The following is a 140,691-nucleotide window of genomic DNA, read 5'->3' as shown; positions in this document are numbered from 1 at the left end:
ACGTTACTTAAAAAAAGTAATTAGTTATAGTTACTCACTACTTGTTCCAAAAAGTAACTGAGTTAGTAACTGAATTACTCTATAATAAAAGTAACTCGTTACCAGGGAAAGTAACTATTTGCGTTACAGTTAAAAAAAAGTTGCTATATGTCAAAGAATTTGTATTTTTTTTTAGCAGTTTTCACATGTCAGTTGAAATGAGTAGAACAGACAGGTGTTCATACATAACTTTCCATATTTATTGCACGTCAACAGACAGCAATAGTTTTATCCTACACTTCAAGTATTATCTTTGTAAGAAAAGTAAACAGTTACACCATATAAAGTGCATTTAACTTCAGCAAACTAAATGAAATAAAAATCTCTCAACCTGAGACAACTGGTCAAGTAAACAACCTGTACTTCCAAGTGTTTTGTTCACAAAAAGTTAACTTTTAAACAACAAAAAGTGTGTTTGCTCTGTAGTCGTATTCTTAACCCGTTTAATCCCAAATTTTTTCTTGGAATTTGAATACATGCAATTTACTCCTTAGACCTCCCTAACACACAAACTTTATGCCTTCTTTGATTTTATGTTGGTTAAGTTAGTGAAATATTAGGTTTTATACCCGGTCACAAAAGTTACCGGTGGGAAACATCATAGCCGGACTTCATTAAAATTCAATTAGACATATTTACATTAGAAAAAGTGTGTTATACTATCGGTCACAATTGTGACCGTTAAAAAAATTCTCAAAATATATCTGTAAGTGACCCCACCTTCAAAATTGATAGTTCTATTTGTTAATTAAGATGTTTTACTTTTTTTTGTAGTAGTCTGAGGTAGATATCTTCTTCTAGATGTGCAAGCAGGAAGTAAACTGATCTGGTCATGTGACCTTTCACCCTAGTCACATGACATTGATACATTTTAATCAAGACAATCTATTTTTTAATTTAAAAGTTTAATTTCTTGCCCAGAGCCAACATCAACACTTTTAGAGCTTTCAGAAAGAAGAAAAAAAACACGGTCACAAATGTGACCGGTGGGATTAAACGGGTTAATTAAATAAATCAAACTCCCAATGTCAGACAACTGGTCTGGTAGACATTCTGTACTTCAGGTATTTTCTTTTAAAGTAAACAGTTAAATAATATAAAGTGTGTTTGCAATAACTGTAGCAAATTAAATAAATCAAACTGAGATAAATAGTCTGGAAGACATGGGCTGCTGTATTTCGTTTTCTTCATTAAAAAAGTAAACAGTTTAACAATATGATTCATTAAATTAGAGTTGCTTACAACGGATGTCGACAAAGTCTTCGCTCCCGGACATAATGTACACATTACATGCACGTTCTTGCTTTGACCATAATGAATTTGAAGTAGTGCTTATATCTCCACCTTGAAAATGCCAACTTTTCATCGGATTGCTCCTCCTGACTCGCCATCTCTTCTGCTGCCGCGAATCTCTGTTTAGCTGTTCGGTGTGTGTGGGTAAATACCAAATGCCGTTTGTGCGCCCTTGAAGGGCACTTCGCGAAGGGGATGTAAAATCCAAATAAACAGAAAAAGACGCTGTATTTTATCACCAAGTGTATTTTAATTAGCCACACTATCAGACAACATTGCGCAACTTTATCTAGAGTTTATAAATCAAGAGATTTGATCTTCGAAGGGAATAGGGCATAGTGATCATCACTTTCGATTGGAATTCGCCCTGTGTGTGTGTCGCCGCAGGCGCGTGCGCTGGCATGTGTATAACAACACTGGCTCTGATTGGCTACCATGAAACACATTACTCTGCCTTAGCCAATCATAATCGCTTATCTCGTTATTAACCTACCTCCTCACTAGCTGTGTGAGCCAGGGTTGCGTTTGGATCACACAGGTTAAGTCAGTGCATAGTAACGCACCGCATTTAACGTCCGGTAACGTTAACGGCGTTGTAACGGCGGGAAAAGTAATTAATTAGATTAGCCCGTTACTGAAAAATGAACGTCGTTACGTAACGCCGTTCTTTTAAACGGCGTTATTCCAAACACTGTCACCAAGTGACTCATTGTTTCACTGAGGTCACATTCTGCAGGGAAGAAAATATAAAAAGCTCCAGCTTTGAAGATTAAAAACACTTATGACGTAATCACATAATCATTGTTGCTATTGTGCTGAAAACAATGGTACGTGGACTGACACAGATTCAGTCTATCTGCCATCTTCTGCCTCAAACTATCAAAACAAGTCTACAGCATAACGCTGTTCGGCACTAAAATATCACCTGGGTCATTTTTGTTTGGTCAGATTTAAAGCACCGTTGTTCATCCATTTTTTTCTTCCGTGCACTTCCGTGCTGAAAATAGTTGTGGGGTTTAATGTATTCTGCCAACAAACCGGCATTTCTTGATGCCTGAGGCTGGGATTGAGCTGATTTGATGCGAAAGTATTTGATTAACGTATAATACGTGCTAAGAGAATTTGGTTAAAGGGATAGTTCACCCCAAAATGAAAGTTTTGTCATCATTTACTCACTCTCATGTTGTTACAAAACTTTATAAATTTCTTTGTTTTAATGAACAGGAAAGAAGATATTTTGAGGAATGTAACCAAACCAATCACGAGCCCCATTCACTTCCATAGTATTCTTTTTACCTACTATGTAAGTGAATGCGGCTTATGATCGGTTTAGTTACCAACTTTCCTCAAAATATCTTCATTTGTGTCCATCAGAACCAAGACATTTATACAGGTTTGTAACAACATGAGTGACTAAATGATGACTGATTCACGATTTTACATTTCTTTTGGTGTGCAAGTGTGTATTAGTACATGTTAATGATGCAAAAGGTACAAACCACAAGGTAAATGATGCCGCGAGGTTATCGTCTCCAACGTAAATCTCTTTTCTTGGACTACAACAAACACACGGATTGTAGGCAACAGTTTACTTCCTGGACCCGTTGATGTAGACAAGACCGACATTATCATAATTCCTACAGCTTCAGTCTCACAGCCTGTAGGTTACTTCTGTTAGCATTGCATTGTGAGCAAATTTTTCAAACATGGTAAGGAGCGTCACAGCGTACAGATTAGCTGGGCAATCAGGGGAACACGTTTTTTTTTCAGATTATGAAGGCAGGATATCTGGTGCTACAAAATGTACAGTATGTGGAAAATAATGTGTTTTATTTAACCATAAACCATGAAAACACATTGTATTATACCAATTACACAAAATAATGTTTTTTTTTTGCAATGAAATAGGTGCATTTTAATATAATTTCTCATTTTTGACGGAGGTGGCATTTAGCATCTTTGGCATTTGAACTCTTAATATTTGAAATAGATCGTGAATTTCCTTTTGGTTAAACATCTTGAACCCTGTTGTGAAGAACACATTTCTGGAGCTTAAATCTTGTGACATTATATAGGGTTAATGGCTGATGTTGAACTTCGTGTTACATACGCTGTATTTCAAAGTTTTGATTTCCAATGAACACAGAGAATAATCTGATTAGATGCCATCACTCAATTAAGTTTGCCTGGATGTTATTTTCCCAGCAGTCACTTGGCAGTTTTTTTTTAAATAAAACTAAACTTATTACATATTATTACATATTCCTTCTGGAAGCAATTCCATTTCCATTTTTTTCACATGGATTGAAAGGGACCGCATACAGAGAATGACCCACCTCATTGCTCTAATACCACTTTAAATGAATTTGCTGCACTTTTTTACTCATTTCGCACCGCAGGACACCTCATTATCATCATGAACTTTATTACATAGCCCATACTTGCATGTAATAGTGGTATTTAGGGCAGATCTGGGAAATCTTTGTATTCATTCCCCTTGTCTGCTTAATGTGGAAAATATTGTGCATTATTTCTTTTTGGTCTAGCGGGAGTGAACGACAATTAACAATTATTACTTTGATTTTAATATTGTATTAATATGCAACATACAATAAACACTAACTCTTAGTTTAACCAGTACTTCAGAAAAATGTACAAGTGCAGCTCTTTTCCCTTGTTTTTGTTGCTGACCTCTTTAGTTTTCACAAAGACTTCACTGCAATCCAATCACTCAGCTCCTTTGAAGCCTTGTTGTAAATATTGCTTTTCAATCCAAGCAATATTTTAAGTAAAGCAAACATTCAAGATGTAGTGAAATGTTTTTGTGAGGTGAAAGACAGAATAGGAAATGTGCATTTTTATACCTCTGTATATACATTTATGTTGATGTCTATGGGGACAAACATTACCAATTGTGCTATTTAATGTCATGAATTTTGCTTACATCACTGTTGGTCTTTTGGCCTAAACAGTGATTGATCTGTGTATTAGGAAGTATAATGTTAAAAATACATATAACACTGCATTTTATGTCTACATACTGTGTTTAGTACTCTAAAATAAGTGTGACACACCAGAAATATACCTTTGTGTTTTATTTAATCTATAAAATTTTATTTTAAAGGGGTCATATGACATGATTTCATGTTTTCCTTTGTCTTCAGAGTGTTACAAGTGGTTTGTGCATAGGAGATCTGTAAGGTCGCAAAGATATTCTTTATAAAAGTGAAGGCTTATCCATGCCTTCCTAAAACGTCTTATTCAAACACACCACAACGTCACTGTGTGAGAAGATTTGGATAACAAATGTATACGCAAAGTAACTTTTATTCTTGCTGTAGTATTGTTGTCATCGCCGCCATGTTGTGAAGACGCTGCACTGCAAAAAATGACTTTCTTACTTAGTATTTTTGTCTTGTTTTCAGTACACAAGAAATATGAAATCAACATGTATTTTCTTGATGAGCAAGATTACCTACGAAAATAAGTGTAGTTTTAAGACAAAAAATATACAATTTAAGTGAAATTGTAAGGGAAAAACAAGCAAAAATATCTGCCAATGGGGTGAGAAAAAAAATCTTGAAATAAGTTTTTTCTTAAACACTTAATTTAAGAAAATTTTTCTCACCCCATTGGCAGATATTTTTGCTTGTTTCAACCCCAATTTCACTTCAATTGTATTTTTTAGTCTAAAAACTAGACTTATTTTCTTAGGTAATTTTACTCATCAAGAAAATACATAATTAAATAAAATTTCCATTACACGCTTGAGGTATTGGCCAAATCACTATTCACTAAATGGCTTGCCAATCAGGGCACACTGCGCTTCATAATGATAAGCTTTGTAAAAATCAACAGGTTTCAGAAAGGCGGGGCATAGAGGAGCAACAATAATGTACGTAAAATGTGTTTTTTTAACCTTAAACCACATAAAAACATTGCATTACACCAAATACAGAAAATAACGTTATATTAAGCAACGTCATGTGAACCATTTAAGGTTCATTGCAAGTACTATGGTATTACTATGGTAATGTTAACACATAGCATGGTAATACATTTGTTTTCCTTGAGGTATTTTGGAGACTCTTTACACGTGCAGCACTTTTACATATAACAGCTAATACAGACCAAATCTGACAAGCTTCAATAAGACCCCCTCCAATGTGATAGTCTGAGGAATGTGCACTTTTGCTTAAATTAAATGTATGCAAGTGTAAGATCTGTAAATGGAATGGCAGATGAAACATGTATAGAATATAGGCGATACAGTATATATTTTGGTGCTTATAGGTATATGTCTTTGCCTTCTAGACAGACATCTTCTCCTTTTAATTCAATACAGAGTCTACAAATAATTTCATACCATAGATGGCTTAAATTCCAGGTGGGTAAACATGGAAATGTCAAGCGACGCAGGCACTGCTAGAAAATGTGATACCAAGCTCATCTGTACACAACGTGAGACCTAAAGAAAGCCTCTTGTCATAGAGACGTCACAGTGTATCATGGTTTAAAACAATACTTGCCCTCGACATGCTTTATGATCACGAGACTCTGCAGCGAGGAACACGATGTGATGGTCTGAGGAATGTGCACATTTGCTTAAATGAAATATATGCAAGTGTAGGTTCTGTAAATGCATTAGCATGTGCGAGACAGGCGGGCAGGACAGGAAAATAACTCATGCATTCTTGAGAGCCCTTGGCTGTGACTGCTGAGGCATTTATGCGGCTTCACATCTCTCCGAGACGTCAAGCAGGGGCTCAATCCCCTGTGAAAGGGCTCAGAAATACCAACAGGGATGGATTCGCCGGTACTCTGCCCTGTGTTGCTGTGAAAGACGTGACAAGTACCATGTCAATCAGTAAGCCTGCCAACTGATGAGTTCTGGACGGACCATTCATACTTTGAAGTCACATGAAAGAGACAGGTAGAGAGGATAAAGATGGGGTGAAAATGACCATGAGCTGAGTGAGACAGTCTGACAGAGCAGATCTGACATGTGATAAATTCTCCAAAGGTTTCTGTTTCCTCTCTATATCTAAAACTAGTCAGTTTTCTTTGGGTCTGACCAGTGCTTGGGTGAGCTGGCTTTTACACTCACTTAAAGGATTATTAGTAACACCTGTTCAATTTTTCATTAATGCAATGGTGTGGGGATGTTTTCTTGACGCACTTTAGGCCCCTTAGTGCCAACTGGGAATCATTTAAATGCCACAGCCTACCTGAGCATTGTTTCTGACCATGTCCATCCCTTATGACCACCATGTACCCCTTTTATGATGGCTACTTCCAGCAGGATAATGCACCATGTCACAAAACTCAATGGTTTCTTGAACATGACAATGAGTTCACTGAACTAAAGTGGCCCCACAGTCACCATATCTCAACCCAATAGAGCATCTTTGGGATGTAGTGGAACGGGAGCTTCGTGCCCTGGATGTGCATCCCACAAATCTCCATCAACTGCAAGATGCTATCCTATCAATATGGGCCAACATTTATAAAGAATCCTTTCAGCACCTTGTTGAATCAATGCAGTTTTGAAGGTGAAAGGGGGTCAAACACAGTATTAGTATGGTGTTCCTAATGATCCTTTAGGTGAGTGTTTTCAAAACTGGAAGAATTGGACACTACAGAAAGTTTTGGAAACTGATTCACAAGTCTCATAAGCCAATATGGAGATTAGGAGCATCAAATTTGGATTTCACATTGATTTCAATCTTTGAAATTTCATTCGGAATATTAAAGATATCAAGGTAATATTGTCACAAAATGTTTTATGTAGAAAACCATGAATCACAGAAAAATAATTGTGGCTCGGTTTTCACAGGCAGGGTCATAAATCACTCTTACCTGTAATATTGCTTAAATAATGTATGCGTTTTTCTGTTGATTGTTTAAAAGTTTACCAAATCCTTTTTTTTACTTGCGTAATAAACATTAATATTTTTTCCAGAACCTACTAGTTTTGATTTACTCTCATTTTTCATCACTCCTTATGAGTAAAAACAATTACTATTGAGCCATAAGTCCTCATAAATCAATCTTTGCTTTATTGTAGCGCTGTAAATCCGCTCATGAGGAATTTACAGACTGAGTTTAATGGACAAGTCTGATTTTGCCACAGCTAGTAGACGCTCACTCAAATAATGAATAAACACAAAAGGTATGTCTGCATTCGGTGTGTTTCACACCCATCTGTGCTTGTGTAGGTGTATGTACAGCTTGCTTAATGGCTGCGCTGAGGAAATGAAAGTAGCAGAGTGATCGCAGTAGGGAACATACAGTATAATTATACTGCTAGTGGTCAGGCAATTGCTTTTGTAGGTGTAGTCAAGAGGAATTCATGATCGCACCTTGCTGAGACACCATTAGTTGTCTGCTTAGCGGCTGCCTGGTTTCCAAATTCAAAGCCATCGGGTATTTTTCTCGCGCATGATTGCTCAATTCTGTTTATAAATCCTTTAAAGTTGAGGTGTTGACGAACCAAAATGGGAGAGGAATCTTAGAAAAATACCCTTACCGCAAAATTACACAACGCTTCAAAAACGTCCCACCATTCAGCTTAACACAAAGAGGCCGACGCTCTGCCTCGACCAAGTATGCAGCCAAGATTGTATGATCAGAGAAGGCCATTATCCGCTCCATCTTCAGCTGGAAGGCAGATATAATTGTAAGAGAAAAAGGCAGAGGAGGGAATGAGTCAGGTATTTTTCACTCTTTTTGCCCCCCCCCACACACACACACACTCAGTTTTCAATCTGTTTTCCCCTTGGCGTCGTGAGCAGGGGATCACTTCGACGGCGAGGCGTAGGTGGATGTGTCTGTGTTTGCGCTCGCACGGTGTCACCGAGGTTTCTGGAATCCGCCTGAACGCTGGGGAGGGCCGGTAAAGATGGGGAGGGGGAGAGGGAGAGGAAAACATGCTGGCAGGGCTGTTCACAGACAGCTGCAGACTAGTGGGCGACCCGGTGAGAGCGTCCTAAACTTGTGCCAAAGGAAGCGAGGATGGAGTAAAACCGATCTATGCACAGTTTCTTGAGGCGGTCAAATGACATCATTCTCTCATTCCCTTTTTTACGAAAAGTATGTGGACACCACACCCATGTGCTTGTTTTAACTGTTAAACCATAGGCATTACCTTCCTTTGCTGCTATAACAGCTTCCACTTTTCTGGAAAAGCTTCTCAGTAGATGTGTAACAGCTGTGGTAATTTTCCGCAATTTCAGACATTAATGTTGAGTGATGGGGTCTGACTGACAGTCTGCGCTCGACTTCCTCCCAAAGGTGTTCAGTGGGTTTTTGTATTGTGGTGTAAATGTTTGTCTGAGGAAGTTTTATGGTTTGATTTGATGGAACTGTTAGTAGCTGAAATACCAAAATGCATTCATTAAAAGTATTTTAGTAGTTATTATATGTGTTATGCATTTTAATACGGCATGTGACCCTGTCTGTGTTCTGTGCCAAAAATGGTTCTGGCATCGTGTAGCACATTTATTTTTAAAAGTGTAGTTATTTTGTATTTCAAACAATAGCATGGCACAGTATGTCCAAAAGCACATGAAAATGAACATGCATGGTACCATATAAAAAAAACATATTCGTAGATCTGCCTTGACCTTTGCCATCAAAACAACATCTTGGATTTATTAAGATGTAAAGATCCATTATGATTTTTTCACCCAAATTGTAGTATTACCGTCATTAGACCATTTATTAAATGCAGCACTTGTATATCAAAGCCAAAGTCTTCTTAGACAATACAAAAAACACATTGAATCCCCCCACAATTGATTTGCACATCCGCACAGGCATTCAAGCATGCATGCACACATACACACATTGTTGATTCCAGCTTGGTTTCCTTAGGCCTAATTGAACAGCGCTACAGCATAAGGACAGTTAATGAACAATGAAATCAGGTCGTTACGATTAGACATGGCCGTGATATAGAGCAGGGCAGATCCTGTTGAATGTTTACATTATCAATATTGATTCATAAATCTGTCACAGGACATCCGCAGCGGTGAATTACAATGTTTTTATGTGCTGCCACAGGCACTGCTATAGATCCGTCCCCCTCCTCTTCAGGTGGATGCAGAGAAGCGGCAGACAGGTGGAAGGATTGTCGACTGCATAAACAAATGCACTGGCAGGGAGTCAGTTTAGCAGGCCAGCTGCCAATCTGACAAATGGATGCCCTATTCCCATGCATGCACTGCGTTCAAATGCCTCACAAGTTACCCAATCAGAGTCCAACCCCTTGATGTTTCTTGTGCTTTTTAAAACCCTTTAATTTGATATTAACAAGGTCAGTGTGTTATTTCACAAGATTTAATTTTTCTGCTTAATTATTGTTTATATGTACAGTGGTAGACAAAATTATTAGAACACCTGACAGACCTGAAATTAAAAAAAATGTTGGCCTCCAAAACATGATTTTATTTCATAATGATGGTTGCTCTGAGCTCAACAATGAAAAAAATATTGCTATGTCCACCTTTTGCAGCAATCACAGCAGCGCAATTTCAATATATTTCCTTTATCATTAATGTTACACTGTAAAAAGTTAAAAGTTGAATTTTACTTGACTTAAATTTTTCAATTAAACATATAAGTTGAAAAAACGAATAAGTGTTACCAATTAAAGTTATTGTTTAAGTTGATCTCACACAAAATTTGCTCAATGGATTTGAGGTCCGGTGCCATCATAAGCAGATTTAGGTCATTTTCCTTACTGGCTCCCTACAAAATTCAGGACGGCCTCGAATTAGCCACCTCGTAATATACGTACGAATTGCAATGAGATAGCGTTGAAAAATATATTCTCTACGCCTGCTGCAGCCATGTTACAGCAGCAAAGTCCTTGATTATTATGCCAGTTTGAGAGTTTAGTTCCTAACATATCTGCCTAGAAAATCACAACTTTTAATTTTCTGTCGGTCTTAGTACACGATGTAACAAGAGTCAAGTTTTAAATAGGAAAAATGTCAAAACTCTTTGGTTATTTTTTTGCGCGATGCTAATGGTCTAATCAGATTCAATGGATTGTGCTAAGCTATGCTAAAAGTGGTAGCACCAGACCCGGAGATCAGATGAATGGATTCCAAAACGGTAAAAATCTAAAAACACACGGTGCTATATAGCACCAAAAGTGGTTCTTTGCTCGTTATCATAGAAGAACCTTTTTTAGTGCCATATTTAGTGAAGCACCAGTGAAGCACCTGTGTTTTGTTTTTATAGTGGGGGAGTGTGTTCAAAAAAAGTGGAGTGTCACTTTGACAAGTTTTTGTCTTAACAAAATAAAACTAAAATAACAGCCTCATGCTTATCATTCTGGGATTCAAAATATGATGGAAAAAACAGAAAAAGGTTAAAGAGGATTTCTGGTTTCCAGAATGCTTTGCATGAGTAGTTTTATTCTGTAAAGACAAAGACTTGTTAGTGTTTAATATTCATTTAACTTTGAACAAACTGTTGCCAGTAAATAAAACCCCAAATCAGAAAAATTGGGACATTGTAGAAATTGTGAGTAAAAAAGGAATGGAATAATTTACAAATCTCAAAAATTTATATTTGATTTAAAATAGAATATAGATAACATATCAAATGTTGAAAGTGATACATTTTGAAATGTCATGCCAAATATTGGCTCATTTTGGATTTCATGAGAGCTACACATTACGAAAAAATTTGGGACAGGTCGCAATAAAGGGGCCGGAAAATTTAAATGTACATATAAGGAACAGCTGAAGGGGGACCAATGTTTAGGAATAGGAATGTTGTCTTATTCTTGTCTAAAACAGGCTTCTAGTTGCTCAACTGTCTTAGGTCTTCTTTATCGCATCTTCCTCTTTATGATGCGCCAAATATTTTCTGTGGGTGACAGATCTGGACTGCAGGCTGGCCATTTCAGTACTCAGAGCCTTCTTCTACGCAGTCTTGACGTTGTTAATGATGCAGTATGTGGTCTGGCATTATCATGTTGGAAAATGCAAGGTCTTCCCTGAAAGAGACGATATCTGAATGGGAGCATATGTTGCTCTAAAACTTGGATAAACCTTGTGTAAGCTGCTCATGCCACACACACTCACGCAACCCCAAACCATCAGAGATGCAGGTTTCTGAACTGAGCGCAGAACAGTTTTCCACTTTGCCAACGTCCATTTTAAATGAGCCTTGGCCCAGAGAAAACGCCTGCGCTTCTGGGTCATGTTTAGATATGGCTTCTTGTTTGACCTATAGAGTTTTAACCAGCAAAGGCGAATGGTACGGTGGATTGTGTTCACTGACAATGTTTTCTGGAAGTATTCCAGAGCCCATGTTATGATTTCCATTACAGTAGCATTCCTGTATGTGATGCAGTGCCGTCTACGAGCCCGAAGATCACAGGCATTCAATATGGTTTTCCAGCCTTGACCCTTACGCACAAAGATTGCGCCAGATTCTCTGAATCTTTAGATGATATTATGCACTGTAGATGATGATAACTTCAAACTCTTTAAAATTTTTCTCTGAGAAACTCAGAAAACTATTTTTCACCGCAGCGTTGGGGGAATTGGTGATTCTCTGCCCATCTTGACTTCTGAGAGACACTGCCACTCTGACAGGCTTTATTATACCCAATCATGTTGCCAATTGACCTAATACGTTGCAAATTGGTCCTTCAACTGTTCCTTATATGTACATTTAAATTTTCCGGCCTCTTATTGCTACCTGTCCCAACTTTTTTTGGAATGTGTAGCTCTCATGAAATCCAAAATGAGCCAATATTTGGCATGACATTTCAAAATGTCTCACTTTTAACATTTGATATGTTATTTATATTCTATTTTAAATAAAATATAAGTTTATGAGATTTGTAAATTATTCCATTCCTTTTTTACTCACAATCTCTACAGTGTCCCAACTTTTCTGATTTGGGGTTATAAAATAAACTGAAATCTACAGTAAGTTACTGGCAAACAGCTACATAACTACAGCTATTTTCTTTTACAGTGGATGCAAACCCAGTTTGACGCCATCCAGTCTTATGCTTCATCACTTCACATCTACACAAGGCAGATTAAAGATTCATATGGAGAATTATATCACTAACTGCAGTTCAGATAGCCAAAGCGATATGAGAAAACTGCATATGAGCAGTCAATCGTCGGATCATTCTTAGGGCCATAAATAAAAGTGTCAATGCTGAGAATTGCAAACAATGAACAGAAAACATGCACTTTTATTGAATAAAGATTGAATGGAAACAGTAAAACAGAGCCGATGCAAGCACTGTATATGCGAGCCAATAGCTTTAATGGGACTGAAGATATTTTGTTTCCTTTTTAGTTGATGGAGAAGGAGCAAGTTGGCAAAAATGACCCAAACCGGGCGCACAAGCACTTAGCCAATTTAAATTATGCATGTCATGCCTCCACTGTCCAAATAAACCCGCATGCTTGTTCTTTTAAAGTGTATCAATCTAAGTCAAAACAGACACTCCTCGGGGAGATAACTCCAGCTTGGGCTTTGTCTGGAAAGTACATACGTCAGGCCGTTGCACTCGGCTTCTACACCAGTGCAAATAAAGGCCTTTTTTCAGCAGTCTGGGGGCAAAGAGGCATGTCACTGTTGGCAGAGAAGATATAGCTCTTTTGTAAAGCTTTTAGTGTTTTAGAGGTGGTTTGTTTATTCCAGCAGTCAGGCCGAGAGCAGTCACTGAGCGAATGTGGCGTGTACGTGTGCATAGTACTGTATATTCTGTAGTAGGGTGAACAGTTGTCACGTCGGGAAGTTGTCACGGTGGCTCACGCTACAAATTGGACAAATGCTTGTTTTTATTATAGTGGTGGTTTTGACCAAAAAGATTTCGTGTTCCAATTATCTCCTCTAAATGAAAATTTTAATGTTTTTGCAATAGCTGTTGGGTAAACAAGAACCACAATAAAACCACACAAGCATACATTCATTAGGAAGTCAATATGAATTGTTTCTAAATTGTTTTTGTGCTTGTTGTTTTACTATTTACACATTAAGCTAAAAAGTTGTTTAATAGCAGGTTTTATTGAGACGGCTCATCTCATATAACATCACAAAAGGGATCAATATGTGCATTTTTTTTTCTCTGGCGGAAATGTTCATTGACTTTTTGTAGCTTAAATTAAAGTGTCAACTAGACCCCTTTGAATATATGTGTCTCTGACTGTGTCTTTCCCGTTTCTCTCTCAGCCTTGAAATCTTGGTATCAAAATAGAAAGGTGCAAAATGAATTGCTCCAAGCTATGGGTGCACCACATATTACCAAGCCTCCTAACAGGTGCTTCAGGAAGATGTGCTGAAAATGAAGACTCGAGTGAATGTGATGATACAGTATGTCTGAGCCAGTCCTCTCATGATATGAATATAGCAGTGACTCAATCAGATGTCTGGCAAAGCTCCTTGCCCTTTGGTCAAGAGTATCACGAGACAATAAAAGTTATTTCCTCTGCCCACAGATGTCCAAATCGGTGGCATATTGGTGCTAGAATGATAAATTAATATCTTTAGGCTGTGTTACTTCTAGAATAAAAAATCCAAAAGCAAATGATTTACCTATTTCTATGTATGATTAGTCTGCCTTTGCAATACTGTATAATTTCTCCAGCACCTCTCATTTTTCATCAGAAATTATGAATGTTTAGTTTGAAGCGATGCAATACGTTAAGGTAATTTATTTAAACTATACTATATAAACACACAACCGATCAAGTAACAAAACACTACAAATTATATAATATAATCTGTAAACAACCCCAAACAGAAACCAGACTACACTGTAAAAAAATCTTGATTATTTTATTTAAACAAATGCATTGAAATAATGTTAAATTGTTCCATGATATCTACATAGACAGCTTGATCTCATGGAAAGTCATGTTATAGCCACGAAAAATTTGATTAATTTATTTGTGTCTATGGCACAAAATTCAGCTTTTTCGTGCACGAATTTCTATAAATAGTTTTTTGTGTCCGTGGCACAACTTTCTTTTTCGTGTCATTTTATGAATTGTTTTCTCATTTTTTCTATTTTTAAATTATTGTCGGTTGGGGTTAGATTTGGTGTTTGGGTTAGGATGTACTTTTATGCATTGGTTTCTACAGGTTTTTCTTCCACTTTTAAAACTATTCTTGCCTGGAGTTGGGGTTAGAGTTGGGGTTTGGGTTAGTATGAAAGTGATTCTAACCCAAACCCCAAGCGACAATGGTAAGAAAACAGGAAAAAACAATGAGAAAACCATACATAAAATTACACAAAAAAAAATCATGCAAAAACTATTTATAGAAATTCATGTGAGTGACAAAGAAAAGACATTTGTGCTCAAGGCACAAAAAAGCTGAATTTTTGCATGTACATTTACAACCCTAAGATTTGTTTTCAGAATTAAATGGTCTATTATTACTTTTTTTGAAAGGGTCATGAATAAAAATGTTGAGCTCAGCTCTGATTGGCTGTTTCTCAGAGGAGCTCATTTCAGTAGCTCTATGTGTGTGTAAACATACCTTATATGTTTGAGCCTGTATCAGATAAAGACACAGAATTTAAGGAATAATCAATGGTTTTGAGATTGTTAATGGACGTTTCTGAGTGGTAAGTTTGTGTTTATTTTTCAATATAGACCTTCAAAACGTAACTGTAAAGTCAATAGTAGAACTTCAGCCTAACATTAGCATATAGCACCAACTAGCATATAGCGCTAACTCAGCAGTCACAACTTTGTTTTTAGCATTGTAACATCATTGTACTTAATTTAATGTGTAATTTAATGTTGGGGGTGTACATCACGTCAAAGTCGGTGTCATGTTGAGATTGGCCTGTTTTCCAGCTGTCTTTTGCATGCACAAGGTTTACATAAGAAGGAGGAAACAATAGTGCTTGAGGCTCACGATATGTCATTACCACATACAGAGCTTGTATTATTAATCTATGCCTAAGTAATCTCTATTTAACCAGGAACAGTAATATTTCAGTATTCATCTGGTAAATATACTTATGCCGCAATAGTTAGCTTGTCCAGTACCAAGCAGATATTCAACCATATACTGTATGACACCTGCATTACATGCGAGCTCATAACACAATTGATCTACTGGCCTTCATCAACATGATGCCCAGCCGATGTCTGCCTGACCACCGACCGCTTTCCATTTAATCTACTAAATATATATTTATCTTTTAAATGTTCTAATTCCCATAACATTTTATAATAAAGTATCTTATATATTATATCCTCTATAGAATCAGCTATCTGGCTCTATCTCTATCTCAAGGGTTTTTTTCTCAGCAGGACTTTTTCCGTGGTTTTTTCAACCCCTAGGGAGTCAGCTGACATTGGCTTAACTTAGAACTCTCTTATTTCATTATTAGCCTACTCCACTCACTAGTACGGTTTAAGTTTAGCCGTTATACTTGAATTGTGATAAATTGACTTAACTTATAAAAACAAGTTGTTTAACTTAATTTGTTGTAAGAGTAACTAAAGTAAAGATATGTTGATGTGATATCATTTTTTTACAGTGTAGTATAGTTCGTGCTATGAGTTTATTTCTAAAGCTCCCTTTATGAATTTTTAATCAAAGCACAAAATGGCCCAACTGTGAGATTCGACAAGTGGATAAGCTACACCAATTTACACAGAGATTTGTACTTAACAGTTTCAAAAGAAGCACAGGCTGAGCCAACCTTGTCCAGTGTCACTGCATATTCAGATCTATGCAAATGCGACTCCTACGTAATGAACTGCTGTTACCTCAAACAGTGAAATCAGCATGTTTATGTAAATGACAGCACATCACACCGCAAAAGACCACTCTGGAAAGGTTTCTCTTTCCTGTTGTTGAAACAAAACGCAATTTACAGAGTACATTTTTTTAAAAGTAAGGCTGTTGCTTTTGATTTACGTCTATAGACACAATAACCTAGCTATGTACTTGTTAGCAAAAGCCTTGATTTTTTAATCTTCTTGCTGTGACATGCTTCTTGTCGCACTCTCACAGTTTCGCCGACGTTAGGAAATTATGTACGGCTTGCAATTACAAGGAATCTTACGTATTCACCATCGTATATTCCACCTTAACTGTTTTGCAGGCTGTCATACTGTTGCATTATTCATGAGACATTTAAATCCGGAGGGAGTGGCACGACAAACCACTTATCAAAGGCAACTCACAATTTTTCACATGGTTATTTTGAATACAATGGCTGGGAATGGGAAGCACTTTGGAGTAATATGAACATGTATAAGACCTTCAACCTACTGAATGCTGTAGCATATTGTAGTTGGAGTCTAAACATTTGCCTAATGCAATTTTGTCAATAATACCTGAAACATAAAGTAATAATAATGCAGATATGTAGATATTACAGTGTCTTTTTTACCTGTTACGTGTAATTACTAGTAAATTATGCATTATTACACGCAACTAACCCTAAACCTAACCCTATAAGTACATGTTGTTAATCATTATTACTCAGTCCTTAAATTTATAATTACACTGTAACCAGGACACCGTAAAATAAAGTGTAACCCTCCGAAAGACTAATTTTAATAGATAACATATGGAAATTATTATGAAATTTCCCCATATAAAAAACCAACAGGAAAAATCCCATATGGTAGAGAAATCTGTAATCAATGACTATGACACTAACCACTAACGGCAATCACCCACATCTGCTATGAAGGAAAAATGTTGAGGCACTTAAACAAATGGCTTACCATTGGGCACTTAAAGCAGGCATTTGAAAATAAAAAACCTAGACCTAATAGTATCTCATCTTTCTGAAAGAGCCCGTCCAATAGGACGATTGCTGCAGGCATCTGTCCCGCAGTCCAGATGTTAAGATGGATCTGCCGTGTTCAGGGGTGGCAGATGCTCCATTATATCGACTGCCACCAAACATTTCCTCTTCAGAATTATAACTAGCCTCCTCTTTCTCCCTGCCATTTAATAGGCTTAGCAAATAAATGGGGGATTTGAATAAATCACAGCAAATAATTCACCTCACAGACTGTCTTCTCGTCTCCGCAAAACCCATTTACAGACATTAGAATCCCCTCTCGATAATACGGACAGCTACTTAAAATATTTAGGCTCGGTTTAGAAAGCTCAGCGCCAATTTAATACAATTTCATATTTATTATTTGTAGACTGATTATTGGTGAATGGGCAATTTACTGTCTGTCTATGTGCATATTATCCCTCCCACATTGGCATCAGTTTTAATCAGTCAGTTTTATCTGACTTGCCATTTCTAGTTTTAAAAAGCTACCTGAGGTTTCCAATCTGTGTCGAACTGATTTAAGGCTTTTAGTTAGCCGTGTAATATGTTTATGCTTTAAAATCCCACCACGTAGCATCTAAAATGCATTTACACTGTTTTAAAGATTCTGATTCTATACAGAAATGCTACCAGTAAGTTTTATTTTACAACTTTTTTGCCTTTAATTCCACATACTGCAAAAAAATGCCTAAGCTGCCTATAGGGCAGTACCATTAAAATATACTTATATGTACTATTTAGGTACAGATATGGCAACCCAGTATCATGAAATATAGTCACGTAAATTTTTGATTCTTTACTGTGACACATTTTTCCGCATTTATATATGGACCGTATCACGCATTTCTGTTTACGTCTCCCTGTCATGTCTTGGTTACTGAACTGTTTTGTCATAATTTCTTACCATTGTAGCTTCTGTTTAGGGTTAGATTTACATAAAATGACATCCTTACTCAAACCCAACTCTAACCCTAACGCCAGGCGACAATGGTTTAAAAATTAAAAAATATAAAAAAATAAATCTGAATAAATCAGACAATGCGACAATGGTTTGAAAATAGGAAAAAGCAGTTGAGTAACCAATACGTGACAGGGACACGTAAACAGAAATGTGTGATACGGTCACATATACAGTACACACGGAAAAACGTGAAAGTGTCACGGAAAAGAATCAAAAATTTACGTGACTATATGTACATAATTTTGTGATACAGGGTTGGATATGTATAACATTCGGTACCAATATGTACCTTTCAGGTACTAATGTGAACCCTTTGGTACCAATATGTACCTCGGAGGTACTAAAATTTACTTTTTTTTGGTACAAAGGTGTATTTTTGAATGGGGTAAGGCCCTAATGACAGGAAAAAGGACTCAGTGACTCAGGTAAAACCCCGTTTTAAAGTTTTACCAAGCATTTACCAATTCATTGGCACAAATACAAATGATAGGCTTGATAACCTTCCTAAACATTGGAGTAAAGTAACATTCACTTACAGAATATTTTGAAATCAAATTCGCATTTTAACCAAAGTCCAAAATTGTATGACTCGAAACACAGCTTAACTGATTCTCTGCGACATTTACAGTGTTGCACTTCACTAAGGGATCAATTCTCCATTGCAATCCCCCTTCCTGTCCCCCGTTTGATTTTGCATGATTGACTGCTATCTGCAACAGGAATAGCAAGCGTTTAACCTTGCAACGTCACATCAGCGTGCCCACTCTAATGAGCATTCAGTGCTGACAGCCCCAGCCCCGCAGCTGTGCGACCGGTGATCCTCAGCAGGCTTCCTGCTTCACAGCACTCAGAGGCAAACGCACAAACCGGCCGCTCTACCAGCACCTCTCTACAGACTGATGCCCACTCAATGCCTGCATGCCTCTTTATGAGTGCTGCTGTAGGGAACCTCAGCCTCCACAATGCATCTATCCTGTGCCAAACACTTAGGCAGCAGCCCACAGCTCTCTCCTGGACCCCTGCCCCCTTCTCCGAGTGCTGCCTCCAGAGAGACAAGCTTACAAAGTATGAAGAATGGTTGTCAATCGTACCTCAAAAAGTTTACCAGCTTTAAATTGTGACTGAGTGCATCCGGAGGATGCAGTGGATGTCTGTTGTTCCCAAGTGTGTGGAAAGTCAATATCAAATGTTGCCAGACTTGTTTTCCTTTTTCTACTTCTAAACCTGCATGGTTCAAGCAGAGAATCTTAAAATGATATTTCTGCAATGATGCACATACATGTAATTGTCATTTGCCATATACTTGAAGGTTTTTTAGCAAATCAATTGTATTTTTTATAACATAACTACATTTCACATTAGATTTATGCATTTTATCCAATGCAATTTTTTATCAGTATTTGTGTTCCTTCACTCTAAATTTGGTTTATTTTTAAACCAATGCTGGGTAAATATTAAATAAACCTATGCTGGGTTGAGTTAACAACAACCCAGCATACATTTATTTATAACCCAAAATGTGTTCTGTCCAATATCCCCCCAGCATTGAGTTAAAAATAAACAAACAAACCCATAACCTTTCATTTAAGCTACAGGAATACCACGCAAAAAGGAAAGAAAGTGACAGGTTAAGTTGTTTACAGTATACTGTGACGTGTTAACATTTTACATATTGAACTACAGAGTCCCCTCACGTGGCACACAACCCTCTTGCCCTCCGTGTTGAACCCACACCATTTATAGCCTCGCAGTAACCAGCAATCTTATTATGAGATTTAACTTTGCTCCAGCCGGACTCGTGCACGAGCGGTGCTCCACTCCATAACCCAACTCTTAAATCGCGGGCAACAGTTATAACTTGCTGTGGGCTCGCGTTATAACAGACAGTACTGTGGTGTAGGGGAACTTCAGCCATGTGCTCTGTCTGTCTGTGCGGAATACATAAAGGCTCTGCCTTGAATTAATCACTCGCTCTTTAATGGATCTTTGAGGATCGCGCTTGACGCAGTGAGGAGCTGCAGCTCTTTGTATTCCCGGGCCAAGAGGAACCTTGTGTTTTCCCCGTCCGATATCTACTGTCTCTTACAAAATGTCAAAGGGTTCATGGTGACATAGGGACCCCGGTTTTGCTTACGGAGAGACTACAGGGCTCTTGCTTCGACAGAGGTAAGTGGATAAAATGCTTCGGAATGTAGCTCTGTCGTATCCACGGAAAGACGTCGATAAATGTAAGGTTGATGTTGTTAGACGAGATTTGAAAGGATCGGAAGTGTAGTATGAAACTGAATTTGTTGTCAATGCAAGTGGCTATTGCAACAAATGCCTCGGTGTGCTTCTGTCGGACTTGTCTAACTTATAAGCGGATCGTTTAATGTGTGGAGTTTAACCATAAACGGACTTTAAATGCGTAGTATACGTTTAATGAAAAACTAAACGGGAAAGAGAGGTTTGGAAGCGCGTTTCTTTTTTTAATAATCGGATGTTTTGCGTAAAAGAAATTGATACGCGTTTGTGCAATAATATAGGCTACGCTATCAAAGTAAGCACTTGGTTGACGAATAAATATCTCTATTAACACTTAGTTAAGGGATTTGTTAAACTGTGAAGCGTGTCAGTAAGAGATGTTACTGGATTTAACGTGTCTTTCTTGCGATGTGAGACTTCCCGGCACCGCCAACATCCCCGGAATATCGCCAAAGGTTTCAGGACCATGGACAGCGGACAGGTCGCGTTTGCCGCTAGAGTTCGCCTTCAGCCATACAAATGACAACTGATAGACTCCTTCACATCTCCAATCGTGAGGATTTTCGTAAACAGCCTGTACGATATGTGCATACACTTACATAGCTTGTCATGTCCGTTTACACCGGCTAAGCTCCCAAAGTTTTCCAGCGTATATATTCATCACAAATTCTGTGTAGTGTTGAATAAGCACAGCGCGTTCGTCTTTGAGAGCAAGACGTTATGGATTGCTAAATTAAGAAATCATTCGAAGTCTCTGAAGCGGGATAAATTATTCAGAGACATAATAATTGAGTTGGAATCAAAGCTCAGATTGAATATATAACGCAGATCCTCACAACCTTCTTTCAAACACGTCATAAAAATTAAATATTTGCTTATTTAAGTAAGCTGGAGTGCGTAAGAAAAACTTTGAGGCTGAATTGTTTACATCTTTATTTATTTGATTAAATATTTGTATTTATTTAATTCGACCCGAATGCAAGAGCGTGCATCCAACATGACTGCGTCATAATGACTAGTTGTAAAGTTTTATCATTTGACTAACAAAATTCTACATTTGTTATCTTTTAACACCACATTATTTCAGGTTATTTAATGCACTTGCAATGACGAAGAAATAGTTTTCGTTCATCTTTCTAAAAGTGAATCAGCACCGGAGCGACGGTACCACAGCATGTAAAGCGCGTATTCCTCTCCAAAGACGCACACATTTAGCCAGTCAACCACGCACGTAAAAGTTTAAACATTGGTATTTAAAAGCTCTTGGAGACATAGATCGTTAGATTCAAAGAAATTTCTTTTTTATTATTATTTAACAAAGTATTGTGAAAGCCCAAAGCATCCTCTTAATGCGTGTTTTCATTGCTAAAAGATCGATTACAAGAAGATCGACACCGATTAACCACCTGCAGGCATTCTTCAGAAACAGACTGAGAATCTTCAACCTGTCTTTAGTGAGAACAGGATCCATCTCAGTCGTTTCAGAGAGATATACTACCTACACATAACCTATGGTTTAATAAAGAGCACGTTGATTAGGGGAAAAACTAAAACACGGTCTGTTCTTCTCTCTCCATCTCTTATCTTGATTATGCAGCCTGAAGATTGAGTCAGCTGTTTTGTATGCAAGGTGTCTGAACCAGGCTCTTTGTGGAGGAGAGAGCAATCGTGCGGCGGATACAGAGAGAGAGAGAGAGAGAGAGAGAGAGAGAGAGAGAGAGAGAGAGAGAGAGAGAGAGAGAGAGAGATGTGGACAGATAGACAGACATAGAGGGAGATGCATGGCAAGAAGGGTGTAAAGAGAACATACGACTCTTGCATTTTCGATATAACATTTGACCATAGAGCAAAGCGTTGTTTATAGTAATGCAATACCTTGCTTTATGTATATGCATGCAGCACTTTCATAAGACATACATAATAAATTGTGCCTACTCAATACAGAGACTCATAAAACACAAGTGCAGTTGTTGGTGATATCTGATGTGGAAGGCTTTTACGGCACCACTAACGTTTTGATAGATGCAGGAATGGATGGCAATCCAGTAAAAGTGAACACAGATGACAATTCAAAAAAAAAGTTATACATATCACAGATTTTTCTGCAAGAAGAATAAGAAGTCTGGGTGTGACGGGAGTTTTGTGTTGCTGTGCCCATTCTGACTCTTGTTCAGTTTTGTAAATAAACCACTGTAATAATTTAAGCAGGAAATTTTGGATTCCCTTTTGGCAAGTGTCCTGCAGAATAATGTGCACTCGTAACGGACATCAGGTGTGTCAGAATGGTTTATAAGCATTTTTTTTTTCGAGACATGCCATTTATGTGATTGATGTATAAATTCAAAACCCATCGAGAAGTCATATAAAAGTTATATGGTGACGTCCTTCATGTCTAGATTCATATAAAACATGCATCTGAAAGCAATGATTCACTTTTAAGATGCATGTTGCTACACTTTATGTTACATTACTGAGATAAAAATGTTTGTATATTATAATCCGCCACAGATCAGTGGGTATTACAATGTGCAGATTCGTGTCATGTCTAGATACTAGAAGGGCCTTATTTCTATTCAAACACTATTCCCTTACTAAGGCAGACAGTGTTGAATGGGAGAAAAGGGGCTGTCTGTGCTTCTGAAAACCTTTGGAGAGGCTGTTGGACTAAAGTGGCACATGGCTTTGATTTCATTGTGATATGAAGTGTGTACTTTTGTTTCTTGTTTACAATTTCGAATGGCAGCCTTTTGATTGCATATTGATGCAGATGTTGTAACCTTCACCGTTGCCATGCCCTGCGTATGTGCCCACATCTTAATGCTGTAGTGAACATGAAAGTTTGAGTACAATACCTGGGGTATTATTTCACTTTTTTATCCGGTGCATAATAAGTCTTGGCTGGAAGTATTAGCACTGCCGGGAAGATAGGCTGTGAATGTATCCTGACCGTAAGTGTTAAACCCCTGGGAAGGCTTGCAATCGACAAGTAATTAAAATCTGAAACGCATGTTCAGAAAGTAGAAAATGGAGGTTTGGGCGAGCATCCGGAGGTCTCAACACAGCTTTAAATAAGTGGCTGGAGCTCACCGATAAGACTGGAATAACAGAACTGATGTCCTCAGAGCCTTCGCCCTTGAGTGCTGTTTTATTTCAATTTAGCAAAGCAAAGATTGCACAGTTGTTGCGATTGTATCTCTTGGAAAGCATACAAATGGCATTAACAGCTTCACCTTGAATCAGCAGCTTGTAGGAGTCATTATCTGTACGGCTAGCGATTACCAAACGGGTATATGGCCCACTCTCAAGCGTGGCTCGGCTTGCCGTGCAACGGAGGCCATGTCAGTTTCAGGTGCATTAAACACAACTAAAGCACTGTGGAAAATGTTAACATTCACCGAGTTCGCGACGCTTGGCTGGTACTGTGGGTGAATAACACAGTCAGACATGTTGAGGTTGCTTAATGCAAATCTGTACTCCATTAGATACTATTAGAATCTTATGCACAGCATGAACTAACCTCGAGTTGAATTTCTTGCTAACATTGCCCTATTAATCTCCATTGCAAGAAATTACCTAATGAAAGTTATATGTAGGTTGCTGCTGGCACTGTTATTATGAGCGAAATCCTTTAGTGATAAGGCATTCAGGAGTAGAAGGGATATTGAACGTCACCCCTCCTCTTACCCCGACATCCCTTGTGCAAAGTAATTAGAGGTTGGGATACTGAATGGGATGGATGTATATACCTTCAGGCCTGAGTCCAGACTTGATGAATATCCCATGCATGCGAATTCATTAAAGTTGCTGATGCACAATGGTTTTGTCCATGCTACCTGCCATCATTTCTCTCTTTCTCTCTCTCTCTCTTTCTGTCTCTCTCTCTCTCTCTCTCATTTGGCCTTATCTATTTGTTCTCAGGATATGTATACAGTGCAAATAGCGATTAAATTGCGGTGCTGTCGGGGTTACAGGGTCAATAAAATCCTACCGCTGCATAAACCATAGCATCGGTCAATCAATACAATGAAAGGATGCCGTGATATAAAATAGAGACGGGACCAAGTGTACTTGTTCTGCTGCCAAGGTATGGATATTAAGAAATAGCATTAATACAATGGATGCATGGACTGTGGGTTTTGAATGAATCAGCCACTTCAATTGAATTTTCAACATTTTATCATTTTCGTTCCATTAGATTTGAAGAAAAAAAAATTATAATAATTTACAGAGAATTTGAAGGGATGACAAGTAGTGTCTTTGTATTTAACAGAATCAATATTGATCACCCTGGATGCCATTTTTACACGTCACTCACATACACAACAAAATGTCCACATACAACATTTCTGTTTTAATATAAGCACCAAAGTCCATCACACCTTACACTGTCAGAAAAATATGGTCAAAAATAGACCCTACCTGTCTAAGGGGCAGTACCCTTTAATAAGGTCTGACTCCTAATTAGGGATGTCAAAAGATTAATCATGATTAATCACATACAAAATAAAAGTATTTTGCGCATTATATATTTGTGAGTGTATTGTGTGTAATTATCATCTATATATAAATACACACATACATGTATACATTTATAAAAATTGTTTTTATGTATATATTTATTTATATATAATATATAATATTATTTAAATCTAAATAAATATTTATATAAATGTAAATGTTTCTTAAATACATACAGTATATGTATGTGTGTGTATTTATATATACAAAATAATTACACACAGTGCATACATATATATTATGCAAAAACAAACTTTTATTTTGTATGCGATTAATTGCGATTAATATTTTGACAGCCTTAGTTCAAATATAGGTAGACATCAGTGGCGGCTCGTGACTGCTCATCTGAGGGCCGCAAATTCAAAATATGTGTTCGGAGTGTCATGTGTGTTGCTTGTGTTTTCAAAATATGTTTGTGAATCATGTGCATCACGTGTTTTGTCAAAATAAGTGTCTGCTGCACAGGCGTCAAAACCGTTTATGATAAAAGAGACGCTCACGTTCACAAAATACACGCAAGACACTCCCTTAACAGTCAACTCTGATTACACATGAGATTATGAGAGTATCTGGCAACCGCGAGTGTTTCTTGTATCATAAACCCTTTAGACGCTTCTGCAGCAGACACTTATTTTGACAAAACATGTGATGCACACAGGATCTCTCGATGTGCAGAACACATATTTTGAAAAAAAGGAACCACACACTTGACGAACTAAATGCACGTTGTGACGAACTTCGCATCACACGTCCTCGAAAAAAGAAGTCACTGGCCGCCACTGATAGACAGTATTCATTTGGTACAAATATGTACCTCTAAGGAGTAAAATGAACTATTTAGGTACAAAGGTTTACTTTTTGAAAGAGTACCATCCCAGTCGCAGTTAGGGACCATTTTTTGACAGTGTATACTACTGTAGTCCAAGTGATTTTAGCCCAAGGTAAATTCTTAACACAAAGCATAAGACATAAAGATTTTAGCGGTGTGAAAGGTCTTATTAAGGGTTATGACTGGATATAAAACCTTTCATCCTCCTAAAGCTGGTTTCTCACTGAGACCAAGGGCACCAAACCTGTTTGACCATGATCAATGTTTTAACAGCTCTCACCTGTCTCATGATGAATTAAACTGAAAAAAACATTGTGACTTTAATGACATTAAACATTAAAGCTATGACTTGTTGCCTTGTAAGACGTAATAGAATGTGATGAGACAAAAAAGAAAAGGCAGAAATAAATTATGAGAAACAGGTGCAGGTACATCGAAACAGTCCGACTACCATCTGCTACAGAATGCTGCTGGACATTGGAAAAAAGGGACTGTCTCATACTTGGCGATCTGATTAATGTTTTCATCTGCTCAGCAAAGACAATTCTAACAGATTGAGAAATACTGTAAAACTGACAACATTCTCATGATCTCACCGAGGAAATCGCATGAAAAGGTGATATCATTCATTGTGTGGTGTTGTGCATATGGCTATAGAGGAGAAAAATGCAGAAACGCAAACACGACGTCTGTCGTCGTGTCGGCCGTGTCACTGTTTACCCTCTCCTGTGAAAAACCTCATTTATAATCTGACCGTGTGACTTCTTCATCACAGTAAATAATACTTCATGCCCACATGACAGCCACCCCTCCTCCCCAGAACCTCAATTGAATCTGCGGGGCAATCTAGCAGCGCACAGTCATATCAAGTACGAAGAACAAGATCTCAAGGAAAAGAACAGGGAGGGCCATCAAACACACCGTGTACTTTCCCAGCGACATTTAATAGTAGATAGCGAATCGTTTCCTTTCCTTTGAGGCAACATGCATTTGTTCTTTTCTTTGGATGCCACACAAACATTTTTACACAAAAGTTGAACTTTAAGTACGAAGACGGAGGCAGATGAAGAAATGTTAAGGAACAGTTGAAAGAGCAAGTGTGTGTGTGTGTGTGTGTGTGTGTGTGTGTTTTTCATGCAGAGTTGTGGACCGCAGGTGATTGCCATTGCCATATTTGTTGTTGCCATTGAGACCCTCTTGGTCAAGTGATAGGACACAATGGGGTTGATTAAATGACAACGTTCAGTCTATAAAAAGCGTACAGGTATCAGTGTTAAAGCGACGGATATCGGCACTGCAGAATGTGTCTACAGCCATCTGTTTCTTGGTTTAGCTTTGAGACTGAGCAGTTCTTCATCACACATTTGCTGTCCGTGATCCATGGTGCCACATTTAAATGCACCATCCACTCTTTTAACATTTTTTTTTATGTTTTTTTACATCATTAAGTAAGTAACAGAATGTGTTAACTGTTAGTGTGTCACTATAGGAGCAGTGGTAATTTTGCTCTTCCCTTAGCTCCACACTAAAACCTACCAAACATTGTAGCCATCTTAACAACATACAATATGTAGCATGTACAGTATGCCAAGCTAAACTACACTAATGTTTGTTTTTAGTGCATTAATATGTTTGTTTTGTGGCTTTTTGTTTTATGGCTAAAGTAAATAACCCCTGGCTAATTCTGTTGTGCACTGTCTACAGAGCCGGCGCCAGACCATAACTAACAGGGGGGCATTTGGCTTCCGACGGGGGGCACGCAATAGCAACAATAACTTGCAAAAACAAGACATTAAACAACAAATACAGTGCAAGCACACACTCATACAACTGGTACAGAGTGTCAGCTCATTTCCTGTATAAAGTGCAAAGACCACAAACTATGCGCAAAACTATTGAACTTCGACCGCGGGGTGAGCGCAAGCTGAGCTCTACTGCGCTCGCGCTTTGCTCTACGCAACAAAAAAACGCCCTCGCGCGGCGCAAGCCATTGAAATGAATTGTTTCATAGCGCAGCGCACACCGCGTCCTGGCTTGAAAAAAGCCGCTTTACCATAATCACGTCGTAATGCTGTTAACGGTCTATAGCCACACTTCACATTTAAGCTTACGTAATTTAAAACAACGCTAACTTACCTTTAAAATAGCTGAAGACGGCGTGTACGAACATAAACTTCATTAAAAGTGTCCTGTAGATTTGTAAATTCCACCTCGACCTCTAATCTTTGAGTTTGAGCCAGTCTGTGTTTGCATGAAGTCAGATGAAGCAGGCGGTGCTGATTCGTTCTAAATGTTCTAATATCCATGTTTTACACAATCCATAAAATGCCGCGAAAAAACACGTTGCTAGTATCAAGTCACAAATATGCTAAAGACGTAAGACGGGTGAAACGCGGCAATACATCCAATCAGAGAAACTGGTCTATTTTAATTAAAGAAAACATATATCAACTATATTTTCCTCATTTGATTACATTACAAGTCACGAAACATTCAATGTTTAATTTATTTTAATTATTCTTGATATATATTCAATTAATAAAAAAACTTTTTTAGGGGGGCACAACAACCTGTTTGGGGGGGCACTGCCCGCGAATGCCCCCCCTTGACGCCGGCCCTGACTGTCTATGTTAACTCTTTCCCTGCCATTGACGAGTTAACTAAATCTTTCCCCACCAGAGTTTTTTTTTTAAAGTTGCCTGCCAGCGCCAGCATTTTTTAAGATTTTCACAAAAGGTGGCGCTCTTACCCAACTTATAAAACCTGGAAGTATACGCTTAGGGCAAACAGTTCAAACCCCGCGTATGTTTTAATCATCACCACGGCTTTGAACCGGTTCACGGAACGAAAACGAAAACCAGAAACTTTTGATGTTTTGCAATGAACAGAAACGAAACCAGAAACTTTCCAAAAATATATATTCCGGAACAGATCCAATAGATTCCAGAAGTATCTCAAGATGTTTGCTTTTTTAATACTAATCAGTGGTGTAACGGATCGAAGTTGATCCGTGATCCGTTCAGATCACGACCCACGGTTTGGCTTGCATGCTATTCGCGGATTAATTAAACGTGATTATTCCTATGCCCTTCAAAGATCAGATCTCCGGATGTATAAAATGCATTTGTCGAATAAAGCAATGAAAAACAACGTAATTTTCACTTTATGTGGAGCGACTGTTTATGCTGCATCTTCTTCCCGAAGCGCTGTTTGGAATTCGTCCTCCGTCTGTGTGTGTGCGCTTGTTAAAGTGAACTCAACAAATGTAAGCATGTCAGAATACAGCTATGCCGCTTACATAATTTAGCCTTTTTCATGTTTGATGACAAGAAAGAGACTTAAGGAAAATTATGGAGACTAATAATTTAAGTTTAATGTCCTAATGATCAGCCTACTTATTTGTATGTCCCACAGCTGACATGGAACGTTATTAACTGGTTCGGGAACTTTATTTTTTTGTTCTAACCGGTTCAGGAACGCCAACTTTAGGGTTGAACCGAAAACCGGAAACGTTAAAATACTGTTTATGTTCGGAACGAACCAATTGGAAAAAAATTCTGGTTCAAAGCCCTGATCATCACTCTGAATCTGATCTCTATGGTCTCGTACACACTGCAAACTTTCGGGAGTGACAACCGCATTTAAATGTGCGAGTGAATCCCCTAAATGTTTGTTACATGTCTGTATGGAACAAGACTCACTCCCGAAAATGTGACTACACATTTGTCCACAGTAAATGTAGAAATGACAATAAAAATTCACATGCATTTGTTACTTGATACACAGTTGTAATGTTACTTTTAACGTTAAATGTACAGGTTTTTTTTAGCAGCATTTAGCGATGAGATTGCAAAATTGCAACCGGCAGCTCAGTCCACAGCTCACCCCTCGATTTCGAAACAAATATTGTAGCTGCCACAGGACAAACACGTCGCTCTTTCATACAAAGTAGGGACGAAATGCACTTTGTAAAGCAGTTGCTGGCGATTTCCATATTAGAGGACCCGTGGTGTATGTAAATGGCTCATTCTAAGGTAATAAAACTAATACAGTACAGTACACAACTGACAATATAGTTATATGTATATTATATTGCATTTTTGTCAAGAGATCCTTCTAAAAGTCCCACATTGCACCTTTAAAGAGGGTTTCCCCACACTAATGGCTCATATCACGTCACCAAAATGTGACCAGATCATGACGATCTAAAGCGCAGAGTTATAAACGGCAGTATCTGTGCTTTGGGTTGCTAATGTGCAACATTGATCCCTGTTTCCGGAATTCCATTAAGGACTCATATGGTTGTTCAAAGTTCAGGAGATAATTAAGTAAAATGTCTTTTAAATTCTATTGACTCCAGATTGCACCAGCTGCCAAGACGGTTTAATGAATTCACAGATTTTAAGGGCCTCTAAGCATTTTTACCATGATGGACCATAAATTTCAGTTTGGGCTCACGTGCGCATTGCACTTACCTCAGTGCAAGCATCTGTCCATAATTAAGAGCTGCGGTTTATTTTACGCGATTCCTCCAATGCCTGTTTAAGAGGTTGAATGATTACCGAGCATTATAGTTTGATTAGAAATAGTTGGAAAATAAACTGATATTCCCTTGCAGCCCTCGCAGAAACAGCACAGTTACCATAGAAACTATCCCCAAGTTGCCGAAAAACATACAGTACTAGCATCTACTTATTAAAAATGTGCCAGTATTCACACAGTTTGTTGGACACCGTGTGTGCTAACTGGCTCACAGCGTGGTGGATGGTGTTGGCTAGAAGGGATACAGCTATGGCATAAATCTCTTCAGATGTCAGGTTTGGGGTAGGATCAGAGACAGACACTACTCGAGTATTTTGAGTACATTTTCCAAGCATCTGTGCTTTATCAGAGTGTTTGTCTTGGGAAAATATTAACTTTGCTTTACTAAAAAATGTTCACTACATTCTAAAGCATATACTGTGTATTCGTTTTATATTGCTTATTAAAATTTATTTTATACCTAATTACATAAATAAATGTGTACTTTTACTTTCCTTGAGTAAAAGTACAAAAGTACTTTTTACTTAAGTAAAAGTAAAAAAAAATACTAGATGATTAATGTACTTAAATATTAAATATAAACCAAAATCTTGAAATTATGAAATGAAGTGGAGTAAAAATTATGATAATATGCTTTGGAATGTATGTTTTCCAAAGAAAAACACTGATAAAATATAAATACTTAAAAATGTACTTTTATGTAGAAAGTAAAAATAATTAAGTGTCCGCGTCTGGATAAGATTAGGATGAAAACATTGGTTCTGGCTGGATGGGTTAAAGCTATGGCCTACATCCTGTACAATGTTGGGTTTAGGGTTAGGTTTGGGGTATTAGGATAAAAACAGCGCTCATCCGGCAAGATTTCACAAGATTTTGGTCATTTCTGTATCCAGTGTTCGAATTATGTCAAAAATTATGCGGCGTCCCCTAACTAACCCCCCCTCCCATGGTCAAGCCCATCCCATCATAATACTGTAGGGTCGTCGTGATTTCGCAAAGTAAGATTTGTTAAAGTTTTGTTGGTCCTGGATCAACGTTTTAAAGAAAGAAACCTCAAATTACCCTTAACTCAAACCCTAACCATTTTTCAAAAGGCCCTAACCCAATCCTAAAACTTAACAATCTGCCAATTCCTCAAGAAGACAGCGTATGGGGGACTTGAGAGTTTACATTTATTTCAAATAATGGACAGAATCACTTTGAGACAGTGCAGCACAACAATTTTTGAATTAATGTAGTATTTTATTTTAATAAAAACAAGGGGACCCACCAAATGTATATTTTTGTGCTTTATGTGGGTCAAATGCTTTTAGGAGGTCCAGGACCACCCCAGCCAATTCAAACACTGGCTGTATCCCTTCTAGTTACAACCATGGTGGATGGGACCTTTGGTCATAAAATAATAATAAAGAAAGAGTAAAGATGACAACTAGATTCAAAATGAGATGATAACTTGATTTGAGCCTGATGGTGTGAGATTCTCCTGTAGTATCACCAGATTTGTACAGACGTGCGATGGCTCTTTGAAGAGGAGGTGGAAATCCTAATTGCCTTAATGACTGAGTAATTTGGTAAGCACAACGTACATTATACTGAAGTCCGTCCAAAGACATCCCAAAGGAAAATGTAATTGCTCAGTGTTTTTTTTGTCCAAGCTCTGTAGGCTTAATAAAGCTTTATTTAAGTATTTATTCTCAAAAATTCATTTATAGATATAAAAATCTAAAGATATATGAGATTATTACTTTTGCACAGATGATACCATTTTGGCCTGAAGGAAGAAAATATAGTTGAAATCTCCTTTGAAACTATGTAGCAGACACATGTGAGATTACAGAAAGAACTTCAACTTGCCTCCAGTTAATCCCATTTTCATCTAGCAGAAACAACTGAGGCATTAAAGAAGTCTCACTGGTTGTTTATCATTCCTACAGTTATATGGATGCGCAAGACCGTGTCCTTACCTGGATTATTTTGCAACCTTTTAAAAAAGTGTTTGTCACTTTTTGTTTTGCCGTGAGCTGCTTCAAGCATGTAGACATCTCTCTAGTCATTTTACAACTGTGTGTGCACGGCCGCTCCTATGATGATGGATTGCGGCGTAATGAAGGTGGACATAGCATTGGACTGTCAGGGCAACAGCTTTACAGAGCAACACCTACTGAATTAAATCAATTTAGCTCACTATATTTGCATGCCCCTAGCAATAAGTCAACTTTGGTCCGTGCCAAATCCGAAGAATGCCTTTACTCAGACCAGTTCTTTACAATCCCGATTACATTCTGAAATTCATTCATCCAACTTTCCTCCCCGTCCGTTGGCATGTTTAGCCAAATACCTGGTGGATTTCAATAATTACCTTGGCATGTTGCACAGAAACGGTAATGCGGCGAAATGATCAAAACCCGTCCCTCGTATTCACGTCAAAACATTCTACCCTTCACGGCAGCCTTGATGTGTTGAACGAGGATGATTTGCAGGCCTGAGGTTTTAATGATAATTATCAAGGCCCAACAGCTGTTAGAAACAGAAATGCCTTCCAGCTGCATTGCTTGAGACCCACGCTCCACCTGTTGTCTCCTTACCCACTGTCCTCCGCTTCTCATTAAACAGCTTTGCTTTTCAGAGCCAATCAGAATGATCCAGTTATTGTAAAGGAAAGGGAGATACGGGGACAGATAACAGAAAATCAAAATCACTTTCTCACTGTGAGACTAGAGATTGCAGTGCATGTGAGGTGTTATCCTGAAGATAAATATGGATATTACTGGAAGCTCGACGTGCCAATTATAGGTTCTCACTTCAATGATGGAGCACCTGAGCCAGGGTGAGTTAAAGACTTGAGAAGATGTCCTCTGGGCTGTGCTATATAAAAAAGTGCAGGGAAAAGTGTAATCTGAATGTGCCGTGGGTATTTACATTCACCCGATGCTATCGTCTTTACACAAGTGTGGAATAGGCTCTAAGTATACGTGCTGTTAAAATGTCTAGTAGATTTACACGGGTTTGCAGAGGGGCACTCTAGTTTTAAAGAGATCAGAGGTTTTAGATGCAAGTAAAACAGCTTATTCCCACCTGGCGATGTGTAATTTATTTCTTACAATAGGCCTACCATCTATCGAGTTGTATGGCATTGCTCCACCACCTGAGGCACCTGATTCAGTGTCTTAAAATGCAGAGCATGCACTTAACTATGATGCTTGCCCGGATATATGCCTGATTATAAAACATTTCATTTGGCTATCATTCATAAATGGCTGCATGCCTTGTTCAGTAGAAAATTGCCACAAACATTTCATATAAACAATGTAATGCAGCATTAACTTTTTTGTAGAAAATGCATTTTTTTTACAAATACTAAATTATGAAGTTATTCTGAGTTATATAGGCTTTTGAGAATCTGAATTGATTAGCAATCCAATATGCAACACAAAGCCTAGGGGCCCCTTGTGGGTCTTTTTATGAGAAAAATGAAATTTCACTAAAGCAAAAATGCATTAATAGGCTAGTGGCGAATCCGGAAATTTTAAACTGAGTGGACCTTGGTAAAACAGGGTGGACCTTAATGCCTACTCTCAAATTACATCATTTTACAATATAGTAGTGGTTAAACAGATTACATTACTCTTCATTGTTTATCAATAAATTAAAAAACAGATTACATTACGTTTTTTTGAGTCATGGATCAAATAATTTTCAGATCAGCAAAAAAGGAAACTAAAATAAAACAAAACAAGAAATTATAAGCCTATGTAAATAGAAAAGCATAAAGTAACATATAAAGTATAACAAAAATGTAATTAAATGAATAATAACACTTCTCACGTCTTCTTTATTCTATACATTAAATGTAATTAATGAATCTTTTTAAAGCTACAGAAGTGATTTTCATTTTTGTCTTCAAAATGACACAAATATAAGGCGATTTCTTGAGGGTGCTGCCACTTTAAGACCGAATAAGAACGGATACTTAAAACTTAAAACTTGCCAAGACTGTGGCATTTCGGGATGATTTTGTCTGTGTCCTGTAAAGCACATAGAGATTCTGTGTTTGCGTGCTTTTTGAAACATGCATCTCCATGCATCTCCGTGCACTTTAACATCTGCTTGAATTGTTTTAAATGGCTTAAATTTGCAAGGTTAAGAAACAAATTTCTATATAAATGCTTATTTATTTCTGAATGATGCATATTTAAGCGATTGTTTTTATTATTAAAAGAGATTATTATAATGTATGCATGATTTCTTCTGCTTTTCCACAAAAATATTTTGTGTCTCTTTTGACTGGGTGGGCCAGTCGTCAATGTGCGTTTTCCGAAAGCATCGTTAGCCAACTGCTGTCGTAAGTTTTGTCGTTACTGATAAAGTTCAACGCTTTGCTGTTTCCTGAAACCTTAGTCCAAACGAACATTCGCAAGCTGCATCGCAAACTTGTGTGGTTTGTACGACAGCTCTAAACCTGTCATTAGAAGTTTCTTATTATTATAATATGTAGACTTATGTTGATCATGCTTTTGAACAAAATAAGCAAAAAGTAGGAAGTACATTCTATATCAATCTTTCTAAATTTATAAAAAAAAAATATTTTATGTCTTTAAGTTTATAAACAGAATTAAAGCGCTGCATTTGAAAACTGTGCATGTGCGCAGTCATAGGATCTTTAAGACCCTGGGGAATCCCTGGGAGGAGTGATGTAAGAGCGAATTGCGCATGAATTGAATATCTTGAAAATAAACAACAGATAAATAAATCACGATAACAAAATCAGTTTTCCGATACAATATGTTATTTACAGCAATAATCTGACATTAAATCGATTTGCACAGATTAATAAGTACTTCACCTCCCACGTGACATCATCAACTATGGTTCAAACGACGAATGTGTGACAAAGTTACTATGCTTTCGGGAAACAGTCACAAGGTAGTTCGTTTCTACAACTATGCATTGTACTATGTTGGTTCAGCAGTGAGTTATGTCATTGTTCAGGAAACGCACCCCTGAGTGGGCCCTTATTTAGCCTCGCCAATGTAGGCCTAATAATAAAAAATTTAACTTGATAAAAATAAAGAGCATAATGTTTGCAGTTAGTAAAATATTATGTTGTATGTTAACAGCATGTGATTGTGTATACCAAAAAATATTTTAATATCTTGGTAACGTACCAATCAATTCAATTCAATTCAGTTCAATTCAATTCTATTTATATAGCGCTTTTCTCAATTGTTGCAAAGCAGCTTTACAAGAGTAGATGTAGAGGAGAACACTGAAAATCAATAGATAGGATAAGAAGTAGAATATAGCGGCTAAGGATAAACCGTACAAGCGAGCGTATTAATAATGTGTAACGTATACAGTAAAGTGCTAAGTTAAGCCAAAGTTGGCTGACTCTCCCTGGGACTAAAAAACCCCCTAGGAGAAAACCCAGTGGGAAAAACTCCTAGAAGGACAAAAAACCCTAGGGAGAAATTAATATTTATATATATAGACACGGTTGGGATAGGAAGCGGGTAAGCGGATTAAACTGGTTCAGCCGGTGGTCGTTGGTCGCGCATCGGCTGGGCATCATAGCTAAATATGTAAATGGGGGTCCCTGCTCGTCCTCTCATTCTTTAAGGGATCCTTTGCTTGGAAATGGTTGAAGACCTCTGATTCTAGAGCTCACAAAATAGAAAGAAGATATATCTCTTAGGTCCCATACACACTGCATATTAATTTGGTTGTCACTTCACCTTTTAATGCTTAATCCTGTTCTGTACACACACACTTCAGTAATTTACGGGACTGACAACCGCATTCGAACATCAAATTAACTCCCGCAAAAGGCAGGTAGTGACAATCGCATTTACAGAAACTCTGCATAGTGTGTACATAAACGAACTGAACAACTAGTAGTTAATAAAGTGTTTAAACGTGCATCATAAACGTGTCTCTTCTGAAAAAAAAAATGCCTAGAAGGGCAAAAAAAGTCTTCTGTATGTGCGATTCAGAAAATGACAGAGGAATGAGCGTTTGCTGAGCAGTGTTGTCAGATCTTGCACTAAAAATACAGCGAACAAGAAAAATCCAATAATAAACCGAAATAAAACTAAATGCTTTACCTCAAAGATCAAAATATTGGGACCGGCACCTTCACACTTTATTAACACCAAAAACTTGATCGCTTCATGAGTCAAAAGCCATGAACGGTTAAGCTCCTAAATGGTATTTACGTACAAAAAAGATGAGGACCTGGCAACACTGCAAGACCGCGTGCTGTGAAGCAGCCTCACAAAAGCGTACAATACACAACGCCAAGACGGAGGTTTATTGCAAAACACAATGCTGTTAGATTATTTTGGTCAAAGCTGTGAGTGATAAGCACGCGAGACGGCAGAACGTTGCTATGGTTATTTCTGTGTCAATCATCACATTTTCGGGAGTGAGTCTTGTTCCGTACAGACATGAAATGAACATTAACATCCCGCATTTAAATGCTGTTGTCACTCCCGAAAGTTTGCAGTGTGTACGAGACCACTATAAATTCTCTTTTCAAAGGCCCTCAATTTTGAATAGAAAAAATAAACGTGTGGTGAAAAATGCAATGTCTTTAATTGTTGGCTTGCAATAGTTAAATCTGCAAAAGAGCTGTGGATATATTTGGATAATTGCTCTAGTTGTGGATTGTTTGCTGTGTTAATATTTGTCGTTTTCTTTCTTGTTCAATTTTCCCTTGCAAATATCTTCAAATTGCACCAAAACTTACCAATTTTGTTTACCTGCATACAGAAATTGTTTTTTTTTTTGCACACATTCCTTCCCTCTCAAAATATCAAAAGACTTGTCCATATTGTACCAACCCTCAACACAGTTCATTTTTTTTCTTCTTTTCTTTCTTTCTTTCTTTTTTTCTTTCATCTCAAACTTTCTAATATAATCAGTGAATCTATGAAGCTCTCAAAGGATGTGACCAGGTAATAGCCCAAGCAATAACAGAAGTGTGTGCCTTCCCGAGGCAAACCAAACCCGATCTTATTTGATTAACGTTACGCAATTCTCCAGATTAGCTATGACTTATGACCTTTAAATTAATCAACCCACTCGGTTCATACACTGTCAACCTTATTTGTTATGAGTATGACTTTTATTGCTACTCTCCACCCGTGAGAGTCAAGCGGGAGCTGGTGGAAACATAACTGAGAGGGCTGAGACTCCCAGCTGCTTAAAACGATGAGGTTGGCAACATTAATCAGGTTCTAAAAAGGCCGAAAATCCAATTAATTCTATTTGATATTCCAATAAGATCCTGGCCTGATTAAAAAATCTAATAATGTCTGACCACCATATAAATCCGCATTACCCAGAAAGAGAGAGAGAGAGAATGTTTTATTTCAGCCAAACAACTGTATCCCTAGCTGTCAGATGGTGTTTTCACAGTCAAATGCTTAAATCTGGTGGTTTGCGCTCTTTTGGCATGTACTTTTAATTAGGGCGCTTTTGTCTTTCAGCTCTCATTACTCTCACAAATCCAAAGACCTCCGATATCATGAGCTTCCTGCAAGTGTTGGTATAGTATTATAATAAGTATATATAAAATAAAACACAAACATTCTTTTCAAAACCAGTCGTATAGGAGAATGGAGAAACCGGGAATGTTCATCAGCGAAGCACAGCCCTGTTTAATTATACAGGAAGTCATGCTGTTAAGATTCTCCCTGAGGATGTGAACCTTCTCCTCTAACCTGCCAGGAAAAGACAAATTCACTCCAGACACTCTCTCACTGCACATAGAGTAGCTTATGCCTATCATCCATGTTTACCCCGAATCATCTGGGCAGAAAATGAAGCGGCGTTGAGTAGCATATAAAACTTTTATCACATGCTTTGCTGTCTTGTACGCCATTTCACATTCGCAATTCTCTCTGGACTGAAGCTGTAATGCAGCCTTGAAATTCATATCAGGCTACAATGTGTGAAAATGTTTTTGCAATTGTCGGGGTCACGGCCTGAAATCTTTCCGTATAGCCCGTATCGGAAAGTGCATATTTGATCAATATCAGTATTGCTTTTATTGCTGGTTTAATTCAGTGCATTCACTGCTGTTTGAAATGGCAATCAATACAGTCCAGTGCTCACGCCGGGACATCATTAATACACTTAATGGAAATGTTAATTCATAACACAAAATGCTCTTGCATTGACAAAACAGCATTAAGCCTGGAGAGAAAAATGCTAAATCCAATTCAACTAAAAACTAAAAGTGTACTGTAGTTCGTTACTGTCGTAAAGAAATATTCACACCAAAGCTATTCAGACTATTTGGTGCTGGTCTAACTGGTGGTTTGTGGTTTTGCTCATTGTATTTATAGTTAATCTAGTTAAAAAGCCTTGTGGGGACACCAGGGAGCTAGTATTAAAAACACATCATATCCTTGTGACCATCTCTTGCTGATGCGTTTTTGTGTTTTGGTGTGAAAGCATCTTTATGTTAAAAATCTGTAACTGTCCCAACACCGTAAATATCATTTTGTAATGTATGTAAAATATAGGGCATCTTTCATTTGTGTACATTTGTGTAGGCAACACATTTTGGCAGCAGGTGTGCAGTTACAGTGAAAAATTCTGGCAGTGAGCCACCTCATGTTTGTGTTGAAGTGCATCTGTGTTCACTCCTCTATTGAAGACCTTTGATCTGCTCAGAGGTAACATTACTGTATGAGACAAGGAAAATACCCATGGGTTTGACCTCCAGAGTTCATCTCTCCCTGCTTGGTCTATTTGGAACATAGAAAGAATGCTCATATGAATAAAATGGCCTGTTTTCAAGTATTGCCTGAAGAACTGGTTTGCCTTGGCTGAGACTAAAAAACGGAGAAAAACCGTACTGGCCAGTGGTAATAGAGGCGGGCTTGTGTATTCCAGGTCTCAATTCTCCAAGCGGAAGTGAATCCGGTTTTAAAGGGCTTACTTGACATCAAATGCAAACAAATGTCCTGTGACCCCTGGTAGGAGTTTTGGAACTAACTTGGCACAGCTGGGGGAAATGAAGGGCAGCAGTCAGAAGACTTATGGGAAAAGACTATGCCCGCGGAAAAGCAGTACACTGTTTGCTTTACTCCTGCTTAGTGAGCCTGGGGATCATTTAACCATGCCATAGCTCATTGAATTGTAAACTTCATATTTCCAGCATTTCAAAGTTTTGGACAAAAGCCATGCAAAAGCAATTTGGGGAGCTTTTAAGTATGCACAAAGTTTGCACAAAGTATTTTGTTGCTATATTGACTAAACATTTGAAATAAGCATAAAAACATTTTAAACATGCTAAATGCACTGAAGTGGTTTTGTATTCTCCAGTATTGTGTTCATTGTCAGGAAAATAGTATAAAAAAGCTTCCAAGCCGTCAATTGGGCAGTACCCTTTAAAATAATCTTAATATGTACCATTTAAATACAGATATGTATACATTTGGTACCATTATGAACTTTTAAGGTACTAATTTGCACTCTACTGATAACTCTGAGGTACTAATATGACCTCTTTATGTGCACAGGTATACTTTTTGAACGGGTATTGTCCAACCCTTCTGAAAAATCCAGCTAAGACCAGCATAACTGGTGAGCTGGTTTTAGCTGGTCTCCCAGCTTGATTTTAGCGGGTTTAGCTTTGTTTCTCTCACTTTTTAAGCTGGTCTAGCTGGACTTAACTGGTCAGGTTGGAAGACCAGCTGATCCACCACAGCTTTGCCATGCTGGGAAGACCATCTTGGACCAGCTTAAACCAGCTGCTGCCACCTTAAACCAGCTAAAACCAGCTACCAGCTTATGCTGGTCGTAGCTGGATTTTTCAGTACCAGTCAAATAATAATAAGTCAATGTCATCCTTCTGAGAGCAAAACATCATGGCAGCAGTTTTGCGTCAAATTATGATCAAATAATGGAGAAGAGTGTTATAGTCTGGCATGTATCCAGATGTGCGGTGTAGTCTGCATTTAAAGTGAGCGTGGTTTATGGATCACAGCGAAGAGATGTTTTATAGCGGTGGTCTTGGGAATTGTTCTGTGCAAATTGCACTCAGCACTGATTTTGTGGGCACCTTTGCGACGTTACTTGATTTGCATAATTCCTTTAGTGAATCGGATGCTAAAACAATGTGGATAGCACATCTGAAAAGCTATCAGTGGCCGCAATTCATTCATAAGCAATGAGGTATGAGAGGATGTGCGTGCAATGTTAATTAATTGTTTTGGCAACACTTTAAAATAAAGTAGTATTTGTTAATATTAGTAAAGGCGTTAACATGAACTAACAATGAAGAATACTTCAACAGCATTTAGTAATCTTACTGTAGTTTAAAATGATGGGTTATTTAATGCTGGATTAAAACAACACAGCATTTTGGGTCGAAACAACCCAGCATGGGTTAAATTATACAACCCAGTGTGCTGGCCTCGTTCCTTTTTGACCCCATGCTTATTTGAAAACAACCCAGCATTTTTTAAGAGTGTAGTTTCAGCATTTACTGCTCTTTTTTTAAATAAAAAGTTGTAAATGTAAACATTAGGTAATGCATAAGATTAATAAATAATAAAAACAAAATCAGAAAAACTATATTACTCATAGTAACTTCTTATGTTTTAACCCATATTAAATTGTACAGCCTTAATAATAATAATAATAATTATTATTATTATTATTATTAATATTATTAATATTATTATTATTATTATTAATATTAATTAAATACATTTGAAGAGATCAGATGCAAAACCCTCTATAAGTGCGTCTGACATGTTTTTTTTTTTTTTTGCATTTTTATCAGGCTCTTATATTTAGGTTCAGTAATTTCACTTTAATGGCAATGAAAGTATTAGTCAGTAATTGAAATGAATTTTTTTTTTTTACAAATGTCACTTTAGTCATTTCATTTTTTTTTTTTTTTACAAATTACATCTTAGGTCTTTTGCTGCAAAACCCTATAAGTAAAAATATCCACTTCTAAAAAAGTCTCCAATCACTCTTCACTGTTCTATCTAAAGGTAAAATGCTCAAAAATTCAGTCAATATCCTGATATATTCCTCTTAATTGGGTATAAACCTCTTTTAACTGGGTAAAAAAACCTCCTTTATATTCGAATGCTGTCATGCACCCAATCTTCTTTCGTGCACTTTGCTGAAAAATCGATGTTTAACGGATTCTGCCAACAAAGTGGTACTTCTGAATGGCCTGAGGGTGGGATTAAGCGGATTTGAAGCAAAAGTATTTAATGAAAGTATAATAAGTGCCTAAAGCAGTGGGCTCCAACATGGTGCCCGCAGAGAGTCCCTGAGTTGCCCCAAAGCACATTCTATTAATATCCTAAATTTTAATATTTAAAGAGTTTGATTCCAAAACGCAATAAATGCATTTTGACTAAAAACGTGTTTTCTATATCAAGAAAGCAACTAGATGAAGACCACTATCCCTCCAGATTGTTTTATCCATTGTGGTAGCCCTTGCTCACAAAAAGGTTGGAGACCCCTGGCCTGGAGCATTCGGTCAGTATCATTATCTCATTTTTGACGCAGGTGATATTTAGCATTAAAGCATTATTAGTATTATAGCATCTAAGCTCTTCATTTATTTGATTTCATTTTTTCAAGTGCCGTCCTTCTGCTAGAGGATAGAAACCCTGACATAAAAGAATTGTGAATAACCGTGAATTTCAGAAATAACATTCTGCTGTAGATGTCATGCCGTATTAAGGTAAACGTTTCACACTATAGCTGTTTCTGTGTTGTTCATCTTAGCATGGCTGGAACTCTCAATTGTTGCAAAACCATTTATTCAGTTGCAGCTTTATTCCTTTATGTTACATTCGAGAGTGTGAGATTACATCAGCACTGATGTGCTCTGCATACGGCACCAGCTGGTCAATACTGAAGTAAAGGTTGGAAAAAAGCCAGCACCAGGTGAGAAAGCCCAGGCCGAGCCCCTCCAAACAGCGGCGCCGGCCCACGCAGCTACAGTAAAGCACCTGCTTGCTCCGCAGCTGATGGCCATAATAGAGAGATACTGTATGCTGATGACTCATCTAGTGGCATTCAGGCCGTGCGCATCCAGTGCCCACAGCCAGAAACAAATATGCTTGTTTTCCTTTCATTTGGAAGGGAATTCACTTACGAATCCTCCCTAAATGGTTTTAGCTCTTTTGAGTCATTCTTGGTTTTCGGCTGCGCATGCCAGAGATCCGTTGTTGTGTTTCCTCAAGGTCTCGCTTTTGAGATCTCTGGCAGGTTAGGACAATTAGACGGTAAATATGGGGGTATTTAAACACTGTTCTGCTCATCACTTCATGTTATTAGTAATCTCAGCCTTGGCTTCTGTGGATGATTATGTTACATAATACCTGTTGTTACTGCCCGCTCTAAGTGCATTTGATTAAATTGCTGCGTGTATGGACGACGTGTGTGCCTGATGGTTGCCATGCAGCAGCTCTGAAAGCAGCAAGCTCTCGCCGGCTCTCATCTGAATTACCTGTCCACATTGATTAGAGAGACTATGTGTGAATAGGATCTTAGATTTTCTAGCCTTCAGTATTAAGATAAGCTTCACTATAGCTGTGTAAGCTACACCCTGTTGACTCTCCTTCATAGTGCTTTGTGAGTGGTACTGTCTAGATATGAAGCTTTGGGCCTTTTAGACCCATACATCACCAAGAGTCTTGAAGGATTTAGATCTATGCTTCCTTTTCCATTTGTGTCTTTGATTTTGTTTGTCAGATACAAGTCTGATGTAATAAAAGCCAAAGCAAGACTTTGACTTAATAGTTTTTAATGCCAGACTGTGTGATACACATCTCACGTCACAATTAACAAATTTTGATTGGACAATCAATCGAATCACAATATGACATTCTCATTGACATGTATGATTAAATTGATCGCTTTTTAAAGTGAACTTTTGAAAGTATGACCATAATATAAAGGGGAAAGCTGAATAACATAATATTTATGTTGAATATAACATGAATAAATTTTTAAAATGAATGTCTCACTAGTTTTCTGTAGCTATCTCTCTCACTGTCAGATCTTCTTTCGAGGCTAATGTTCATTGCAAAGAAACTTTCCCGTTGGCGAACGCGTCAAACTAAATGATCAAAGACTGCTGATTTTGCCTGCAACAAAATAAAACATTCATGGCTCTAAAAAATACTGTTAGATAGTTAAATGTGGGTCATAATCATACAGTTTGTGTGGACTGTATGAGAAAGAGCTGGTCTTCTCATTTCTACTAATTATTTTTCTTATAACGTATTAACATTTCAAAAACATTAGTATAAGAAGTGTTACACAAAGTTACTTTCAGCTTACAAAGTTGTTTAAAGGGAAACTCCACTTTTTTTGAAAATATGCTCATTTTCCAGCTCCCCTAAAGTTAAACATTTGATTCATACCATTTTGAAATCCATTCAGCTGATCTTCGGGTCTGGCTGTACCACTTTTAGCATAGCTTAGCATAATCCATTGAATCTAATTAGACCATTAGTATTGTGCTCAAAAATAACCAAAGAGTTTATTTACAACATTTTATTTATTTTAAACTTGACTCTTCTGTAGTTACATCATGTACTAAGACCGACGGAAAATTAAAAGTTTCGATTTTCTAGATATCGCGAGAAGCAGGATCACTTTATGGCAAACAACACAGACGCGGGCGAACAAAACACGGCTAGCGATTGTTGCAAATGGTAGAGCCGGGGAAGAAGCAGCGAAAACCCTTGACCGAAGATTCCAAGAAACAAAAAAGAGCTTCAGACCTAATGTATATATATATAAGGGTGACCATACGTGCCATTCTTCCCGGATGCGTCCTGGCAAGGATTTCGGGTGCGTCTTCCGAAAGTCATATTTGTCGACCGCATACGTCATTGAGGATTATTATTATTATTATTACAGAAAAGCAACCATTACATTTTAAGGTAAGAATGAAACTATGATTGCCTGTCTTATGTTTTTAACTGAATGGCGTATGCGGTCATGTTACAACCTTGTTGTAGTTCTTGATTTCTTTTTGTAGGAAACGCTTGGTGTTGTCTCTGTTCTGTCCAGGAGAAACCTGATTGCTCTGGCTTTTCGATTGGACATCCTGCCATCTGCCGCCCTTAAAAGGACTTCCGGTTCACGTCCACGGGAGCAAGCTGGGTTGCTCATCGCTGTTGTGTGTTTGGTTACCATATTGTTGTTCTCGAAAGACTTTGATTCATTGACCCTGTTATTAGACCCCTGCCTGATTATTGACACTGAGTTTTGCTTAGCCCTTCTGAGTTGTTAGCTCATTTAATGTATATATTGTAAATAATTGGGAAGTAGGGAGTTTGACGCCACCAATCCTTTACTCTCGTTTAAACACTGTTTTTTTGTTAAGGAGTTAGGGAAGCCGACTGTATCTTTTTGTTTGGGTATTTAATCCTAGGTAAGGCAGTTTAAAGAACTTTATTGTTTAGTTATTTTTAATTATTTGTTCTTTTGGCATATGTCAACTCCCGAAGAGATTCCCTTTATTTTTCTTATATTCTGAGTTTTCTATTAAAAGACATTTATTTATTCCGAGCGTTTTGCTGTTATTTCACTATTTTACTATGTATCGCCTTTTACCCCTAGACCGGGCGTAACATAGAAGTGGGGACTCGTCCTAAAAAAAAAAAGGCTCGTCCTTTGTAGTTGTCAGGGTCGTATAGGGTCTATAAATGTTTGCCTGGGATTTTCTCTTTTTGTATTGGAGGTAGTGTATTATGGCGACAAAATTTGAATTGGACAGATTTGCGATCGAACCCACACAAGAGCAATTTGACGCGTGCCGCAAGGATGATTTATTATTGATCGCAAATTTCTTTGATATCGCTGTTCCTCGTGGCGCACTAAAGAGGGATGTCAAAAAGGTGTTGTACACGGAGCTTGTGAAGCAAAAGATATTGCCAGGAGAGAGTACGGTGTCGGGGGATGAGGCGGATCTCGAGCGGTCTGAAGGTTCAGAGACTGGTGAAGCAGAGCTCAAATCTGAAGACGCTGTAGATCCCGTTTGTCCAACCCAACCGCAGGAGCAATTGTTGGCCATCCGACTGAAAGAGTTGGAGGTGGAGCTTAGCCAACAAAACTATCAGAGTCAGCTGTTGCATGTGCGAACGCTGGAGCTCGAATCACACCGTGATATACGGATTAAGGAGTTGGAATTGCAGTTATTGCAAGCTCAGAGTGCTGCAAACACACCAGGGGATCACATCCCTGTTTTAGTGCCTGCAGCGACGTCGTCTCCTCACCGATTATCGGTAAGTCAACCTGAATTTGACATTAGTAAACAGATTTTGTTAGTGCCGTCATTCAAAGAGAGCGAAGTCGATACATACTTCACTGTCTTTGAACGAATCGCGGCTACACTAAAGTGGCCTAAAAATATTTGGCCGTTACTTTTGCAATGCAAATTAGTGGGTAAAGCACAAGAGATATGCTCTGCATTGACGCTAGAACAAAGTTTGGATTATGACGTCGTTAAGGCTGCCGTGTTACGCGCATATGAGTTAGTTCCGGAGGCTTATCGCCAAAAGTTTCGTAAATATGTGAAGATACCCAGCCAGACATTTGTGGAATTTGCTCATGAAAAGACAGTTTTGTTTGAGAAGTGGTGTATTGCTAGCAAAGTTACAAAGTTTGAGGATTTGAAGGAGTTATTGTTGTTGGAAGAGTTTAAAAGTTGCCTCCCTGAAAAAGTGGTAGTTTATTTAAATGAGCAAAAGGTGGCGTCTTTGTCTGAAGCTGCCATTTTTGCAGATGAGTTTGTGCTCACTCACAAAGTGGTGTTTTCCCCACCACGTCTTTCGCGTCGTACTCCTGTAGAGCAAAATTCTAAACAAGTAGTAGTCACTCGAAAAGAGGAGCAAGCGGTTGATCATTCTCTAGCTGCTAGAGAATGTTTTTATTGTCATGAGAGAGGGCATTTAATTAATAATTGCCCCGCGCTGTATCGCAAGAACCAGCGTAAAGCCCAAAGTACTGCTAGGAAAGTAGTTTTTGTACGCGCACACACTCCTGAGTCTGTAGCATCTGTGGATCCCACGTTCGAACCGTTTGTATGTAGTGGTGCGGTCGCTTTTTCTGACTGTGACACAGAGCTTAAACCTGTACGTATCCTGAGAGATACTGGTGCTGCTCAATCGTTTATTCTGGCAAGCACCCTCCCATTTTCCTCGGAATCTAGTTGTGGATCGGATGTGTTGGTTCAAGGAATCGAATTGGGTGTTTTGAGAGTTCCTTTACACACGATTTACCTACGTTCTGATCTTGTGACCGGTATGGTTAAGATAGCCGTACAACCCCAACTACCATTGAAAGGTATCTCCCTTATCCTTGGTAATGACTTAGCCGGGAGTAAAGTTAACAGGTTACCTGAAGTTACTGATGTACCCGTTGAATCTGGGAAAGATGATGTGTTATTGGAAGAATTTCCAAATGTATTTCAGTCATGTGTAGTCACTCGTGCACAGTCTCGTAAGCGTGAGGATGAAATGGCTATTGATGACTCTTTTATGTGTGTGGATGTCAATGCTAGTGTCAATGCTGAAGTTAAGTCTGATGTCCAGAATGAGAGTGTGCAGAAGGTGATCATCGGACCAGATTTTAATTTTCCTTTTGACAGAGCTCAGTTAATGGTTGCTCAAAATGCTGACGAAACACTGAAGATAAGCATTTCTTCTGTAATTGATAAATCTGAATTATCTAACCATACAGTTGCTTATTTTTTAGAAGATGGTGTTCTCATGAGAAAGTGGAGCCCTGAAAAGGTTCAAAATGACTGGAGTACAGTATTTCAGGTAGTCCTCCCACAGTCTTACCGTGGGTATGTACTAAAGTTAGCCCATGACCATGAACTCGCCGGTCATTTAGGGATTAGAAAAACCTACCACAACCTTTTGAAGCATTTCTTTTGGCCAGGTATGAAATCTACCGTATCACAGCATTGTCGTTCATGTCACCTTTGTCAAATTGCAGGCAAACCAAACCAAGTGGTGTCACCAGCCCCATTAAAGCCAGTCCCCGTGATGAACGAACCATTTGAAAAGCTGGTAGTGGATTGCGTAGGTCCCCTACCTAAGACTAAGTCTGGTCATATGTACTTGCTAACCATGATGTGTTCTTCAACTAGATTTCCGGAAGCCGTGCCTTTGAGATCACTAAAGACTCCCAATGTGGTGAAGGCGCTGGTTAAGTTCTGTAGTACGTTCGGGTTACCCAAAGTCATTCAATCGGATCAAGGAACAAACTTTACGTCTCGATTATTTAGAAAGGTAATGAAGGGGTTAAATGTAACTCACGCGGTGTCTAGTGCATATCATCCCCAGTCACAAGGAGTTATTGAAAGGTTTCATCAGACTTTAAAATCTATGCTCCGCACTTTCTGTTTGCAAAATCAGAAAGAATGGGATGAAGAGTTACCACTCTTGTTGTTTGCTATACGTAATACGGTACAAGAATCACTTGGATTTACACCAGCCGAGTTAGTGTTTGGACACACATTACGTGGTCCATTGAAATTGTTGCAGGAACATTTGCTGTCAAAAACTCCCTCATCGAAGTCTCCCCCTAATGTATTAGATTATGTTAGCTCGTTCAGAGAGCGATTGCATTCAGTTTGGAAACTTGCACAACAGTCGTTGTCTTTATCGCAAACTCGCATGAAAGATAGGTTTGACTGTAAAGCTGTTAAACGTTCATTCGAGGTGGGAGATAAGGTCCTTGTGTTGTTACCCGTGCCTGGCTCCTCCCTACAGGCAAAATTTGAAGGCCCTTATGAAGTGGAGAAGAAGTTGAGTGATACAGACTATGTGGTCCATACGCCTGAGAGACATAGGAAGAGTCGTGTTTGCCATATTAATATGTTGAAGCTATATGTTACCCGTACAGGCTATGGAAATCCTAATCCAACAGTATCTGTTCCGACTGTAGTTGCTCCTGTTGAGGTAGTCTACTCTGAAGAGGTCGTTCTAGATCCTCTTAATTTAGGGAGTGTTGGTGTATCACATGCCCGTTTGCAAAATTCTAAAACCCTTGAAACATTGGACTCTAAACTTTCTCATTTACCCCCATGGAGCCAAACTGAACTGTTACATCTAATTGAGAAGTTCCCCTCACTGTTCTCAGATGTTCCTACTGTAACTAACGTTATAACCCATGATATTGATGTTGCTGATCATCGCCCAATAAAACAGAATGCTTACAGAGTTAACCCTGTTAAACGTGATATAATGAAGCAGGAAACTCGCTACCTTGTAGAGCATGGTTTAGCCATAGCCAGCTCTAGCCCATGGTGTTCACCTTGTTTACTGGTTCCTAAATCTGATGGTTCATCACGATTCTGTACTGATTATCGCAAGGTTAATCAGGTGACTAAAGCAGATTCTTTTCCTCTTCCACGTATGGAAGACTGCATTGATCATATTGGAAAGTCTAGGTATGTAACTAAGTTAGACTTGCTTAAAGGGTACTGGCAAGTACCGTTAACTGAACGTGCCTCAGAGATTTCTGCTTTTGCCACACCGGATGCCTTTCTACAGTATAAAGTTTTACCTTTTGGTCTCAAAAATGCAGCTGCTACATTTCAGCGTTTAATGAGTATTGTGTTATCTAGTGTGGAAAATTGTGATGCATACCTGGATGACGTTGTGTGTTACTCAGAGACATGGGAAAGTCATCTGAAAACCCTGAAGGAAGTGTTTAGCAGGTTCCGTGAAGCTAATCTTACACTGAATCTGGCTAAGTGTGAATTTGGTCATGCTACTGTAAGGTATTTAGGCAAGGAAGTTGGCCAAGGTACAGTTCGTCCACTACAGGAAAAGATAACTGCTATCGTTAGTTTTCCAAGCCCCAAATCTAAGAGAGAGCTTAGGCGATTTCTTGGTATGACTGGATACTACAGAAGTTTCTGTAGGAATTTTTCTGATGTAGTCAAGCCCCTTACTGATACCCTCAGGAAAGATGTAAAATTTCTGTGGACTCCAGAGTGTCAGATTGCTTTTGCCGCTTTAAAGAACCTGTTGTGTAGTGCTCCGGTCTTGGCTGCTCCTGATTTTAAGAAACCCTTTAAACTGGAAGTTGATGCTAGTGGTACTGGTGCAGGTGCAGTACTCATACAAGAAGATGGTCATGGCCTTGAACATCCTGTATGTTTCTACTCAAAAAAAATTCAATCGCTACCAGAGTAATTATAGCACGATAGAGAAAGAAGCTTTGGCACTTATACTAGCTTTGCAACAGTTTGAAGTTTACATTGGTTCTAGTTCACAGCCTGTTGAGGTATTCACTGACCATAACCCACTTGTTTTTCTACAAAGGATGTGTAATAAAAACCAAAGACTCATGCATTGGTCATTGATTTGTCAAGACTTTAATTTAGAAATTAAGTATAAGAAAGGCATTCAAAACATTGTTGCGGACACCCTGTCCAGATCTTGTGTATAAACAGGGTATGTTTATTCTTATGTGTGTGGGTGTTACAACCTTGTTGTAGTTCTTGATTTCTTTTTGTAGGAAACGCTTGGTGTTGTCTCTGTTCTGTCCAGGAGAAACCTGATTGCTCTGGCTTTTCGATTGGACATCCTGCCATCTGCCGCCCTTAAAAGGACTTCCGGTTCACGTCCACGGGAGCAAGCTGGGTTGCTCATCGCTGTTGTGTGTTTGGTTACCATATTGTTGTTCTCGAAAGACTTTGATTCATTGACCCTGTTATTAGACCCCTGCCTGATTATTGACACTGAGTTTTGCTTAGCCCTTCTGAGTTGTTAGCTCATTTAATGTATATATTGTAAATAATTGGGAAGTAGGGAGTTTGACGCCACCAATCCTTTACTCTCGTTTAAACACTGTTTTTTTGTTAAGGAGTTAGGGAAGCCGACTGTATCTTTTTGTTTGGGTATTTAATCCTAGGTAAGGCAGTTTAAAGAACTTTATTGTTTAGTTATTTTTAATTATTTGTTCTTTTGGCATATGTCAACTCCCGAAGAGATTCCCTTTATTTTTCTTATATTCTGAGTTTTCTATTAAAAGACATTTATTTATTCCGAGCGTTTTGCTGTTATTTCACTATTTTACTATGTATCGCCTTTTACCCCTAGACCGGGCGTAACAGGTCAACAAATATGACTTCCGGAAGATGCACCGAAATCCTGGCCAGGACGCGTTAGATAGATAGATAGATTAGATAGATAGATGTAGAAGGATAATATTTGTCTAAAGTTATATTAGTAAGGTCTATAAGTTCATCTGGTCGAAAGACGTTTTCCATTTGCTTGTCTATATTTATTTATTTATAATTATATTATTCTCATGCCCACTCTCCCAAAAAACAAAACACGAAAACAGTAGTTTGCCTCGTTCATATCGGTTGTTCACAGTAAAAAATACTATTATGCATGACAACACACACACAAAAAAATCAGTTGGAAAGGAAATTTTACTTACCTTGATAGACATAACTGGATTGGAAATAGCCGGTTCCTCTGCTCAGATGGGTTGACAGCTGATAAGCTAAATTGCGAGGGGGGGAGGGACAACAGTTCGTTTTTACGACAGTGTGTTTGAAAGCATTTACTTCCAGACACTGGGGGAAGCTCGTAGAGAAATAACACTCAGACTTGCCTGGTGTCCCTTTAAGCCCAACTAGCCGTTTAAACACTGCCCAGACGTCCAGGCAAATTTTGGGCTGTCAGTGAAGATTTAATATGTAATGTCTAACCATAGCCTAAAAATAAATGAAATAAAATAAATAAAACAAAACCAAATCTATTGGGATTACTGTTGACTATTATACAACTCACAAGTTATTTTAGCAAAAACTAAAAAAAAACAAATTCATGTTTATTTTTGCTAGAAGTGTGTTAGTCATAGCTGGAATATATAATGACTAGAGATGCATTGATATAATTTTTTTCCCACTGATACCGATAGACGATTATTCGGACTGATATCGGCTGATACCTGCATTCGGCCGATACCAATGTTATTAATTCATATAATGACCATTAATATTGAACATTAAACCAGTGATGTTTCTTAACATTTTCTATACACAAAGCTCAAATTCATTGCATTTCATGTACTTTTTTGCTTGACCATATATTTCACTATGACTGTCGGCTGTTTTAAACTATTGTCTGATAGTCAATGTTCAAATTAACTTTTATTGAACGATACCGGTTATTGGCCGATATATCGGTGCATTTCTAATCATGGTGGCTTTTGCTCACTGGGAGGAAAGAGGAAAGCTACACACACACTTTATACATATACTTTATTGTACTTTGACAGTGAAACATTTGCCATTTTGGCTGATGTGTTTTTTCTATGCTCCAACTATACGGATACACAATCTAAATACATAACTATATATAATAGTGGTGTATAAAGACCTAACATAAGGAACGGTATTGTTTTTTTACTTTAAAATGAGCTGTTTTTATCTACATACACCGTGGGTCTCCTTTAATTGTAAGTCGCCATTACGTTTCTACAGTAGCCCTAAATAGTCACATTTTTTACAGAGCGCATTTCATCCCTTCATTTTCTCAGACAATGACATGTTTGTCCTGTGGCGACTACAGTAGCCTCAATATGCGTTTTAAAATTGGGGGTAAGGTGTGGACTGAGCTGTTGTTTGCAATCCGCAATTTCACCGCTAGATGCCTCTAAAAAACCCACACTGGACCTTTAAACCACCAAAAGTGTATCATTGGTTTAATGAGATGAAGGTGGTTTACATACAGTAGAGTCTGGCTAATGTGTGATTAATGTGCTTATCCTATTCTACGCTATCCTGCTATTCTTCATATTCTTTATTCTCTGTTTGCTATCTTTCTCCTTTCACTTTCCAATGCTTTGCACATGATTACTTCAGTCAAGACAATCCATATTTGAGCAATCCCACAGTGGGTGGTATTCTAGCGCCGTATTTCTGCTCTCATAAAATAAGTAGGCACTGGAAGAGACTGAGTGGGTTTAAACATGCGTATGACAGTGTGGCCACTGGAGGCAGATGGCAGGAAGAACATCACCGCTCTATTTCACATTCTCTCAGGAGGAGAGGAGTCAATGCTATTGTTCTCCATCCTCTTCCTGCTAATCAGAGGCCTGCAGTGGCCACTTCTTCCGCTATTATTCTCTGCCTATAACCCACTCGTTCCCACCGGGCTTCGACTGAGAGGTTTATTGTCTGCCTTCAAACTTGGCACAGTGAAATTAAAGTGTCGTTTTAAAGTGGTTTTGTTACTGCACTTATCGCTTCTTAATCTCTGGATAATCCCATCGTTTTCCCCCTGCCAGTCCAGCGAGGGTTTGTCGACTTGGGTTGTCCATCTTTCGCGCCAGACCCTCCTAAAGTAGGAACCTTGATTTGCAGGCATATGTTTGTATTAAAACAGGGCGGAAGGGTCATTCTGTCAGTGTTTTTTTTTTTTGTTTCCAGGGTGACCAAATGTCCCTGAAGAATACACGGAGATTCATGAGGGCTGCGAATAACAGCTTCTTAATTGGATTCATTTAGCGTGATCACCGTCCTCATTAGCGTCATTTGTGCATAGCGATGTCGACTCATTCTTTCATTGCTGTGACTGCACGTACCCTTCCCTCTGGAAATATACAATTATCTCTCGTAAATTAATTCCAGCCTCACGCCGAAGCGTGCCTGACCGCCAACCGGTGCATGGACATGGCGACCGGTGCCACCTTCTCTCGGCTGGCCGTATAATTGCGCCTGGCAACGTGCACACATGAGCTGGTTTATCTCTCGCCCGCATACACATACATCTAGGTCAGGAGGAGGTTCAAAACATATGGCTCTTCTCAGGTTCATTTGCCTCTAATCCCCGTAATCCATTATTTGTCATGCTCCAAGTGCAGGGTTTGTATTGGAAGTTTAGGGGGAAATGAGGGTCAGGGCAGGTCTGGGAACAGTGCTGGAGGCCTCAGGGGCTTCAGCTATCTGATCAGAGATGACGGAATCTTTTGCACGTACCTCTTAGCCTGAGATCGACTCCCCAGGGCTGTCACTGCTACTCTTAAGGCATAACTTACTCATGGTGATGTGCTTGCCCTGTTCTGTTTAAAACTGTCAAAGGCTATGACTCTAAGTCTTGGCTGTTTATAAGCGCATATGTGTTGGATGGAAATGTGATTCCTCTAATAAAACCATTCGAGTGGTTGTGCTGTATTGCATTACTGCGAGGTGTTCTCAAAGGTTAATTCAATGGGTACCATCAACTGTGTGGTAACCATCATTTATTAAAATATCTTCTTTTTTTTAACAGAGTAAACAAAGTTATGTAGGTACAACATGAAGGCGGGTAAACATTGACAGAATTTTCCTTTTTGGGTGAACTATCCTTTTAAGAGCGTCTTTATTTAAGCCATGATATCATTTTCATTTTGTTAGCATTGCTCCTGTAGTTAGTAACTCATGTTGAAGTAAGGATATTGTAGCCATGTACTCAGTTCTTTTAAAATAGGTATTGATTCCTATAGCCAGAATACATCAATGGAATGATGTCTTGTATGTTGTAAAAGATAATATGAGAGCAAGTGTTTGTGATGTGCAAGCTGTGTGTGATTTACACAGTACAGCGTGAAGCAGGCCCAGCTGAGAGCTGCATTGAGAGGACGCAAGAGCTCTTTGCTGTTAGCAAACACCCTATCCTGTCCCTGCTGCCACAGACTCATGTCAGCGCAAAGTTCCTGTCTGACTGTGTCGCGCAGTTGATTTTAACGCCCTGTGCTGTTTACACCAGGATGAGTGAGATGGGGGATTTGGAGCACAGTACACAAATAAGACCATAACTCAACCGAGCGGCAGTCCGGGCATTTTCTTTACGTGGATGATTCAACAACTGTTAGATCCACGGCCCCTTTCAAGACTCGAGTCGGGTCCCCATCGCTGCAGGAGCAACAGTCAATCACACCGGGGGCATCAGACATCTCTTGATATCTCTCCATTGAGAGCTTTACTTTGACAGACGTCTGTCAGACAAGTGCGTATCAGCGGAGTGACACGAGGGTAATTTGCTACCTTACGTTCCAGCTGCTTAATGGAATGGAGAGGCAGGAGATCAAACTGAGAGGGAGAGACACTTTACTCATTGGCACTGTTTGAACCCAGCACCACCTTACTGTTTACCTGCAAACTGTGCATAACATGCTGCTCTCCTCGCTATTACAGTACACTGAGGGAAGAATGTGAAGTGCACTCTTAAAAGCAAAGGTTCTTTAAAGGTTGTTGTATGGTTTAATAAAGAACCTTTAACATTCACAGAAGGTTTCTGTTGTATAACTGTGCGTTCACACCGGCGAAAGCGGCCTGAAGTCATTAATTTTCAATGAGAGCCGGCCGCGAGCTCCGGCAATCAGTGGCGCGTCATGTACGGTATGAGCGTCATGTTGAAATCATCCTAACGTTATGGTAATGAGCTGTGATGCACTTCGGCGGCAACCAATCGGAAGGCGGAAACCTTGAGAGGATTCCATATAATGCATTCGAGCGTCAGAGCCTCCACTACTCTTTTTCTATAGCGTCTTTTTTGACGCTGTTGCCGGCGGTAGTGTGAACGCACAGTAAGGTTCTTTGTAGACTATAAAAAAAGGTAAGACAATTTGGGGAACCAAAAATGGCATTTACTGTGAGAATCCTTTATTTTTACAGGTATTGTGGAGGATTTTCTTTTTCCACGTGGATCATCAATACTATTGGTCCTCCTAGTTGTCAATCAGGAGTGTTGCGCAATTGCATTTTTTAAAAAAGTGGAGAAGCCGGTTCTTTTCTAAAATTCGAGAAAATCCTTCGCTACACCTTTAAATAAAAGTGTTTGGCTAAAAGTATACAGTATATGGAGACCAGCTTCTAAAGTATATTACAACTTGAAAAAACAATCTTATTTAATTAAAAGGCAAAATGAATACTACATCATAGGGTGCGTTCACACAACAAAATTTCGGGAGTGACAACCGTATTTACTTACAGGTGTGAGTCTGGAAGTTTCCTGTTCACACAGCAAATTAAAGACACAAATAGAACACTGCCTGTATGAACGAGCAACCGACCTCAAACCCGTATGCTAGTTACACGCGGGGCCTGTAACCATAGTGACGGACGTAAATATAAAAAAAAACTATTATTTATGCAATGGGCAAAAGTTTATTTATGTAATTAACAAAAACAGCTGGCTTGTGTAAGGCTTATCATTGTGCAGAGAAAGGGTTGTTTCTTATTAAAGATTTAATTTCCAAAATGAATGAACATAAAATCAGTGTCAGCAACTGCATGTTTTACCAAAGCAGATATATTCAAAACAAAAATAATCATAATGACTTGTAAAGCAAATCGATCCGTTTTTGCAAGAAATTGAACTTTATTTAAAGCATTAACGCAGCCAAACAGGAAGTGCGCTTACGCTCCCGTTCTGTAGGTGGCGCAGGGAGTATGGTTTACCAACCGCATGCAAAACCTCTTAGCGCCACCTAGAGAGTGGGAGCGTAAAAGCGCACTTTATAGGTTGCAAGGTTCTGTTTGGACGCTAATAATGTTGTAAATAACGTTCAATATCCTGCAAAATCCGACCGATTTGCTTTACAAGCAGCAAAAAATGTCACAAGGAGTCAAGGGATTGCTTTTGTATCGGATATATCTGCTTTTTGAGCTCTCAAAGGGACGGATATTTTGCCTTGAATTATATGAATCACAGATGGGTTTTTTTTGCAAAATATCTTCTTTATTGCTTCACTGAAGATAAAAGGTGAGTAAATAAACAGCTAATTTGTATATTTCTTTTATTATACACTTAACATTATATTAATCGTCCACTTTTAAGGTTTAAACTTTATATATCCCACTTACTGGGCTGCACGCGATTCTATGCGTTATGTAATATGTTCTGTGGCGTCTATGAAGTTAATATAATATCACATTAACCTTATGGAGAAATTCTGCTGCGTAGTTTGCAGTCATTTTCATGCACTGTAACGTTATCTTAACACAGAGAGCAACGAATGACGTGACAGACAACTGGTTGTCTAGTGCGATTCCGTTCACACGGCACAGCTTCTCTGTAAATACGGTTGTGAAACCCGAAAGTTACGGGTGTGAGGTCGGTTATAGTATGCGGTTGTCAAACCGTATTATGGTACCGTGTGAACGCAGCCTTAGTGTCATACTAGATAACTGTGTGCTGCCAGTTTTTTCTGTTCCTGAATTTACAAAAAGTGAGGTCATTGCGGAAATTTATGACTGTAGTGTAGAAACTTTTCCCAGACCTGAACCTGAACTGTGAGTCAGACCCATTACCCAAAATCAGTGGCTGGTTGTGTCTAAATCCAGGCGGCCATGTTACAGTATCCTGTGTGTGTTCTCTGGGTATTCACACATGTCTGACTGTATAGTATAGTGCATTATCTTATTTTGATTTAAAGGTGCAGTGTGTAACTTTAAGAAAAAAATCTCTTGACAGAAATGCAATATAATATATATAACTATATTATCAGTGGTGTATAAAACCTTACATAATGAACTGTATTGTTTTTATTACCTTAAAATTAGCCATTTTTATCTACATACACAGCAGGTCCCCATACATAAAAGTCGCCATCATGTTTCTACAGTATCCCTGAATGGACAAACTGTTTTATACAGTAGAGTGCATTTTGTGCCATGTTGTCTCAGATGGCAACATGTTTGTCTTGTGCTACCGTAGCTTCTCATTGCGTTTTGAAATTGAGGTTGGTTGCAATTCGCAATATCAGGACTAAATGCCCTTAAAAAAAAAAACACATTACACATACATTTCAGGTTAACGCAAGTGATTTGTTGGACTGTTTCTAGTGATGCATGCCAGGCATGTCTTAAGGAAGAGGGGACTGTGGTGACTTTGCAAAGTTTGAAAGTCTTTGTTTTGGAAGAAAAAGCTGAGCTGACAAATCTTTTGTTCATCCAAACCGCAACATCGCCATAGGACTTATCAGTTAAAAAGGCAGATGTCTTTTGTTGTTCTCAAAAGGCTCCCCTGCGTTACATCACATATATACTATTGTGCCCAATAAAAAAGAAAGGGACCCATAGCAAAAAGAAGCAGGGGAGAAATAAATGTATAAACATCACCCCAAGCATTTTAAGAAGGCTCATTTCAAGTAGAGATACAGGGCTTTGGACAGGCTTATGGTAACATTTTGTTTTCAAATATACCTGTATCAAATGAATTTAATACTTTATCATTTTTGCATGCAAATTTTTTAGCAATGTGCAATAATATCAGTTTATTCCGCATAATGCAAGGTCAACAAAAAATGAGATTTTGCAAATTCTTAATACATATTCCTGGATTAGAGTGACTATTCCAGTATGTGATGCCCACTTTTGCACCCCAAATAAACAACGCTCAGTATCACTCTGAAATACATCAGGATACGGAAATAAAATGCAACGTAAATGGATTTTAACGTCGACTTTAAATGAGATGTAAATGAAGGGATGCATCAGCTATAAAAGTTCAAGAAGAAAAATAGCAGAGATCCAATCCATTTCTAACAGCCAACGACGAGATAACTTGAAGGGGACATTTAAAGCATCATTAGTCGGGTGTGTAAATTTCAAACTTATTTACTGACTGAAGGCATGGAAAACTAATTAAATGAAAGACACTGAACGGGCGCTCATTAGGCAAGCGAGCCATTTGGGCGTGCAAGCGTCCTGCTGGCTCCTACTGGAATAGCTCGCTCGTGGATTCATTGTTCTAATGAAGTTGGCAAAAGCCACCCGGTGCCAGTATAGTGACAAATCATTGTCGGGCTCCAACCAAGTGAGACATTCTCAAAGCAAACAATAAAAAGTCAAACACATTCATTACTGAAGGCACCAATGTGACAGGATATCACTGATTCCCATTAGATCTAGAGGAAAAATGGGCATGTGTGGTGCTCCAAAATCCATCAAAGATTTTATAGTCGAACGAAGGAAGGCATGTATTGTATAAACTAAATTCAAAGTAATCTTACATAACTGTTGTAAAGGATTTCATATTTTTTCATGGCAATTCGTACATATTTTACGAAGTGGCTAATTCGTATTCATTTGGAGTTAGTGGTTGGGTTTTATTATTGAATTAGCCGTACATTTTCTGTATGATTCACTTCGTATGAATTAGTTTAGATAGTAATTTTTTTATTAAGACTAATGTTATTTTATAAATAATTTTATTTTTATACAAGAATAATGTTAATTGTGAAACTTACATAAGAGTATATTTTTCATCTTTCGACTTTGGCAGGAGAAATCCTCAAAGTCATACATAGCAATAAAAAAAAATGAAATCTCGGTTTTATGACAGCTGGCAGCCGAATGGAGATAATGATACCATCTAATACTCGACTCTGCCATGTGTGCTACCTTCAAAAGCTTTTGGTGTATCGAAATAACATCACGTCACATGAGACAGATTTCTAAACCTCTGTCTAACCCACAGGAGCTGTCTGGGTGATTGACCTGTCCACATATGTGCACAAATGACTTCTCCATTTCCTGGCTTCTTTTGTGCTCTTCCTCGGACCGTACCCTTTGGCATCTGTATCGCATGGATTTTCTGGGAGCATTCCTGATAGAATGTAATTTCATGTACAATGAGCTGTGGCTCTTCATCAAACGCCAGAGTTCAAAGGCACGCTGGAGGACAAAGTTTCTAAGTTCATTTGCTGATGCCATTTGAAAGGCTCTCTCTTAAAATGGAGAAATCAATAGTGGTATTAAATCCTTAGAGCTGGAGAGAGACAGATCCTTCACTGTGATCTTGCATCACACGCAATCTGGCTGCCATTCAAGTCTTATCTAAAGCCATATAGTGCAGAGGACCTAACGCCATACTTCACAGTAGCCGTGCAACACCGCTTTCGCTGGCTGTATCTGAAATCGGTCCAAGTCTGTTGCGATTTTCAAGAGTGTTGGAGAGAAGGGGGTATTTGTCACCGTGAGAGGATGTGTGATGTTAAACAGCATGACTGTGGAAGCGCTGAGCTTCATACAGTACCGCACTTAGGTGCACACAGTCTCTACCATGGCTTTTAAAGACTCAATGAATAATATATATTGTGCAAAAACATTCGGATTACTCAAGAGCAAAGACAAATAGCTTTTAAGTTCCATGTGATATGACTTGCTCATATAAATAATTCATTCTCTGAGAGATTCATTCTGACAAATGTTATGTTCCAAGTACACTACACAGGTATGGGCCTGCTTGTGCCTTTTTCTGCCACTACAAGTATGAAATGTACTTTTTTCTGATGATAAAACTTGAGATGCAGTCACAACATGTATGTAGCCCGTCATGTGTGTAGTTCGTAATTTTAAAAGGGTTTATGATAAAAGAGACGCTCGCGTTTGCCAGATACTCGCATAATCTCATACGTAATCAGAGTTGACTGTTAAGGGAGTGTCTTGCATGCATTTTGTGAACTTGTGTGCACCAGGCACTTATTTTGACAAAACTCGTGATGCACATGGTTCACATGACGCAACACATATTTTGCTCGGATGAGCAGGCACGTGCCGCCACTGTTGAGATGAGTGTTTCATGCATTAAACACAAATTTAATAGTTAAGATTTGTTTTAGAATGGGAATTTGGCAGATATTGTATAAAAATTATCACTTCAGGAAAAAATTGTACAAAAGCTGCCAGTAGCTTGGTTTCCATTCAAATGTGAAGTAAATCTTTTCAAAATTTGCACAAAAAAAAAAATTTATGCGTTTCCATCAAGTTGTTAGAGCGAATGATGGTGATATTGCTAACCTAGTAACCAACAGTAAACAAACCAAGGCATGCTTGGAAAATGGAGACAGGACTGCATGTACGATGGGGCAAGTCATTCATTTATTAGCAGTGCAGCTTGTAATTGCCAAACTGAATGCTGTGCACAGAAGAAGGAATGCAGCATTTTTGATGAAGGTACTAGCAGCAAGAGCATTGCAATGATGTTGAGACACATATAAAGTAAAGACAACTACAAAACAGCTAAATGGTTAATCAAGTGGGATGTTTGCTAGCCTGGCTCCGCCCTCCTACGTTCTTCCGCTTAATTTTCATTTCGCTTCAGAACAACGTCTGGGACTGCTGTGTAGAGTTTCGTTTTCTCCGGCAAAAATCTGCAGGTCCAATCAGCGAACAGCGGGGAGTGGCTAAGAACACAGACGTTGAGGTCTTGCGCCAGACTGGGTGACATACGTCACGACCAAACGATAGCGATTGGTTATGGCAGATTCAGAGTGACTCTGGGCAGATCCAATAGTTTTAAACTTCAACAGAGGACCCTCATTAACGGAAGTAACGCTTTGCAATGGAGCGTGGCCAGACTCTCTGTACAAATGAAATGAATGTACGAGAGTCTGGTTGCACCAGGCTAGATGTTTGCTACGTCAGAATTAATTTAGCAAATTCGTTTCCATCCCACATTATTTTGCATTTACTGTTTTCCCCTAAATCAAAAACCACCTCAAGCGAGCGTTAAAACGGTTTTTTTTTTTTCAATCGACGTTTTTTAATCAAAATTTGGCATTTCCATAACTTGTTTTTGATGTGATATTTGAAAATGTGCATATAATCATGGTGATGGAAACATGGCTCCTGAGACGATACCCTTTTAAAAAGACCTTACATGACAATTTACTTACAGATACATTTGGTATATAAACTAATATGCACGCTTTAGGTTCAAGGGGTACTTTTCGAAAAGGGTACTTGGCACAGGATGCCTCCAAGCAGGGGCATCATGCACTTATTTTTTTTGTAAAAAAAAAAATTATCGAGAATTTAAGCTATAAATATTACAAAATTGCATCTTAAATAATTACTTTTTAAAGGCTCAAAATGAAAATGAATACACCAAACCAATGAGTCCTCTGAATTAAACAAGACCAACATGAACCAGATAAAGTGCATGTCAAGATATATAGCAGAATAAAAAAGCTTGTGTTAATACATTCTCATTATTAAGCACATATGAAGATAATTTTCTTTATTTGTAATGTAAAGAGAGTCAAGTGAGATCCGCCTAACGTGGTAAGTTTTATTTCATCTCAAATATCAAATGGTCCGTGCTCTCTATCATTAAAAACAATCACAGCAAACAGCAGACGCAGGGCTTATGTGCTTGTCAATGCCGCTCACAAACGCGCAAGATAGTCCATGTATATGTGCTTGTCAATAACGGGCATTGAATCCGTGGAAATCTGCAAGCGCGATTCCGTTTGGGCCTGATAATGGCTTAGACTAAAACAAGCAGAAAGGTTTTTTTTTTTAAGATAATTTAAGATATTGACATGATAGTGTAATTAACTTTAGCTTACACGGAAACCTAGGATAAAATCTGTAATTTAATACATTTTTTAAGAATTGTTTTATTATTTTTCTTTTAAAAAAATCCCCTAATAACTATCCTTTTTAGTCTAAATGGACATGATGCTTCTGCCCGCAAGAGAGCAAAAAAAAAAACCCAGTGATTTGCACACCCATGCAAAATTGCATACGAATAATCATTTGAGAAAATGAGAGTGAAACCAGAGTTAAAAAGAAAACAAAATTGTGTTTCTGCCAATGGTTGATGAATAGCAGTGAGTAGATAAGACTGTCTAATGATGTGTAAATGGCAGAATGACTTTTTGACAAGCGGCGGTTCTGAATACATATTACACGTGTCACTCTGCATGGCAGCTGTCCAACCTGCTTTGGTAAAAAGCACATTTGAAGGGAAATAAGCTCCTTACATTCACCCTCACAGATGTACTGCGGTTTCACTGCCCCTCATCACATAACCAACGTGCTAAATGAAGAGACATCATGTGGTGTGGCTCCCTGTGACTTTGGCTGATGCCCATTTATTCAGTCCGAGTATTTCTCATTTTTTTACACTTGTGTAATGAATCGCTTTAATAATACAAGGCTCAGAATTACAGACTGAATCTCATGTTGTGAGTGGATCAGGCCTCGGTCTCCTCTAAAATGTTTTGTTAGCTTTGAGTCTTGCCTCATCAATCTGTGCTGAAGGATTGATTGGCATGTCATTGCTGTCAGATAGCTGGAGTACTGGGCATGATGGACAAGGCGGGAATCCCTGCTGGGCGCTGCCTCTATTGACATAGCAGGCCCGTTTAATGAGGAGGACCCAACGTAGTGCCACGTAAACAACACGTCGATGGAGATTGCCGGCCGTAGGGGAGCTGGGGAACGTGCTGTCAACCAACAAGCAATGTAGAATAGTCTTATTTGTCAGACGACAAGCTATGCGGTTTCACAGCAGCTGAGAAATAGTGTGGTTACTTGGCTGCTGTTTCAAGGCTCATTTTCTTGTCACTATAATTATTTTTGTATTATTTTTAAAGGTAACTTGTTCAATAACAAGGCACGCATTTAAAAGTTTTGGTGTGCATGAATTTTGTATTGTTAAAAACCAGAATAAAGTATTTTGATAAAAACTACATAAGCAACTTAAAGTGTAGGAAGCAGCAGATAATTGTATGTAATTGACTTCTAAAGCATTTGCAATTTGTCCAAAACAATGAAAATTAGCTTTTATGTTGTGCACTAGAATGATGTGGCGGTTGAACAAGGTGTTTTAAAAACTGTAATTTCTGATCTGAGAAATGCTCCAAAGAAAAACTGTAAAAAACACAGTGTTTTTATGTTTCTTGAGATGTATTCTGTCTGACACAGGCTTAATCGACAAGCGTTAATTGCTCATCCTCCTTTTGGAAGTCGTTTGGAAATTATATTCATTGTGCCATAATCCATTTCGAGTGATTTAAATGATTTAAATGAAATGAAGTAGCATAGACTGAACTAAATGAAGTAGACTGATTGCCACCAGCAATTATGGTTTATTAAGTCAAATAGAAAATGCAAAGATAAGAGTTAAGACTAAGGCTAGTATGACGGCATAAGACAGTCATTGCCCTGTAATGAATATTTTATATTATTCTTAGTAAAATTGAACTATTTTGTGCAGTATATGCCTTTGAAATTAGCATCACAGTGACCAAAATCAGCAATGCCTGAGCACAAAATGAAAACGTGGAGACGTTCATAGATCTGCAGAGTGTAAAAGCAGGCTAGCGTGTTTAACGTTTTGCTGCGTGTCAGCATTGTGACTTTATCTGATCCACAAGTGCATTACTAGTTCCTCTAGTTCCCTTTAATGAATCAACTGTGGCAAGACCCGTCAATACCCAGACGTTCACTAATGCCTTGAGTGCAAACACTTCGCAAGTGAATCTTTTCATTATTGAATGTTCTCCCAGTAAACGGCCCAAACAGTCTGCGTGACTCCTGCATGCAATTATCCCAGTATCGATCTGGGAATTCCATCAGTCGTGGGCGTTTTCTGCTGTTTTTAGTCCCATATTTTGTTAAGATGGTACATGCCCTCCTAGAAGGCATTGGAAGGCAATCCATTTACCAGAAGACGCTTGTAAAAATGTCTGCCCCGTGACCAAAAACGAGTTGGACTATGACTCAGGATTCCTTAATTTCTGCCTATTAAAGGTGAAGTGTGTAATTTGTGCACCAATAGCAGCACAAAATAGAATTGCAATGTGTTTGTCTAGCCAAGGAGGTCTATAATTTCTGTAGAGAGCTATCCGTTAGCGTTCTCATTCATCACTATGGCAGCTCAGTGCTCTGCTGGCACAAGCTTCCAGAAAGTACGCGACCTGCATGCTGCCATCTTTGCTCGTGGGCGCTCGGTTTAACGGGCAGATTTTTTTTGCCAGTCCCCTGAGCCGTAAATGTCATGTGACTTATGGCATTAACAATTTATTTTGCTATCCTTTGGACAAGTTTTACGCTTTAATTAGTGGGGTCTTATCCCACCCCCAAACACACACAACCCTATAAAGGATGAGAGAAAAGCTAATAGCAAAAGTGGGTGTGCGTCCATGTGTGTTCACCAGGCCTCCCATCAGCCATTTAGCTGCACAGGCACAATGTGCTCTGATGGAAGAAACAGGCTTGCAAGGGGCTTAATGAGCAGCCAGCGGATGAGATTCAACACCGGCAAATTGATTTTCCACATTTATCAATGGCGAATTTTATGGGTAGGATTAATGCATGAAAGAGGTGGGAGATGGCTTTTTCTCACGCTATACTCTCAGACCCGTAACCGTAGAGATGAGGAGTGAGCTGCCTTGTGCCGGTATACAGCAGGGCGACGGCAGGTGAGAGAAAGCTTGTTAAACACTCACTAGAACGCCTTGCTTTGCAGTTTCACTCCCATCATGCCTCCTGCAGGGAAGAGCAAAATGTTCTCCGTGCTAAACAACCAACCGGGGCCATGTCCTCTCCCCATGAACAAACTACAGCAGTACTGTTACTGAGGGTGACCCTGTGCATCTAAAATTTCCCTTTTATAGGTTTTCATGGATGGAGTTTATCTTCCTGCCTTTCAGGTGACACTCGTAGGCCTGTGACACTTTTAAACCTGTTAAAACTTTACCCCATCCTCCCCAAAGAGCGACCAACTTTAAAGGGGGGCCTTATGACAAGCTTTTGTGACTTGTTAGAAGCTGTCATACGCATTGAAACAGAAAGCACCCTCGTAAATTGAATTTGACTGACAGCACTGATAGCAAAATGAACTACTGTGTTAATCATAAATTCCTCAATGGCATGCCAAAGTAGTCTTTTGTCATAGGCAGTATTCTCCGTTTGTCAGTCGAGAGGAGAAAAATGTTTAAAATGTGCAAACGTTCCGTCTCCTCCGCTCAATATTATTTCGTGCAGAAGTTGATATTATGAAACGTCAGCGCTAATTTATTAAAAGGCGCTTTATTGTTCTCCGAAGTTGAGCATTGTGCGCTAGATGTGAATAGAGTCTGGATGTTCAGATCTTATCATGTAAAAAGATGGTCTCAGCAGCGCAGTGTTATTCAACAGAGCTTTAGTGGTGTTACTCATTGTCTGTGGAATTACCTCAGCTGAATTAGAGTCCAGCCACACTAATGGTCCTGATGACAATACTTATCCCTCATCCATTCCTGGCAGGCTGTCAGTCGGCTGATTGGACACACTGCAGGCCTTCATTTCATTCCCAGCCAGAGATTATCAGAACGATTGATTCGGAGCCGTGCAAAACGAAAAGATGCATTAAGGATTCCCAGCTCTCTGCCCTCGCTCAAAGACTGCGGCACGGTTAACTGATGTCTTTCTAAGCCGCCGTAGTGTTAAATGCTTCAGGTGTTCTTCCCTGAAACCTTCAGCATCGATGTAATGATAGTTGAATCAAACTGAATGCAAATTGAACTTTTAAAAAATAGTATTTGTACTTTTTTGAAGTTGAACAAGTATTGCTGTAAGAAATGTTTATGTAAAATGCAGAAGAAATCACTGTTTACCATTCAAGTCTAAATTTCTCCAGCACCTTTTACAGATAATTTGCTATGAATTGAAAATTCAATCAGCCACCCAACTTCTGTTGTTTTAAAGGTGTATACACAATTCAAAAGGGCTTATTATCAAAATGTCAAAGCTGCTATTTTCCATACAAAGAAAATTCATGCTGATCCCCGGCTGTCAAATTCATCCATTTTAATTACTGAAAAATAAATATTTATAAAGGGGAAACTGCTGCATCTGACACTAGTCCCTTTCACACATACTTTTACTGGTAAAATGCAGTTAACAGGTCATATGTGAACAGAACCTTTCTGGTAAATCAGTGCTGCAGATTTACCAGTAAGAGAGGTTGTAGATTACCAGTAATTTACCGGTAAGCGCTATGTGTGAACAAAAAAATTGAGTACCGACATTTAGAACGGACGACGTCACTGACAGCTTCGGGCCAATTATAATGTTTTGATACAGATGACATGTTTACCTCCACACTGTTTACAGACGTTTCCACAGACGCTGCTTAACTCTTTCCCCGCCATTGACGAGATATCTCGTCAATCTGCAATACCGCCCTTTTCCACAACTTACATATTGCCCTAGGGCAAACAGCTTTATGTCCGTGTATGTTTTAAAGATCGCTCTGCATCTGATCTCTATCAAAAGTCCTTCACAAAAGTGGAATTATCTCAAAATTTGGTGTTTTGATGAAACCTACACATATTTGAGAGGTGATAAAAACAGAACACAAGAAGGTAGGATGAAACGGATTTTTTTTGTTTGAAAGCAGAGGGTCTGTTCTTTTATTTCATATATTATATGTTTATATATTTAAACTTTTGTGAAAATCATGAAAAATGCTGGCGGTGAAAGAGTTAAACATCGAGCACACCTGAAGTTAACATCCGCATTTCTTCACCAAAGTTGTTTAAAACAGCTTACCATCTATTTGCCCAATTGCTGAAGTCCTAAGCACACCCTCTGTGAAGCCTATATTGCTGTTTAAGAGGCAGGTTTCGTTTGACGTTGCCCTAATGCAATGTTGTTTGGTCACGAGCAACTTCCCGACCGTCAGCGTTTGCCACAGATGTGAAAACGTCTCGGTTACGGATGTAACCCTCGTTCCCTGAAGGAGGGAACGGAGACATTGGGAACTCGCTTAGAGAGACCAATCTGCTTCGTATACTACTAAAACGCCAATGAACTTGGCATTGAGATATTTGCATAATGCTGGCGCCGCCCCGCCAGGTGCCTTTATAAGCAGCAGGTGCAAATAGGGAAATTAGCTTCTTTTCGCTGAGAAAGCCGGGAAAATGAGACCGGCCGATAAACAGCAGGTGGCAGCACCTGTGGCGACGGGACGTGACGTCTCCGTTCCCTCCTTCAGGGAACGATGGTTACATCCGTAACCGAGACGTTCCCTTTCAGTCGGTCACTACGACGTCACGTCGTGACCGACGAATTGGGAATCCCTACCAAAACGCCACTAGGGGCTGACCTCTTCCAGTGTCTGCGTAAAGCCCTCCGGTTCCACTTAAGGAGGAGGAGATAGGTTTTAAGGCAGAAGGCCGGGCACTAGATGTTCCTTTAACCCCACAGAAGTGCCAGCGACTGGGAAGCGCCCTACCTGAGCGGGATAGGAACGCTGCGGAAGCCACCGCCCGTCTTAAGGGCTAATGGTGGGCGAAGTCAACCGTAGTTGAGGAATAAAGACAGCCGTGGCTGTGTAAGCAAAGCAGTGCTCTGCTAAGGGAAACGTGGGCTGGTAGGATTAACCCCACGGAAAAATACTCACAAAGGAACCCGGTGGGACACAATGTGGAGCCCGAGCCAGACACGTAGGTTCGCGAGGATACAGCTAGTGAAAGGCTGACAGCCAATGCTCCGCAACAAAGGCTGCCAAGGCAGCGGAGGAAGAACAATTCAAACCATTACGCATTTTTGTTCTGAAGGCCTTCCATACTGACACAGTTATGAAGCATCAGTTGGAGGCTGCAAGCCGACCTGCGAGACTGCTCTCCGTGCTCCCCCTGATGAGGAAAGAACACGAGAGGATACAGGCTCGATACGAACACTGTAAAATCTAGTGAACGTATTAGGTGTTGCCCAACCAGCAGCTCTACAGATGTCTGTTAGCGAGGAACCACGAGCTAAAGCCCAAGATGAGGCAACCTCCGTGTGGAGTGCGCTCTCAAATTAAAGGGGCAAGGAATACCCTGAAGATTATAAGCCAGGGCGATAGTATCAACTATCCAATGAGACATCCTCTGCTTAGTGACAGCTTTCCCTTTCTGCTGGCCACCATAACAAACAAAGAGCTGGTCTGAGGTCCTGAGGCTTTGCGTGCGATCCACGTAGAGTCGCAGTGCGCGTACGGGGCACAACAAAGCCATGGTTGGGTCTGCGTCCTCCGGGGGCAGCGCTTGCAAGCTCACCACCTTATCTCTGAAGGGAGTGGTGGGAACTTTGGGCACGTAGCCTGGTCTGGGTCTCAGTGAGACAGCAGGACCAAACTAAAAGCACGAATCGTCAACAGAGAATGCATGTAAATCCCCTACTCTCTTCATGGAGGCCAATGCTATCAGGGTCAGAGTTTTCATTGATAAAAACATCAGACTCGTAGACTGCAAAGGCTCAAAAGGGAGACCTGAAGGCTTCAGCACCATGGACAGGTCTCAGGAGGAAAGAGGGGGGGCGCGAGGGGTTTAGTCTGCGAGCGCCTCTTAAAATTAAATAATTAAATCATGCCGGCCAACTGATCTGCCGTTGATAAGAGAGTGATGAGCAGAAATAGCGGCGATATCAACTTTAATGGCGGAGGGACAGCCTACCATCTAACCTATGTTAAAGATATAAAAGCACAATGTTAATGGGCATTCTCTGGGGTCCTCGCGTTGCGAAGAGCACCGGGTGACGAAAAAGGTTTCTTTAAGCGCGTAAGCCCGTCTTGTGGACGGTGCTCGAACCGCGTCGATGGTGTTAGATACCGCTTGCGATAAATCACCTAAACCTTGCGCGCGCTCAACGACCATACATGGAAATCCCACAGGTCGGGGCGCGGGTGCCATAATGTGCCCCTTCCTAAAGAAAGAAAGTCTTTCCTCAGGGGAAATCGTCAGGGAGGGGCTGTCGCGAGGAGCATTAACTCTGAAAACCAATCCAGTACGGGGCGACTAATAAAAGGCTCTCCTCGTCCTGCCTGACTTTGCACAGTGTCTGCGCAATAAAGCTCACTGGAAGGAATGCGTATTTACGCACCCCCCGCGGCCAGCTGTGTGCCAACGCATCCACGCCGAGGCTGCCCTCGGTTAGTGAATAAAATAGGCGACAGTGGGTATCGTCCGGCGACGCAAACAGATCTATCTACGCACAACCGAACTTCTTCCAAATTAGCTGGACCGTCTGGAGGTGGAGTCGCCATTCGCCGGGGGCGCAGCTCGGGAAGCGCGTCTGCCGCTGTATTGAGCGAACCCGGGATGTAAATGGCACGAAGGGACCTCAGATGCTTCTGACTCCAAAGGAGGAGATGACGAGCGAGATGCGACAGGTGACGAGAGCGCAAAACCGCCTTAACGGTAAATAACGCAACAGTCGCAATGTTATTGGTGTCGGCTAATACATCCTTCCCTCGCATCTCCATAGCGGAGCGTACAAGTCCCAGATATACAGCGCACCGCTCGCGGCAGTTGGGGTGCTATGCACACCCCTGAGACTGCAAGCCCGTCATACGTGGCTGATCATCCCGTGCTGAGGGCATTGCAATATACAGAATGCCAGGAGACCCCTCAGGGGCATATCTTCTATCGAAAATGCCGGGTCTACCACGGGGAAAAATTTAAATGACACGCAGGTGCAATGTTTACACGGTGTATGTCGGTGTGCCACGCTCTCCTCGAGACTCGATCGTAAGCCAACGCTGAAGCGGTCTCATATGAAGCAGCTCGGGCGGCGTCACAGCCGCAGCATGCTGTCATATGTCCAGGAGCTTCTGAAATTGTTTCAGAGGGACCGCGTACTTCCCTCGAATTAAACCGAGGCAAGTCAGAACTGACTGGTTGCGCGCTCTTGTAAAACACGCCAATTAGTCGATCGAGTCTTATTTCCATACTGAGAAAAGGATCCTCTGCACGGGGCAAAGTTGCGCTTTCCCAGTCGACCTGAAGACTTAAACGAGCGAGATGCCAAAGCATTAACTCTCTGTGTTCGCGCACGTCTGCCAAGAACGGGCTATTATAAGTCGACGTAGAAAAAAGCAGAATGCGAACAACGCTCTCTCTCTGACATTTTAATGCCGTGACTAGCACATGGAGACACGGAGAGAGAGAGACAGCTCGAATGGTGTACTTCGTATTAATATGCCCACCCCACGACGCAGAGCGAAAAACGGTCTAAAGCGAGGGGAGATGGACACATAAAGTACACGTCTACAGGTCTAAGGCTGCAAACCGATCTGAATATTGAAATACGAGCCTCGGCGTTATCATCCAAAAAGAACACCTTCGTAGAGCCGGTGCGTAAATCAAATCGATCGTAACCCGCCGCGTATTTTGGGTACTATGAGATAAAGGCTGGAAAAACCCTATCATCATCATCTCGGTAAGAGGGACCGGCTCGAACATCCTTCGCCAACAGGATATCGACTTTTGCACGCAGTACATGTGCATCGGACGCTTCACTACAGTGAAACGAAAGCCCGAATTTTGGGGTGTGCCGGATTCGTAACCGAGGCGGATCGTGCGTAAAACCCAACGAAACGGGCTGGGAACTGAAGCCAAGCACCCAGGCACCGTACGAGGAGAAATAACGACACTACCGAAGTACCCGCGGTGGGGCAGCGAAGCGAGACAGGTGGGACTGCCGGTGCGTCTGCTGTGACAGCATAAACATCTACAGTATGTGTGTGTGACACTGACCTGAGCCCGCTGAGGGTGACGGTCGTCTGGTCTCCTCTGCGGAGAGCGCAGACTCCGATAAGGGTGCTGGTGGTCCGGTCTCCTCAGCGGAGAGCTCGGACTCCTCAGGTCACCCGCTGGCGATAGAGGAGAGGTAGGGTGAGCTGGTGTGTGCCCGCTCACGGCACTCTCGATCCTCTGGAGACCTGGAGAGGGAAGAGGAATGCACTCTATGTGTGGTTAGTGGGTACCGGCTAAACAGCCGGTGGAACATATGCAAACCAAGGATTTTCCACCCGACCCTCTATCGGGGGAAGGAGCTCCATCTCCTGAAGAGTGATCCTCTGCCAATCCGGGTCGCCCTTCACTGGCCACTTAAACTCCCGATTTTCACGGGAAGCGGCTAAGCGGGCGGGGCGAGCTGCTGACGACCGGTTCCCCTGCGCTGCCGAGATGGGGTCCGAGGAGGGGAACGGAGGTGGTCGCCGCAGGACGCCGACGGCGAGAGGCAGACTGAGGAGCCGGCGTGGTGGACCAAGGGCAGCTCTGTTCCGCCGGGGCATGACCTAGGAGATCGCCTCAGTCTGTGCAGCGGAGCTGTACGACTCCCCTGGCTCGCCGAAGAGGCCGGTCTGTGAGACAGGAGCATTTCAAGTTGTTCTCGTCTGCGTCCGTCATGTCAGCCAGACACAGCCAAAGGTGGCGATCTTGAACCACTGAGGTGGACATCGCACGACTGAAGGTCGCGGCCTCCCTGGTAAATCCTTTGTGAGCCTGCAGCAACGTTATTACGTGCAGGGCTGAAGCCGCCTCTCCGGCATGCCTGATGGGCAGCGTCCGTAACCGGACGACTGTCTACAAACACGGGAGGGAAGGGTTGGGTGGTCCCTCCAGGAACGCATCCCGCTCCACTGAAGGGGTCCCCGCCCTTAGCGGCTCCATTGGTGAGGGAGGTGAGGGGTGAAAGCTGAACGGCCGGACGGCCGCAAATCACGTCAGCTCTTCGTGCCGTCGGGGAAGAAAGGCACAGGAGGAGAGGACCGAGAGGCCCGAGCAGCTCCGAAGTACCAATCATGTGGGCGGGACGGTTCGGGCGGAGAGGGGTTAACCTTTCCAACTCTACCGTCTCCGCCGCTCGCGGGCACGGCCGCCATCTCCGGAACGACTCTGCCTCGGAGGAAAAATGGACACCCCTCTGATGCTGCAGAAGTGACAGGACCAGAAGGAGGTCCAATGGATTCGGCAGACATCGTAGAACACGACTCTGCAGTCTCCACCGGAGCCTCAACCGGCTGAGGATGAGAAGGCCGGTAGGTGGAGGACGCATCCTCCGTCCTACTCAGCGTAGTGACGCGAAGGGCGCCCTGCGAGCGCTTGACAGCCGCACCATGGCGGCGTCAGCACTGCAAAGGCGCGGACAGCGTTCCCGTAGAAACGACAGTCGTCTCCGCAATCCAAGAGGGTTATGCTCTCACAGAGAGAACAGAAACTCTCCACGAACGCAGCCCCGGAGTGCTCGATGCCTGAGCACGAAGACAGCGCTCGTGACCGTCACTGGAACCCTTATACTTCTCGCATCCAAGATCGCACGGGCGAAAAGCTATCCTGAAAAGGACGCTGATCCCCGCATATACGAGAGAGTGGCTGCCTTTAACAAGGCACAAAGCTCTCTCGTATCACTCTTTTAGGGAAATTCACTCAGATGCTTAGTTGATGAGCGCACAGGAAGGCAACGCACACACTAAACTCAAAACAATAAACAGATGTAGAGCCGTGGAATAAGCGAAGCGTCCGCTGTGATACTGCTAGTTCAACCAACTTCAGCAATCAAATCCCAACAGAGTAAAGTAGCTTCTCAGTAGCAGATAAAGCCGGCTTTCGAAGCGAAAAAGCTAATTTCCCTATTTGCACCTGCTGCTTATAAAGGCACCTGGCGGGGCGGCGCCAGCATTATGCAAATATCTCAATGCCAAGTTCATTGGCGTTTTAGTAGTATACGAAGCAGATTGGTCTCTCTAAGCGAGTTCCCAATTCGTCGGTCACGACGTGACGTCGTAGTGACCGACTGAAAGGGAACAACAAAATATGGACCGTGGATATGAAGTCATACCCCGCCATTGTTAACAAATACAACACTGAGCTCGCCGAGTGGGACAGGTAACTTCCGCTTTCTCTCTGAGGTTACCGGTATTTTGATACTGATGTGTGAATGATATCTTACTGGTAAAAAGATGGAATGTCACTGCGTGTGTGAACAGCACATTTTTGTATTTACTGGTAAATTCATAGTGGTAAATGTATGGTAATTTACTGAAATTACTGTGTGAAAGAGGCTACTCTTTACCAATGGCAGCCGGTGACTTCTTTTTTCGAGGGCGCTCGATGCGAAGTTTCGTCACAACATGTATGTAGCCCGTCATGTGTGTGGTTCCTTTTGAGTGATAGAATGTGCATCATGTGTTTTGTCAAAATTTTCGTGCTGCAGACACGTCTACAGGGTTTATGATAAAAGAGACTTGCGTTTGCCATATACTCGTATAATTTCATGCGTAATTAGAGTTGACTGTTAAGGGAGTGTCTTGCGTGTATTTTGTGAACGAGAGCATCACTTTTATCATAAACGGTTTTGACGCGTGTGCACCAGGCACTTATTTTGACCAAACATGTGATTCACATGACGCAACAAACACATATTTTGAAAAAGCAAGCAACACACATGACACTCCGAACACTTATTTTGTATCAGCACCCCTCGGATGAGCAGTCACGAGCCGCCACTGCTGTTTACTCCAGTGAATATTTCCAAAGGAATTGGATATACCAGATTGAGCACTCCTATTATTATGAATAGGTGACAATTGGGTTGCAATGGCTGCCCTGGCGACGGAAGACCTGCATTCAAGTTAAAAGAACAAAATTAATATTAATAAAGACTGACAATTGTTTGTAGAACTTTATAGGGCTTCAGGGCTTTATTTAAGAGATAATGTATAAGCAGCAGTTTTTTAATCTCAGAAATAAGCCCCAACATTGTGATCAGGACCCGGCACGAAGTATCACACCAAAGGGGCTTATTTCGTGATATTTAATCACATAGTTGCTGGAATATTTACCTAACATCCTTATGTGGAAACTACACCGTGTCATTTTTACAGAACATATTAAACCGGGATTAAAACATGGGTCCCATTGCACTCTGTAAATAAATCGAATCACAAAATGAAAATGTATCACTAAATAAACAAACATCTCACACTTTAATAAAATTTTTACCCTTTGTTCTATCTCACGAAAAGCACAGAGTGAGCCAGACTTGTGACGCCAAAAGATGCATGACGCCCCTGGAAATAACAGTAACTAAATTAAAAGCCGCAACCAGTGGCCCATGTTTGCAAAAAGGAGAAGCATCTATCTTTGGTTAAGAGGTAATCACAGTAGTTCACCGTTCCCGGCTACTTGCGCTCTGAGAAACGCAAGTCCCCGAGCAATGCTGGATCATGGAGGACCGGGGAAAATCAGTTTTCCTTTTGTTTTCGGTTTTCTGAATAAAGTCCAAAACGCTGCACCTCTCCTTTTCAGAACCGTAAGGGAGCCCAGAGGAAATTAATCTTCTGTGTAGCACATTACATACTACAAATGATACGCGGCCATGTTTAATTAATAGCCAGCCGAACATCAAGAGCTGTTTTGATCCAAAAATAGATAGTACGGCATCAAACTGTGCTCGCTCTCACGTTTATTAAGTAATTGTTGATCTTTAAAGCCTGTGGTTTATCTGTTTGTTGCATGCTGTGTTATCGGAAAAGTGAATTACGACAATACACAGGATATGCTTGTTTCATTAACACTTGAAAAGTTTAACTTGGAATGAGAAGAGATGAAAAATCTGCCTTTGATGTTTTTGAGCTCAATGGTTAATCGATCTTGTTGTGAACACCATGCTTTTCTACTTTTAATACTGTATCATGTCACATTGATGTACTGCAGTGTGTGTTGGGATGCTCTTTACGATGTTTTCAGGCATGGGTCTTATATAAGAGCCTCCTTAAATGTTAGCCATGAACAAGCAGATTCACTTTGTCATGCTCCAGAAAACAATCCTCGATTACTTATTTATCATAGGCTGAATACATTTCATAGCTCTACAGTATATGCTCTGAATAGACAGTGCTCACAGCCATGACCAAACTCAAGAACCTGTTTTGATGAACGGGCCTGTTCATCCTTCCACCCTACATACTCGGTATAATAACTAATTACTGTCTGTGTCACTCAAGATATCTTCCATAGATTAGGCACAAAAGTCATTACAGAGCTTAAGTTGCCTCTATAAGAGCTCTGTTGTTGTATAATCCTTTGGGTCGTACATTAAATCTCAATGTCACAAATCTGTATTTCAGGCCATCCTTTGGAATAAATTACAATTCCAAATCTTTATAGTAGAACGTAGCCAACGAATGCATTATTTCCCTGGAGTAAGGTGTTCCACTAAACCCAAGGCAAGCCACAATAATGTCTCTATCTCTCTGCATTAAACAACACTTGCTTTTCTTTACACGGTTCTGTACTCTGCTTGTTTTTTGTTGTATTGAAGTGCCTGCCACAAAGGATGCCATTACAAATCTGCAACATGCATTTATAAGGCAAAAGCTCAACTTTAAAGTGCTGTATAGAGTTTGACATTTGTAATATTGACAGGTGACGGAATTAACTTTACATAATGGAATATTATATCTGAACTACCTGGACCTTACAGAATGACTAATTTTATTTAAGACTAAATGGATGCCTCCAGGTGTACTGTATGTAAATTACATTTTGTTTAGATAGGAAATAAATGGACTGTGGAAAAGTTGGAAACGGCTACTGATTTACATTCGAGAAAACACAAACACGCACACAGTTTGAGCTTTTCACAAAAGAAGATGGTGACACTTTAACAATCGAAAAATTGCTGCGGAAGCAATTAAAATAAATGTAAAGTGTATAAAAGAAATAAAATAAAATTGCCTATGGGAAGCAAGTACAATAATAGAAACTGACTTAACTGGATAAATACACTCTCAGAAATAACAGTACAAAAGTTGTCACTGGGACAGCCCTACTATGTACTATTTTGGGAAAGATATGTACCTTTAAGGTACCAATATGCACCTTTTAGGTACAAAAGTGTAAGGTACCGGCCCAGTGACAACTTTTACCTTCTAATACCTTTTTTTCTGAGAGTGTATTACATGTAAATCAAACATAACATTTCATTTTAAAATCATTGAAATAATATACATTTAACAACTGACAGAAAATTGTAGATTGTTTTAACCCATGGTTGGGAAAAATATGGACAAACCCAACCATTGGGTTATGAATAAAACTATTTTGGGTTGTGGTTTCCCAATCATGGAGTGGATTGAAACATCCCATCATAGATTTATTTTTAACCATGGGTTAAAACAGCCCAACTTTTTTTTTGTGAGTGTGTGTGTGTTTTATTTACTTCTGCTTTGAGAATCCAGGAACTTTACGCCCTTGCTTTTAAAGTGGGCAACCTTCCGATCTCTCTGATGAAGCCAATATGGAAGTGACTTAAACTGCAATTCATTGACTGGCCGCTTGAGGCTGGCTCCAATAGGGAGTCAATTCCCATAGACCTCCATGTTAAAATGGCCAACTTAACAGTAGAAAATAATTTGTTTACAATCTGATACAAAAAGTGTTTTTGGCCTATATAGGACATTTTGGCCTTCATGAGAACTGTAAGGGCGGTGAATTATTTTGTAACTCACCCGTTTAAATTATATTAATCCTTAAAGTTCTGCATAATTAAGGGCGTGGCCACTTGAGTGAAGGGTGAATAGCCACTGCTGTGGCTAGAATCAAGCTAGGCAGGCGTGGTTTCAGCAACCAGCCAGCTCAGCTTCACCCATGTCCTGCCTCTTAAGCAATTTTCAGTTATCCGTGAGTGATTCGCGGCCAAGATGGCGACAGCAGAAACCGCCTACTTTAAGCTTAAAAAATGCTCTTCACAAACCATTGGGTGACATCACGTCCATATTTTTTACAGTCTATGGTCTATATAAAGTATGTAAGACAAGGGGAACATTTTCCCATTTTTTTCTGCAATAGTTCAAAATGCCAAACCCCATCAAACGCCACCTGTCTCCTCTATAGTCCATGATCAATCAATTAGAATTGTGGATTTTTGAAACCCTGGTTAGTCAACCTGGAAATAGCCTCCACAGAGCACAATTTTAAATAATGAAATGTGTACATCTGCTCTGAGTAATACCCAGACGCAGCAGGTCTGTGGCCATATTTTGTGTCTGATGAGCTACAAATAACAAGAGATGAAATCCATTTCAGCATATGGTCGAAAAATCGGCATGATACATCACAATTACACTGATGCAGCGTTGGGTCCTAAGAGGCCAATTAGAACATCCAGAGCACAATGTCAGACATCATTGGTATTTTGAGGCAGATTATTCTAAGGTGTAACATTACTCCACTCGGTTATTATGAATAGTAAGGGTTCCCCTTAGAAGCAATTAAATTGACACAAATGAGACATTTGTTGACACACAGTAAGATCACAAAGTGCCATAAAATCAATGTTTATAGTATATTATCAGATAATAGTGTCTTGGAAGAATGTTTGAAGTTTATATTAAAATCTGTGACTTGATTATCACATCCCAAACATTGGGGGGACCCAAACATTTAGGGCTATATATATTTTTTCCATTGTGCCTTATTTTGATTGGTTGATCAGGAACAAGCATGCATTTTTTGTTTGTTTGAACCACTAAAATGTGATGCCCATTTCATTGGACGCAGGGTCTGAAGGGGTAAAAAAACTAATGTTTGGGCGGATGAATACAACCCAAAATCTATGAGGTGCTTGTATTGTGCAAAACTATCCAAATAGATGTTGCCATAATTGAATATGTTTTGGTCAACACTGATGTATGTAAAGGCTTCCCATCAGCGCTCACTGGTGAAAATCAATTCAGAAATGCAGTTATGTAGCAAATTGTATGTTTTATGCTTTTACTCCAGGGTTGAGTGATTTCTGGCTATTGGAGGTCCAGCAGTTTGAGCTTTTCTCTCTCCTCGTTCACTAGGGGAAACAAACAGTGTTTTTTGTTTGTCTACCTCCAGGCCTAAAGGAGACAAACTCACTCAGATGTGAAATCGCGTTTACAAAGAGCCCCCTCTGTTTTGCTCTCCATCTCCTATCGCACACCATAAAGAAATGAGATTGTGTTGAAATCACGCGGTCTTTTTTCATAATTCTCATGATGGCATTTGTGCGCATGATCCCACGAGTGCCGAAGATTGATGTCTCTCTGAATGACAACACAATACCACAATCCCTCTTTCACAAATTAAAGTCATATTTATTAAGTGGTCAGAATATTTCGTGGTGTGCTTCATCACTGACAGAGACAAATAGCTTGTTTAGCCTCTTGTGCTGAGGTACTGTGGCTTTCTCCACTATTATGTTAAAGGGGCCACACACATATCTGGACTCGTGCATCACATACCATGATTAAAGGGATTTTCAGAAATGCTCAAGAGATGAAAAAATAAATTTAAAATAACCTTAAAATCAGAATCAGGGGCCACTAGAGAAGAAGCCATCAGTCCTCGCCAAAGGCAGCTTTTCATTCAGACACCCCCATCATCCCTTGACACTTGCACATACTGTGAGGCTTCAAAGCCTCAACACTTCTGTGATTATTCTCTCTTCTTTTGACTCTTATCGCCAAGGATTCAAAGTTCAGGGATTGTCTTTCTGCTCGTATTAAGCTAATGTTGTTACTGGCCTACTTACATACCTGGTGCATGATTTTTGTAAAATGAGAAAAGGGGAAAAATGGCTTGAGTTTAACTTTTTGATTGTAAATGAAACAAGGAAACCAGCATCAAGGGTATTATCATTACCCAAAAGACTATTATAAAAGCAGCTGTGAAAATTAAATAAAAAACAAAGTTTGTGAAAACGGCATGAAAGAAATTACTAATTTAGCTGATCAAAACCCCTTAAATATATTTCTAAAATATTTTTTACTGTTAACTTTGGTAAGTCCACAAGCTAAGTGATCTGATATGAAATCTGAGCAGATTCAGTTAAGGCTGTTGAGTCATAAATGCCCTGGAGATGACAGAATGATGGTGCTCACTATTTCTTGCAAAATTCGGCATCAGCGGTACATTTGTAGAATATTTCATTATTCGTTCATAATAAACATAAAGTAAACAACGTAATAGAAAATAAAAACCAAAAGAAAAAATTGTGAATATACAAGGTTGAATGTTTTTATCCACAGTAAAATTGGAGAGTTAAGATGCAAAAGTTTTTATCAAGCTCTTAATCGGTTCAGTAATTTTGATTTAATGGCAATGAAAAGGTTATTAGTCAGTAATTGAAATGCTTTATTTGATCAAATGTCACTTTAGTCATTTCATTGGTATTTAACAAATTTTTATGTATTTCACAACAAAAAGTACATGCAAGCTTTTTTTGGAAAAAACCTCCACTCTGGACAAGACATAGTTAACAGTTGCAAAATCACTAAAGATGCAACATTGCCAATGATAAAATGCAAAATTCAAAAGGTAAAAATAAAAAAACTGAACCACACATAAGGGGGAACTGTGATGCATGTGGCTGCCACATTCAGGTTGTATTCAGGTCCAAGTATGAAAACGAGTTTTAATGTGATGCACAGTTTCACATTCGTCATCCGACTTTTTCTGAAACATCGATGTGGCGTTTAACGGATTCTGCAAACAAAGTGGTATTTCTGAATGGCCTGAGACTGAAATGAATTGGAATAGCGATTTGATAAAGACATAATATGTTCCAAGAGCATCATTGTTTTTTTACATTTTTGATGGAGGTGGCGTTTAGCGAATTTTGCTTTAATTTTAAAGGGGACATATCATGAAAATCTGACTTTTTCCATTGCTATTATTGGGCCCCCAGTGCTTCTATCAACCATGAAAATGTGAAAAATAAAAACCCAGTAACTTAGTTTTGGTAAAATATTCTCTACAAGTATGTGAAAAATTCGGTCATTGAAATTTTGCTCCCCTTGTGATGTCAGATGGGGGTATACCGCCCCTTAATCTGCACTATCCAACCACAACACAGCAATTAAGTGCAGAGATCAGCTTATTTGCATTTAAAAGACACACCCCAAAACAGCACATTTTTGCTCACACCTACAAATTGGCAATTTTAACATGCTGTAAAAAATTATCTATGGTTTTTTTTTTAGCTAATACTTCACATACACACTACATGGACACCAAAGATTTATTTTACTTCTATAAAAAGTCTTGTGTACCGAGCCCCTAAGGTGACATTGGAGTAAAAAAAATCTATAGTTTAGTTTCATGTGCTCACGTGAAATTTTCTATGTGCAGAATTTTTTTACATTTAGTTTTGCGTGCTCACGTGAAACTACCGCATGCTCGCGTAAAAACTATCGCATGCTCGCGTGAAACTATTGCGCGCGCACGTGAAACTTTCGCTGTCACATGCACGCGCGATAGTTTCAGGTGAACAAGCGATAGTTTCACGTGAGCATGCGAAACTAAACTTTAAAAAAAAATTCTGCACATGAAGGTTTTGTGTGAGCACATGAAAGTTTCACGTGAGCACATGAAACTAAACTTTATTTAAATTTTGCTCCATGTCCCCTTAGGGGCTCCGTACTTGTGAAATGTCTGCTTTAAAATTAAAATATTTTTCCAATGAAAGAAGTTCATGAATCATATTGAGTTATATTCCATTCACCCACAAATGTTTTTGGTCATGGATAGTTCTGTGCAAAAAAAAGGATTATGTTATAATGTTTACTCAGCTCTTCTGAGATGAATGAAATTAGCATCATTTTTATGTTTTCTAATGTTTTACTATTGTCGGCATAAACAGGCATTCTGTTTCCTATAACCACATGCAGCTCTAGATCACTGGAATGAACAGTGAAATCAATACAGCCCGACTGACAGTGTATTTCCTCTGCGTTGTTTGGATTCGTCTGGCTCCTTTTGGGAACAAATAGACTGACAGAGACTGACATCACAAAGGCCTTGTCAGTTCAGTCCAAACAAATGTCTCCTTCGTGGTGTCCTTTCGTTTCTAGTTTGCTTCATTCTTCTTCTGCTTCATGTTCTTTTATTTGTGGACCAAAGTTTTGTTTATACTGGGGAAGATGAACACAATGTACAGAAAAAAGCCAATGCTGCAGTATAGAGAGACTAAGTGTTTTAAAAGGGCACATATTGGTCAGTATATGGACTGGACTGGTTTTGCATCTACCAAACAAGTTCCAAATAGAAACAACTCGAAAGGTCAGAAGCAACAGGGTGCCGAGTATAATGAGATTGTTTAAAAATCATCCAAAATAATGTGACTAAATGCTTTACTTTGATTGTAAGGTAGGATAATATAAGTTATATACTGTATGTAATAAATGGCATGAATGTAAAGCAACATTATTATTATTATTATTTGCATTCACTGTACAACATGCCATTATTTCTATTTAACAATATTTATAAATGAATTCAAAGGCACACATAGTCACATAATAAAAAAAAAAAGATTGGTTCAAATATCTAATGAGAGGATGCTTGATGCCATTTGATACCACATAGGTCTTTAAAGACACATCTTGGTTACTTTCTTTCGTGAAACAGCTGCGGCTGAACCAAACGTGTATCTCGTCGAGGCTGTTTTTTGCCCACGTTCCCACGTGTAGCTTTCTTTAGCTGTCAGCAGCTGAGCACTGGCTATCAATCACCTGTGAGTGGAGGGAGTGGGATGCAAGGGACACGGTCAGTTTGCCGTTTATATGCTCTTCAGGACCATATGGGGTCTAAATCTCCTGTGGACATCGTCCCCTTTACGACTCACCCTGTCATGCTTACATCACATGTAGGTCAGGGTCCTGTCAAAACTATGGGTAGAGCATTTAGGATAGCTGTGAAGAAAAAGGGCTATTACTGTATATGAAGGTGCTTTTCATATAAATACAATAAACATTTATGAAGAAAAAATGTCCTGTATATTAGATAAGTGGCACATGGCGGTTGTCCGTAATGCAGGTTCCAGTTGGAGATGAATGTTAGTGATTAAAGACTAGGGGGTGGATGGATGGGTCATTTAGTGATGTTGGAGATGGGTCACAGTTTGGGTTAAAGGTAGCATACGCCAGGGCAGCTGCAAAATCTGCCCTGCCAAGGACGCAGTGCTTCCAAAGCCTGCTCTGTGCCATTAAATGGGTCATTGAACAGCTAAATGGAGTCATTATGATGACTAACTAAAAGAATAGGACACAAACCCATGAAGCTCGTCTCTGCTAAACTCTGGGTTCCGCCGCTTTTGGCCTTTCACAGGCTTGTGCTGTATGGCAGCTGTCTAAGGTCCTTTGACTATCACCTCTTTCACTGGAATGCAAATGACCAGATCACGAGACCAGATTATCAACAAATCCCTGCTTCACTGACATTCACACCATAGGAAACAACTTTGTATTTGAGGATAAACTTTTGGCATTATTGTAATCCTAATTATTGTAGTCATTCACGGACCACCCAATGTTTATTCATTCACAGTCTGATATACTGTATGGAAGGCATTATGCATTATTTGTTGTTCTAAACCGTATGAGTTTATATTCTACTTAACACAAAATAACAAATTTCAATAAATGTAAACATACAGTTGACAAAACCAAATAGTATTGGTTTTGGACCTACCATGGAAGCCAATGGGTACCAACAGTTCCCTTTCAATACGGTTCACTTCGCATTGCGTCAGTTAGCTGACGCTATGGGGGAAACTCCTGTTTACTCCGTGACTGAAGCCTATTGGTTAACGTCTGTACAAAGTACAGACCAATGACGTTTGAACCCGCGCGCGGGAGGAACGCGTCCTTATATAAGCGCGGTTCAATCGTCAGGAGCTCATATTATTTCTCCTTCAGCGCGAACCTCTCGCTGCTCCGAAGAAAAAGAAGAAGCCTTACCTCGCCGTTGACAAAAGCCCTGCAGCGGAGTCCAGGCCTAGCGTCTTCCCCTGCCGTTTTCCGGCTGAGAACCGAAGATAGCAGAGTCCAGGTCTAGCGTCTTCCCCTGCCGCTTTCCGGCCGAGAACCGAAGATAGCCTTCGCTTGCCGTGGTACGAGCCCTGTGCAGCGGACACACGCCTGACGAGGTCTCCCCTGCGGCCGCCCGGTAAGATCAATACTTTTAATAAAGCTATAAGCTAAAAGAGCAGGCGCTGTTGTAATAGCGTCCAGCACAGCGGCTCGGTGAGCCTCTCTGCTATGAATTTCCTCCGAGCGCGTTACCGGTCTGGCACCTCCCACGCCGGGACCGCGCTTATGCTTTGGTTGTCTTATCCATGTTTCGTGCTCCCCCTGCTGTTCCTCTCTCGCCGGGATGAACACACGGCGAGCCATGAGACTAGATGGATGCATAGACAAGCACACACGGACTAACCCCCCCCTGTGTTCTGTCACACCGCAACCGTTCATGCTTACAGAGTCCCTTCGCTCCTCTCACATTCAGTGGCGAGATCTCTGGCACATATATTAATCCCCCGAGTGCATCGGGTGATACCGTCACGACGCATGGCTGTTCTGTCTGTGTTGCTGCTCCCCTCTGCCGTTCCTCTCTTGTTGAGATGAACAAGCGGGGAACCGTAGACCTGGATAGATGCATACGACAAGCAAACACGGGCGGTCTGCCCCTGTCTCTGTCATAGCACAGCCACTCGTGCTCCACGCTCGCGGAGTCCCTCGCTCCTTTCCCCACAGTGGTGAGGTCTCTTAACGGCTTAGCTAGCACGCGGTATTACGGCTCGCTGCCTCTAAATGCAGCTGTCCAGTGTTCAACGATTACAGAGCTTCATGCCCCTCCCCTCCTGGAGCGGCGCGATCTCATTCGTCTGCTTGATAGGGCCGATTCGCCGCTATTGGAGCACCAAGAACACTCATTATAAGAGAGCTTCATGCCCCTCCCCTCCTGGAGCGGCACGATCTCATTCGTCTGCTCGATAAGGCGGACACGCCTCTATTGGAGCGCTAAAACACTTATTATAGAGCTTTACTGGCCTGAGCCGATCTCACTTCAGATAGCTCATTTTTCGTCTGCCTGGTAATTTCTCTCTGGTTTAGACGGAATCAGAGGCAGAACGAATTTGTTTATAATATACTGAGGCCCGAATACCTCCCTTTATTCAGTCCCGTCCTATATCAGTGCGCTGAATATTGGTACATTCTTATATATATACCCGGTTTTTCTGCCCTTTTAATAAACGGCAAAACCGCGGGCCTCACGGCAGACTTCCTCTCTGCGATGGGTTCAGTCTGACATTAACCACCTAGACATACTACCCTGCTCCGTGAGCCGTTCGGTCACCGTCACTACTGAGGCTTGTGCACCTGAACGGCTGAGCTCTGGTCTCCGCAGCACAGCTGCATCAACAGAGAACGAAACTGTCTGGGAAAAAGGGGTTATGTCGCGCCTCGGCTGGACTGCCCTGAAATGTTTTCTGTGTGCTGTTTATCCAAACATACTGTGTAATACTGTCGGCTATGCGACCTCACTATAGTGGCGAACGGTATTTGATTCCTCTAAAAAGAGTAATTTCCGTGCTTACTATACTGTGTATTGACACCCACGGTTGTACGGTCTCTAAACACTTTATCGCCTTACTGACAAGCAATCAGTAATACGCACACACGGCCCGCTGTCCATAATTCTATCGACGCTAGCCGAAAAAACCCCGGTTTGGCCATATACTGTGTATTGACACCCCACGACTGTACGGTGTCTCTAACACCTTTCTGCCAAATTCGCTCGCAGCCCACCTCTGTTTCTCCGCTACGATGCTGATGGCGCAAACGAGCACGGTCTTACGACTGTTATTCTCTCTTCCTAGAGAAAGGACAGCCTCAGACTTTTGCATGGCTCCAAGCGTTTGAATCGCGCCCTCTCCGGACGGCCACTCAAAGGCTTACAGCCAAGCGGTTTATGACGTTTTTCGGCCATATAGCTGATTTATATTAGCGGATCCGAAGACGCTCACACCTCCGCTCCAATACTCGGAGATATTAAGGGTAATATCAACCTCAAGTGAGCTTGCTACCCGCCACAATAAGTTTCAAAGCTTAAAGCGCGCGCACAGTCAGACGCGCGCGGCATCTCGTTTAAGACGTTCGCACGTACCCCTCTAACGAGCCTCAGAAAGCTGAATATCGTGGCATTCTGTTCATAAGTCCACTTCAGTTTGACTAAGCAAAGGTCCCGCCCCGAGCTGACGGCCGGGAAGCTTGCTTAAGTTACACACTGCTGCATGAAGTGCTGTCATTACGAGCTAGCCCAGCATTTGCTGTGGGTTGAACACGCTTTACGACGGCAATCAGCCTTCGGCGCGTGGAACGCCGTTTGTCTCATATAAATCACCTTGTACTGTGAATACGGTACATTAAGAGGATGATTTAGCACTGCAGCACTCTCGACCGTGTTATTGTGATAATGCGGTCGGGCAATCTACGGTAGTTTCATTATTTACCGAACCAGACTGAGATCTCGCCCCCTGAACAAGCTGACGAGTCATCTCCTTTATAAACTCATTGCATCGCTTTATAAGCTATGTTCAATCAGAGTGATACGCATCTCATGCTTAAACTACCAATATTAACCCATTACGATGGGCGTGCGGAGATGGCATCCGTGGGACACGACCTACATTACGTGCCTTATGACACATTGACACAAGCTGCTAGGACCCCTTTCACGAGGCGTCCTTATGCAAAGTCTGATCCATTCTGTCTAGTGACATTTGAAAGTCAATACCCCCCGCGAATCGTGGGTGGAACACTTTTCTCCTCACTACAGAGGCACGGCGGCTCTCTCCCCTACCTATATCTATGTGGCCGTGATAACAGCGAACCACGCTTTTACGACCGACCATTCATTTAATTCACAAGCCTGTCATCTCTCAGATGCGGACGGCGGCGGTAACAGCGAACCATGCTTTTACGGCTGGCCATTCACTTTATTCATAAGCCTGTCATTTCTCAGATGCGGACGGTGCCCGAGGCACAGCGCTCTGGAACTGTCCAAGGTCCTGGATGACAGATACGTCTGACGTACATCAGACGATCAGCTGTTCATCTGCGTCACAGATCACTCACTAGAGCACCTGTCAATACAGGCTATTTATGGATCGTTGACGTTATCACCTCCCGTGACAATTATGCTCACTTGTCTTAGAGCATGGGCATGGTAGAGGTTTCTCATTTGACAATTGTGACACGGCCGGCTGGTCCCCGCCGTCCACGTTGTCAGTTTACAGCTTCGACATCCCTGCTTCGCGCACTACTGAGGTTTGTTGCATTAAAGGTGCGCCCATTAGCTCACCTGTATGCACAATATGGTTTTTAATTATATGCGTCCACCGTGCGCTTAGAGAAGCTCACATGTACACGCTATAACATTTTGGTATACAATAAGATGCGCTTGGGAAAGCTCACCTGTATACACAGCTGTGTTATGCTTTGTGACACATACATTGTTGTTCATCTGTGTACGTTCACGGTGCGTTGGGTGCCCACCGTTACGTTCATCAATCATATCTGTACACATTCACGGCGCGTTCTGTGCACTGATTTATCTATACGCATTCACGGTGCACTGAAGAGTTCACCCGTGTGCGCACAATTTATTATCAGAACACATGACGGCGCGCTCGAGAATCTTGCCGGCCTGTGCATTATAACACTCTGATATGCATTCACGATGTATTCAAGTGTTCACCTGTGCCCGTGCAATTTATAGTCAATACACATTTATGGCGCGCTTGGAAAGCTCACCGATCTGTGCACTATAATACTACCTACATGCATCCCGATGCGCTCGAGGGTGCACCTGGGTTCACACTATTGTGGTATCTGTATAATCCCACGCTACGAACCGTTCTGCCGCATATTATAGTCAGATCGGCCGTTCGTGAGCTTCGCAGATCACTCACTACGTATGTCTGTTGCTAACAGTGGTTATTTAGATGGATCGTTGAAACCATCGCACTGGCTCACGCCCCTCTATGAGCTATGTCCTATATAGAGCCCACTCTGTGCGAGTTTGGCTTCTTCATGAACTTGGTCTACAGGGGTATCTATATCTATATTTGATATCTGCTACGCGGCCGGCTGGTCTTCGCCGTCTACGTTGTCAGATTGTACAGCTTAGACGTCCCTGCCCTACGAGCGCAGGTTCTCTCGGCTCAATCATGCACGCTCATGCGTTTTATGTGTACACCACGGTGCGCTCAGCGAGCTCACCAACGTGACTCTGAATTTACTTATCTCGCACAGCCGCGGCGCGTACCTCGCCGTCTTGTGCTATGTTATGTGCCCCCGGTGCGTTTAAAACCCCACCGTGTGCGCGTCAACAATTTATATGGTGCTTACACATTTGCTTTTAAAGCTGTGAATATGCCGGGTATAGGGCCACACGCAGTGTCTCTCCGGTAAGGCACTTCAGTACGTTGTGTATGCACGGCGTGATGGGATTACGTTCCCCCATAGCGTCAGCTAACTGACGCAATGCGAAGTGAACCGTATTGAAAGGGAACGCTTAGGTTACTCACGTAACCCCGGTTCCCTGAAATAACGGGAACGAAGCATTGCGTCTCTTGCCGTGCTACAAACGTCTACGCAGCGAGTGTTATTCGGCTGCGCGCTTCAGTCGAATAATATGAGCTCCTGACGATTGAACCGCGCTTATATAAGGACGCGTTCCTCCCGCGCGCGGGTTCAAACGTCATTGGTCTGTACTTTGTACAGACGTTAACCAATAGGCTTCAGTCACGGAGTAAACAGGAGTTTCCCCCATAGCGTCAGCTAACTGACGCAATGCTTCGTTCCCGTTATTTCAGGGAACCGGGGTTACGTGAGTAACCTAAGCGTTTTGCTATCATTTTCAACCAAAATGAGGGTGAGTAAATTATGACAGAATTTTCTTTCTAACAAAAATCCAACTGTTACCCAGTACAAACAGGTCAGCAATCAACAATAAACATGCTAATGAAAAAGCACAGAGCAAATGTGGCTTACACGTCTGATAGTGGTGTGTTTTGCTAGTCTGATGCAAAGGACAGGCAGATGGCCATTAATATCCATTTGTCTTCATTTGCAATCGCGTTATATCATTCAGACTGATTGCAGAGTATTCTTTCTGTCCTATCAGCAGAAAGTGCTCGATTACTTGGTCTGACTCGCTTATCATTGACAGATCTGTCTCTTGAATCCTAAAACAATTTATGAAGATCAATGCACAGAGAAGACGTTTATATAGTGCTGTGCAGCAGCTGATACATGACAGGCAATGTTTGCAGGGACACCCATCTCTGATATGGCTCATTTAATAGCCTCCCGCTTAACAGTAAAGAACTTTAACGTTACAGAATATATTGAAATTTTCCATCTGAGTAAAAGCATTGAACATGAGCTGACAGCCAAATCCACTAATAACATCCCGCTCGATCTGTTGGCGTTGGTGAATTAAATGTCACATGTTTTATGTTTTCCATAGTAAATCTTTATAAACCATTACATGGCATAGACGTAAGGTATTTAGACAGTAGGGTGGCCATTCGTGCCAGTTCCGCCGGACACATCCCGAACATGTTTTCGGTTCAAGTCGGGTTGTTCGACTTCAGTTAAAATACATTAAAAAAATAAGATTTATTTATTTTAAGACATACAATCATTCTAGTGTCATTCTTACCTTGAAATGTAACGGTTGCTTTTCTGAAATTGAACCCGAAATATTAAACCTTGATGTCGAATGCAATTGACCAACGCGATTTCCGCAGAACGCACCCGAAAACATGTTCGTGATGTGTCCGGTGGAACGTGATATTGGTCTTTTAACAGTGATATTAAAAGATGAAATTCAGTACAAACCTTAAAATTAAGCATACTATATGTATAGGCAAGCAGATAAGGCCAGAATATAAAGGCAACACGCTTAAATACGTCAAGTGTTTCCTTCCCATATAAAATAATTTTCATCATCTCACAGGTTATAAAGTTTCCTGAAGCTATAAAGTTATGTGCGCACATGCTATAAGACCGTATTATCTAGAGTACTGTGCAAAGTTTTAGGCCACCACCACCAGCTTTATTGGTTTAGCAAAGTTTTAATGTCCATCCATATTTATTTTTTTACTCTTTTTTTTAAGATGCAAACAGAAAATACAGGAAATATGCACACAAAATTAAAAACAAAACAATTTTCAGAACTAAATGTCTTCTTTAGGCATCAGTCAGTATTTAGTGTGACCTCTCTTGGCAAGTCCTGAAGTCATTCGATTAGAATAAGAAATGATTTGATTTCATTTAGGTTTAAGAGATCCTGCAGCTGCCTGCTATTGCTCAAGTGGAAGGGGAGTTTACCCTAAATACTTGACACTTCAGCTTATACTTTTATACTGTTTTTAATACTACATACACATTTCCTGTATTTTCTGATAAAGACACTGAGATATAATTGTATATGATCACTATAACATTGCAAAAACAACAAACCTAATGGTAGCATGGTGGCTTAAGACTTTTGCACAGTACTGCATATCCGTGATTCACAACCTTTTTCACTTCAAGACCCCCTATTTGCCCACAACAATATTTGAAGGCCCCCCACTCACTCATTTTTTTCCCACATAAAATTAAATATAACTTGGAATAACTAGACAGATATTCGCTACTAAAATGGCAAAAAAAGAAACATCTTAATTTTTGATTGTTTTAGCTTATTTTAATGCTTGTTTTGTGCAATTTTTAATAATTTTAAGTCATCTTGAGGCTCCCTTGAAAATCTGATAAAGGCTCCCCTGTGGGCCAGATTAAAACACTTCTTGCTGTTCCTCAAATACATGAAACATTAGCCTTTAGTGTTTGTTGAGTACGATGCTGCACATATTTATAGAAGCAGTCCTTTATTTACCTTTGCATTACAAACATACAGAGATCACACATTTATGACAGAGATGCTCCAAAGTGTTCGTCACTTTATTCACTGTAAGCACGGGTTGGCGTTTCAATGTTTGACTGGCAATTTCAGGATCCAATGAGTTTTGCAAACCCACAGGCATACATAATGATTTACACAAAAAAATGACAAAAAATTGAGATAAAAGGTTTTCGTCAGACAATGACAATAAATATATATTTAATAATTAAAGCAGATTTTTTTGTTTTTTTTAGCCGCATTGTATATCAACATCTTGCATACATGTAGCATACATCAGCCCAACCTTGGCCTATAATTAAAACTGTGTAAAAATATAAGACTTCATTGAACGTGTTAAAATTTGAACATTGCTGTACAACAGCTGAACATTTATTAGTGCCCTCAGTAGATATGCATGAAGCTCCCAGAAAAAGACATACTGAATTAATGGAGTGTTAATAATCGGTAACTCATTAGTGTCATCTTATTTGCATAGCTTATCATTGCATCTTCTGAGTGGTGAATATTAATTTTGAAAGTATTGCAAGATAGCCTATAAATAGAGAAATTATAATTGGATAAAAACACTCGTCATGAAAAAGAGTCATTTTATTAGCAGTAGAGGTGAAATATTATTTGTCTCAAATGTCAGATGATTTATTTTTGTCATACAGTTTAGAAATGTTTCTAAATGGCTTAAAATCTAAAGTCCATTTTCCATTTTGTGAACTTTTTTCAACTGATGTACATTTTCAGTTCCATGTAATAATATGCATAATCTTTTGGTTGAAAAATGCTATATTTAGACCTTATAATATACTTTACATAAAGACACGTTTGTGGTACTGCATATGTGAAAAAAATCTTTCTCTAATTAATTGTTTCCTTTTTGCAGAGACAGGCCAGATACTGATGGTGGATCTCAGAGATGCATGTGATCACTGGACAGTTTAACCCGAACAGCCGGGGTAAGTCGTTTTTGGAATGACTCCATGACCTGAATAGTAGGGGTGTAAAGACCGCTGTGAATAGTGCAATGAGGACCACTCTAAAGCTCCAGTGTTCTCCTCTCTCATCAAATCTGACCCCTTTTCAATCAGTACCACGATGTGCTTCACATTCCGACATTTCAGGCGTTTAAATATATTCTGATCTTTGATCATTAAAAAATGCAAACAATAAATAGCAATTTTTAAACAAATGCATCATCTGTAATGCTATCAACAGGTGGTGATGGCGCAGTGGATAAGACACTTGCCTTTGGTGTGAGAGACTTGGGTGTTCAAATCCCCTGTGACACACCATTGTGTCCCTGTGCAAGACACTTAACCCCTAGTTGCTCCAGAGGCGTGCAACCTCTGACATATACAGCAAATGTAAAGCGCTTTGGATAAAAGTGTCAGCTAAATGAATGAATGTTTTGCTTTTCACTGAAATTTATGAGCTGGCATGAATTATCTGATTAATAGAAAGCCCATTAATTAAGATAAAACAGTTTCTGTGTTATAGCCATAGTGTCATCACAAATTCTCTTTAGAAGCCAATAGGGTTTTTTTCTATTACATTGAATTACCTTATCACAGGCCTACAGACCACAAGAAAGTGTTTAATAAGTTTGTTTGAGGCAGATTTAGTACTTATACTACACAACAAATTCTATCACCGCTATTTTTGTATACACTACTGTATACAGTACACACGAGTCAGCAAATGTTTTTTCAGCATCCTGCATCATGAGTACACGAGATAATGCATTGCAAAGGCCATTACATTCTGTTTAATTCTGTCAAGCTACTGTATATCAGGTGTCTTTGAATGAAGAAGCTTATGTGAGGAGTTTACAGTCCTGTGTTGCCTGTTGTTGATAAAGTAGGACTCTTATATTTTGTTTGGCTGTATGTGTTACCTGCAGCAGCCACTGGACTGGCAATTTATGAAATTATCATTGTATTTAAATAGAACTTGAAGCTTAAATTGCTCAGATGGTAGAAAACGTCCTTTTATTTGAATTTGCATTTTATTCAAAAACAAGAATTATTATTTGCATATTTTTTTATTTTTTTATTTATTAAACAATTATTTTATTTATGAGGGTTGTTCAAGTCAAACTGGATCTGTCTCTAAAGTTATGGGACAAAAGTCCCCGTTTTGCTCGAATGACCTTAGACTTAATCTTAATCTTACCAAATGATGTTTTAGGTTGATGGCTCTATTCGTTTATTATATTCAGATATAAGGTTGGCAACCTTGGGCAAGTGTGCCACCACTGACATGCACAGATGCAAAGATTTGCCAGAGAGATTAATGTTATGTTTGTAGTTTAAGCTGTTTATTTTACAACTCTTTAAGTCAGTTATGTGACCTAGCTTTTGTTCTAATCCATCACAACATCACACAGACTGTTTTATTCAGGAAACCATATAAGCGTGACGTCAAGTCAAGAGCTAGAAGCTGCAGTTTGCTCTGGTTTTCATCATGGTGCTTTTATCAGAAAAAAATCTTTAATAGAGGCGGAAAACTGAGAGAAGTTTGCTGGTAGATGTAGTTGTTGAAAACATGTCAAAAAGTTGCCAAGATGTTTTTTAAACGTAAACAAAGAAAAAACAACCTGAATGGATTTTTCTTTCTGCTAGCAATACTGTAAGCTATAGTCACTGACAGTCATTTCAAACAATTTAGTGATTCAACATTTGAAAATGTGTATGAATATGCAACCCAGTCTCACCCCATGTCGTCAATATTTGACGACACTTGACCATTCGTCATATGTTGACGCGAAGGGTATACCTTTCGCGTCATTTTTTGACGAACTGGGGACTTCAATACTATTACGTCCGTTGCATTCTCTTTCCTATTTTATTACCATTTCCGCGTCGGTTTAGGGTTAGATTTACATAATGACATCCCTACCCAAACCTAACTCTAACCCCAACGCCAGGTGACAACTGTTTCATTTCGAGTACACTGTTTAATTTTGCGTAATCTAACCCTAAACCGACGCGAAATTGGTAATAAAATAGGAAAGAGAATGCAACGGACGTAATAGTATTGAAGTCCCCAGTTCGTCAAAAAATGACGCGAAAGGTATACCCTTCGCGTCAACATATGACGAATGGTCAAGTGTCGTCAAATATTGACGACATGGGGTGAGACTGGGTTGGAATATGGCACACTTAACTGTACATAGGTAAAATGGATAAATCATTGAATTAAATAAGAAAATGGCTTTGTTTAAAATAATAGCCTACAACTCCAAACTCCATTTAATGTCGCATTTTTACATAATGATCATAATCAATATAAAATGAGGCACTGTACCTTTAAATTCAGCCTTTTGAGCCCCGGCTAGTTCAGGTGGCCTTTCTGTGTGGAGTTTGCATGTTCTCCCTGTGTCAATGTGGGTTTACTTCGGCTACTTCGATTTCCTCCCACATAAGCTTGGAGATACCTAATTGTCCCTCTCAACCTCTATATGGATTAACTTGTGTGGATCAACTTGTGTATGAATTAATCAATTCTCACTATAAATATATAGCCAGAGATGCTGGAACGGTGTGAAGAATACATAAAGAAAGAAAAAAAATCTCATAGCCTCAGTGAGAAATGTGCATGAATATATTCTGGAGCCTTCAGTGGAAAAACAATCCAATTTAACAGAATTTGCTTGTTTATTATTTTAGCTGTAATATAATTGGCAAAATAAGGTCTGCTCCAGACATGCCATAGGCTTCTGTGATTATCTTTTCACTGATGCGCCTGAATCCACTGTTGTCTTATTAGAACTTATTTTATTCATACAGACGATGAAAAATAACAGTTTATTTAACCATGCAACTTTTATGCAATTTATTTTTTTACGCATCTACACGCACACACGCACGCACATGCACTCGCGTGCACACACACACAATGATTAAAAAACTGTTAGAAATGGGAATGCATGTCAAACATCTAGCTGGTCGCCTAATTTAGACCAACATTTTGTAAAAAATTGCATACTTTGACAGTAGGGGAGAGCAGGGCACAAGCTAACGCTTTTTGGTTTTGGCTCAATCATTCAATCATTCAATCAGTTTGATTAATTATATTTTTACACAAGCAACATCTCTGCTACAAATGAACATTTGATGTTTGTTTTTAGTACTTACCATTCTTGGACAATTACAGGTGACAGAAGTGCAAACATTACAACTTACCCCATAGGTGGGGTTTATTGTTACAGGCAGGGGGGTTAGTTGTAAAACTTGCTAATTGATATGACATAGCATTGGATTTGGTATCTTACACACCCAACTTAGAAACGGAAAAAAAACATATGATGAAAAAATTTACTTACATGCCACCAAAACACTCGTTCATCAATAACTCTCTGGAAAAACATATTATAAATGTTTCAATAATTTGCGGGAGATCGTCTTTTGGCAGTGTGAAAAAAATACTTGAGAAAAAAACACTCAACCTTGTGCAACAATGTAAACAGTCCGTGTTACAACCCTGTGTTCGTTTTTGCCCTGCGCACCCCTACGTACCTAGATGTACACTCTCAGAATAAATGGTACAAAAATGTACATATTTGCACCAAAATGGTAGATTTTAGGATCTTTTTAAAAGGTACCCTGCCAGTAACAACTTTTGTGCCTTTTTTCGGAGAGTGTACCTACTGTAGTGCTGTTTTACTGTATATAGTATATATTGGTGCAATTTGGCTACATTTCGCACAAGCTGCATCTGCCATGTTTTCATTGTCATGTGACCCATATGTCATTTGGCATATGACATGATCACAGTATCCACGACTAAAATTTGCACATGCATATATGATAATCATATGCATAAATAAATCATGAGGAATACACTTGGTACCTAAATCACTTAAATAGCCGCCCAGCTCATAGATTTCCAGCACTTTTATTATACTCACCTTTTTGTTTTTGACAGCTCCTCAGTTCGAATGGCCTCATGGGATAGTAAAGCGACCCTCGACTTCACACTTAAAAATCTAGCCGGAACCAATAGGTCATGGTACTTTTCTTCTACTACTTTCCAATACTACTTGACCGTATGAATACAGACATACCACTCACCTTCCATGATGATTTTAACCTACTGTGTAATATGTAAGTATAGATGATTTTGACGCAGAGCAACTGATTATCCTAAGTTCTTCCCTAAATTCAGTGATTTTTGGTCGGTAGAGACTTCAGAAGTACATTAATGTAAATACCTGAACATAATATGTCATGCTTTTATACAAAAAAATCTAAGAAATTATCATTGGACGTTTGAATGCCTCACCTCAAATGTTCCAAATCTTTAATAAACTGAAATCCCGACCGTATGATTTTGCAAAGCCACATTGTACTGAAGAGGACTATAAAGGATGAAAACTCTCAGATCTATTCCTCATTCATGTTTTAATCTTCTTTGTCAGTTACACTTTAATTGTCATCTCAGTGTGGATCTACAGCTGACAGCCTATGTCCCGTCTACAGAACGATGCCGTGCACGACTGCAGAAACTATTATGACAACTTAATTTTAGTAAGAACCAGCCGGCCCTTTGATGTGTCCTTATAAATCACATTAAGCGTCGAATGTGTGAGCGCTTTAATATTTGATCACAGTGAATAGCCCAGACAGTTTAATTTGCTTAGTTCTTCTGGATATTCTTCTAGACACCGTGCATTCTCCACGTTTTGCCTCTAAGGCCATTCACTGACAGCAGCAGCCACGTGTGTTGACCGCTTGGCCGAATCTGTCCATTGAGTTTTGGTGCATTCATTCTAGTTCACACTGGCTGATGCAACACAGACTGTCAGTGGGGCAATGCCAAGAGATTAGATGCTGCTTTACTTGCTTGTCTTCAGAGGAGAGATCTAAGACAATCTGCATAGATATATTGCTTTATTAATGTGCACATTTAAGTACAGAATGAAAGACAATGGTAAACATAGAGTAGAGTGAAGTGAGATAGTATGGATTGTAAAGGTTAATAAAATGCTTTTCGAATGTAATCTTTTGGATCGATAACGGTGATGAGTCATCTTGCACTACACACGTTTGTCCAATTCAAATGCTTGCTAAAATGAGAATTTGAAAAGACATAAAACTCGACCTGTCAATCAATTTTATGGGGTTGTTAAATACGCTGAGAAAGACAAAATATGAAACAAAATTTTGCAAAATTGCAAGTTATAAATCCCAGTCATACTGTAGGCAATTTACTGATGATACCATTTTTTATATATGAGTAACTTGGAGACACAGCCCAATGTTAAAGCCGTTAAAATCCCATGATGAATGAGAACAGATTTTAAACTTTGCTGCCATCAGGCTTTGCTGTCGACAGCTTGTTTGAGTGAGTCTTAGCGGGTTACTCCAACACCCAACTGACTAGACAGTCTGATGGGAGAGAGATTTCAGAGATGTAGCATTGTTAAGCCACACAGCTTGATTTGATTGACAGTTCCCTGTATAATGCAAAGCATTTGAGATTCACTTTTTAGATATCTGGAATGCCTTGAATTATATTTGTAAACCTCAGGCTGATTCCAAATACAGACTTTTAAGGTTGTTTTCTAGCAGTCAAAATAATTGCGTTACTGATTCAGTAGTATACTGCTTGAATTCTTAATGTAGAAAAGAAAAACATTACATCTGTTTCCTGACATTCCATACAGTATGTAAATACGTTTATGCATTTATCAGACACTTTTATCGAAACAGTGCATCACAAGGTTTTACCAGTATGTGTGTTCCTTTGGAAGCGAACCCATGACTTCCATGCTGTTTACTGTCTACATACAGATGTTTTAAAAGGCATTCTTGTCATACATTTCATACATTCCCCAAGAATCAATGAGCTCGGTGTTACTACTGTTATGTTCTACCAGTTGAGCTACCAGGAAGCTTTGAATGCTGTATTATTTATGATAAAGTGTCTAACAAAAAACACAGTTTCCACTGTACATCTAGGTCTAACAAACAGCTACAAACCACATATGGGACAACAGTCAAATACTGAGGTACAGCATTCTGTAAGAGTTTTAGCAGATGGATTTAGCCTGTCTTTACTATTAACAAGGAATCTCAGTTTTTTATGTATAAACATTTACTTCATGGAATGTAAAATAATTTATTGTTATCTAAAGAGTAATCTGCAACATATAGATTACCGTATTTTTGTGATTATTGGATAAGCTGCATTAAAAAAAAAATGATGCATGTACTATAACTGTAACTACAGTGTGTGACCCTGGACCACAAAACTTTAAAACGCAACGTTTTAAAATACATCACCTGAATAAATAAGCTTTCTATTGATGTATGGTTTGGTAGGATAGGAAAATATCTGGTAGGGATACAACTATTAAAAATTTTGGAGTCTAAGGGTGCAAAAAATGTACATATTGAGAAAAGCGCCTTTAATTAAAGTCCATAGCAACACATATTACTACTAATAAATAATTTTTAATAAATTTACGGTAGGAAAATATCTTCATGGAACATGATCTTTACTTAATATCTGTCACGATCCTGGCAGCTTTCGTGTATTTTTGTGTCTTGTTTATTGTGACAGGATCGTGGCATTGCTACCTCTATGTTATGATGTCTTGTGGGGGAGCTATATTGACCTTAGGCTACGTTTATACGTGGGCGGATGTTTTCATAAACGGACATTTCAACCTCTCCGGTTTCAAAAATAATATTGTGCACACATGTCAGTTTTCAGAAAGTGTTAATTTACACGTACCCGTGCATATCTGCCGCCAAGAGCCCACGTAAGCCAATCACCGGCGGCGCTGGTGCTGACGCGGACTGGTTCTTTGTGTTGGAGGGAGGAGTTGTTGCAGTAGGTGTTCGATGACGTCAAAGTAGCGCGAGAGCGATTCGAAATTAGACCTCTACATGTGATTTCTCAACTCGCTCTCGCGGTACATTGACAGCATCCACCTGTAGGTTCTTGAAGCGCCGCATGAAGTCGAACATGTGTAAAATTGCTGTCCTCCGAGCACTCGTCTCTGCTCCTCGACATAATGGAGCAGCTGTATTTGCAAATACAAACACACGAAACGAGTTTGCACGAACATTAATGTGATCATGGAAGAGTTCAGAGTAGCAGTCGCATGTAAACATAGGTCGCACTTTTGACGTAGGTGCGAACTCTGGCGCATACTGTGACGTTGGCGACCTAAACATCCGTTTGTCTCAGTTTACATGCAAGCGTGCAAACGAAGGTTTTCAAAATATCCACTTTGGCCGGAGTTTTTAGAAAGAATCGGTTTCAGAGGCGAAATCTACGTTTACGTGTAAACGAAGGAAGAAAACTAAGGTAAATGTATCCGTTTTTAAGAAAAAAAACATGTACGTGTAAACGTAGCCTCAGTTGTGTGTGCTATGTGTTTCCCAATTTTGAGTTTGGCCCTGCCCCCTTGTTATCTAATGATTCATTATTAGTTACTCCTCTTACCTATTTATCTTGATTAGTTTCCCTATTTAATGTCCTTGTGTTTTCAGTCTTGGGCTTGTTCATTGTCTTCAATGTGTTTGGTATTTTGGTCATGTTAAGTTTTGTCTTGTTTGCTCCCCCAAGGGCTTTCTGTTATTTATTAAAACTCATTTTTGTTGAGAGCTGCCTGCGTTTGGGTTCTGTCTTTGAAAATCATGACAATATCCTAATGATTTTTGGGGGGGCTCTCTATTCTCACTCTCAATTTGGTGAGATTTTTGGTCAGGATGACCGATTTCATTTCCACATCTTATATTGCATGTATTGTGCATTTTACAGTGGAAATGATTGCGATGAAAATGACATTTTTGGAATAAAATGACAGCTAAAGCTATTTCCGAGCTAGTTCCTCAGTCCTAAATTCAAACAATTAAAATAATGCTTAGGCACTTTTGCATAATTTGACAAAATTACAGCTTGACTGAAGTGATAAACGTCACGTCTCATATTTCACATGCTTTTACCGACACTTTTGTCTCCATTATAAAGTAGCCTACACTACTTGAAAGTTATTTAAAAATATTTTCCAAAATCTTATTATAACAAAAAGAAACAAGTTAAAATCTCAAAAATCTAATAAAAATGAATTCCTGGGACATAAAAGTGCCCGTAGTTGAAGAAAAATCCATTAATGTGTCAAGTTGCTATGTTGCTTGGTAACCACATACCGCCTACAGTTAGGCTAATGAACTATGTTACTTGAGGGATAAATAGTTTATTACGACTTACGATGATTAATAAATGCAACACTTTATTGAACATCGTGATGTCTTTTTCATTTTGCTTCTGTTTTATGAAAGCAATAAGTCATTTGTGACTCTGTTAGGAGGCATTGCATCTTGCCCAATAACACCCCTCACCTGTGGTAAAATTACCGTAATGCACTGCCTTTCCTGGTTTATTGCCTTTGCAGATGTCTCCTTTAAAGTTTTCTCACACCTTTTCTTGCCTTCAAGACATCATAAACAGCATCATATCTTCACCTCATAAAGAACAAGAAACTCCAGAATGTTCCGCATCATTCCACTTCCTACGTGTTTTTGACTCTGCAATACACCAAACAGAAAAAGTCCATCCCTGTCGGCCCGTCGTGTGACTTTTCAAAACCCCTGAAGCCTAACGTCTCTTCCGAAATAGGTAAATATATTTCCGCTGCGCCACTAATGTTTCTCTTCTTCGCAAATCAGTCGGTCGCATTTCGTAAATGTCATCATTTTTATTTCCAGCTGAGGAGAGACACATCCCTCCCACAGCCATGGCCATTAGCTCCACCGTACAATCATTTCATCTATATGGGGCATGAAAAAGAGCTACAACGTGCTGCATCAGCGTAAAGCAATTGTTCATCTCTAATGACTTACATTTAGAAAACCAGCTGCAATGCTGAAAGCGGAGAGGATTAATACAAGCCAATTGCGCCTCCAAAACTGGCGGCGGACGTGATAGCTTATCAGCCCACATGCAATTCCAGCCTTCCGTACGGCAGAGAGCCCATTAGAAACGATTCTCCCAAAGAACCCCTCTGATGGGAAGTGTCTGATAAACCAGACTGATGAGATAAATAGTTCATGCATTATAAATAACATTTCTGGTAGATTTTTGTCCTCAAGAGAAAATCCCAGATCTCTACAGCCTCTGACATCAAATGTCCCAGAGTGATGCAAATAGTTGATTCTCTCATGCTACTGTGGGTGTCTTTACACAAATATGGTATATATATGGTAGCCTGGCTAACACCAGACCGGTCCCATAGAGAATGAGACATGGTCTGGGAACCCTATGCTCATTTTCTCGTATTTGAAGCGTGGTTTACGAATGCCCAGAGCCGTTTATTAGGCAAAACGAATGTCTATCAAATGCGTCTGTACGTAGCTCATAGCCAATCGTTTCAATTATACCAGATGACGTATGTAGAGCGACATAAATTCAAACGTAAACAACTTTAATCAATTTTAAACTTAGTGGCACTGTGACAACCACAGTACAGACATAATGACAATATGATATTAATAAATACCACTTACAATTATAAGTTAAATGGACTTCGTCGACGACAATACCTAGCAGGTTGGTCCTATAAAACTCAGTGGCTATCATGTCTCGCCATATCCAAACATCCTTCTTGGATATGAAATTGTTTAACGCCAAAAGTTGCTCTTTTTTAAATAATCTTGTATTCAAAACTACCTAAACACTATCTAAGGCTGCATCGAAAAGTAACTTTGTGTCTGCTGCCGTGTTGGATAAAAAAAAACTGTTTTGGTTTGTCGTGTAGACATCGTCATCGTCTTGCTGCCCCTTCCCCATTCTGTGATTGGTTCCCTATTTCAATGGAAAAATTGGTCCATAGTTTCCATGCTAGACTTGCAGCGTAAATAAATTTGGCTATATATATATGGAGCAACGTTCAAATTACTCACGGCTCGGTTTGTGTCACGATTTTTGGGTCATGATTTCAGTACAGTAGACGGGTCTTGCCACAGTGTTGATGTTTGTGAGACTGGGTGTCTAATGACTTGATCCCAAGGCTTATTTGAATGGATTACTGTAGTAAATCTAAGATTAGCCCTTGAAAACACAATCACTTTGTTTTGGTTTAACAAGGGCCCTGCTAAAACACAATAGTGTTATTTAAACTTGATTGCAAAGCAACTTTATTATTTAACATTACATTCAGGAATTAATGACACACTTTGCAAAGTGCAAAGTCATCTTTTGTAAAGACCAAAAACTCTCGCATGGCTCTGTTCCCCAGCAACAGTGAACGGTGTACCCAGAGCAAGGGCTGGAGGCCCTGAGCAGACTGAGCAGACGGCCCCACGATCTGCTGTCCATGCTAATGATAACATATAAGACCCGCAGTGGCCTGCATGCGCTGTGCAATCATTTGTAAGAGCTGGATATCATACAAAGAGATGCAGATCATCCATATGTACAGTCCATATGCAAAAGTCAAGCGTCTGCTTCCACTGCACTATTAATAATGAGTACAATTAGAGCTTGCTTGTTAATTGAAGTTCACTCGGGCTGAGAAAGGTAATGATGAAGAAGAAAAATGTGAGTGGAGGCTGAGGAGCAGCTGTCACATGTTCACTACAGCAAATGTGTTTTTTTCTCACCACTGATGCGCAGATGAAAAACACAGGGATACTACACAGAGCTCGAGCTCTCATATTTACGTTTTATCCAGCGACTTTGCAAGTGAATTGCAAGGTAAACATTTTTATCATCATGTGTGTTCCTTGGGTTTCAACCCATGACCTTTTGCACTGTTAATGCAAAACCACTGAGCTATAAAGTAAGGTGAGAAGATATTCCCGTTTCTGAGGAGAGACCTGTTTTTTGGAGTTCTGTTCTCCCACAACAGTAAAATGATGAAAACATTCAGAAAGATTTTTTTTTTATTTCATGAATAATAACAAATATGATTTCAAGGATATTTTAACCATTAAACTAGTACATGTCCCCACTTGTCGTTTTAAAAATCTGTTCACCTTACACTGTAAAAAATACTTTGCTGCCTTAAAATTTTTTGTTGAATCAACTCGGATTTACAAGTCATTTCAACTTACTATTATTTATCTTGACTAGAGATGAGTTGTTATAACTCCAGGTGAGTTGTTATAACTTATACATTTAAGTTGACTTTTCTCAACTATATTTTATAAGTTGTGACAACTAATTTCTGTTGACATGACTTGTAAATCTGAGTTGATTCAACAAAAAATTTTAAGGCAGCAAAGTTTTTTTTACAGTGTACTATAAAGGAGCACATGTGGGTGATTCTCAAGAAATCCAGATTTAGAAGGTGTCCAAAAAGCCATTAAAGACAATTTTTTGAGCATAAAAGATTAAGGTCTGAACTTCTTCTTCTTCCTTTATTTCTTAACGCCATTCCAGCATCTACGGCTATATTCCTGGCGAGAACAAGGTTATCCATACACAAGTTTTATTCAGACAAGTTGATTCATACACAAGTTGGGGGAGGGACAATTTTGTATCTCCAATTTGCCTAACTTGCGTGTTTTTGGCCTGTGGGAGGAAACCAGAGTACCCTGGAGTAAACCCACGCTGACACAGGGAGAACATGGAGAAAAGGTTTGTACTTACTATAACCATTATTTTTATGGGATTTAAAAAAATATTTCCTATAAAATTATTTACATTTTTTAGATTATCATTATAAAAAAATATCATTACCACAACATGATATTACATTAAATATATGCATTTACAAACTCATGTTTCGGTAATGAGAACTAAAAAGTTGTCTAGGTACTATGACAAACAAAATTTCAACTTCTCTATCTGAGAGAAAAAATAAGATCTGCTTACCTGGTAGCCATCATGAGTGTCACAGTCAATTATGTCCCATGCAACATTATTATTATTTTTTTAAATGTTAGTTCCTTGAGGGCTTAAACAATGATTGAAAATTGTTGAGGAGGAGTAGGTCTTGGACACATTTATATTCCTTATTATTGTCTTTATGATCACCAAATACCACATGTTTCTTTTCTGTAAATGTTTATAGTATAACATGCACTGAAACTTTCTACATTTTTAGATTTTTTATTTTATAAATATTTCCACGTCAAAGAACCTAAATCCAGTCATGGACAAGTTGCGGTAATGAAAATGTTCCCCTTAAATGTGGAAAAACAACAAAATTGGTTTGTATGATGTCATTTGAGATCATGTGCAAAATAGTACATGAAGATATGTTTGTAACTGTATGGTTCTTATTTTAAAAACAATGCATTATTTTTTTTATCAATTTTTTTCATGACACCTCACAAGTCTAATTTCACGAGAATCTCCCATGTGTGTCCATATCATTGCCTTCAGATTTCCACAAAAGCTTGAAGAATGTGAACCTACATTATTTACTGTATAGTGATTCACCCTTAAAGCTACATGCACACCTTTAAAAGTACACGCTTCACTTTTATTGCTATTGTAAGATGCTGTTTTAATGAATTCAAAAATCTGCTTAGACTTCATATTTGTCTAGTCAATAGATGCATATTTTAAATATGCTATACACACTGTCGACCTGGGACAATGAGCTGGTTTAAGGCTCAGGAGAACACATTGTGGTAGGCTACAAACACAACAAAGGTTTAAACCTGAAGGTCACTCACCTCTAAAGAGGGATGGCTGACCATCTGCCATTGTTTTTTGTCACGTCAAACTGTATATCTGGCATTGTTGTGGTCTAAACTCTAAATGAACTCTCATAGCGGTGTTTCTGTATCTCAACGGTGTTGTTTTAGCCGTGTAAAGGTAATGGATTGGACTCCCAAAGAACACACATACTGATAATATGTATGCAATAAAGTCTGTTTATATCAAATAATCGGCCAGATTGCTGATTTTATACGAGACACAAATCTCAAATGCACTATTGTTGTATGCTGGAACTGAGTACAAACAGTAAGAGGCAAAGTAGACAGACTTAAGCCATCCACACCGTAATCTCTTGTAATCCTCAAAGGGCGAGGTAACTTTGGCACACATACAACAAATACTTATCATGTGGTTTAAATCTGAGACAATATATTGAGAGAAAGGCAACGTGGACTAAAGGTGTTGTAATAAGACTGAATAAAAACTGAAGTGTTGAATATGTATATGAAACCATGACATAACTGAATGCAATGAATGAACACAATGTCCTGTCAATCATCACACAAGCCTATTAAAGGCTCAAATCTTCCTGCATCCTTCTTTCACCCAAATAAAATAAAATCTGAATCCGTATTGAGGCATTCCATCATGGACCACACTTTTTTTATAAAGTCCAGATGGACAAGTGATATCACGAATCGTTTTATACAGTAAATCGAACCAGATATCCGCATCCACATCAAACTTGAGACACACTCTGAAGAAACCTTCTCCATCGTACTATCATTTATTCATGCGGCACGCTTTTATGAGCTCATGAAAGGGTCTGGTATATGGCAATGCAGGTTTTTAGCTGAATGGTCTCACAGTCGACGTACCTTAGATGTGGATTAGAGAATGGGAATGCATTTGGGCAGCTCGGGTGCCGGGTACTTTCTTTCAGGCCTGAGATGAAATAGTAATGGCTATATAATGCCTACAGTAATCTCAGTGATGACATGAGATAGAGAGGTGTGAGAATAGCATGCTTTGTGCAAAGTGTTCAAAGTGCCATCTAGTGGCATTAAAGGCCTGCTCTTTCATCTTGCTTGGCACTTCATCATTCGCTTCATCTTTATAGCTTGAAAGGACTTTCTCACATGCATTTATCAAAAAACACATTATCGTGCACCGCTATCATTGCCGTATGTATAAAACAGTCACTTCGACAGTCACTGAGCATGATTACTGAAAAGTCAGTGCTGGGTATTTTAATTCACTATTTAATAGTAAATAATAATAGTGAACTTGAGTATACACAGCATGCATTTGGTGTCTGTGTGTGTCTGCCTAACTATATGTCTATCTGTCTAATCTTCTGATCCCACACTTCCTTTAAAATTTAACATTTCTCATGATTTTCTTTACAATTAACAGCAAATTTAGAAAAAAAGCAGTGGTGAACCATCTGTTATATCTATATATCTGTGACTGATTTCATATCTGTCTGTCTATTTACAATAGAAGTACAGCAAATTTAGAGAAAAATGCAGGGGTCCACTAATCTTTGTGTAACTGAAGATTTAGTTCAAATTGCTGTGAGGATTTAAAGCAGAGAAATGGAGTGTGGATGAGCTAATAAATGATATGGACGTTTTCATAATCTGAGCATCACTGACTGTTTGTGAATAAAAATAAGAGAATTATGAACACATTCAAGGAAAGCCAAAGGAATGACAGAGCATTTAAAGAACCCGTCATGGATAACAGATCTCTTATAAAGATGTCAGCATAAATTGCCCTCATGACAAACTGTCAACTCTCTTCATTGAGCAATAAAAGTAAAAAATATCTTTTTAAAGCACACATTGACTTTAAAAGCAAGATTGTTAGGTATTAAAGCGTAATCAAGTAATATAATATCCTGATTAAATAATATTTTTTGCCCTGTTTACAAATTGTTTTCTACCAAATTTAATCAGGCTTATGTTTGTAAAAAAAACACACTGCTTTTTTACATTACATTTAGGCATTTAGTTCACGCTTTTATCCAAAGTGACTTACAAAGACAAGGAAACAATCAAGCAATTTGTCATAAGGAGGCAAAAATACATGAGGTGTTTATACCAAATTATATGTTTTCACAATTCCGACACAATACTTTTTTTTTATTTGTTTGTTTTAGTCAAGTCAGATTCACTCGAGATAAGTACTTTTGTCTACATTTCTGCATAACATACATTTCTTCTGGTACATATCTCTGCATCTTTTGATGGAATTGTCCACTAGAGGAGTTTCGTTTCTGTCAGTTTTGAAGCAGGATTTTAAAAAATTAAATGGCCGACACGTACACATATTACAACCTGCTTGTCTTTGTTAAATATATTTGCTCTATTTGGGTACTTACAGTATGTATAGGGTAGTCAAAAGATGAATCGTGATTAATCGCATTTAAAATAAAAGTTTGTTTTTGCATAATACTGTATATGCGCTGTGTGTAATTATTTTATATATGTATGTATATAAATACACACACATGCATGTATGTATTTAAGAAACATATTTAGATTTTGATATTTTTTACATTATATGTAACTGTAAAAAATATACATAAATAAAAATGTATGTGTGTATTTATATAGGCCTATACATAATAATTACACACACTCTAAAAATGTCTAGGTTATTTTTGACCCATAATGGGTAAATATTGTACAGATGCCGGGGTAAAAATGGCCCAGCAGTGTCTTCTGTCCAGTATTTACCCATTATGGGTCAAAACACAAACTTTTATCTTGTATGCGTTTAATCGTGATTAATCTTTTGACAGCCCTACTAATTTATAATATGCATGCAAACGGGTGAAATTCCTAATGACTTTAATTAAATAATTAATTTTAATAAAACACAGTCGAGTAAAACATACATATGTATTATGTCACTGTATTATGATCATTCATTACTTTCCCTTTTGTAAGTCGGCACTAAGCTTCCCGTAAACAACAAGTTCTTGAAATGCCTCGGCCCGACACAATCAATCATGACAGTAACAACATCAGACGTTTATCCGCCACAGTTCACACAAGCATGAACTGAAGAATATATGGCAATAATGTTCAGTTTTGTCTGCTTTGTAACCTTGAATGAACTCGCATTAAAATGGATAAAAAAATGCGCCTCCAGTGCCTCTAGTGAACACTTCAACGCAAAGATGCAGCAATATTTACCAGAAAAAAAAAACATATTTCAGATTATGCAGAAATTTAGGCAAAGGTATATAATTCCATTAAGCCTATATAGGTTTCAGGATGTTTAGTTATTCACAGCAGTGGCGGCTGGTGACTGCTTTACCGAGGGGTGCAAATTCTAAATCTGTGTTTGGATTGTCATGTGTGTTGTTCGTGTTTTAAAAATATGTGTTTAAAGCGTCATGTAAACCATGTGCATCACGTGTTTTATCAAAACAAGTGCCTGCTGCAAACATGTCAAAACCGTTTATGATAAAAGAGAGACATTCACAAAATACACGTAAGATACTCCCTTAACAGTCAACTCTGATTACGCATGAGATTATGCGTGTATCTGGCAAACACAAGCATCTTTTTTATCATAAACCCTTTAGACGCGTCTGCAGCAGGCACTTATTTTGACAAAACACGTGATGCCCGCAGGTTCACTCGACGTGCCGAACACGAACTTTGCATTGTGCGACCTCGAAAAAAGAAGTCACCGGCCGGCACTGATTCATAGTGTTATGTATTTTTGTAAATTAGCAAATAAACCAACTCTTTATACTCTATTACTAACCCTCTTTAAAATAAAGTTCCTAAAATGTTTTTTTTTCAGGCTGTATGATTAAAAATAGCTTTAACATCCACAAAACGGTTAAACAGACTATAAGGTAGCATGCACACCAAATCGTTTACGCCGGTGGCTGGTGCATGTTTTCAATTACTTCCAGTAGAAGCACCACGCTTTAAAAAAAATCTTTATTGAAATGTTATTCTTAAATCCCAATCTTGTATCCTGTTTCTTGTCTTTGCAATTTTTAATTCTTTATCAAAATTTCTCTGATTTTGAATCGCACAGCTAATATATTTTTGTGAGTCCTCAGGAACCTGAACTTTAAGCTGTTTTTTCTCCATGTCTCTTTCATTAGATGTCTGATAATGTGAGAATGTGTGTATAAGCAAGACTTGTATGAGTATAAGAAGTGCCTGTGGAGGTAATGGTGCGAGCTCAGCTGGGCAGGAATGGCGACTGAGGTCTCCCGGGGAAGAGCAGAGACAGTGAAACAGCTGCGGTCTGTGAGGGGGGTTGGCTGACTCACACCTCTGCAGGAAGTTGAAACCTGGGGTTGGCTGCGGGGCGGTGGATGCGAGGAGGGGGCGGGCTGGCCAAGGAGCCCTGTCAGGGGCTCACTGATGGAAATTACCAAGGCCTGAAAGATGATTTCCCACAGATGGAAGACGGTGGCTGCCACATTTCAAAAAACATTTCGTACCTAATGAATAGCATGAGCGGTGCAAATTTTGTATTCATCAAGCTTCTCCTGGCTTTGAAGAGATTTTTCTCCTCACGCCCTATCTGATTTTAAAAAACATCAATAAGCAGCAGCAATAAAAATGCAAATTCTGAAGTTTTGTGAACAGCCGTTATGAAAATGTGTTAGAAACTGCTTGAATCATCTTCCCATTTTTCTTAGTACTTTTGTGACACTCTCTGACATCTTCTGCATTACAACTCCCCTGATACTAAAATCATAGACAGAGCTTCCTTAATTTACAAGCAGCCCAACCTCCAATAAATAACACACACATTATAAGTACTCACACATTATAAAGAATAACAATATAATAATATAAAATATAATTGAATAAAAACTGGTAATGCATTGTGTTAACAATGCAAAAGGTCATTCAAGCCCCAGGGATCACACATACTGACATAGGTTATAGTGTTGCGCAGATAACGGTTTTTCCCAAATCGCGGTTCCCGCTTTTATTAAATTATTGGCCCACCCCAGCCCACCCCCCAACACTTTATCTATTTTTATTACCCACACCACGACTATTAAATAGGCTTAATAGGCATTGTATAAAAATAAAAAAGGCTTTATTTCATCCTAAAAATGCTTGTAAACAGCCATTAGATTACATAGCCCCGTAAACTGGCAACAACATACGCTTATGAACCATAGAAACCAGCACAATCGTATTAATAACAAGATAGGATGATGATAAACATTTTCAACATTTGCACAGCAGCGTTTGTTGCAACAATTTCTGAGAACCGGTCCCAAACATTCGATTTAGCAGCTTGACTCTATTTTCTTTTATTGATGAAAATTCTTAACTTTATTTCTCCATTGGTTTTGTTGTAGTGGCTGCCAGCACGGATGCTTGGCGCTTTCGTAACGTAAGGCAAAAGGTTTGGGGACAACAGGCAAGTTACATTGCGATGTAGGCCTACATATTTAACTTTACAAAATAACTATTATGAAATATTAATATATATATGAAGAGTTTGGTTCCAAAATGAGATAACGCCGTTTTTTTTTTCAAAAATCTCGTTTTTGGTTTTTGCATTTAAATTAATATATATCAAACTGCAGTTATTTTGTTATGATTTATTCCTTCAAAAAATACAGCTAAGTAGCTAAATAAACACTAACATAATAATAAACATGTTTTGAAAAAAAAATTCAAATTTTTTAACCAAAACATTCCCAAATATTTTAAATAGCCTATAGGGAATTGCACACAACAAGTTTTTTTTTTGTATTTTAATGACCCGCCACAACACACTAGACGGCATCACTAATAAGCTATACAGTACAAATAGTTATGCACTGTAAGTCACTTTGAATAAAATGTGCTTAATGCACAAAACAACATTTGAATTTGTAGCTACTGTTAATACTGCAGCTGTAGTTTTTGCCCCATTTATAATGGCATTGTTGTTCATTTCTGATTTTAAATGTACTGGAATAAAACCTTGACTTACAGTTTGGCAGATTTTTATCTTTCCTCATTCAAGTTTATTAGAGAAGTAAATGCACTTGCATGACCAATAAATGGCCTTTACCAACATGCCTGCCAAGGACCAAATCCAAGGGCCTTCTTTAATAACAAAAATGTGCTTTTTTGGCAGTCATGTTGGTAAAGGCCATTTATTGGTCATGCAAGTGCATTTACTTCTCCAATAAACTTGAATGAGTAAAGATTAAAATCTGCAAAACATCCCCAAAGTCAAGGGTACATCCCTTTCTGGTGTTTTAGGTCTCTCGACTTTTCGTTACCATTTCTTCTCCTCTTCACTGCCCCCAGAATATGTCATGTGAAATGATTTCATCTCAAAACCGGAAGGGAAAAATACAACCTTATTTTTCCAAACGGCCATTTGACAGGACAGCTCTCAATGTTTGTATCCACCTCCATCCAATTTCCCATCCCGGTCTCCACAGTCGCTACGTCGCTGCGGATAGATCACACACGCAGGAGCTGGAATATTCTGACAGGCCCTATGTCCTCACTGCCTCCGAATTCTCTGCGTGATTGATTCCATTTCTCCATCCAACATCCCCCCCCCCAAGCCTTAGCATCATTCCTCCGCTCACCGCCGTCATTTGCTATTCATATTTCTTCCGCTCGGGGAAATGGTATTTTTGCTTATCTCTTAAATTAAAGTAAAATAGATCACATTGTGTTCGAAGTGCTAGCATTTGTTAAGGTGTCTTTACGCTATAGCTGTCTTTCTAGCAGGAAGGAAATGTAACACGCTAAAGTAAAATGATACCAAGAAAAATGATGGTTTCCTCATTTTTGGCTAGTGTTTCAGATCCCTATTGTCCTTTTTACTTGATGGAAGCCGGACGGTAGAAAATGGCAGAAAGAATCCTGCAGGGTGGTTTTAAATGCTTTTTTAAAGGAAATTGAAAGCACTGCAGAATTTGAAATGAAACCCATGAATCAGTTAACCTGTGGGATCTTATGTTAATGCATCTTCCGCTCTTCACGTTATAGCTCAAAACATCTTCTCTGTTTATCCTTGACATGACAGCTGGGGGTTTGCAAGACATCTCACCATAGAGAGCAATACTCACATAAAAACATCACACAAAACGTAAAATCTACTGCGTATTAAAAATACTACAATTTTACTATACAATATAATGTATTATATGTTGTCATTCACTTTGAATGCATAAATGTAAACCTCATTATGTTTCTCAGATATTATTACAGTAGCACTGTCTGTTTAATGCTCTCATTTGTAGTGATGCAACATTAATATTTGTGGTGGAGAAGAGCATACTACTGTATATGCAACAATATGCCGAGGTCCAAATAGCTAGAACCCATTACAAGTTCACTTGGTAATAGCAGGGTTTCGTAAGGTGTTTCCATGGCAGCAGAACAATTTCCTGGCTGTCTTTTCGGCGGTATCATTTTTACGTAAGAGGGATTCCTTACGCAGGTTGTTCAGTAACTGTGTCCGGTGCTCCTGTGCAGTAAATGTTGATTTCTAATGGACCATATACACGCTGCTTGCATTCATTGCACGTAAAAGGGTTTGCCATCAATCACATATCATCATTCAGAGTAGAGCACATTCATCTATGCCATCAACAACTAATAAAAGAACAGAAACAAAGGCATCTGATGCTCCGAACCAACAACAGGGAAAACTATGATAGAGAAATACCCAATTTTAACCAACAACTTTTCTTCTTTTACAAGATGTGCATAATTTGAGTTAAAAGAACTGCACATTTTTCTTTAGCTTTTCTGTTCTGGTTTGATTATGTGGTCAAATCAATCATTTTCTACGTACACCGGGTTTTGAGAGGCAGCGGTATGAATTGATGGAAAGGCTAGAAATTATTTTAAATATGAAAGCTGTATATTGATTCATGTTTTTTCTTTAAAGGATGTAAATAATTATTTCTCCTTCTCGCTCTAAAAATGTGCCATTCGCATTATCGTGTTATCTCATGTATCTTATGGACATTTATAAATATAAATATTCTGTTACAGTGGATATTCAAAATAATTACTAAAACGAAAATCTCCACACAAGGTGCACAGGCACCACATAAAGTTCAATCATATGGAAACAATTTCATGTGGTTTCTTCCACCATCCAGGTGGATGTTGCATAGGGCCACATTAACTTATCACACTGTGTTTTATCCTCTCTCCATCTCCATGTTTGGACCAGAGCTGGCTGATGATGTGCTCTTGGTTTCGATGTCCTGACTCAGCACTGGGAAAGGAGTCAGCTCCCACCCTCTGTCCTCAAGCTGCTCTATACAAAGGCCACAGCACCGAGCACGAGGTTGATGGTCTGGAAAATTGCATTAAAACCTGCAGCTCTTCTGTCTATCTCCCTCATTTCATGTGCCGAATCAGATTAGTTCAGTTATGGATTGACTACATTTCTATGGAGAACCAGGTGCTTTACAACCTGACTGTTGTCGTATACTTAAGTTTAATTATGTCTGCTGAAAGGGGACTCTGAAGGTTTGGTTTTCTTGGCTTCATTCGAACATTTTAGGATTCGTCTGTCCTTGGTTGTATTCGACAGGTCCTAAACGTGAATGTTTACTGGATATAAGAGAGGCGGTGGGGAAGTAATGTATGTGCAAGTGCTGTAGAAAGGTACTGACTATCATTTTTTAGCAGTAGGGTTACCATTTTGCATGGCAAAAATAACGACTATTTGTTAGGAACACACTCATCTGCCATTGGTCAGTAAACAGGTCATGTAATCCCACTGCAAAATTGTGCAATTAGTTGAATCACTGTTGTTCCGCAACTTATACAACCCGGAAGCAACATGTCACATGGAAGAGTACACTATCAGAAATAATGGTACAAAACTGACCCTTTTCTGTCACTGGGGCTGTACCCTTTCAAAAAGTACAGCTTGCACCTAAGGATTTTATTTTAGTACCTCAAAGGTACATGCTGGGACTAAAGAGAGTTTATTAGTACCTTAAAAATACATATTAGTATCTCAAAGGTACGTATTGGTACTAAATGTTTACACATCTGTACCTAATGGTCCATACAGTTACCTTTTTAAAGAGTGCTGCCCCACTGATAGCTAGGGTACATTATTTTGACTTTTTTTCTAACAATGTAGGTCCTTAAGGTGCAGTAATCTACCCAAAATTGTATTCTGTTTTGTATTCCTGTAAAGGTATCAAACGAAAACTTAGGGTACAGCCCCAGTGACAGAAAAGATACAGTTTTATACCTTTATTTCTGACAGTGTAACAGCTCAGTGTATGTTTTGAGGATCGCTCTGAATCTGATCTCTATCAAAAGTCGAATTTTGGAATGTAATTATCTCAGCTTTTTGCTCAAAATTTTGTGTTTTTGAAAAAAACCTGCCCATATTTGAGAGCTGATAAGAATAGAACTAATCAAGGTAGGATGCAACTTTTCTTTGAAAGCAGAGGGTCTGTTCTTTCATTTGATATATTGTATGTTTATATATTTATATATGTTTATATATGTTGTATGTTTATATAAGGCATTGAACTTTTGGGAGAATCATGAAAAATGCTGGCGCTGGGTGGAAACTTTTTTAAAAAACATTAGCAGGGAAAGAGTTAATAAAGTTGCCAGCCAGCATTTTTGGTGATTTTCACAAAAGTTTCACAAAATGCCTTCCAGGAAAATTACCATACAGATTACCATAAAAAATTGTCATTGGGGGAAAGAGTTTATTAGTATACGTTATTCCTTTACAACCTATGTGCAGTGGTGACCAGTGACTTCTTTTCCGAGTGGGGCAAATTCAAAATATGTGTTCGGAGTGTCATGCGAACCTATGTGCATCACACGTGATGTGTGTCTGCTGCACATGCGTCAAAAGGGTTTTTGATAAAAGAGATGCTTACGTTCACAAAATACTTGCAAGACACTAACTGAACACTAAACCTGATGACAGATTAAATGAGTATCTGGCCAACGCATTTTAACATCACGCATGATGCACATAGTTTCATATGACGCGAAGAACACATGTTTTAAAATGACAAGCCACATATGATGGGCCACATACATTTTGTGACGAGCTTCGCATCGTCCGCAATCGAAAAATAACTCACCGTCCGCCACTGTCTATGTGACATTATTAACTTTGTTGTTAAATCAGCATGGTTCAGTTGACAGATGTGCGATAAACTTACTATACATTCGGGAAACAGTCATTACTAGCTAGTTAGCTTCTCCACTGATTCATCATAATGTGGTGGCTTAGGAGCAATTTCATGAGTTTTTAGGAGCATTAATATTGTAATCAACAGGGAATGAGATAAAGCATATTTGGCGTGCGGTCCTATGGGAGGGCTCCGAGCTCCGAATTTTAGCCCAAACCCAGAGTACTCCCACCTCTTTAACTGGGAAATAAAACTAGATGTGAGTAAGATGATTGGGTGGAGAAGGATGCTGCGAAAAACCGTCACGGGACAGAGTTGAGGGACTGCTATTTAAAGGCACCCCTTCTCGCTGATTGGTTGGATAACATGACCATCCTCCTACCGAACTTAGTTTAATGAACTTCATTTATGTCATTGTATGGGAAACACCTGGTTGGGATAATAAAGCAATCATTTGACAACACCACAGATGCACAGTGGTTACACTTATATGTCAGATGAAGTAGTTATTGCCGTAGTATTGTTTCAATAGGTACTGTGATGGATTTATAGTCTAAACATTCAGTCCTGTCAATTATCATTATGGGCGTATATAAGCAGTAGTCCCTGTGGTTTCACACCTTTTTCTAATTTTTTTCAGTTCCATTGGGGGTTTGAGTTCAGAGCTTGAGCCGAGCTTTGAGCCCATTCGAAGAAAGCAAGCCAAGTTCATGTAACTATTAGACTGAATAGGCAGGTGTACTTTTGTGAGAACAGTAATTTCTCCTGAAACACCTCTTGTCCAATCAGATTCAAGGACTGTAGCTAAGTGTCCTATTGATGAAACAATGTGATGATTCAGAAAAGATCTATATTTTATTCTAGTAATCATTTAGAAAAACGGTATACATTGGATTTCATAAAAACATTGTAAGAATAATTTAAGTTGATATTAAAGGATTATTTCTATCATTAAAATGTAAATTTTTAAAAGCCTTTTTGGCATAACATACAGTCTTTATAAATCCAATAAATATGAAATATTTAGTGATATTGATCTGTCCTTTTCTTGTGCTTTTTAATGGAATGCCGGAAAATATCATTATTAAATACATCATATCATCTGAAAGCAATTGAAAAGAAATCCTTTATATTCTGAAATGGATGACATTGTTGCCTAGAGCATGCGTTCACACAGATTTGACCAGGTCAAACTTAAATGTACCGTAGGGATGGAAGCATCCAGTTGCCCTTCAGTTTACATTTGAATCGATGCCAGTGGTCATGAGGTAATAAAAGGCTTTGTCCTGCAAACAAATGACTCCAAATCACCCTGATGCTGCACAATGCCTTTAATTTATCAACAAGGTAGCATTAGATAAAGATAATTAGTGTGCATGGCCCCAAGGCTGTCTGCGCTCTTGGCAGAGACTTTTAGGGTCAAACTTAAAAGCCAGACTTGAAATTCTGTCTCTCCTGTCATAAAAGTCCAGCTCCCCTCAAGCAGTGAGGTTGGGCAGGGGCAGGACCATTGACACTCAATTTCAGGCAGTTCTTCTTCCGTAATTAACGTGCGACGATAATACCATCTGATCCAAATGAAGCACGCCTCCTGTCTGCTTCTAATTCTCTCTCACTTGAAAGTAATTCAAGGGTTCGATGTACCGAATGTCCTCCATTCCCACGAGAGCCGCTTTCATTACGACTGAATTGTTTCGGCACCTCCGAGCCCCATTGCTTTTATGTTTTCCTGTGACACGTATGAATTGGAAATGACTTCAAATAAGCAGCCGGCTAACATCATAGAGCGACTGTGTTCCCTCAGAGGAACGCAGACACCTTAAGAATGTTGAAGGAGAACAGTTAGTGGGAGGAAGGAAATGAGGATGTGGCGGACAGAGCAGTGAAATTACAATGGGGGGTACTTAAGTAATTGAAGGGGTGGAGAAAAGGGCTGTGTAGGAATGACAGGGGCAGGAGAAGGCAGCAACAGGGAGGTTGTGGAGGCGACACTGACAGATCTTGGTTAGTGAGGTAGTTACTGTACTCTGTGTATCTGCGTTCTCCATGAAGTGTGGAGGACCAGCAAGCACCACTTTATTCAGAGTGATGTTCTCATCATGAAGTGTAGAAGTCCCAGAGTTCTGCTTAAAAGCACAGCAGAATGCGGCTCCCTTCGGTTTAACAGGATTTCCTAATACTAAAAGAGCTTTTATCTGACTATCCTTCCTACAAAAGTACATTAACACACATGGAAGGCTCAAACACCATACCAAACTCAGATTGCTCATAGATCTATACATTTTCAGGATGATTTCAGAGCCAAAACACATGCTGGTAAACAGCACAGCACAAAAGAAAACAATACTGCTTAGAAGTTGCTGTTTATTATCTTTGAAGACTTAAGTGAGATCTTACTTAGTGTCACTTCAGTATTCATTTTTTTTTCAAATGTTTCCCATAAGAGAAATAGGAACACAAAAACAAGACAACCCAGCAAGACAACAAGCCACAAACTGCAAGGAAACACTGATATGGTGTTCCTGATTCTAAAGCTACAAAATCGATGCATATACTGCACCATAGCCTGGATAATCTGGTTATTAGATTATTTTAAAACATAAGTCTCACCTCTAGCCCCATTCCTATGAGATTGTATAAATGCAAACAAATTAGCCACCTTATGAAATAGTTAAGAATTGAGATTGTGTTAGGTAACTTCACCTACAGTGTATGAGCAGGATGTAAAAATGCAAAGGACTTTTGAGAAGCGAAACAAAAAAATGACCCTTGTGTCTCCATTTGATCTTCACTTGATCTCATTTCTGTCTAGGAGAAATGAATTAAATTTTAAAAGTTCTTGTGTCATTTTTCTTTCCTCTGGGAGAAACTGCTACAGATATAAGCTCACGGCCTTAAACGGCCTCAACTAATGAACACTTCATGAACGCTTAATGTGTGGTGAAGCCTTTTGAGTTTATCTACCGCTGTCTCATTAGGCCATCAACAGAGCACAATAGAGAAACCATCACAGCTCTGCATGCAGGCCAAGCCAAAATGTCACCCAGACCAGGGAGCAGCTGTGAGCGTGAGCTCCCAGTGGAAGCTCAGTCTGGCTTGAAGACCCTCCGGTGGACCATGAAAACCAAGGGTATTAATGAGGAATGGAAAGTGGAGAGATTGGAGCTAAGATAGATCTCTGTAGACACTGGCATTTGTTTCTGAGGCTTATTTAAAGGGGAAATATCATAAACATCTGACTTTTTTCCATGTTTAAGTGCTATAATTGGGTCCCCAGTGCTTCTATCAACCTAGAAAATGTGAAAAAGATTAACCCAATAACTTAGTGTTGGTAAACCATTCTCCACGCAAGCATGTGATAAAATAGCTTTTTAAATTTGGCTCCCCTTGTGATGTCAGAAGGGGATAATACTGCCCCTTAATCCGCACTATCCAACCACGGCGCTGCCATTTAGTACAAAGATCAGCTCATTTGCATTTTAAATGACACACCCCAAAACGGCAGCATTTTTGCTCAAACCTACAAAGTGGCAATTTTAACATGCTATAATAAATTATCTACATGGTATTTTGAGCTAAAACTTCACATATGTACTCTTTAAATGGGTTGTACTGTCTATACCTGAACAGCAAGCACATATTGTTATACAAACATTTATTTTTATATTTGCAAGAAATATGTTTAAATGAGTATAAAGTAAGCGACAGCTTGAGTAACAAAGTGTGAATATAAATGTTAGCTGATCCACAAACACTGTAAACATTGCTCAATGTTTGCTTTAACAAGGCATGTGGCTAATATGTGATTTATGACAACGCTTTGTGGTAAAATCAGTGCACATCTTACTGAAGTGAGTCAGGCTGGATAAACATCATGTACATGTTATATTAATGAGCTCAGTCTCTATTGGTTTAATCAGAGCTTTACCTAAAGGGGTCCTGCTGTGAGAAATCATGGGTGAGGTTATGCATGCTGCTGGCCTTTGACATTTTGTTCACTTTAAAGGTCACAGACTGGAGAGAATGGACTGTGGAAAGGATTTTTTTACTCCTCTTAAAGCCATCAATCACCCTAGCGTGCATTTTCCATTGATGGATTTCTCATATTCATTTCATGGACGTTTGATTTTGGTAGGTAAAGTTTTTGAAGAAAGAGCCACTATAATTTCCATCTCTTTTCTTTTTCATGCTCAGCTGGAGACTAAGCCAGTGAGGAACTTCATTACTTTAAGACCCTCCAGGAGCTCCAGAGCATTAGTGTCTCAAACTACAGATTTCTCAGACTAGAACTAATGATAAAAATAGATGATGAAGAGGAGGAGCCAATAAAAATCCCAAAGGAGGATGTTAGTGTTAAAGTTGATGATAATATTAATGAAATAGAGGAGGATCAGGGTATCTAAGGTAAAAGATAATCAAAATGGAGAAGATGAAGAGAAGAAAATGGAACCATATTTTGGGAAACATCTGTTTAAAAGGACCTGCACCAAAATACAGTCTAATCCGAACTATGGCCATGTCACTGCATAGCTCCATTACTGATACGAAGGGCTCTGGCTGCATCCACAGAGGTTTTTAAGTCCAACCAATTTCATCCAATAGCTCAGGCCAAGCATTTCCTGACACATGGCTGTCTATGGCCTCCTCAGGCACCCTGAAAACAAAGTCAATTTCTGTATCCCTGCCTGCCAGCAGTCACCAATGGCATATGGAAAGAGAGGTAATAAATGCATTTAAAACGCAGAATAGACTGATGAGAGGGCAGAAATAGGCAGGAAGGGAAATAGTATTGCTTGGCATACTTAGTGAATTTAGATTCAAATTGTTTATAATTTACTGTTATTGCCAAACTCGAGAACAGACGATTCTAAATAACAATTCCATGTAATCGCTCCCTTAGGTCTTATTCAAACCCAGACATAACAAGCATAAGCAGTGGCTACTCTGAAGTAACTTAGGCTAGCTGTAAGCATAAAAGGTGCATTTCCGACTGTTTACACAAAGACAAGAGTCTTATGAAGTCATTTTCTGAAGCTTGACAGCTGTTGCAACTGTGTCCTTACCATCCGTGATTGGAATTATCTACTGCTTAACATGCGCATATGTATAAAAGTTGACACACACGTTGGCCGTTAGGTAAGGCAAAGCTTGGCACATGGGCGCAGAGCGCATCCTGTACTGGGTAATAATATTGTGCATGTACCGAACCTGGTGCATATTGGTCTCATCATGCCAAACAACTTTTACAAAGTCAGCCATTTTGGATTCTGTGAAATGTGTATGGCATGGACTTTTACATCCTAGTGGATGGATTGTCACTAATCTTGGTCAAGACGTTGAACATGCTAAACTGTGAACAGATTTTGATATCTCGAACAGTGTTATCATGGCGAGGCAATTCATTTATGGCACAGAATTGAAAGGTTTGCAAACCAGAAACTAGGCATGAATAACAATGTTTGAATAATAATATTGATCTGAAAGAAGGGTAAGAAACGTTCAGTATTAAAGTATCATGCTATGGTAATATAGTACAATAAATTTCATTCTGGAAGGAAGACTATGAGAAGGATGATGTGTCTTCCTTAGACTAATCATTTTAATGTCTGACTTTTGTATCATTAATGTGGACATGATCTCTTAGGTTCATCACCCATGTCTGCTGTCTGAGAAAATATGGACTAGAGTGAAAGGTCAGGCAGAGCACATTATGCCTAGTATTAAGATGCGTTCTGGTCAATCGGATCACAAGTCAACGAGAGAAACGCATGTTCGTTTACACATGGACTGTGTCCGCAATCTCTAAAATGCTGCTTTTGGAAGCGGCATTCGAAGGCATCAAGGCACATCCGAATCCAATGTTTGGTTTACTTCCTGTCTCCTGAGATAATTACATGATCTTGTCCTATAGACGGTTTTAGCAGTAAAAACTATTGCTTTCTTGAAACAAATGTAACTTCCGTTAAACTCCGCTAAAAATCAATAACAACAAAGTCCTTTTAGAGTAGTTTATTTCTGATAACAAGCAAAATAAACAACAAGTAAATTATCTTAGTTCATATTTCATCGCTAAAGCATATGAAAAACGACACAGAGCTGTGTAAAATGTTCACTATAATGTATAGAATGTTAACTACAAACCAGCTGCCAAACCTCCCTTCTTTCACACAGTAATTCTGGTACATTACAATGTATTTACCAGAATGAATTTACCAGTAAATACAAAAATTTGATGTTCACACACAGTGACATTCCGTCTTTTTACCAGTAAGACATCATTCACACATCAGTATCAAAATACCGGCAAATCTGTTTAGAAAGAGGAATTTACTTGTGGCGCGTGGCAAGCTCAGTGTTGTATTTGTAAACAATCCACATTGTTCATATCCACGGCCCGTATTTAGTTGTTTTCACGTATGTGGTAAACGCTGACGGTCGCGAAGTTGCTCGGGACCAAACAACATTGCATTAGGCGACATCAAACCGAAAATGCATCTTAAACCCCTGCTGAAAAAACCAGCGTCAAACCAGCATGGACCAGCATGGGAATTATGCTGGTCTATGCTGGTTTAGCTGGTGGTCACAGCATACCAGCACCAAAACACAACATATGCTGGTATGACCAGCATGGGATGCTGGTGCTAATGCTGGTTTAGCTGGTGCTAATGCTGGTTTGGTGCTGGTTTAGCTGGTGCTAATGCTGGTGCTGATGCTGGTTTAGTGTTCACTAGCAAACCAGCACCAAAACACAACATATGCTGGTCTTGCTGGTATGCTGTTTTTTTCAGCAGGGACAACAGTACTGTTTGCAGTAGCTTTACGGGGGGCGTGATAAGGGCGTCGGCAATTCAGGAAATAGATGGTAAGCTGTTTTAAACAACTTTGTTGAAGAAATGTGGACGTAAACTTCAGGTGTGCTCGACTTTTAAGCAGCGTGTGTGTGGAAACGTCCGTTAACAGTGCGGGGTAAACGCATCATCTGTATTAAAACGTTATGATTGGCCCGAAGCTGTCAGCGTGGTCTGACATCGTCCGTTCTAAATGCCGGTAATCTATATTTTTGTGTTCACACATAGGCTTTGTGTGAACACAAAAATATATGTATTACCGGCATTTAGAACGGACGGCGTCAGACGTAAATTACTGGTAATCTTACAACCACTCTTTCTGGTAGATTGGCAGCACTGATTTACTGGAAAGGTTCTGTTCACACATGACCTGTTACCATTACCTGTAAATTACCAGTAAAGACTGTATGTGTGAAAGGGCCTTGGTGGTGATTCATGATCGCCGTCTCCCCGTGTCTTAAGGAAACCAAAACATTTGTTATTTTTGCTGAGGTATTTGTTCCAGAGTTCATTTTAGCCACTTGTCAGACCATGAAACAAACAGAAAACGGAAGTTCCGACCAGACACGTAACAGCAAAGACGCACGTGCATCCGATGAAATGTTTATTCTGTGCGTACACGAAGAATGTGATTGGTCAAGCCTGTTCGAATTAGAAAAAATGAAATGGTGGCCAAAAAAGCACAAATTTAGTGTAAATAAGGTTATATTTTTACTTTTACACTTTTTAATTGAATTCCTAGTGAGAAATTAGTATTCCAGTTTACAAAAATAGAATTAGTTATCACAAAGGCACTCTCTGTTTATATTTCAAACAGAATTTTGTTACGCTGCCTATGAAGGCTGTCCGAATGCTTCCCAGAGCTGTCTTCATGCCGCCAAAGTCATAACAGCATAAGGCAGCGAGGCAACAAATCAGCTGCCATCTTTTTTGGGATGCAGCCCTGGTGTTTCAATTAATCTATTTTGTCCACTTTCGACTGCCTCTGTCCTGATTACTTCGAGAGGGGGTCTATATGGGCAAGTCCTTAAAACATGAGCGGGAGAAATTAATGCACACAAATATTATGTGAGCGTACCGCTGCTTGTGTTTACATGCTGCACAATGTTTTGTACGTGTATATTTATAAGCTTTCTCAGATATTTCAAAGCAATTGATGAAATAAGTTTCTACAACGTTCTCCTGCAAAAAGAAACTTTAGTCAGCCGCTTTAGTTTTATCAATGCTAGTCATACTGTTTGTTTGCGCTAGAAGTCAGGACTGATGTAAAATATTGTGCTTGTACATTTCACATTAGATCAATAAGCAGAAAGTATTGTAGCATATCTTTTGTGCCTGTTCTAACATATTGGACCACATAAGCGTCTGTACCACAAAAGCAATCCAAGCAAATGTGTTTTTGACTACCTCTCAATGTAGTCGAAAGTGGACGAGCTCACACCCATCCACTTGTGATCCGATCCACCAAAACACATCTTACACCAGGTGTAAACATGGCCTAAGAATATAACCTCTGACCTTAAAGCTCCACTGAGGAATCTGATTGATTAATGCTGTAGTATCTAATACTCTGAGTGCTCATTCAGGCCTATCTCTCTCATAAAATATATCCACCTGCTGAGAAACTTCAATCTGTTCTTTTTTGTGACACTGCAGACCCTTGTGTCAGTGGCTGCCATTCTGGACAACAGAATATCTGTGTGCACAAGGCCATCTGAAAGCAGGCAGCCGCACAGGATTTGGGATTAATCCTTTCAAAAGGCAGTGCGGCACAGCAAGGCTGTCTATCAGCCCGTCAGGTGCCTGTCTTGTCGCTGTCTCAACAATCTAAAAAATATATATAGCCTGTGGGCAAGGAGGTGTGTGGTGCTTTGGAACAAGCTAATGTTTTTGTGCACGCACTAAATAGATATGCTGAGCCTCAGCAAATATTACAAGCTGTCTGGGGGAGAACATTTGCAATTACCTCACCTTTCCTACTGTTCTGACTTCTGTTATTATAATATTTTACAGTTGCATGACTTTCCTTTACACAGCTGAGAATGTAAAAAACTGGATTTAAATGGGATTGCAAACCTTTTAGTGTTTTTAGAATAATGAACCACATGAGTCCATTTAGATTTTAGCGGGGGTTTTTTTTAATAATCCTGTTTTAGAGTTATGAAAATACATTACGATATGCAGTCTTGCATTTGGCAGGTACAAATATTCATAGCAACTTCCAATGCATTTAATGTACAATTTATCAGCTTGTGTGTTCCCTTTGATCATGTGATCTTGGAGATGCTAACACTGTGCACCATTGAGCTGATTATATGGGCAATGTGTATCGCAGAGTCTGTGAGGGGTTATGGTTGGGGCATAATCATAGACTGTAAAAAAAGATGGACGACGCGATGTCGCTTTATTTCATTGAAATGAATTGAAGCCAAAAATGTCCGACCATGGGGGCTGCCATGTTATGTAAAAATGTCAGTTTGAAACCAGGACATGTGCAAAAGGAATCGTCCGTGGAGCCAGATGGGGAGCCGCAATCAAACTTCCGCCCAAACGCTTGAATGCCCAATTCAACCATGCCAGTCATAACGACACGCCCCGTTTATATAGCATTAAAGTATTAGCTAAAATGAAACTTATTTCAAAAACGAACAATTTAACATATATCAGCGTAATAACAACAACCAAAACCATCTTTCGGAAAATTGTATTGGAAGTGTAAATTATTTTTTATTTAGAGCCGAGTCCTGGTTGTTTGCATGGAGAGGACGCGGTTTATGACTTGTACTGCAGCCAGCCACCAGGGGGCGATCAAAAAGCCAGCGGCTTCAATTTTCAAGATGTATAAGGCACACCTGGGCGTAATCAATGTAAAATCACATTGCTAAGGGATCCCCAACAGCCTGCTTTGTGTGACTGTTGCGGTTTAAATGAGATTACACAAAGAACAATGGATGGATTTGTATAATAACAGGATGTTTCTGCACACAGAATGGCGACTCATTTTCTGCTAAAAGCACATAAAAAAGCATTTTCTAGGTTGCACAATGAACTAACAGGAACAATTTTATTGGCATTAACTAACACTAAAAAAGATGAATAAATGCTGACAAACTACTTTGCTCATAGTTAGGTCATTTTAGCTAATGCATTTGCTAATGGCAATTTTTTTAGCGTATATAATATATCACCGTTTTTTCCTTCACAAAATTAGTTCAGACAGGTAGACTATGTTATCAATATATTCATACTGTATAATGCTTACAGCCTAGTTGGGTGATGAAGATTAGGACACATTTAATCGAAACCTTTCCTGACATGTCATCTATGATTTACACAGGAGCAGATCTTACGCATAGCCCTAACATATCACTTAGGAGGAACCAAGGCGTAACCCAATAAAATCCCACCCTTGATCCACTGCCTGCTGCACAGGGCTTTATGAACCAAGCATCTGTGCACTTGGGAAACGCTTCTTTCCTCTTTAATGAAAGCATGCCCTCTTGCATAATTCACTTGTGGATGGCTTGAGTGAAAGCAAAGCCTTAAAGTAATGGTAAGCCATACCCCCCTCTCTCTATCTCTCTTTTTTCAGTTATTGTTGTGCTGTTATGTCCTGAGATGGCTTATAGAGGGTCAGGCCGTTAGTACAATTAAAATGAGTTTTTACCGCTATGGAAATCACTGTTATAATTTAATATAACAGGTCTTTGCTTGTATTTCCTTCATCTACCGAAGAGTATTTAGGAGCTTTCATTATCTTTGTAGAGAAACAGTATTGTAATGTATGGCTTTCATTTTGTTCTGGCAAGTTTGTGTTTCTTTCTTACATTCAGTCTCTGGATATACAGTCCTGCTTTATGGCATCATTTTATTCATATTAGTTTGATAATATTGAAAACATGCATTATTTGACATTGCCATGATGCTAATAGAAGACAAAAAGGGCTTTAGCTACAGGGCAATACTGTCGGTCCTTTACTGTGGCACTAAACCTACATAATGATCATTCATAGCACTCAGCTTATTGCGAACACACACGCCCATACATGCTCACACACACATACAGAGAGAAAAATCCCATTATATCTATTGTTAGGAGAAAGTCTGCAGTGGAAAGAAAAGCCTTTGCCTTCACACCAGTTTCCATCCTCTCTTAACTCACAAAATGATTTGTGATACAGCCAACATTGGTTACAACTGTCTCAATGTGGAATCAAAGCCTGGCAGGGATAAATGTGAACTGAAGCATGCTTCCCCCCTTGTCCCTGCTGCCCTAGGGAGCTTACCTGCTCTTTGTGAGGGTAGTGTGTTTTAGAGTCCCATTCCCATACGATTACTTTCTCTCTTTACAGCTAGGTATTGCATTTAAAAATAAATGAGTATCAAGGAAAGCTTTCAAAAGACTTTGGAGTCAAAGCATGTTGTAATGAACAAAATTCCCCTCACACATTTTACAATTTCTATCAAAATGTCACCTGAACTGAAAACTTTGTCATTTACTTACCCACTTTGTTCTGACCAAGAGTACATTATTTCTTCTATCGACCACAAATTGTGATTTTTATAATTTTCATCTGTTCCTTGTGGGAAAATATTGTATAACTTTAGAAGAATTCAAAACTAATCTCCTTTTTGGTATCCTTTTTTTTCCCATTTTGGGACTTGACAGACCCAGTCCTCATACACTTTTATTATATGAAAAAGAGTGTCTGTGGATTAGATACATTTTGTACAAATAGTTTGGGTAGTATATCTTTGAAGATTACAGATCAAAGTTCATTCTGTGCTATATGGGTGCATTACCAAAAGTGGTCCCAAAAGCCACTGGTTGAACATTTTAAAGGACACAGTTTAATCAATCTGATTTAGCTCACACAAGTTCTGGCCCTTCACACTTAGACAGTCTTAGAGTTAAGACTGGTGGGAGAACATGAATACTTTTGTTTTCTATTGGCTGCCAGATGGTAATTGGCCAATGGTTTTATTCTCTACATTTGAAATGAATAAAGAATTAGTAAGACATCTGGGCAGTAAAATATAATGCAATGATATGTAACAGACCTCTTAGTTCAGTATGAAACTAATGTTTGGCTTTAGTATAAACGTGATTTGTAATATTGCTTTTCTAATCTAGAGGCTCTGTGATAATCAGCTTTCCTTTCTTCTTCTCTTATCCAGGGTGTAACTTTGGGCCCATAAATGAGACTAAAATGGTGGATGAGAAGAAGAGACAAGAGGATGAAAGCCATCAACAATGCTGTACACTGGGGAAATAAGCACAGCGAAACAAGACCCAGCTCTAGCACTCAACCATAGTTAAAACCACTCCATTGGAGACCTAACCTGTAAATGCATAAGCTATGGTCTTTAATAAGTGGCTTGAAATATCAGTACATCAACCCCCAACTCATGTGAAATAATTCTCTGGACCAGAGACTGGACATTTGTGTCCCTTGGCTAAATCAAGAGATTGGGTTTTTTACCCTGCCAGAATACTGTGAGGTTCCATCCAGCCTAATTAAAAGTCAAGTGGTACCACAAGCTGCTACCAATTGGTATTTCTCATGGCTTCCAGGAGAGCTTCAGGAGCTTTAAATGGAGGCATGGTGACGAGTGCCTTCTTCTGCTCTGTGGCCATAATCTATCTGACTTACATAGGTACAGTGAGGGGGGATTGCTGGCTTATAGAGGGAGAAAAGGGCTTTGTATGGCTGGCTATTTGCAGCCAAAACCAGCCCCCCTATGAAGCTATCCCTCAGCACATCAACAGCACCATAGTGGACCTTCGTTTGAATGAGAACAAGATCAAAAGCATCCACTACTCTGCCCTTAGCCGCTTTACCAACCTCACATACCTGAATCTGACGAAGAATGAGATTAATTATATTGAGGATGGGGCTTTTTCAGCCCAGTTCAACCTACAGGTTCTCCAGTTGGGCTTCAATAAATTGCGGAACTTGACAGAAGGGATTCTCAGGGGTTTGGGCAAGCTGCAGTACCTCTACCTCCAGGCCAACCTGATTGAGACTGTGACACCCAATGCCTTTTGGGAGTGCCCAAACATAGAAAACATTGACCTTTCCATGAACCGCATCCAGGTGCTAGATGGGTCTACATTCACCAGCCTGACTAAGCTGACCACCTGTGAGCTCTACACTAATCCTTTCAACTGCTCTTGCGAGCTCTTGGGGTTTGTCAAGTGGCTTTCAGTCTTTCCCAACAGAACGAGTGAACGAATGGTGTGTGATTCTCCTGCCGGAGTCTCTGGTTACAGTCTCCTAAGCCAGAATCCAAACAACCCAACGTTCCGTAACGCTCTGCATATGCTGTCCACTGTGTGCACGGAAGACTATGTGACTCCGTACATCCCTGTGCCTCCTGAGACCACCACTTACCCTCCTGACTCAACACCGTGTGGGCTGGAGGACTGTCCCTCTGGGACCGAGCCTGAGGAAATCAGCATCAGTCCCACATACATTGACTTAGATGTGAAACCAATCATGAAACTCAAACAGGTGACTCACACAAATGCAGTAATCACCGTTCAGATTCCTTACCCCTACAAGAAAATGTACATACTTGTTCTGTACAACAACAGCTTCTTTACTGATATACAAAATCTAAAACGACAGAAAGAAGATATTGAACTGACAAGACTGAAACCCAACACAGATTACACCTATTGTGTGGCTTCAATAAGGAACTCCTTGCGTTTCAATCACACCTGTTTGACTCTATCCACAGGGCCTAGAAATGGAAAGGAGAGAGTAGTTAGCAATGCAACAGCCACTCACTACATAATGACTATCTTAGGTTGTCTTTTCAGTATGTTAATTGTTTTAGGCATTGTGTATTATTGCTTGAGAAAAAAGAGACACCAGGAAGAAAAGCACAAAAAGGCAGGCAGTATGAAGAAGAACATAATTGAGCTTAAATATGGTGGGGAACTAGAAGGTGGGACTATATCCAGAATGTCCCAAAAACAAATGATGGCAGGGGAGAGCATGGCCCGCATGCCTTATCTACCCTCAGGCAGTGACATGGATCAGTACAAACTGCAAGACATATCCGACACGCCGAAAATGGCCAAAGGGAATTACATGGAAGTGAGGACAGGGGAGCACCCAGACCGAAGGGACTGCGAAATGTCAATGCCTAGCAACAGCCAAGGCTCTGTGGCAGAGATCTCAACAATTGCCAAGGAGGTAGACAAGGTCAACCAGATTATTAACAATTGTATTGATGCTCTAAAATCAGAGTCCACTTCCTTCCAAGGGGTGAAATCTGGTGCGGTATCAACGGTAGAACCTCAGTTAGTACTTATATCAGAGCAGCCTCAGAGCAAGTCTGGCTTCCTTTCGCCTGTCTACAAGGACAGCTACCACCACTCTTTACAAAGACATCACGGATCTGACGCCTCTCCAAAGCGTCCAAGTACAGCAACTGGTGGTCCATTGCGGAGCCCAAGGCCTTACCGTTCAGAGGCGTCATATAAGTCTGAGTCAAAGTACATAGAGAAAACCTCACCAACTGGGGAGACCATCCTAACTATCACACCTGCAGCTGCAATACTGAGGGCAGAAGCAGAGAAGATTCGCCAGTACAGCGAGCATCGACATTCCTACCCTGATTCCCACCAAATTGAGGAGCTGGAAGGACCAGACAGTCGAAAAACCTCCATCTTGGAGCCCCTGACGAGGCCTCGGCCCAGAGACTTGGCTTACTCGCAGCTCTCTCCCCAGTACCACAATCTCAGTTACTCTTCCAGTCCTGAGTACTACTGCAAACCATCGCACAGCATCTGGGAGCGCTTTAAACTCCATCGTAAGCGTCACAAAGATGAGGAGTACATGGCTGCAGGTCACGCCCTGAGGAAAAAAGTGCAGTTTGCTAAGGATGAAGACCTGCATGACATTCTAGATTACTGGAAGGGAGTGTCAGCTCAGCAGAAATCTTAATTCACCTTTGTCTGTGTCTTTTTCAGTTTTGATGGACTACAAAGAACAGGACAGAAATAAATCGATGATCTAGTGAAATCACATTCTATGGATAAAAAATGACATGTCAGTGAATTTCAACTTAGGGATAAAGGTTTGTGTACCAAAATTTTAAGATGTTACTTAAAGCAACAAGAGGAGAATATATTGCAAATATAAAAATATATATGTTGAAATGGATTTTTAGTATTTGGTTACCGCATGGCCAAGTCCTGTGACAGTGGATTTGCTGTTGTGTACTGTGAGACTTTAAAGAATCCACCCATGACAGATCTTCTAAAATCTTAGTATTTCTTCTTGCAGGACCACTGTACTTTATGAACAGTTTTCTCCCAATATTTCAGTTGTTCTAAATACAGATGAACTATGTACAGATACTGTTTCTATATTTGCAACGTTTGCTGTTAAAATGGAAAAAATCTATAATGTGTATGATTCAGGTTTAGACCATGGATTTTGGAGTTAGCTCCTGTGATATTATCTGTCCTTAAATGAATGTTTACCGTCCTGATGGATAAACATTGCACTGGTCAATGAAATGGCATATTTTTCTGTAGACGACAGTTTACGCAACCCTGCTTTGCCAATTTTCTTTCTTTATCCACGCCATTGATCAAACCGCACAATATTACACTAAGGCTGATGAAATGTTACATTGGTGTAAATCATTACCACAAAGTGTATCAGTTTGGTTGGGATGGTGTAGATGAAACATCTGCAAAATGATTGCAGTAGTAAAGCGAGGAAAGCAAAGTAAAAAAGTAAAAAATAAGATAAGTTCAGTAGGTATTTTTGATTTGTTTACCAGTAACACACTCAACAAAATGCTTTTGCTTTGACCTTAAGATGCCTAATAATAGTGAGGGGTTATCTGATCATGAACCAAAGTGCTTGGTTGGCAGCTCATCATACTTTTCCTGCAGATGTTTTCCACCCATCTCGAGCCAACAGCCCAATGGATGAATGTATTACATACATAATAACATAAAGCAGCCTTTCAGCTGCTGTTAGTTTTTGTTGTTGTTGTTTTTTACAATCACCTGATCCCCATTTTTCATGCTGTATGCTGAGTTTTGATATTCATTCATCTTTTCAGTCTCATGTATTTGTCATTTCTGTCAACAATATTTAATCAAAAAAAAAAAAATGTTTTTAAAACTATGGGTATTGTTTTAGGCTTTTCTACTGTTTGGCGGGTAAAATGCTTTTGTAAATGTTGAACGCCACTGCACGGACATGGAGATGATCAGCGCTGACCGGGAAGGTGAGACATCAGTGGAAAGAAATAAACTACTGTATTCAGCTGAACTTTTGCCAGTAGATCAGCTGAACAAAGCTACAGGAAGTTACTGGGTCGTCCAATTTTTTATTTCAACCGCCTTAAACTTCTGGAACTATCTGTATAACTGTATTTTTCTTTATCTTTAAGTGTTGATGTTTTTGAAAGTCTTCATCTGTTGTCATTTTTTTTTAAAGACGAAACATTTCGGTAGATTTCAAAAGCTGTCCGATTTATAGATAATCTAGCAAGTAACCTACATGTTTTTATATGGCATAGTGTAGCACTCCTGTATCTCATTCAACTTAGACCTGTTGGAAAATTTGTGAATGGAGAGCATCTGATACAAACAAGAGCACAATGAGTGTTATTTTGTATTTCTTAATACTATGTCACCTGCTTTCAGACAGAGTACTGTGAAATAAAGGAAAGGGTGCACCCATACTCCCAGTATCCTCATGATACATTTTTATTTTATAGTTTTCTCCTGTGAATACATGGAATTGTTACCATACATATATATTTTATCTAACCCTTAAAAATTGTGTCGGTGTAGCACATACTGTACAAAAAAGCAGATTTTAAGAAGATCAGTTTGTACAAACATCAGGTTTACAGGTATTTACTTTTGTAGGTCCTGTAACTGTTTATGTTTTTCGCTATGATGTTGGTGGCCTGACAGAATAAGAGTTTATGATCATATAAAGCAATTTTTACATTTTAATACTTTAGCTGACTTTATCATTCATAGTGTTCTAGCACATGAGTGCTATAAAGTTAATGCAATTTCTTAGTAGTAAAACGAGTCACTAAAACAGTATTGATGATTCAATAACTATATCGTTCATGTGTGAAATTTCACCGTTCTGAACTGAGAAACTTATTATAAACTGATTTAAGACATTTATGAATTGGGTCCCACTTATAGCTTGCCCTTATATTGTGAGAAGTAAATATTTGAATTCTCTTTGTAGCATGCATGAATGTTACCATTTAAAGTGTGGTGACTAACATTATTTATTCTTTTCCTTTTTGACTCCAGGCATTCAAATCTGAAGGTCAGAGGTTTCTTCCACAAATGCACAATTTGCTTTAATAGCCATATTTCCTTGTGACAGATAAATCCTGGCATCTTCCGAAAAGATACAGAGAAGCAATTTGAATTCCTTGCAGTCATCATAATAAATAGCTGGGTAGCACATCAAATATATTTTAGAAAAGTCATAACACCTTTTTCACAATCATACATAGACCAGTGGGTGTGATATTGGAAGATTATGAGAAATTTTAGATAAACCCTGCATCAAAAAATAAAAACGCATTATAAATTCTTTACAATGTTTTAGACTATATTACAATCATGTTGGAATAAGTAAGGAATAATTGACCATGGGCCGGGTGAATTTTTCAAAAATAATGCACACCCAAGGTGGTAATGTGGCACGACGTGAAGCGGATGTGCATTATTTTCAAAAGACTCAATTCAGTTTTTCCACAGACATTGCTAAGACATTACTCTTGTGGCTATTTTAAGACATTTGACAGGTCAGTTTATGGACAAATAATGCATATCCATGGAACATTTCACGACCAATCAGAATAAAGCAGTGTGCTTCAACCCTGGTCCTGGAGGACCCCCTCCCAGGAAGTTTTAGATGTCCCCTTATTTAAAACACCTGAACCAACTCATCAGCCTCCTTCTAGAATGTCTCCCTAACAAGCTGATAAGTTAAAACAGGTGTGTTGATTAAGGAGACATCTAAAACATTCTGGAAGGGGGTTCTCCAGGACCAGGGTTGAAGAACACTTGAATAAAGCATTTAACAGTCCTGTGGTATAATGCAGCAGTAATAACAATAAATTAGAAATATACTTAAATATATGAACGAAATGAAATTCGGTCGTACAATATCCATCATGTTGCCATTGTTGTTGATGCATCACTTGACATACATCGTCATAAAAACAAGTGAGCTTTTAACTTTGATAATGTTAAACAAGCCGTAATTTAACCACAAGGAACAACTGTTTCTTCGAGTAGAACGAAGTTATTGCTTTCCGACATTTTTTGAATATTAAAACACCTCTACTTCTTCACTGGGTGACTCCTCTACTTAAGAATCTTGCGGGAAGTCATCCGGGTACTTTCACCAACTGTTTTTCGAATACTATGGCTGTGTCTTTGGCAGCTGACTTATTGCCAAACATAAGGGAATGACTTCTGAGGCAGCATTGGTGCATGAAGGCAGCTCCAGAAGGTACAGTCTTCATGGGCAGCCATAGGAATTCTGCTTGAAATATAAGCAGAGAGCGTCTTTGTCATAACTAATTAACTAATTGAACATTTAAAAACTACAATATTAATTTCTCGCTAGAAATGCAATAAAAAGATGTAAAAAAATATAACTTTATTTACACTAAAACTGTGCTCCAGCCTTATTCTTAGCAGCCATTTTTTCAAACTCAAACAGGCTCGACCAATCACATTCCTCGTGCACACACCTGCATAGAATTGGAAATTGAAGGCAGCGAGGAAAACTTCTATGCTGCCTTCAAAAATCAACCTGATGAAGGTATCTCGGGAGACAGGAAGTAAAGCAAACACTGGATTTGGACATGCGTTGATGCCTTCCTAGAATTTTACAGCTTTGAACGAAGACCTATAAATTTGGACGTACTACTTGCCTTTCCTAATCATTTTCCCCTACTATATACTGTAGTATGCAAGTAGAGGATTTCGGCGGCAGCATATGCCTCCCTTATCTGACACACCTGACTTTGACTCTCATCAGCTCATTTGGTGAGAGCTCACTGAACTGAATTATAGTAAGTCTGTCAAGCATGAAAGAATTTGAGAACCACTGTGTTACGTCATACAACTAATGCCTTACATCAGTGCTTCCCAATCCTGGTCCTCGAGTACCCCCTTTCAGAAAGTTTTAGATGTCTTCTTATTCAATACACCTGATTCAACTTATCAGCTTGTTAGGAAGATATATTTACCATTCTGGAGCGAGGCTGATGAGTTAAATCAGGTGTGTTAAATAAGGAGACATGTAAAACATTCTGGGAGGGGGTACTTGAGGACCAGGATTGGGAAACACTGCCATACATCTTTTTCCACATAACAACTTCTAATTTAAAAGAAAGTAGTTTTTAATCCCATTTAGCCACTGATATACAATAAACCTAGGTCTAACTGAAAACACATAAAGTATGTGTACCTAAATAGGTACCTACCAATTCTACAAAGCCTAGGAAAGTACATCCCTCAAAAATCTATGTTGTTGTTTATGCTAGAGGTATATTATGTTTTTCTGCTCTAATGCTTTCCATTTTAATACATATGTAATGCAATGCAAGAAAAATCTTTACTATCATAATCCTCTAATTCAATACCCCCCCCCCCCCCCTTGGATGGTCTGGTTTTTGCAGGAGGTCTCTATAGAATTCTTTCCAAAGATTTAATTTCCTTGCCCAAAAGATAAACGTAGTTTTGGTAGATAGTTCAAGGACTCCCCTTCCTCATGACCAGACATACTGCGAGTGGGATCATTGAGGGGGGTTTGGATGGACAGCTGGGTTTAAAGGTGTTTTACTGCTGATTTATATTAGCTCCCACTTGTGTTTTAACATAGTTCTTTGTATTGCCCTCGTTTGTCTAACTAGAGGGAATAAGAGATGCAACCACCTTTACAAAGCCCCAGTGAGCTGGAAGAAGATGCAAATAAGACCAAGTGTTAAGATTCATAGCAATCCTCCTCTCACCTTTGGAGATATGCAAGCATCCATCCATATTCTAACAAACCTTAACAATATTTGGCGTGAGATGAGGTTTTTCTTGTGGTTCCTAACCAAATATAAAGGTCTGTGATGTCTTGAAGGGTGTACACCAGTAGAGAACAAATTAAGTAAAGAACAGATAACAGTTGGTATTCAATGAAAATCTAAATTGCACACTTCACAGCCTTCATATCTTATTTGCATCCATGGTTTTCCCTGCAACATCATGATCTCCTGGTGTTGGTTTTGAATGTTTACGGCCTGAAAATCAGCCTGCTGTGCCGAATTACTGACAAGTGCCACCATGCAGCTCTGTTGCAAGATCTTACTTCTCTTCTCTTGAAGGTGAGTATAATCATTTTGCTGTGATGTTATTTTACAAAGCTGTTAATAGTTCTGTGGTTTGATGACAATTTTATTATTTTTGGTCTTAATGCTTTCCCTGCCAGCGTTTTTTTTTTTTTTTAAGTTGCCAGCCAGTCCCAGCATTTTTATGATTTTGATTTTCACAAAAGTTTGATGCCTTTTCAGAATGTTCTTCTGTAAATATATAAACATACAATATTACAAATGACAACAAACAGACCTTCTCCTTATGCAAAAACGTTTAATCCTACCTTCATTTGTTCTCTTTTTATCAACTATCAACTTTCAAATATGGGTACAGGTAGATTTCTTTAAAAATACAAAATTGTGAGTAAAAAGCTGAGAAAATAGCATTTTTGTGAAGGACTTTTGATAGAGATCAGATTTAGAGAAATAATCAAAACATACAGGGAGTTCTCACTGTTTGCCCTAATGCTGGGTACACACCAAAAGATTTGTACATCTTATAAGATTTAAAAAATGTTATATACCACAAACATGAGGATAAAAAATCTTAGATTTAACCGTTTTGCTCCTATAGTGTGTGTTGTGCCATTATGTGTCAAAGACAGCACACCACTCACAAACAGATTTTTTACCAGAGTCTCGACTGTGGACACAGGAAATCCCACCAAATCTCACGAGACTTCAGAATAAGCATGGCGGACGATATGCAGGAAGACATTTCAATAATAGTGCTTGGAATAATTTTTACAAGACATGTTGTATAAACATTCGTGCTGTTAAAACAAATCAACAAGCTGATCCTCCATCTCTGCTGTCCACATCAACTTCACTTTGGCCGTTTCTCAATCCGAAGGCTGTAGCCTGCGGAGGTTGGATATGCAGGCTACATACGTCATGAAACCTGGTTCATTCAAGTAAACTGAGCATTACATTCACAAGTCATAAGTATATTACAACAATATACGATAAATTAGGAATAATAGTCAATAAATAACTGTTAATATTCTGAAATAAGATGTATATGCAGCCTGGAAATGCGACCTACGGATTGAGAAGCGGACTTTGTGCTGCGCCATGACTGCATCTGTCTTCCCTCATCTCGCTTTCTAATTGGATATTGTTTCGTTTCACGTGATAATCTCAATAGCGTGCTCGCGTTTGTCCTCGGGATTCCCCACACACATCAGGATTTCTGATTGTAAATATTCAACACGAGGACTGGAGTTGAGAACCACTGCTCTAAGGGGTTGCTTCTGGGTTTTATAAGTTGGGTAAGAGCACCACCTGGTGGATAATAGCGGAAATACGAATTGCAAGAAAAACTTGTCATTGGTAGGGAAGCATTTGCTCTTAATTGACGAGTTAACTTGTCAATGGCAGGGAAATACTTAACTGGTAATATGAAGGTACAGTTAAGGTTTGGGTTAGGGGCATACTGTATTAATGCACTTAAAAGCATTTAAAATTGCTGGGTTGTTTCAACCCATAGTTGGGTAAAATATGGACAAACCCAACCATTGAGTTAAAAGTAAGCTACTGTATAATGAATTGTTGACAGACATTTTCTAGGTTCACTTAAATCATTGGTTGGGTTAATGCATATTTTACCCAACCATGGGTTAAGGGCCGTATATGTTTGTGTATTTTGTCATGCACTCATGCTTTAGCCATGCATGTAAAATATACCAAAATGGCTCGCTCTGATATCCTTGAATATTGAAATTCAAAGCATTGTCAGTGTTAAATGTATTACAACACATTTCCAGAGCAGCAATGCTTTTTAATGTTTAGAAACGTAGCATGTCCACTCAAGGTGAGGTGGATGAAGTACAATAGCAATTTATATAGTATTCATAAGAAAAATGAAGAGAGTAAAAAGTATGAAAAGTTGCTAAATTTTAAAACAAAACAATATCAGTCTGCTGTTTCCTTCAGATAAAACTGATTTGGCTTTGCTCTGGAGAGGAAGCTATCCAGTAGAGCCTTTCCATCAGAATGGCTCTCATTGCGAAACCGTGCCAACGCTGGCCAGATGGCACTCTGACGGTTTCTTCATCCACCGTGATGCTACAAAATCAGGATTTGAAAAGCCTGCCCGAATATCAATAAGAGCACATGTCTGCTCCACATACCAAACAGCTTTAGACGTTTATCTTGTTGTGTTCCTCTCTTAGTTAAATTTATTTTGATTCAGATTTTATGAACTTCACCCAAATATAATTAACTTACCTGACAGTCATGCTGTGTTCAAAATGACAAAACTAAATAAAAGCACGTACATCAGCTCAAAGTAGGTGCTCCACCAATAAAACTACAAAGGCAGGGTAAAATATGTATAAAGATGGCACTAAAAACATTTTTAAAAACACACAAACAAAAAAAGCATTATATATTAGATTTCTATAGAAATGTAAGGTTTTGAGCAAGCTGTCTCTTCATCAGACAATTTTTTATGCTTTATTAAAATAAATACATTTATATTTACTTGCAAGATATTTTAATCGAAATACATTTACTGTACAGTGCATTCATCCATCTTTTTTACCCAGTTATTATCCCCAATAATATACCAACTACAGTGGCAAGAAAAAGTATATGTGCACCTTTTGGAATTTGTGATTTGATCTTTATCTAAGTCAAGGATATTGACAAACATAATGTGAAAAATATAACAACACAAAAAATTCTGATCATTCATCATTTAAAATGGCAGTGGAAAAAGTAAGTGAACCCTTAGAATAAATAACTTATATTAAATTAATAACTTATATATAGTTTTTCATGTCCCCAAGCACGACTTTCTTATGTGTAATTTTATGTATTGTTTTTTTTTTATTCATATTTTTAAACCATTGTCTCTTGAGGTTGGGGTTAGATTTGGTTTGAGTTAGGATGTCTGAAATGTAATAGAAAGTTGTTCTAACCCCAACTCCAAGCGACAATGATGAAAAACTGAAAAAATTAAGAAACCAATATATAAAATTACATGAAAAAAGTTGTGTTCGGGGAAACGAAATACAATATATAGAAATTTGTGCTGAGTGACACGGAAAAGACATTCGTGCTCAATGACACGAAAAAAAGAAATAAATCAAATATTTCATGACTATACAATGAAATGCCTTGAGATTGGATTGTATATACAGTACATCCTAAAATGCTGAGTAATTTTTAACTCAGTGTTGTATCAAATGGGACAAACCCAGCGTTTTTGGTTAAAACAACCTAGCATGTTAAGTTACAACTCAACTGGTTAAAAATAACCCAGCATTTTTTAGAATGTACAGTAGCCATAAAATTAACGGACTCTAGCAAGATCTTTATGAAATAATCTGGTTGATTTTATAACCTGGAGTGTATAATTTGCTTCCCCCATCAACATGTAACTTGTTGCACAATCTTCTTGCAGACTTGGAAAACTGAGCTCATCCTCAAATTTCTTCCATCCGAAAGTCTTTTAATTGAGCGCACCTCATGTGTGCATAGCCGTTACTTCATGTTAATGATTCTGCATTACAGATAATTGCAGAGAGTGCCGCACATCTGAATAATAATCATTTCATTAGAAAAGACTGTTAACATCCAGCGCTGTGACAATTTACATTCTACATGAAGAATTGTTGCATTTATCTTTTGAGACATGATTTTAATTTGCAGTGTTATACTGGTACACGCAGAGACAATGACATCTCAATGATATGTGGAGGGACAAAACAACTTAAATTAATTGGTTGCTTTTGACCCATCCCATCATTGGGTTGAAAATAACCCAGCATTTTACAGATAGTGTACAGTACACATAAAAAAAAAGGTGCAAGAAGGTACAAGAGTTGACACTGTGGTGGTTTTGTACCTTAAAGGTGCATATTGGTAACTCAAATGTAAAAAATTTGTACCTTAAAGATACACATTGGTACCTCAAAGATACATATCTGTACCAAAATGGTACATATTATAATGAAAAAAATAAATTATAAAAAATAAATAATGAAAGGTACCACCCCAGGAACTGTTTTACCTTTTATTCTGTAGAATACATCATTCTGTAATATAAGATTTTAACAACAACTAATAACTTTTTCTTGGTCTTTATTAATATCAGGATATTAAAATGGTTATGCTATGACTTTATTGCTGCAATTATTACTTAAATCTCATTATTCTTGACACATCATGAATTTCATGTGATCAAAATTCTCAAATTATTTTGACTTCATTTTAAAATAATAAACATTTTAATTTTAACCTGGTGCTAAAAGGCTGTTCTGAAGTAAAAATCATTGTACAGTAGGAAAAAAACAATGTCCTTTATAGGGTAAACCAAAGCTGATACTTCATCATCCTATCTTTCAAATTAAAATTCTGAGACTTTTTATTTTTATATTTATTGTCTTATACATTTATTGTCACAAAAAGTCATTGGACTTTTTTATCCTGGGCAATATTAATAGAAATGTTCAATAGCTTTTCCTATAGCCAAATTCCTCAAGGTATGTGCCTATACATAAAAAATAAATTTCAAAATTCAAAATAAACCTACAGTGAGAGTACACAGAGTATAATTGCCCTTTAATGATTGATTTGTAAATGTGACACATGGGTTTAAAAAGGTATGGTTGTGGCCTACGCCCTCTTTTCACATTGGTTAATGATTCTTATTAAGGGCTTTATTGCCCATTTTTCCCAGGACTCTGATGAAGATGTCATTGTGTATTGAAACGTTAGCCATTGTTGTGCACCTTTATAAAAAACAGACATCTGTGCTGCACCGGCGATTCCTTTTATCTGTGTTGTTCTGTCCTTCCCTGTTTGCACCAGATTGTTATGGATCACAGGATCCTTTTCCCTTGTTTTTTTTTTTTTTTGGTTTCAGAAACAGAGATCATAACCTAATCACATCTAGAGATATACTCGATATACCATTTTGGGACAAAAAATTAAATACGGTTGTGTCATCAAAGATTACTCAGGAAAGTACAGATAAGGGTGCAAAGTATGGTTTGAGGCTTTACAGAAAATAAGATAAACCCCTTTGAAAGCATCCATGCATCAATTTCATGCCATCTTTAATCTAGACGGGCTCGGAGTTTTTGACGGAATAGAAAAAACTAAAGAAGAGTAAAAGAGAGGGAGAAAGCCCAGGGCGAGCCCAGACGTTTGGCAGAGGGATATGTAGCTCACGCTCCAGAAGCTTTGACAGAGAGCTGGAATACTGAAATGAACGTGCATAATAGAGGAGTGGGGGGTAATGACATTCTGTAAATGCTAAAATACAGTCGTAAGATTGACCTTGGGCAGAATCTGTACATAATAAAAACGCTGATGTCAGATAACTGCTTGCACACACCCATATTTTTCCCCGAATCATCACTTCTTCTATTTTCTGAGCATGAAAATGTAGAAAGTGCTAATAAAAACTAAAGCCAAATGATTTAATGCAGTTAAATCAATTAAAGCGTTAGATTTTTGTGATGTGTAGTCAGTAAAATTTAAATGATTTTGGTGGAATGAACAGAATAATTTCAGCACAAAGAAATTTGATGTTTGCTTGCTAATGCCAAATGTCACGCACATGCTGCATCTTTGACGTTTTGCTTGTCATTCATATAAACAGCCTGTCATTTCAGAAGATGACTAAACTATGAATGTCTGGCACATAAGACAAACTCTGCTTCATCATCATGCTCTTTGTGTTTAAATGCAGAAATTGGCTCAATTTCTCTAGCAGTTTTGCCAGCAGCTTTGACCTAGATCAGTGTAAGCAATGATAACTCAGTGACAGCTGCTTGGCTCCTTGTTAGTGCCAGACCTCCAGACATCTTAAAATCAGTTATGTCATTTTTAAGATCTCTTTACGTAGACTTTGATGCCTTGTCATATTGCATTTACTTGGTTGTTCTAGTTAAGTACAGTACATTCTTTCAATGGAAAACAGTAAATGGCTGTTAAATGCTTTATTCTCATTGGTTGGTGCATTACAGTTTCATATCACTATGCCACATTGAGTGTGCATTATTTTTGAATAATTGAAAAAACCATTGTCAATTATTCCTTACATACATGTATTGTATATCAACACAATCTCATGGCAATTCGTGCATAGTTTTACAAGGTGGCTAATTCTTATGAATTCATATGATCACATTAATACATTTTGTAAGATTTGCTTTCACCCCTGTGACGTTGTGATTAGAGATTGGTTTCATCACATTTTTTTTCTAATAATTAATAAGCTGTAGTACAATTCACTTCGTACAAATTTATATGAATTAGCCAACTCTTAAAATGCATACGAATTTCCGGGAGATCCGACATAAGGTTGATGTTTTGGTCTCAACTCTTTCCCCGCCTTTGACGAGATATCTCGTCAATTAAGAGAAAACGCTTCCCCGCCAATGACGAGATTTTCTGTCTTTCCGCAATACCGCTATTATCCACCAGGTGGCGCCCTTCCGCAACGTTTTAAACCCGGAAGTATTGCCCTATGGCAAGCGGCTGCATGTCCGTGTCTGTTTTAAAGATCGCTCTGAATGGGATTTCTATGAAAAGTCCGTCACAAAAATGGAATTATCTCTGCTTTTTGCTCAAAATGTGGTGTTTTTGCAGAAACCTACCCATATTCAAAAGCTGATTGCAAAAGAACCACTGAAGGTAGGATGAAACGGTTTTTTTGGTTTGAATATTGCTGATCTTTCATTTGGTATATTGTATATTTATATATTTAAAGAAGAACATTTTCTGGAAGGCATTAAACTTTGGTGAAAATCATGAAAAACGCTGGCGCTGGCTGGCAACTTTTTTAAAAAAACGCTGGCGGTGAAAGAGTTAAAAAGCAAACAATTCTTACAAGCATGTCAGAACTTTTCTCAGTTATGTTTTACATAAATATTAAGGAATCATAATGTGATAAAATATAAAAAAATCTTTAAATTAATTATGATTATATGAGGACTCCTAAAAATCAGGCATTGAAAAAGGTCACGTGACCAAAAAGTTTGCTGATTTTCAGTGGCCTATGTGTCGCATTTGGGGCTCTATCTTACACCCGGCACAATGCAGCGCAATGCGCGACGCAAGTGTCTTTTG

The 140,691-nt window shown here is 39.2% G+C and overlaps 1 protein-coding gene across 1 annotated transcript; it reads left to right on the top strand.

Moving 5' to 3' along the window:
* The first annotated feature begins 19,826 nt into the window (after positions 1–19,826).
* Positions 19,827–129,933, top strand: elfn1a (extracellular leucine-rich repeat and fibronectin type III domain containing 1a). The gene is made up of 3 exons (XM_065260563.1): positions 19,827–20,270; positions 90,470–90,542; positions 125,392–129,933. The coding sequence occupies exon 3, from the start codon at positions 125,778–125,780 to the stop codon at positions 128,169–128,171; it is 2,394 nt and encodes a 797-aa protein (XP_065116635.1). The 5' UTR covers positions 19,827–20,270; positions 90,470–90,542; positions 125,392–125,777; the 3' UTR covers positions 128,172–129,933.
* Positions 129,934–140,691: the final 10,758 nt, after the last annotated feature.

Source organism: Paramisgurnus dabryanus, chromosome 3 (assembly GCF_030506205.2).
Source record: "Paramisgurnus dabryanus chromosome 3, PD_genome_1.1, whole genome shotgun sequence".
NCBI classification, from domain to species: domain Eukaryota; kingdom Metazoa; phylum Chordata; class Actinopteri; order Cypriniformes; family Cobitidae; genus Paramisgurnus; species Paramisgurnus dabryanus.
This window is presented reverse-complemented; position numbering and strand designations above follow the sequence as displayed.

What these genes read in the sequence shown, in the direction of transcription:
- elfn1a (XM_065260563.1), top strand. Translation starts at nt 125,778, where the DNA reads ATGGCTTCCAGGAGAGCTTCAGGAGCTTTAAATGGAGGCATGGTGACG.